The 123,692-nt window shown below is 38.6% G+C and overlaps 2 protein-coding genes across 8 annotated transcripts; one reads left to right on the top strand and one right to left on the bottom strand.

The window, feature by feature from the left end:
- Positions 1–3,649: 3,649 nt before the first annotated feature.
- On the bottom strand, positions 3,650–29,617 carry ZBED4 (zinc finger BED-type containing 4). Of its 3 annotated transcripts, none has more exons than XM_030480881.1 (3): positions 29,419–29,597; positions 23,423–23,500; positions 3,650–8,947 (listed from the first exon to the last, which is right to left on the bottom strand). In XM_030480881.1, the coding sequence occupies exon 3, from the start codon at positions 8,508–8,510 to the stop codon at positions 5,022–5,024; it is 3,489 nt and encodes a 1,162-aa protein (XP_030336741.1). In that variant the 5' UTR covers positions 8,511–8,947; positions 23,423–23,500; positions 29,419–29,597; the 3' UTR covers positions 3,650–5,021. The 3 variants fall into 3 exon arrangements, with proteins under 3 accessions (XP_030336741.1, XP_030336742.1, XP_030336743.1); XM_030480882.1 differs by lacking the exon at positions 29,419–29,597 and adding an exon at positions 24,794–25,379; XM_030480883.1 differs by lacking the exon at positions 23,423–23,500 and having other exon boundaries at positions 29,419–29,617.
- Positions 29,618–32,214: 2,597 nt separating this feature from the next.
- On the top strand, positions 32,215–102,239 carry BRD1 (bromodomain containing 1). Of its 5 annotated transcripts, none has more exons than XM_030480878.1 (14): positions 32,215–36,013; positions 37,006–37,143; positions 44,786–46,166; positions 59,030–59,186; positions 65,351–65,482; positions 68,845–68,973; positions 70,380–70,692; positions 71,502–71,762; positions 75,009–75,497; positions 90,571–90,706; positions 92,007–92,134; positions 94,546–94,655; positions 96,975–97,129; positions 99,917–102,239. In XM_030480878.1, exons 3-14 carry the CDS (start codon positions 44,800–44,802, stop codon positions 100,098–100,100), a joined length of 3,561 nt encoding a protein of 1,186 aa, XP_030336738.1. In that variant the 5' UTR covers positions 32,215–36,013; positions 37,006–37,143; positions 44,786–44,799; the 3' UTR covers positions 100,101–102,239. The 5 variants fall into 5 exon arrangements, 4 of the variants coding, with proteins under 4 accessions (XP_030336738.1, XP_030336740.1, XP_030336737.1 ...); XM_030480879.1 differs by lacking the exons at positions 32,215–36,013; positions 37,006–37,143 and adding exons at positions 40,581–40,944; positions 41,660–41,739; XM_030480880.1 differs by lacking the exons at positions 32,215–36,013; positions 37,006–37,143 and adding an exon at positions 40,506–40,944 and having other exon boundaries at positions 75,393–75,497.
- Positions 102,240–123,692: the final 21,453 nt, after the last annotated feature.

Raw genomic sequence — 123,692 nt, 5'->3', positions numbered from 1 at the left:
CTCCCATCAAGAAGCAAAGATCAAGGAACAAATTCCAGTTCACAAAGTCCCCAAGTAACAGCGTTCAGAGCTGGGAGAAAATACCAGCCCGCATTTACCTTATACCTGCCCTAAGTACTTGCTATACGTCTTCTCTCTCAAGACTGAATTAGGGGCACAGGGGCCTGGATGCAACATAAAATGTCTTCATCTGTTAACACTGGGAGAAGCCAGACCTTGTGTCAGTTTATCCCCTTTGCTGGGCGTTTCACTCCAGCCATCAGAACACAACCTCAATGCAATGTAACAAGGTAACACACACTGAAACACCAATCACACCCCTTCTTCTCTGTTCCTGCCCATTGCACACATCCGCTTGGTGAGACAGGTTACCCATTCGGGCGAACAAGGTTGTGACTGTGCTGCCTCTCCTGCCTTGGTTGCAACTGTTCTAGGACCATTCCCATTTACCCGAGTACTTGTTCTTTGCATAACACTAAGGAGCTTGAAAGGTGATACAAGATTTAAGCGCTTATTCACTGTATCTCGATTTCAATGCAAGAGTGTGCATTCCCTTGCACCCCAGAACATTTTTCCCATATATAACAGAATTATACACAAGTCTTGTGCTGATTCTTTCTTCACTTTGCTACCTGTGCTCATGCTTAAATAGTCCCCTCAGGGCTTTCCTTGTAACTTAGTACTGAAAGAGTCTGCCTTGTACAAATGACTTCACTTTCTATTTGCAGGGAAAGAACAAAACCACAAGCTGAGTTTGTCACTGATACAAGCAGGACTGTGCAGCCACAGCCTTCTCAGTTAGCTAGCTAGAGTCTCGGCTGTCTTCAGTGAAATGTATCTGTCTGCTCAACAGACCACACGGGTGATTAAAAGGGTGGCGGCAGAAATTCCCGAAGTTAAATGACGGAGAACACCTCTGTGAACGTTTTCCTCAGTTTTTATTTAAATAGTAATTTATCCATTTTGTATGCAATTACTTATTTTAGGTCAGCCCTTTATCTAAACACGAGCAACTACAACCACTTTTGGTTGTTTGTTTCAGACCTTTGTGACAGGAAGGACAGTCAGTGTTCCTTCTGAAATTCTACATCTTACTGTCATGGGCAGTCTTTCACCAATTCTGCTTTATTTCAGCTGCAGCTGCCCTTGGTTCTGTACCAAGGCTTGATCTGTGTCCAAATACATCAAGTGTAAGGTAAAAATGCTGTCTGAAATACAGCCCATCTTCTCCTTTAAAACTCTTTCTTGTCACCAAGAATAACGCAAAGGATGAATATACATGCAGAAGACTAAAATGCTTAGTTTATAAAATTTAAATAATCTGTAATTAAAGTGTTATCTGCTAATTATGTGTTATTTTTTCCTGTGTTTGGAGACAACTAAATGCAAGTTTGTTACAGTCAGCTCGGTATGGTGGCAGAAGAAATATGCTACTTTACGGGACAAATCTCTCAACAAGTGTAAGCAACTACTTTGAGCTTGTCATCTAGACAGACATTTAATCAATCACATCCTTATGCTGGAATATAAACTGCTCTAGATGGAGATTTCAGGTTTTTGTAAAGTCAGAAGCAACTCCTGGGGAGCAAGGAGAAGCCAGGAGCATTCCTAGTAAATGCGGTCTAGCAGGTTTCCTTCACTTTTACTTCATGGGTATGGAAGGAGGCCAAATGGAAAGGGGCATTATCAGAGGAGCGTTATCACAGGTTTCTGTAGCGTAACACAGCTCCCAGTAGATACTTTCCGTTACATACCCAAGACTTCAGTCAGTTGAAAAGGCTGTTGCAGATCTCTACTTCTTCCCCTTCCTTCCTTTAGTACAAAATATTTCTCTCTACAGTGTGTAATTAGTTACACCTGCCTACTCTTAGAAGCAAAATCTGCGAGATCCTTATGGTGACACCAAGTGCCATCTTTAGTGTCATCTACGCTAAGAAGGAAAGAGTCTGCTTACTAAATTTATTCCTAAAGATGCTAATGTACTGAAATGAATGGTTTAAATGGAGTAAGGATCACTGTTGCAGGTCCACCACATCATTATGCATTAGGGAGCTGTCTGCTGCTGCAGGGGCTGGTGCAGCACAAACAGCACGATGAAAACTCCCACTGTTAACAGCTTGTGCTTTACTGCAGTCAGAGAGAGGGTACTGTGAGAATATATGAGTTTCCCAGACATTACAGATACGAGAAGGGTTGGAAGAACCAAAAGTTTTAGCAATCACTAAGATTTATATTAAAAATAATAAAGTAAACCCAACACAAACCCAGCCACTCAGTAACTTACCTCAGTACTCCACTGAAAGCTTTCAGCCCTCCTTTGGAAGTCATTGTTTCCTCAAAGGCAGCAGTGCCTGAACTGGAGGTGGAAATGCTCTATAACTCCCATGTAAGGATCAAGGCTTACAACTGAAAACAGCAACTTCGTGTTTTCAGTCTCTCCTGTTTTTATTTAAGCTTTTTAAGAATTGTGTGTTTCTATTTTAAAGCCTTTGGGGCTTTACCTTTTAAAAAATTCTAACAGAAGCCTATTATTAATTCTTACCCAAGCTGACACTGAAACAGCGTGATCTTAAGAACTGAGCCTTTCAAAACCAAAATCAAACTGCAGGTACAAATAAAGCAGACTAAATTTAATTTTAAAATTTTACTTTTAAAAATCATGACTAGTTTTTGTGCTCTCGGGAAAAGTTTTGACAAAAAGCACGACTATGCAATTACATACCCATACGAATAAGATGCAAACTGGGGGCTACAAAGTGCCATCACTACAGCTTTCCGCAGGAGCTACAGCAAAGGCTGCCGTCAGAGGAGCCAAGAGACTTGTTTCCAGAGAACTGGGATTCTAAGGTAAGCTGGCTGGCTGCAGCACTCTTGCTGGGATGCTGTGGCTCTACAGTGCATTAAGCCAAAGGCCATATTTTCATTCCAGCCTTGAGGGAAAATTGTATCACTTGTTCAAAAAGAAAAACAAAACCAAATTCCTCATCATCTCCCCCCCTCTCTACTGGTTTGAGGGGATCAAACATCTCCTTTACAAAGGTCAAGCTTATATTCGCAGTTAAAATGTAGGGAAAAAATTGAGATAATAATTAACCAGCAACCATTTAAACATGTGTCTCAATAAGCTGCTTCAAACTCACCTACTTCCAACTATACATAAACTAGAACAAATTGTTTTATTACTGCAGAGAAAACCCCCACATGTGCTGTTCTCATTTAACCCCAGAAGAACACAGAAATGCTGACTGCTGATAGAATTGAAAGTTACCTTTTAAAATACTGGAGACAAAATGCAATATTAGTTTTTCCCAAGTACACTGTATAATAATTTACTTAAATAGTACAGGTGTAAACATAACTGATGGAATAACAATTGAAATACCTGAAACCATAAAATATTTAGAGAAATGGCATGTGGAAACCAAAGCCACATGGAACAGATTTCAACACATCTCCCTGAGGTTGAATAGCTTGAGTGAAAAGAACCAGAATCCAGGCTTAAGTCCAAAGAGCTAAACGGAAAACCAGTCTTGTCACATAGACATAGATCTGCGGTATATTTATGACAATTACAACTGTATCAATTAATTTTTATTCAAGTGTTGTCTTAAATCCATCTGGAAATAAAAGGCAGTGTTGACTACCACTAGAAAATTGCAAATAAAATGTTTAATTTCAGAAACTGAGTTCACCATTTATAAATACACTAAAACATAGTAAATGCAAAATTAGATTAGGCATAGGTACAGTATTTTAACAAAGCTACAACTTTTCTAAAAGGTCATAGGCAAATGATGACTTGTTTCCCAAAAAGTATTGAATGAAAACTGAAATGAGAAGATTAATCTTTCTAGAGTTAAACCATGGAGAACGTTCCTTTCAAATTAAAATGCTGGCTATTTTTTTCCGTCTTGAAATCTGTATCCCATTTGCCTGATGGACACCAACAGTTAAGAATCAACCCTACTACATAAAATTCTAAGCAGTGCACCATATCCATAAGGCTATTACTGAAAATCAGAAGATCCTTTATTTCTGTACTAGGAGCTTTACGACAGGCTGTTCTACACAACTGAAATTACGTAGGAGTAAGGGCTCAATTTTTACAATAGGGAACCTTATAATTTCAATGCACTAAAGATTAGAAAAGGCTTTAGAATGACACTAGAGTCTTCATGGTAAGTTTCTTGCCTTTTTTTGTACATGGCATTAAATAACAAGCATTAATTCACAAACTTTGATAAGACTTCCAAAGGACTTTTATAAATACCCAGAGTATTTCTGTAGTTTAATTAAAATGTAAAACCTGAACAGGAGAACCCAGAATGGGAAGTTTTACTACCGACTGCTGTAAAACTGACATTCCATATAAGCTCAAATTTAAGATTTATTTTCAGATATTAAGTCAATAGTCTCCTGTAAACACATGTTCCTCAATAGATCTTCTTAATCCTTTAAATACTTTAGGGCTTGCAGTTAGGAACATCACATGATAAAAAGACAGCTTGAACCCCATCTTTTGTGTACAGCTTTCTTCTGACAACTACAAAAGCTGTTTCGTTGCAATTAAAGCAATGTTCAACTAAAATACAGTACCTGGTTTTTTACATAATAATTGAATAAAAAACTACAGAATAGAACTGTGTACATCTTTTTTTTTTTTCTTTTTCCTTTTCTTTTTTTTTTTTTTTCCTCCATTCTATTAAAACAAATGACTGAGCTTTTTTAAAGTTCATTTACAATTATGGATTAAAACCTACATAATTTTGTATAATTTGACAAGACGGGCTATCTCTAGTGTGAACTTTTAAAAAACATATATACAATATCTGGCCTGAAGTACTATGAATAAGGCACATGTAGACATATCGAAAGCTAAAAAAAATGAAACTAAAATTTGGAATTACAGTCACTGATTAGATGTCATACATGGCCCCATTGGAGCAATTTAAAAATCCGAGTTATAGATAGTTAATATCCAGTGAGCAACAAGATTTAGTCTAGCAGTTTGTTCATTAGTTTCAATACTGGAAGTATATTAAAGGAAGATTCACTTTCAAAAAGATAAGCTTTTCAAAGTGTTCAATCATTAACCTTGACTGACTAAAGTTGTTGCTTTCATTGGATGTACTGAACAATCTCTCTGAAGGAACAATGCTTGGTGGACAACCCAAGAACCTGACAGCCAATTTTGACAGTACTGGCCAAGATGACTTCTTAAAGTTCCAGTAAGTTAGAGGATCACAGTTATGCTCAAGCACTTCCTCCTCCAAGTAAGAAAGCACCATTTCCTCTGGTAACTTTGCTCTCTCTTTCAGGTCTTTTGTTTTCTTCATGTCACCCATGAGTGACCAAAGATTATCTTCCCCATATGAATTTGTAGATGGTGAACCTGAATCGCATCCATTGGAAACAGGTTTATCATCATCTGAGGTAGAACTCATTATTTCCAGCTCCCTGATTAAGTCTTGTTTGTATTGTTCAGCCTCCTCTTCTGTGAATAAGGATGTTTTATACCGGGGATCCAGAAGTGTAGCAAAAATGTACCTTGGATCATGAAGCGTGGAGGACAATCTACTCACCATAGCTTCTTTCAAGGATTTTAGCATAGTATCTATGCCCATTGTTTCCTCAAATAGCATTTCTATTTTCCTGTTAAGTATATGAATCATTGGAATCACTTGGCTTAGAGTAGACATGTGTGTACTCATCTCCCTGCTTGCAGCTTCGAAAGGTTTGAGAGCATGACACACCGACTGCATGACTTCCCACTGATCACAACTTATCAGCTCCCGAAAGCTGCACTCTATTGACATTTCATCAATTGCTCTTTTCTGTTCGATAAGACGTTCAAGCATATGAAATGATGTATTCCACTTTGATGGGACATCTTGTATTAGCTGATGCTGAGGCAACTCATACTCTTTCTGCAACTCAGCTAACTTCTCCTTTGCTTTTGCTGACCGATGGACGCGTTCACAGATCTTTCTTGCAATACTAAGCAAATTCTGAACCATTCTCTGGCTTTTAATAGCCTCATTTACAATGACATTAACAGTGTGACTAAAACATTGTACACTTGAATGATCACCTTCATTTAAAGTTTTCTCTATGCTCTGATTATCAGTAACAGTAATCCCAATCTGCAAGCCAATGGAAGTAATCCATGTTTCCCACCAGTACTCTAACTGCTTTTGAATACTGATTCCATTGTAATCGCAATCGATCTGTGACACATTTAATAGGGCTGAACAATGGAAATCCTCACACTGTGGTCGAAATGAAGACTCAAATGTTACCCAGTGAGCTGTCAGAGTTAGATATTCTCGTGTTTGGTTGCTCATCCATATTCCAGATGTAAAATGGATCACTCCACTTTCAGCTTCTTTAAGATGAGAAATAATTATTTGTTTTACATTATCATACATATCTGGAATTGCTGTCCTAGAAAAGTAAGATGGAGAAGGTAAAGAATACTGAGGTTGCAAATATTCAAGCAGCCTGTTAAAGCCAATGTTGTCTACAAAAGAATATGGCTGAAGGTCAAGTGCAATCATTTCAGCTACAAGACTTGTGATTTTTTTGGCAACTGGGTGAGAGTCACAAAACTTGTCATTGGTTTCATCAAAATTTGAAGACCCTAGCAATTCTGTGCTCAGTGGCATGTGATTATCCGTCGATGAGGACAATACTGTCTCCGAGACATCAGTTTTCAAAACATTGTTATGAAACCGCTGCAAATGTCTTAGAAGGCAACTCGTGCCTAGATTCGTTGGCTTTTTCCCCCTACTTATTGTACGTCCACAGTGCATGCATACTACTTTTGTTGAATCTGCAGAACAAATTGAAAAGTGATTCCACAGTTTTGAGGTCTTCTTACTATTAACAGGAAATATAATTTGATTATCGTGTGTAACTATTGTAGGCAAGTCAGTCAACTTTGAGGATGAACATTCTGCAGAAGCCAAAGTGGCATAAGGAGAATTTGCCAAGCTCACGTCAAGAAAGCTCTTTTGGTTTCTAATTACATCGGGATGGCGTCTATATAGATGTCTCATCAGGCAGCTTGTGCCCACATCTCCTTTCTTACCACGACTTATCATACAACTGCAGTATCTACATACTGCTTTTAAACTGTCTGCAGGCGATAATGAAAAGTGGTGCCAAACTTCTGATTTAAGCCTCTTCATAATCCTTTTATTTTGCTGAAATACAGCAGTAGGTTCAAATATTAGTGGACCTAATCCCTCACACTGTTTCTCAGGAGAGGAAACAAAGGAGACTTCACCTATATCATCAGAAGATGACAGCATTGAGTCTTCCACTAGAGCATCTCCAGAAGAGAGATTAGTATGGATCTCCTCAGAGATTCTGTCTGGAGAAGAGGAAACAGAAGTTGATTCTTTCATTAGTTTTCCAGGAGAAGATGACATAGAATTCAGATCACTATCTGAGGGTAGTAAAGAAGGCAACAGAGTTGGAGGTGCAGTATAGAGAGGTGGTATGCTGGTACCACCCCCGTTCTCTTGCAGGACAATGGAACGATGGGCTCTCCACATGTGTCTTATTAAACAACTCGTTCCCAGGTCTTTTCCATTTTTCCCTCTACTGAACTCATTCATGCAGTGGATGCAAACAGCTTTAGAATTATCTAGAGGTGACAAATAAAAGTGTTTCCAGACAGCAGATCTCCTCCTGGAACCTGATGTGCTCTTTGGAATTACAACAGCTTTTTCTGCTACATTCTCTACAGTGTCATCATACTGGTTGTTGGGTAGTTGTGGAGACGACCCAACCATGACTTCTTCTTTGCTGCACTTCTCAGAAACTGAAAGATCTGGTATTTCCTCAGTAGAAACAATAGAAACAGATTCCTCAATTATTCGATCTGGAGATGGTATTTTAGAAGCCATTTTCTTGACCAGTTTTATGGGGGATAACATAGAACTCAGATCTCCAACATCTGCAGGCTGAGGTGCTAGTAACAACGTAGATGAAGAAAAGGAGGAGATACCTGGCATACTTCCATTTTCTTGAATTAGTACGGTGGGATGGGCTCTCCTCACATGTCTCATGAGACAACTTGTACTCAGGTCCTTCTCATTCTTACCCCTGCTAAATTCTTTCATACAGTACATACATATTGCTTTAGTGCTATCTCTAGGAGATATAAAAAAATGGTTCCAAGCAGGTGATTTTTTTCTGGAGTTTATGTTTCTGCTAGAAAGGAGGCTTTGTGTCACAGCTTCCATTGCTACATCATACAGCGTACTACTATACTGAGAAAAAAGAGATCCGTAATCATCCTCATTTTCTGTAGATAAATATTTGCCAGGGTTGTTGGTTATGAAGTTCTTCTCTTTGTCCTCCTGTTCATCACTGCTGTCCACATGTTTGAAATCATCTTGTTCTGTCTTTATATCCATTCTTTCTAGAGTACAGTTAATGCTGTCTTCTTCTTGCTCTACTTTTAAGTTATTGATTTTACCCAGTACAAAATTACCATCCATTCTGGGGAAACCTGCTTTACTCTTGTCTGTGAATGACAAATTCTTCTTGCCAAGTCTTCATTTAGCAATAAATACAGATAACTTAAAAGATTATTTAAAATTTGATTCAAATGATGTATCCTGTATACTGAATGCACAAACACAAATGTGTGTATGCGGTAAAATAACCTCTGGTTTGTGAATTCCGTATCCGTGTTGTGTGTAAGCAAATATGATTAGACATAAAACTGCATTTTAAAATTATAGACTTAATTAATGGAATCTTTTTTTCCCCCAGGATCAGGACATTTCAGGTCATAGATGAATGTTCTCAAAGACAGCTACTGTTAAATGCTTCATGTTGTAGACATAATCCTAAAAAATGAATGTTCTATTTTCTTGTTGAAGGAAGCCATTCTGTTCATCTTGATTGGGCAACTGCAATTCTTTTGCACCATCTAGAAATAAAAAAATCAGAAAACAAAGTTGATTAACACACTTCAAATAACTACAGTAAAGGTGAACTAAAAACATGCACTAAATATTCTGTAGGTTTTTTTTTCTTTGATATAAAAATAATCCAATGTCCTATTGAAAAAAGAAAACCCTCAAATTTTACTCAATACATTTATTGTGGGCAAATACACATCTACACACAGAGCTCTGGTTCAGCTTTGACAAAATCTAGAGTCCAAGCATCATTTTTGTATTTGCTTGGACATACATACGCCTCATCCTACACGCCAATTCAACAACTGCATAATCATACATACAAATACATATACAGATACACAAATATATACTATATAGGTATCTATCTACAGATGTATATAAAGACAAGCAGGCATTCAATCATGTTACTACAGAAATATGTACTTAAACCCAGATGTTAAATTATACTCCTGTACACTTAAAACTACAGCATTTTACAAGAAACCTCTGTAAGGGTGTCCAGTGGTGTCACATTTATCGATCTTCCTCTGACTATAGTCTCACATGGTTATATTCGTGCCATAATACTCACAGACAACACCATGCTACAGAAAAAGGCTACTTTTGGAGTTTCAAGATTAAGCCCTGAAATGCTTAATCTTGGCTATGCATATGCCATATATGCACTGACGTCTCCCAAGAGCACAACAACATCACTTGAAGCAAAGATACAAACAGCTGCATATGCTGTTGCCTAGTGCAGCACTGCCAGCTCAAGCTCCTCACCTACCCAAGGGTTATGCTAGAAGGCCCATTTACACCAAGACAGCTTGTGTCCCTCATGGGTAAAGGTTTCTCTCATGAACAATTCCTGTACAAAGAGTAGGTTTTTGAACTATAGTTGCATATACATCACAGGCAACAACAGGCTCAAAAACCAGACACCTCCTCCCCCAGAAGACGCTGTCTGCATTTGTCAGCCACTTTTTTTACTACAGTTCTATCAGAATCATAAATTTTGCCGAACTCCTTCTCACTTATTCTCTTGTGTCATTCATGTAGTTGCTGGTACCTTCATTCAAGATAACAAACATGTTTTGACCACACAGGTGATGCTACACTGTGCACTCCAATCAGTGCGCACTGGCTTTTACGGCTTTCGCTCTAGCTGAAGACAAAACACTCATCTGAAACAGGTTTTTTTAAGAACTTTTCACACAATTTTCATGTTACTCAAAAGATAAGAAGAATTTCAACAGGCAAAAGGCAAAATTAGCCATAGCTACAAGACACACACAAAAAAGTCTAAGTTGTATGCACAGAGCCATTTCCCCTCTTTCAAGATCAGTGCCATATTAGCATTGTAACCTATTTTAATTGCTATTTCTCTGAGGTCTGTTTATGAAAGCGATCATAAACACTTATTTTCTGTGGATTTCAGATTTTTGGAAAGCCTATCATAGCAATAACTTTCATTTCCAGTGCAGGGGAAGGAGGTGCAATCAGCTTATTGCAACTATTTAAGACAAGGGAGATGGAACAGTCAGAACTTCTAAGAGGAGGGCAGTAACTCCGGTCCTCTTTCTGTGAAAGTTTTAGCATTTGTGCTCTGCCTTTCTCCCTCTCAGAAAAACAAACAAACAAACAAACAAAAAAAAAAAAGGTATTTTCAGACACCAAAAGATATGAAGGTTGAGCATAAGAACATCAGCTGTAATGAAGGGGGAGGCTTGAAGAAAAGGAAAAAAATTTAACCACTATGCTGTACTTTCCCCAGGTTTCTGATATCACACCTAAGAACTCTGACAGCAGAGACTAAATTTACATCACTCAGTATAAAACTGAATGAAATGCAAGTTAGTGATCACACACGTACTGAAATGGAAGCATGTGCATCTGGGACAAGCAAGAAAGTGTAAGATAATCAACATTTTCAATAGAAATATTTTTTTTCAACTTTATTTTGATCTAATTTGTGATTTTGGAGCTTGTACTGCAAACAGGAAAAGCAAGAATATATAATAAGCTGTTGTGACTTAGGATCACAGAATAAAGGCTCACAAGCAAGTGACTCCATGCAGAGCTTACAGTACATAAATTATGCATGTAAGTGCCAAGTTACAGTAAGCACATGACAGATTCCTAGCTAGATTCACACAAAATACATGCATGTATCCACTGGCATCAGGTTCGGATAAAGTTGTGCACAATTTCTTTTCCCCAAAACAGGTAATCACATCTCTATCCTGTAATTCCTGCAATTTCTTCTCTATGCAAAATCAGTTCTAGCCTTTTAACAGAAAAATCCATGCAGATGCTTCACTTGTGCCTGCACTTACTGCTTAACATAGCTAAGCATAAGGAAGCTGTGATGGGAAGATTTGGAAACCTGACAAATGAGACCAGTTTCAAACTTCTTAACAACACTTAACTGGATCGACATTCATTAACAGTACACATTGCCAATGGTTAAGTTCTGAATCGTTATCAGCCATTATCACTACATAGTCAAACAGTTATGCTCTAATCATCTTTTCCTAGATTAGCTTTGAGCACACAATATCACCGAGCTGATGCCATTAGTTAAATACTGATGGCTATGGTCCTTGATGGTCTTAGTTGCCGAAGTTGAGGTGAAAAGGTGAAGCAGCTGTTTGGACTCCGGAGCAGGAACCTTGGAGGTAGACTTCTTTCTTCTCTATATCTCCTTGCTGCTGTTGGTGGTTTCAATGCGCATTATCTCCTCCACCAAAAAAGGGTGTGGGAAGCAACCTCATCTGCTCCTGACATTACCTACCTTCTTTTCTTTAGGACCATAAACTGTTCTTGTTCCACCAGAAATCTTTCCTGCTTTTTCTTTATCCTTTGTTTTGCTTGCAGATTTTACTACTTTAATTGATTCATATATTTTTCTGTCTCCTATTTGTGCAATTAAACATAATCTCCCTTTGCAGCTATGTCTTATTTCTATATCTGCTCTTAGCTGTGACATAAAATGATTCCATGCTCTTAGGAGGGTTATGCTATTAGCGGTGTTACAGAGTGCTTATGGAATCATATAGAATAGTATGGATTAGAAGGGACCTTCCAAGCTCATCTAGTCCAAGCCTCTGCAATGAGCAGGGACATCTTCACCTAGATCAGATTGCTCAGAACCACATCCAGCCTGGCCTTGAATGTCTCCAGGGATGGCACATCCACCACCTCTCTGGGCAACCTGTGCCAGTGTTCCACCACCCTCATTGTAAAGAATTTTTTCCTCACATCCAGCCTGAATCTCCCCTCTTTTACTTTAAAACCATCACCCCTCATCCTATTGCAACAGGCCCTGCTAAAAAGTCTCCCACCATCTTTCCATAAGCCCCTTTTAAATACTGAAAGGCTGCAATCAGGTCTCCCCGAAGTCTTCTCCTCTCCAGGCTGAACAACCCCAGCTCTCTCAGCCTTCCCTCATAGGAGAGGCATTCCGTCTCTCTGATCATTAAGAATATATCCTATGGCCAGTTACACTACTTCATGTGTAACTCATGACTGAGTTTAAAAGAAGAAAACACTAATTACATCTTGTCCACTTTATGGTTGTTACAGGTCTCTGGCTACAGAGTACATATTTTTTTGGGCATTGTTGCTGCCTTCTAGGAATGTAGAATAACTGAGATTCTCAGCGGAGACTTGTGGGGGCTGACAGATCACTTCCTGGGAAATCCTCAAAGTTGGATGCCCCCTTACAAGATTTGGCAGGTGATTTTGTCATGTCCCGTGTCCTGTCGTGTCCCCCATCCTCCCCCCCCAAACTTCTAAGCATGATCTCTACTGCTTTGAGTGTTGTTACTACATCATACTGTAAAATTAAGTCAAGCTCCCTCCCTTCAAACACCTCTGAGGGCTCAAACCAGAATGTTTTTTAGAATACAGTCCCCAAAGTGCTCAGAGTTAGAAAAATAGACGTGTTTTTCATCATGCCCTCCCATGCCAACTCTATGTAAGAGTCAATCTGTTTGAAACAGACAAACAAACACAACAAAAAGCCAGAACACTCCATCCTATTTTAAAATGTTACAGTAATCTAGAACAAAGTATGGATTTGGTTATAACCACCTTTACATAACTTATTTACCATGGCACACAAGCTACTCGAAGTTAAAGACTACTGCTAAACAAAGAGGCTATTCAATGAGATGGGAAGTGTCTTCAAAGGTACAAAAGGCTACAGGCAGTTAGCTCAAAACTACAATTATTTATGCCTTTGAAATCTCCTCAGTTAGATACAGACAAGCAGTGAAACAAAGAGAATGAAGAGTCACCTTGCAACAAAAATCTTCAAAGAAAATAAATGGAACTAGAGAACAACTACCTACCCAAACCTGCTATTCTATTAGCTCCTGAGTGGCTGTAGACAGCCAGTGGTTTGCTGTGGTAAGAAACCAGCAGAAACATTTTATAGGATTTTCCATTCAAAATGGGATTACTGAAAGTGTGTGGTGGTTGACAAGAGATGTCAGGAGAATGTCACTGATGCGAAGAGTGCCACAGCGGACTGCCATGACCAGGAGAAATCACTGCTGAAGGAAGGGGGTAAAATAAAGAGAAACACTAGTGTCTTGGGATCACAGAGACAGACATAAACACACAGAGAAGTATGCAAGAACACTGAGCCATGAACAGATTAATTGTTTGTAAAGCAGATAGTGGCCCGTAAACTTTAAACAATTTTAGGTTGAGTAGTCTGGCAATAATAATAATAGACTTGATGATAGTACAGAATCATAGGGCAAATAATGGTCTAGAAAAAGTAGTTTAAACCGCAAAAACCTTTAAATTATTATACAAGTGCATATAGCGTAAATAAAAACACACACACCTGCAAAATGCAAGAGTACTTGTTTCGAGAAAGATGCAAAATCTGGAGACGAAGTGAAAGCAAAACTATTTCCTACCTTGTAGAAGAAAAAAAATCAAGAGTAGTGACAGATTCTGAGTGCAGGAGGTCCATAAAAGCACATTAAAAACAACTTGCACAAGCAGACATCAGTTATAGAATAAATCGTGCTAATCCTTTTTATTTTTTGAAATGTACAGGCATCATTAAAAACACAAAGTAAAAAGAAAAATCCCTAGAAGAAAGAAATACAAGGAATAAGGAGGACATACTTTCATAAATGTACAGCCTAGATGAACCTCACCTCTTTACAGAGTTACAAATCCTTCTAAGAAGGAAAACTAAGAAACAGTAACATTTTTCTCTATAGAAATTTCCTCTAACAAAATACCAGTTCACCCATAAAGAACAGCAGAAGTTTGAAAGAGAGTGAGCATTAAAATGTGGTATTAGAAGAGTCTGCACAATTATCATGTTAGTCACACTCTGGTCCTACACTTGGGTCTCACTGAAGCTCGCAGGACTCTGCACGGGTGTGTAAGCACGACCTAGCGCATGTAGACAACCAACAGGAGAGAAAAGAAGAGGAAGGTAAAGCCACCTTTAGTATTGCATTACTTTTCCAGTCACCTAGAAGGCAGATCTTATATTAACCACTAACTGCTGTGGTTTTACAAACGTATTCTCTCCAACTTGCAAAATACCCTCTCATGTCCACAACCCCAAATGCTTCATCTGGACAAAAAACCAAAACCAAAACAAAACTCCCAAAAAGTAAAGTATGAAGGCAGCACCACCAATACTGTACACTGCTCCTCGATGACAGGAATCGAATGTAAGAATTAGGACAAGTAATATTAAACGTTTTTATTCATTTTATATGAAAAAGTTGAAGTTTATAGGAATTTGTGTACTTCACACAAAATACGTAAAAGCACATACACAGGGGGAAAAAAGACAAACTATTACTTTTACAAGTACTCTCTTTTACTGCAGAAAAAAGTCCTGATGTTAGAAACAAAGTATTTTTATTTAAAATTTCAATTATTTAGTATGCTTTCTTCCCTCGTCTAGCTTAAAAAAGCAATATATAGAAGTAACAGAAACACAACCTTTTTTAATACTGGCTGCAAAATAGTGTCTACGTTTAGCTCTTCTGTCACAAGCTACTGGTTGTACAGAAGTCTAAATTTCCCCCTCCATGACCCCGTCCCAATTAGAAGAGCTGTAATATTTTATCTTTCATCTTTTGTTTTTGTTCTACCTATTCTGCCATTAGTTCTGCAGGGTCATCTCACTATGTGTCTTATCCAAGGTCTTACCCTCACTAAGGCTCCTAAGTGCTCCTGAAACACTTGCAGAATGAAAAAGATGCTTCTACAATTATTTTTCAGATTTGATTTTGGAGTGAGACAAACATTTAGAAAAATCCTGGTTTACAAACAAGGAACATCCATGAACAGATTTTATGTTTGTGTAAACAAGAAAAGACAATTCAGCTCTCAGACAGGGGCTGGTGGTGGGAAGAAAAGAAAAATGGAGGGGATTATTTCCTCCAAGGCTGGAGCATTTCACAGATGTGTGGCCAGACAAGCAGGATGCCACATGCGGGACCTCTGACAGGCTGGAAGGCAGGAACCAGGCAGCTCTCAAGGGTACCACAACTGCTGGGCTTCAGGTGCTGGAAGAAATGTGGCAGCATCCTGGCAGGGCAGGTGATGCCCTCAACTCCCTCATCCCTGAAGAGAAGTCAGGAAAAATTCCAAAGAGAAAATAACATATCCAGAGTAACGCATAAGGAAGGAATGAAAACATGCTTTGGAAAGTGATGGGACAAAGGTACGTGCTCAGAGGCTTGGGAGACAAAGCAGGAAGAATGAGAGCCCTCCAAGAATGGTATGTGAGCTCCCTGGTGCGCGTATGCGACCTGTCAGGACATGACACAGAGACCTCCAATATATCCAAGTATAAAGATCATTCATGCCTCTTCATGTTGCTGAAAAACTCAGTGTGTGGTGTGAGCTGGGGCCTAAATCAGTCATTCCAGACAGAAAAATCAAGGTGTGGAGAGATGAGTATTATAGCCATAACTGTAATCACTCTGGGCACTCAATCCTAATTGCAAATGCAGGAATTTAGCTAAAGTAGAGACTGAAAAGTTAAAAAACATTTCCAGCTAAATGTAAATCTTTCCCCCTTTCTTGCCTCCTGTCCCTCAAAACATCAAATAATTTTACTGTGAACATGGACTACTTTATACTAGGCAGTAAAATAGAGCTGCTAGTGCCAAATTGTATTTCCTTGGTTTAGGGGTTTCTGGATTTTTCTGTCTTCTAGGTCCCCCACCACCACTAACTTAACAATGATGTAGGAAGATAACAATCAACAACACAGCTCAGGTTTAGACTGTTGTTAAAGGGACAGTGTCGAGTTAAAATCTAACCAGCACACAGAAACTCAAACTCCTCAAACTCAAAACTTGGCCTCTTACTCTTAAAAGCCAGGTTATTTTGTACATCTGTTTTCTCCTCTTGCTGCTGTAAACATCAAAAGTCTCTGTTTATTAATCATTTTTAGGTAATCCCTGAAACCTCAGGAAAGATTCAAGAACTGAAAGCCTCACCTTTGTACAAATACCTTCATCTCAAACCCTGTATCATCTATATCATGGTGTACGGAAGACAGCGTGCGCACCAGGTCCCCCTGCACAAAACTACACTGGTTCTTAAACCGATGTGTAAAAGGAGTGAAAATAATTCATAACAATGGCAAAACTTCTGAGAAACAGCATGATTTATGGATTAGCATCATTAAAAAATACTTTGAAATACACACAAAGCAGAAATGAAGTAAGATTTCATTTTAAAACTTAATATTTTGGGGTTTGGGGAGGGTTTTGTTTGTTTTTGTTTGTTTGTTTTTTAAAGAGGATCTGGTTCTTAATTCAGCTTTTACACCAGTATAATCCCCAACCATAAAACTTCCTTAAAAGATTAAGATAATTTTTAAATACATTTCATATTTGTTATTTTTGAAATATGCTATAAAGACATTTGTGCTAGCATGTGGATTATTCACATCTGGCTGACATTTAGTTCTGCCATCCCTATGTAGTGTCCAATCAGATTTGCTAAACATGCCCAGTGCCCAAATGTTTCATCAGACCTCAGTGATACAGGCTGATTGCTCAGCATGTTTAAGAATAAAGCAGGTGTCTGATATAGAGTAGGGAGTCAAAACTCAAGCTTATTTCTGGAGAAATCAGTCTTCACAATTTATTTGACAATTTACTAAGCATGTATCTATTTGAAGCACCATCCTCCACCACCTAGGCTTAAGCAGCACTGTTATACACTACAAAGCCCATAGCAAAGAAATCCCCATTCCACACAATTTCAAACAGCATTTATCTTAAAAGTAGAATAAAAATGCAAAGCTAAAACAACAACGAAAAGATCAACTCAGCCAAAACAGCGTCACTCATTTCTGCCCCAGCTGTTACCAAGAGATCACTCATAAAAAGCAGATCTGTCACATTATATAAATTATGTCAACATTTGACTAGGATCCAAATTGCCTCTTAAGTGTTGAAGCTTCTTCTCATTATCTGGTATGATACTGCTGAAGCAATACTTGCAGGATATGTTTCTGTGCTACTGTTCACACTTAACAAATGTCAGACGTGTCATTAGTTAAACTGCTGATGTTTTAAGCAACAATTTCATCAAACTTTGAACAGGATTTTCCCTACGTCTTACACATCAATTCAATATTGCTCCAAGAGAAAGCTACAGGAGGTAATACTTTTATTTTGGTATTTTTATAATTTAAAATTTCTGACAAACAAATATGATATACTAATACAATGGGATAGTTCTTAATGTTACAAGAGATAAGGTGGTTTTCTTCAGAAAAAAATGTAGATTTTTACAAACAGCTGAAGCATGTATTGTTTGGCGTATAGCATTTTTAGTGCAGGACATCAAAGCTGCTTGTAGCATCTCATGCTGTACAATTTGGGGCTGAGGGGAGATGCATGAAGGTTGCAGTAACACAACATGAGGGTAAAATGCAGAAAATAAGAACAGAGTAGGGAAGATGCATTGGTATTACCATGGAACAGGAAACAACACACAGACAAAAACACAGTAACAACAGGTATGTTCTGAAAGAATGAAACACAAAACATTTACTCCATGTTGCTAGAGCACAGCAGCCTGCTTTCAGAAAAGCATCAGAAAATTGAAAGCAAAGCTCCTCTGATGTTTCTTTTGTCAAGTGATCAATTCCTCTCCCTAGCCCACTACACTGCTCTTCCAGTTTACAGCTCAGTAATGTAAATGGAACAGGATTAAGACAGGAAGATTCTTTCCCTGATGAGTCCACCTTCTTAGCTTGCGATAGACTAGACAACAAACATTTTAGTGGGTTTGGCTTTGTTTATTTTAAATGTCTATCTTTAAACTCAGTGGGGGTGAAAACATACAACTTTTAAGGATGATTTCAAACAGTTAAAAATTAGACACCTATGAAGGAGAAAGCTGAAGGTTACAAAGCTGAATAGGTAAGATGATGAAGAATGAAAATGCAGTTAAAGAAAGGCACGCCATGTCTTGTGTACAGTAAGTCTTCCTGGAACTCTTGCTGAAAACACCGACATAAGCATAAACCTCACAAAATGTAAAAGGGGTCCTTTACAGAATGGAGTATTATACTGACCTGTTTCAACTATAATTTTTCTAAAATAAAGAAAAAAAGAAAAATTGAACAATACCTGTTGAACTGCCAAGACTATCATATATTAGTGTCTATTTCGATACTAACCAGATCAAGTCTGAAGAGGTCTGTTTTAAAAATTCTTCATAGATACCCATTAATCCAATTCTGTATTCATATTGACGACGGTTAATTACATGTCGTCAGTTTCACTTGTGCTATGGAGAGGTTTCCCATGATTTACATGTATCATGGTCATATACATGTGATATGACATAGGACTATGCTTATGTATACTGTAATGCTTGTGCACATAAAGGTAGGCTAGAAAGCAAATGCAGTTCATAGTCCCTGAAAAGACCAAATAATATTTTCAAGAGGATAAACAGTAGTTTAAATGTTTCAAAGTGACTTTTTACAGTGAAGCTTAATTGTTCTTTTGTCACAAATATTGAAGCCAGAAGATAACCTCAACTGCAAATGATTCTCCATGTAAATCAGTTTCTTCTCTGTACCAGGTATTTTTTCTTCCTCATTTGAAGAAATATGGCTAGATTTTACTTGAAGCAAGGAAAAGACCATATTTTCACTAAATATATTAAATATAACAGAAAATAATATTCACAATACCATCCAAGATAATTTTTACAGACTTCAGAAATACTTAGTTTCATCTTGACAACAAGCACAAAAACTGCAGCAAAAACAATCAGGTAGCTAGGTAACTTTAATGCCAAGCTTCCATATCACACACAGGCATAAATGATCATGCCCATGGTAGAGGTGAACTTCTTATGCCCCTTTCTAGTATTTTTTGTCACTTGGTATGTTCATCAGGAGCATCTGAAATTTTCACCCAATATCTTGGTTTAAAAAACAATGGACCTCAGCTCTGTCCCTCTCAAAACAAGCATTCCTATTCATAAATGGGGGAGAGGGAGAAGTGAGTGTACAGATCTCCCCATTCACTTGTCAACCAGCCTGTCCCCAACCTCTATGACAAGGGGTCTTCTCCCCCTCAACATCTTTTAGGGACATACTCTCTTTGCCTTCAAGGCAAGGTGGGACTCTGAAGCAAAGACCCAGCTGACACAGGAAAGCTGACATTGTTTCCGCTAGCACCCCACTGAACATTAGCAGGAAGTACAAAGAGACATTCCTGTCCCTGGCGAACAAATAGCTGGGTCATCTTCTCACAAAAGAAATGGTTTATAAGAGAACCATCCTGCTGCCATAGACGCAGATTTTAATTTGAGCAAATAAGGTTTTGTTCAAGGAGCTAACTAAAAATACACCAAGAATTTTAATTAAGAATAAAGCTTTTTCTAGTACCTATTCTAACCAGTGTAGTTCATGAGTTTTAATTCATGTAATGCAACATGTAATTTAAATACACTTTACAGAATAAGGTTACACAGGCATTTTATTCGGAGCAGGATCCACAATATTTTTAGTACAAGGTAAAGAAAAGGCTAACTCTTGCTGTTCCCATTTGCTTGATTTCTATTACTTTACAGAAGCCAAAATCTTTATTTCAATTAACCTAATATTTTGTCAGGTATAAAAAAAGGAAAATAAATAAAAATACTTAGAGAAAAGAGAAGGATCAGGAATCTCCCTGTTCTTTATAAGGATCACTGTATTTCCTCTCATAAATGGATTATGGTCTCCCCACAGCGCAGTAAGCCACAGAAGACAACTCAAATCACTGGAAAATGAAAAGAACAGAACCTCCATTCCTCCCGTTTCCCAGTGCCAAAAGCAAAAATCTTGCCACCAGCGTGGTCTGCACACTTTGGCTCTCTGAACGGTGACCCATTCTTCCTACCATTTCAGCAGCTACTAATCCAAGTCACAACAAGTGAAAACCTCTCATGAGTATTACCCTGCTGTCTTCTGGTTGGTTCCCCTTTCCCCCCCCCATCTGCAGATATGCTCCCACAGTTATTAGCATATCACATTCCCACCTTTACTGCTAAAGAAAGAAGGGGAACCAGAGAGTAAAAATAGAAAATATGATATGGCTGCCATTATCTATGCCATTTTAGCAAGGATTTGTGGTCCCAAATGCTAAATAAGAAAAGCTCACAAGAGGTGGGAGCCAGTAGTTGGGTGGGAGTTATAAACAGAAAGCAGTTTCCACACTGCTCTTTCCTCTTCCACCTCCTCATGGCATGTCTAACACTACCAGATCCCTTTAATCAGGAACTAGATTTTCTTCAACCATCTAAACTGCACATAAAAGCTACTGTATACCATATGCACTGGAAGACGTTAATTTTTAAAGTGGATGATAAAGGATGTAGACTTGTAAATTTCTGACCTACCAAAACTTAAAATTTTAACAGAGAAGATAACAGAATCTGGACAGCAGAATATTCCCATCTTTGTTCTCAGGAGACTCCAGCCCCATATAGGTACCCATTCTTAGGGTACCCATTCTCAAAAGAGTGCCTTCTTAATCACAAATGAAGACAGCATCATGGACAGAAGGAATGTCTGCAAAATGCCAGCTCTCTGGGCTGCAGTACTCGACTCCACGAGTTCGTATGCAATAATGGAGACATTCAAGGCCAGGCTGGACATGCTTCTTTCTGCGCAACCTGATGTAGGTGAATATGTCCCTGCTCATTGCAGGGGGATTGGACTAGATGAGCTTTGAAGGTCCCTTCTAATACAAACTATTCTATGATTCTATGAATTCTACACTGCACGGTGCAATCTGTATGTGAACGCATCACATATTGCATATTGATACACTGAAACATAGGAAAAACAAAGTCAGTCTTTAACTACCATGCCGTGAAGGAAAAATGCCCCAGCAAGAAATAGTATGAGATCACTTAAAATAGTATGTATTTTACATATTCCTCGCATTTCACATTTTCCAAAAGAAACATGTAAAAGTGGCAGTCTTCTGTAACACCTTAACAAAACAATTAAAAAAAATAATAGTCACAAAGAATTAGAAATATGTTCTATAAATGCATTTTTTAGGCTGGCTAAAATTATCTAAGTTCTATTCCAGAGTGCTTACAACCTGAATTTCAATGAAGCACATGAATATGACAAAAAACAGGTGAAATGTATACACTTTTCTGTCGGAGCTCTTATTGGCATTTAATGTCTTTGACACTAACCACTTACAGATTTTATTATCTATCAGAACAACTGAACTTGCAGTTAACAGTTATTTCATCTGGGATTACAATTCAATAAATAGTTCTTGAAGTACCAAGACCAGACACTCATTTTCAGTAGACAAGTAGTACTAAAGCGGATATTTTGATTGAAAGCTTTTAACCTTGAAAGTCACATTAGAAAGGCACTATAAAATGCTACAGCGCTTGACATCATGTAATGAAATGGTGCGAAGCATAGTGACCTCAAGATGAGTATACTAGAATTCAGCATTAAATACATGAAAATGAGCTTTTGGATATTGTAGCAAAAGCAACATTGTCCCTTTTATCAGATTTCTTTACAGTGGTCTAGAAGCGACTGAAAAGACTGCTCCAAATGACAATTACTTGTTCCTGCTCTTTGGCTATGCCACAGACTTGGAAAGAACGAGCAGTTCATTTTTGCTTAGACTCTGATGAAGAACGATCCACAAGCAGATTTGGTATGTAATAAAATCCCCCACACCTTCTGTATGTGTCACCCAGGAAAACTTTCCTTCAAGAAATGAATCTGAATCGTATTTTTATTCTTCTTTTCCTATGGAGGCCAGTCTTATAAGGAAAGGCTGAGAGAGCTGGGGTTGTTCAGCCTGGAGAAGAGAAGGCTCCAGGCAGACTTTACTGTGGCCTTTCAGTACTTAAAAGGGGCTTATAAGAAAGATGGGGTGAAACTTTTCAGCATGGCCTGTTGTGGTAGGACGAGGGGTGATGGTTTTAAACTAAAAGAGGGGAGATTCAGACTAGATATAAGGAAAATTTTTTTACAATGAGGGTGGTGAAACACTGGAACAAGTTGCCAAGAGAGGCGGTGGATGCACCATCCAAGGAGACATACAAGGCCAAGCAGGATGTGGCTCTGACCAACCTGGTCTAGTTGAAGATGCCCCTGCTCATTGCAGGGCGGTCGGACTAGATGAGCTTTGAAGATGCCTTACAAGTCAAACTATTCTATGATTCTATCACCCCACCAAGACTTCCTAGCTCAACATTTTACTTATCCTAAACATTTTGTCCATCTGTTGCCAACATGTACGTTAACCAATAATCTAGGCAGCTTAAAATTGAACTATTTCATCTAGGGAGGGGAGAAAAAAAAATGAACAGAAAGCTCTGAAACACTATAAAACATGACATTTATTGTAAATCTACATGTAAATGCTGATCTGCATATGAACAACTTTTTCTACTGCACCTTAGTCAGGAATCTCAGGCTTCCAAAATATCTATACTCAATAGCTCAAACTGAATACATAAAGGAAAAAAAAAAAATGTTTCAGACAAAACCCTAGAAGAAAATATTAAAATTTACTTTATCAGTGACAACACGAAAATCTGAGTAAGATGAGTGTAATCTGAGTATAGGATGAATGTAGCATGTAAACTACTTCCCCCTTTTTAAGAGGTAAACTGCAGGGTAAGGAGAAATATATGCCAGCTGTTAGCACAGAGTAAGAGGCACCTATAAATCATAAACTAGTTACCATTACCATAACACTGTAAAGATACGCAGGCTCCCAAACTTAATTTTTAAGTCTCAGGCACTCACAATAACCTCCTCCTAAATTATTAAACTCCATCCAACTCAATGCACAGGCATAAAATTATTCATTACCCTTATCTACTGGCTTACTCTAAATTAATAACAAGACAAGATCCAAAAACAAACAAGCTGCCCACTAGTTTATTGAGAAAAACAAAACAAAACCCCAAACAAAAAAACTTACACATCTGTTCCACTGCATGCAGGCGGCTTCATTTGAGGTTAAATACTTGCTACTCAAACTTATTGATGATGATTGTATCTAAGGAAAAGAAGAAAGTAATTCCTTTTAATATATTTTCTTAGTCTTGATAACTGTCACAGTGGCAAGTCATAGGACGTCCTGAGTTTCTTTTTAGGTGACAGCTCCAGAAGTTGCACTTGCATGACTAGCTCTCACCTTTTCCAAAATCCCTAGCCTTCATAACTGAAATAATCAAGAAAAAATGGACATGTAAAATTCTAGAAGTCCCGAGCAAAAACACATAAACACAGATTCCCCATCCCCCAACGAGTACTAAAAGGATTTCAAAGTCAAATTTTTGTACTTGTCTTGGCACTGCTCCATTTTTTTTTATGCTCAGGGACGACTACCTCCCATGACGAATGAAACCAAGCCTATACTAGTATACATATGTATACTATACCTACGAGATCTCAAAGGAGCTTGCCGACACCTTTCAGTGCACCACAGGATTCATCTGGCAGCTAGTTACACCTCTTCATTAGCTCAACGTACTGCTTACATACTGCACCTAGCATGCGTATTAATCAACACGCAATAGCATTGGATCAACACAAGATTATCATTCTTCACGTATGAGAACGGAACGATTGCAAATGGAGCATATTAGGTCAGATAAGTTGACTTATCTGTGACTTAGCCACAAAACAGACCAAAACAGTCTATCACAGGATATATTTTTGGAGTCTTGCGTTTTCAGTCCCACTGACCATTACACAGACACGAGTGTCACTGTGCAGAGGCAGCAGCTGTCTCACTGCCCCAGTAGTCTAAAAAAAAACCCCACCAACCAAGAAATCTTTTTGCCATCTTAGAAAATCCGGAAAGCGAACTTTGACTCCAAATCTGACTGCAGAAAATGCTGGACTCTGCAGTGCTTAGTGGTCAGGATGCTGCTCTGGCCTCTTTTCTAAACTTCATATGGCTCAGGCATCAACAGAGATTAAATCAGCAAAGCATTCTCCTCAGCAGTCAGTGCTTATTGCTCTTACTCGGATTGCAAGATGGTGACTGATATATATAAGATGCACACACACATATACACGCTTTTTTCCCTTGAGAAAGAGAGCACCTCTCAGAGGGTGGAAAGTCCTGACTGCTGGCTCACCATGCATTATGGAATGAATTATACGTCTCTTGTACTGACATTTTCACTTCAAAATACTTCCATACTCTCTCTTAAGCAAGTGGAAACATCTCCAGAGCTGTGCAGCTGGCTGCTTTGACTGTTAAGATGAGACACTTCAGCCATCCCTTCTACACCAAACATTTAAATAATGTATACGAGAAGCCAAGGAGACAGAGACCCACCCGATACAGAGTTCTCAGCAGGAGCAGTTAGGGAACTCTCCCGAGATCTGGATTCAGCTCCTCGGGCAAAGCAGGGAAGTGAACCTGGCTCTCCCACATTCCTTGCAAGTGCCAGAGCCACCAGACTACAAGCAAGGTAGAGTACAAATAATGCATTTATCCTCCCCAAAGGATAAATGCCTCAAAACCCCACAACCCTTCCATTCCCATTTTCCCATTCTTTCATTTGTTAAAGTTGACTAGAAAAGAGTTTCAAGCTGGGCCAAACATCTCATTCAATTCAAATTAATGTTTGTATTTTCTTGACTGTTTATTTTAGTGAGAAGAATAAAAAAGAAGAAGTCATTTTAGCTGGATCTGAGCTAATTTTCTTTAGAGGCAAATATTGATTCAAAAAATAGCATACAAAATTACAGCAACAGGTAAGCAGCATAATTACTGAAATGCTACTTAAATTAACCTATTTGGGGCAAAACTGGAACAAATTCTTTGATCACCGCCATATGAGACAAATATATTATTAATCTTAAATTCCTTTTTCCATACATTTTGTACAGAATCGCAAGAGCGTATTGCTAAAATATGTCACAGCTGCTAAACCAAGCCTATTTTCAGGCAAAATTTTCAAGCTATTGATTTCTGAATTCCAGAACTGCCTTTTGTATTAAACATACAGAGAATCTGAGCGCTCAGTGAAAAAATTACTCTAACACACCAAACGAAAATAAATCTGTACAACCCTAGTGAATGTAAACCAGCAGACTCAAAAACAAAGAAAACAGAAAAAGAAAATCCAACAAGCTCTCAGACAGCTATAACAGTGAACTGGTAACCCTATAACCCTCGGAAGAGGGATCGTCCAACCCTACATGTCATTACAAAGCAAAGGGGGAAGGGAAAGAGGCAAGAAACGGAAGGGAGGCAAGTGTGCAGTAATAGCTAAACAGAGCACACAGGTTGCTTTATAAGTTTATGAGTCTGCTTTATAAGTCTTTATAAGTTTAAATAAAGATTATGATGGTACTGTAATATTTCTTATGTCAATATCCATGGAAAAACAGTCTTACACAGGTTATAGGAAAGATCAATACTTCACTTTCGAGTACGTTGTTCAATATAAGAAAATTAACAATTTGTTCTGAGTTATCACGCCTGAATGAAAATAAGGGCCTTAAAATATTTCCTGTGCTTTAACAACGTATTATGCTCTGTCTCACAAAAAAAACCCCAAAAAACAAAAAAACCAAAAACACCCAAACAAAAAAAAACCACAAAAAAAAAAAACAAAAAAAAACCACCAAACCCAAAACCCCAAAAACCTCCCTCTCCAAAAGAAACCCCACAACAATACTACATGGTTAAACTATGTATCACACTAATTTAGGATAAAAGTTCCTCCACTGTGGGGGGGAAACAATAAAAGCTTCAGTTGTTCTTACTTTTTGTGTGTGCTTTTAAACCCTAAATTTCACATGAAAACTATCTTTAGGCCACAGAAACTATTCAATTTTTTCATATTTGGTTGAAATCAAACAACCCCATAGTTGTGAATGGACAGATATTGATGATGCCAGTAACAAATGCAAAACAAACAGCTGAAGTTGTACAGAAAACAATGCACATCTGCCACATGCAAGAGAACAGCTTTCTGTGCAACCTGCTTTGAAAGCGTACACTAGAACAGATAACATTATGTAAATGACATGAATTTATGTCAATACTACTAAAATACATGGATTTTCCCTACTTAATAAAAAAACATCAGTCATGCAGGTAAGTGAAACATGATGATCTACATTGTGCAAAATCTCCAACTCAGCCTTCTATAATACTCTTTTCTATCTAAATCTAAACTAATATACATGTATCATCACACCTAACTACAGAGAGTAGTACTCTACAGAGAGTATTTTAACTGTACATTACAGCATAATACACTCATTTTGAAGATGAGAAATCCTACAAATTAAAAGTGAGCATTCAAAAGACAGGATTTACAAAATCCTCTCATACAGAGTCTTCACTGCGAATGGCAGTAAAACGCAGTAAGGTGTTGGGAGATACAACATCTGCATTCTTCAGCTCAAACTTTCTCAGAGCCACAAAAAAAAAAAAGCCCTCTAAGAAATTATTGTATTTAGGGTTCTAAAAATTAGAAGAGAACAAATTCCAAGAAAAAGGGGAGAAGAAGATGATATAATAGGCTCAAAGGCCACACCAACCAGTAGCTATTTCCTATGACTTAAAGAGTTTTTCAGGACTTCCTTCTGTAATACCTAGTTGTTACATATCATTGACAGAAGATACTCTACTGCATGTGTATAGACAATTTTAAACAAACATGTGAAATTCAGTTGCCCTCCTGTATTTCCAAAGGACCTGTTATAAGCGTTAGTGATGTATCATGTGTACAGAAGCAGACCCCCTCTGCAGTAACCACCCAAGACCCTGTGACACAAGCCGCTCTGCAAACACAGTTCTCGCTCAGGACATTTGCAGTCTAGGTTTAAAACGAGCCAGGACAGGTGGAAACACCAAACAGAGGGAGAGGCCATAGCAGACAAGGTAACAAAAAGAAAGTAAGCACTACTGTAAGCTCATCACCTAACCTTCCACTTTGCCTTTCACATTATCATTGAGGATGCTGTACTGTCACAGTTTTACTGTATATAGAGTAACACTATAAGAGTTACGGTTATTCAAAAGTACAAATGTTTAGAAAACTTTTCTCTGAGATGCGTAGTTTAGATCTTTCGTTTTACTCATCCTCAGTCAATTCGTGTTATCTGTCCACTCTGGAGAACTTCTACAGAGTAAGTTTTTAAACATCTTTTCAAGTTGGAAGATACCAGCAACACAAGTACCGAAGTAGAGACATCCTGCCAAATTAAAGCTTTCTGCACATTGCCTGTTGGTCTTAAACCTATCAGACAGCACTCAGATTTCTAAGTGTCCACAAAAGAATTTCTACTGCTTTTAATATACAGTGAAGAGATGCAAGATTTTTTTGGACTCCACCGATCTCCACACTAAATAATAACTGGGATGCCCCTGCCCAGCACTTGTAGAAATACAGGCTTTCCAGCAGCAGCATGGTATCTTAGGGTCAGTTGATAGGTCTTCCACACTTCACTACCCCCAGCATGTACTCCAAGAACATCCTCCCAAGGGCGCACATCCATGCCTGAAGTGAAACACTGCATTTCTGAAGATAACCTTTAGAAGAAAATAACTGTACTCACCCTCTTGAAAAGCAGAACACGTGCACATACATAGTGGGCCATACAGACAACACCGAGAAGTATGCTTATGTTATGGGGGCTTGAAAGACTTTCTCTGCTTGGCATTACAGGCATAACATGACAGCTTATGCTGAGTTTGTGAAATCTCTCAAAGATACCCCCCAGAAACAAGACATGGCTGCTTCTAACACATAAGCACTACGGAGAAAGATTGGGGAAAGAGGACTTTTTTCTACACTGCAAAGCCAAACACTTCTAGACTTAGCAGTGTAAGTGGAGTCACCACTAATGCAAACGAGGCCTTTTACGTTCCAATGCATTAATATATGTTTTCACACTTTTAGCAGACCATACGTGCAGCAGGCAACTTTAAGTGTATTGGACACTCTCTGAAAACCAGCATTATAACGCAGCCAGCCTCTACCATCAGCAGCTGTCTCAGTGGGGATCTAGAAGTTACAGAAGACATTTTTCAGCAAAATACCGTATCCCAAGCAGAAAACAAGACAAGCAGTACGCAAATGTTAAATTCTGCAGTTTTTCCACAAGCAACTTTCCTGAGTAACTCAGCCCAAGAGGGACGGGGCTGGGCATATCACCCCACGCAAGAAGGGATGCAGCGTTAGCCGCCTGCCCCCCTCGTGTTCCGCGTTCTCAGGAGGAAACGCTTTTTAGACCTCCCTTGGCTTTTCAGCCCCGGCGCTCGACTAGCCAGCCTGTGCCCGAGGAACCCGCCCGCCCGCCGCTCCCCGCGCACCTCGGCCCGCATCGTGTGCCCTGCGCGGAGCCCTGGCCGCCCGCTGCGGGGGGCAGCGAACTCTGCCCCCCCAGGGCTGCCCGGGCCACCTCCGCTCGGGGTGGCAGCGGCCACATGGTCACTGCTCCCGCCAGGTGGGAGCGGGCACGGAGCCCCGGCGGGTCTCGCCGGCCCGGCCCGCGCCGTGCACAATACCGGGCGGGCTCGGGGCGCCGCCGGTGGCTCGGCGGGCACCCCTGCTGGGTGGGGGACAGCAGAGCCTGCCGGGCGGTCTGGGCCAGCACCGAGTCCCCAGGGACCGGCGACCCCCGCCCGTCGGGCCGGCCGGACCCCCTCCCGGGGCCTCGCAGACAATGGAGCCAGCACCGCGGGCCTAGTCCCCAGCTTCCTGCACCGCCCCGCCGCCACACGCCCCCTCCCCGGCCTGGCGGCGCTGTCCTGCGGGCGCTCCCGGGCGGGACGGGGCACCGCCGGGCCTGGGGCGCGGGGCCACGGCCGCGCAGGCACCAGCGCCGCTGAGGCAGCACCTAGCGGTGGCGGGTGAGAAGGGGGCGGCGGGGATCGGAGGAGGGCGAGCCAGACCGCCCTGCCCGGCCCCTTCCCGGTGCCGGAACGGTGCCACTCACCTCCCCGGGCGACCGCCACAGGGGAAGCCGGAGGTCGCCGCCGCCCGGCCGGGCCCGAAGGAGTTAAAAGGAAGGGCCGGGCAGGACCGTCCCATTCATTAGCCGGTCGCTTTGTCTGCGGCCGCCGCCGTCGCCGCGGCGCTGAGCAGCCTGCCCCGGCTCGGTCCAACGCGCAGCGCGCTGCGCAGGCGCCGGGCGCGGGGGGCGGTGCCAACGAGCGGCAGCACGCACGACGCACAACATGTCATCCGGCGGCGGCCCGCAAAATGGCTGCCCCGGGGCCGCGGCGCGAGGGGGCGGTGGCTCCGTGCCTGGCCCGGGGCGGTCGCGGGTAGCCGGGTGTCCTGCTGCGCCCCCCGCGGTGGGGCCGGGGTGAGACGCGAGCGTTCTCCGCACAGGCGCGGCCGTGGCGGCTGTTCGCTCCGCCCGCTTCGTTTCTGGGGCGGCTGAGGGGGGCGGCGGCGGCGCCGTCCTGGGGGTTCCTGCGACACCGCAGGCCCCGAGGGACTGCCGGGGCCTGTGTCGGGCCGGCAGCGCCTTCCTCGGGAGCCCGCGGGCGGAGCGGCCGTTCCCGTTCTCGCAGCGGGGGCTGGCGGGCGGCGGGACCCCTTCTTAAGGAGGTGCCGGCAGCCTCCCCTGGCCGAGGCCCCCAGGAGCGGCCTGCATACGCGCTGTGGCGTGGGCATGCTGCTGCTCCGAGCACAGCTCTCACCTTCTCAGGATTGTAGCCTGCATTATGCGTACTTGGTTTTGAAACACCCACCTTGATGTGTATTTGGGGTCTAATGCACACTTAGGTTTGTTTTTGGGCGTTGTTTTGCTGTATTTGCAGCCACCGTCTGCAGGGGCGCTTCGGGAAGGATGCTTCGACCTGATCTGTGTAGCCGTCACAGGGAAGGCCGTTTGGGGGTGAAGGATATGCCTTGCGTCAGTTCAGCAGAGCACTGACTCGCTGTGTTCTGGAGATCTTTCAATATTTCTGGGTAAAGCTCCAGTTCTGGTGCTCAGTTGTGGGTTGGTAATTTCCTTCTCTGACAGAAAGATTAGTCATGGTTGTCAGGCTTTTCGGGTGGTGGGGGTGAAGTAGGGTGGATTTTTGGGGCGGTGGAGATTGTTTTTTAATGTATGTAATTTCCACAGAATGCTGGGTAAAGACTTGATCTGGTAAGACTTTGACACTTGTCGAATTCCTGGTGGCAGATGCTGGTCATACTAACTTACGTTTTACAACAGCACTGGTTTGGAAGCAATGCTAAGCTTTAGACTAGGACAGTGTTTAGAGAGAGAAATAGAGCTGAAGTAAGTATACTTGGGTTTTGATCTGAGTTGTTTTCATCATTTAATTGATTTTTTTTTTTTTTAACTGAACAGATTTAATGGATGTATGGCAGTACATGAAGAAATCAGTTGCTTGCTTTTTGATTAGTGGAGCTCTTGAACATTCTTCTATAGTATTTTTATGTTTGTACTTCTATAGTACTGATGTGGTCTTCCACATGGGTGGTGCCAGTTACCATAAAGTAAGTGATCTGTTATGGTTAATGCTTCCTTTGAAAATCTCATGTCTAGTGGTTGGGTTTTGGGTTTATTTTTTTTTTCTTTCCCCTGGGCATGCTACTCAGGCGCTGGCACAGGGTGCCCAGAGAAGCTGTGGCTGCCCCATCCCTGGCAGTGTTCAAGGCCAGGCTGATCAGGGCTTTGAGCAACCTGATCTAGTGGAAGGTGTCCCTGCCTGTGGCAGGGGGTTGGAACCAGATGATCTTTAAAGTTTGATCCAACCCAAACCATTCTATGACTTGATCAGTTTCCACTGTTAGAAAGTGCATTTATATGATTACAACTACTTAAAAACAAAATTTGGTCTTGGCCAGATCTGCCAACTAGACTCAGTAATAGAGCTGTGATAGCTTAGTGAAAAAACCTCTATCATCAGTCTATTGACAGGAAATTATCGTGCTTATTTAACATGCAATGATAATAAATAGAAATATATAATCTCATAAAGCATCTCTTGGAGAACTATAAAATTGTAGCAATTATGTTGAATTTTACTTGGAATTGCATAGTTACAGTTACCACACCACAGAAAGCCTAATAATATTAGAATATATAGCTCTATTAACTGCCTTTTTTTAACAGGTGAAGAGTTGCCCAATTCGAGGTTGAAAATTTTACAGTAAGCTAAAAAAGCCTGGAAATTCACTTTGTGCTTTCCGACTGCATGTTGTTCTTTCTATGTGCACCTCTCTGTACCTCTTCATTTTTTCATCCTATTCTGAAAATTTCCTTAAGGGTTAGTGAAATTCGAGATTAATGAAAGTTGAATGTTTCTTTAAGTGATCTTCTAAGTGGCTTGAAAACCAATCAGTGATCCAGTATATAATCTATAGCTTTATATCACAGATTCAGTGAAATAGGTGGAACTTCTTTTTATTTTGCAAAAAAACACTGGAAACTTAAGAAACTAGGTCTTAAAAATCTGAGCAAATCTGGGACCAGAAAGTCTTCTCACAAACAACCAAGTAATATGAAGAATAAACCCAAGAGCTGATGTTGATCTGGTGACAGGCAAAGGAAAGAGTAACTGCAATTCCTAGAAGGCGGCTCCAGACTGCCGGCTTGTGGTGAGTGTAGCAACACTGGTGTAGGAATGGTCTAAAGATACAGATTCTCCATAAAGCATGCAGTCTGAAGTGTAAGTATGTGAAAGAACATAGTCATTTGGCAAGATGGATACTAGAAAAGTTTGCGCAAGGCATCTTGACAGAAAGAAACAAAAACTTTTTAACTTCAGAAGAGTATTTTTTTCTTTGTTTTTCCCCATTTATGCCCTTATAAACTTGTTATCTCTTTCAGATATTGTGAATAAACATCTTTATTTGCACGTTTAACTGAAACTGGCATGAATTAAAAGTGATCTGATACTAAATATCAGATTAATATAAAAAAGTGATTTCTCACTCAGGTCTCTGGAGCAAACTGCCAGTACCTGTGTCATAGAATCACAGAATGGTTTTGGTTGGAAAGGACCTTAAGATCATCTAGTTCCAACTCCCCTGCCATGGGCAGGGACACCTCACCCTAGACCCTGTTATGTTTTGTAGATTATTGTAAAGCTAAGAGGGCATGCTCCCAAAGAAACTGGGTTCTCTGGAGAATAGGTGTTACAGGTTCAGAGAAGAAGGAGATGTCACTGCAATGACCGTAAGTAACCAACTTTCTGTCATTGTCAATATTGGGGTGCGCACTGGACTCAGAAGGCTCCTAGGGAGGGTATAACAAGAGCGTAAAACCAGCTGGAAACAAGATTAAATTCTTGTATCCCTTCCTATTGTGACAGAACTTAAAATTTGACTTAAATATATCTATTTCTCTGTCAATATTATGTTACGTGATGATTGTAGATGTTTAGCTGCTGCAGACAGAGCTTTGTGTTCTGAGGTCTCCAAGTCTCTTCAGTCACTGAGCTGTTCATCTTAATCTGATTTTTTTGCTTCCTTCCATCCATTTCTTTCTTGATAGTAAAGATAACACAGATACTGCAGTCATAAATCGATGTACTTCTGTCTTTCTGAATTTGTATATCCTTGGAAACATTAAATGTTACAATGGCATATTGGCACTACCAGTACTAACCATTTTGCTGCTGTTTATCTCCGGACCTGCTCTGATAAGCTTATTTTCCTTATTGAATCGCTCAAACCTTTGGCTTCACCTCTAGCAACTTCAGCATCAGTGGTGCATTTTCCATATGAAATCATGAAGACAAAAACTATATCAAGAAGTAACAGTTCTTAAGTCAAGCACAGAGAATTGCTGCCTTTTGTATGCACTGAGTAATATAGTTAAAATGATCTCTTTTCCTCCTCGTATAGACTCCAGCCTCTTCCAGGACCATACCTAGACACGGCCAACTTAATGATTAAAACCTTAAAATAGAGATCAGAAGTACTAAATTTGGATGTCCAATTCAGTATCACAGGGGTATTATTTCTAAGAACACTTAACATAGGAGAGTACTTACATATTTAGCATACATAGTCTATTAACTTCAGCAGGCACTTGGCTCTGCTCATCAGATCCAAGGTGTCAAGTTGGGTGCTCAGACAATAAAGAATGAGCAATTACACAGTAGTTGTGAGCAACTTTAAGCAGCGTTCACTGCCAAAACCATGATGCCTTTGTGCTTTTACATAATTATCTCATTTGTTACAAACACAATTGTGTCTAATCTCTTTATAGTCCTGGATTTATAGCACATCAGAGGTGTACTTTGTTGGGTTTTGACTTGGAGTTGGGCACATGATAGCATGTTCGCAGGACGTATTCATACTTACCTTTTACATGGAGCAAGGATGGTGCTGGAATATGTCTTTCAGGAATGCACAATTTGAAGTTCCTATTCTAGCATTTTTTTGAGCCTGTTGAGATTCTGTCTGCATTATGAAGCCATATTATACATCAGAACTCATCTACCTATGTGTGAGTTTGGAAGATCTCTTATTTTAGCCAGCATCAAGCACTGACTGAGGTGGTAGACATGTCTGAGACAAAGCAAAGAAAATGTGTAGAACTCATTAGTGTTTGTTAAATGATACGTATGAGCTTGGTCTCTGCACAGAGGAAACTACGACTCATCCAATTATTGTTTGTTTCGGGATTTTTTGTGTATGTCATGTGTTGAGTCTTGCTTGTGACTTATTTTTTTCACTATGTTCTTCCTCTCCAGATTTTGGTGTCACCTTGCTTTGTAGTCTTTCTCATGTAAATGAGGTTTTAATTCTGAATGAGCCCATCTATTTTGGGATTTCTTCTGCAGTAAATGACTAGGGATTCTAACAGCAAAGCTTCCTCCATTGCATACCGCCTTAATCATTTGCAGACCAAGTTTGTCCTCTAGAATGAATGAGGAAGAGGTAGTAAAGTAATTAAGACTGGATTTGTGTCTCATTGCTGATTGAATTTTAACTTAGTTATACTAAGGCTGAAGTATTAACTCATGGTAAACATTGGAGATTGTTTCTTGGAGATACATATTTGTTCTTGGAGATACATACAACTAGGAAACCAACTTCACTCTGAGTTTATACTTCATCACATATTACACTTGCAAGTTTTGATATTGACAGCAAGGAATTGAGAATAGAGAAATCACTCTAAGAGATTTAATAAATAAAATAAACTTTATATATTGTTCAACTTCATGAAGGCAGTGAGTAACTTTTCTTGGCCTGGATGAAGGCTGTGTAGGGAATCCTTTCCAGTGAAGAGGAAAGAATCAGGGAGTAGAAAAGTATTATCAGAAAGAGTAATAATGCATTTTCAGTAATATTGTTTTCATGGGTTATGCTGGCTTAAGCAGTTACCTGAGTTTTTACTAAATGAAGTATCTTCTGAAATCCGAACCTGATGGGGATAACCACAGGGAAAAACTGGCAATAAAAGTACTGAAATGGATGTTTGATATGAGAAATATATTGTGATATTTGTGTAGAGAGTACTTTCGTTTCCCCTTGCTGTGGCTGCCTTTGGCAAAAATTTTCAATTCGCATAGCTGCTTTAATTTGTTGCATTAACTTTTTATAAATTCTGTCTTTATCTGCTACTAAGGTTTTGTCAGCGTCTTGCAAAAAAAGAAGTCAAAATCCAATGTAAATTGTTTAGACACAGTGTTTTGTAATTCTTTGCTAGGCAAGTACGATATTTTTAGAGCTTTTCACATAACAATTACTGTTCTGCTTCTTGATTCCTACTCATTACCCGTGACATTTTGTCTTTGCCCATAACTTGTCTCAGTTAGTTATGCTATGTAAGTTGACGGACATTCCAATTCTAAACATGCAGCTTCTTCTGTCAGCTGAGCTAATGATGGCAAATAACTAGGGATGCTGAAGGGGCACTCCCAAAGCCTGGATTTATTTTCCTGCTGCCTCCCTGGCGCTGGCAATTGTTTTCATCTGATTGTGCAGGGAGGCAGTTCTGGGAGCTAAACAGAGAACTGGTGACTTGTTAATGAAGGGTTATTCTGATGGCAGTTACCATTTGGCAGGAATAGCCTCCCATAAAGACCTTTGCAGGTGGAGTTACTGCGCGGAACATAATAAAGGTGCCAAACTGTAAACACTAGGAATTGAATAATTAATGCCAAAGAGGCAGTGACAGGAGAGAAGGGGAGTACTGTTCCCTTGTTTATGGCTGTCTGCTCTTCTGTAAACAGCAATGTTATTGCACATAAGAGTGCAAATAACTCTGCTCCAGAGGTTTGTGTGTGATAAAATAATCTCCAGTAGATAGCAGTTTTGCTATTTAGAAGACCTACAGGTGAGTATATGGGCAAGTTTTGTGCTTTTGTTGCAGCATTTTGTAATTTGGGGATTGTTTTGTTGAACTGTAGTTTACATATGCTTTTGTGTATATCCTAATACTGAAGATTTTTTTTTTTTTTTTTTTAATCTTTGCAGTGTCTGTAGGGGTGAGCTCAAGCCTTGCCTTCCATCATGCAACACTTAGCAGCACATCTGGTAGAGAGCATCTTGTAACTGCAAAATCCCAAAGGTACATGATGCTAAAAGGATTCAAGCTAGATAGTGGAAGGGTAAGTAAGGCAGGAAGTAGGTTTCCTGTCAATTGTGTATCTCAGTGACGTGCTTAACGTATCTTTCTGTCTGCAAGTGACAGTCTACATACCTCTTCTTGCACTAGGTGACTCCAAGAAGTAATTGCCACAAATGCTTAAATGGAAACAGGGTGAGGACTTTGTAGCAACTGTACAGCTTGAAGACCACTCTGTCAAATGATCTTTAAGTATTATCTATAGATAACATTCCATAGATGTTAGCAGATGCAACTCAGAGGTATTTCTTAGCAAGCATGCTGATGTAGCTTAAGTTCTGGTGGAGCTCTGATGATAAAAAGGCCCTGTCTTTATCAGTACCATAAAAGGCATTGACACAGCCTGCAGTCTATTTTAAAACTCCTCTTTCAGTGAAGACCCTTTGTTTGAATCAACATGAACTGTTTTTGGAGATATAAAAGGTCATCTTACAGAAACACTTTGATTCTGAGGATGAGAAAGATGGCACGTGCAGGAAGTAAGCATTAGTGAGGCTTTAAGAGTCAAAGATCTTTGATTCATTAGCAGTTGGTGAACATGGATGAACACTGATAATCACCCTTTTGTCATAATATGCCTAAAACTTCAGGATCAGTGGAATGAAAAGGAAAATGCAGACTATTCTTTCTCACCAGAGAACAAGGGAAATATTCAGTAAATGTGTAAGAGTAAAAAGTGCCAACACTTTTCTTCCATACTAGAAGCCAAAATGTTGATTCCTGTTCTGGAATTGTCATATAGGACTTTGGACCATATATCCCACTCAGTCTAGTACGAAAAAGAAGTCAGCCTTTCTGCCAAAGTATCAATGATAACTAGGAGGTTGATCAGTGATACGTGGATTTGTCTTTAAATACAGTAGTACACAAAGATGAGCCCGTAGAGGTGGAGGGACACTACACCACTTCACAGAGTGAAGATGAACAGCTGTGATTTTGTTTGTCAGCACACTGCCATAACATGTCTTTTGATAGGGTTGCAGCATCTTTTCCACAGGGCATGCTGTTCTGGCTTCTGTGAGGTTTGGGAACAGCCTTTCCTTTGAGAACAACCAGCTTTGTGGAGTCATGCCTGCGAGTACTTCACCAGTGCCATGTATCACAATTGATGAGGTGAGATCGAAAAGCATCCCCTTGCAGGATGAGAGGACCATGGTAATGTTCTGTATCATGAGACAGTATTCTGGAGGGGAATATAAATCATGCATAGAGGAGTCTGAAGGTGTAAAACGTTGAAAATAGATTGGCTTGAAGCATCATACAGAGGCATCTCATGGCTTAGCAAGGTTAGGCAGATTTGTCATCGTGATAGGAAGAAGACGCACATACGCATATTATGGCAGTCTAAAACCTGTCTTGAAATGGAAAGATTCTTGCAGGTCGTAAAGCATGCATGGAGTGCATGCATCTTGCTTGTTCCTTCACCAGGCAGCTGTTCAGACGAGGAGAGTGATACAGAATTCCATCCAGGGAAGATCAGCACCACTGCCAGTGTTTAAGTGCTGCAGGAAGACTGAGTTGATCTTTCCTAATCTGTGAAACGAAGGTGATAATATGTAGGTGATACACTTTAGCAACATAGAAATGTGTCCAAAGTTTAATACTGCAAGGAAAGAGAGGAGGATGCTGAAGCAGTTAAATAGCATTTGTGTTTAAATGATCTGTACTTCTTTAAGTGTTTCTTTTGAGAATTTGGTAACTAGTGAAGGTGAAAGCTGGTAGGCAGAAAATTCTCCTCCTGTGGAAGTCTTCAATGCAGGGTGAATCAGCAGTGGCAGCTTGAATGAAAACTTGACTCTGCCAAGTAGGGGTGGGAAGATTCAGATGGACTGGGACTGAAGCCACATGCACATGTTGAGCTAGTGCCACAAAAGGTAGTGAGGGTCCTGCTGCCAGCAAACCGTGGTTCAGAGGAACAGTTATGTTTTGCTTGAAATCGTATGGTATCCCAGTAGAATTATTTCCTCCTTGACGAAAAGCAGAAAGAATTCTATTTTGAGGCACCACGTCTCACCTGTGAGATGGAGAAGGGGAGGGAAACAGATCTGTGAGATTATAGAAGTGTGTGCTGAGGTCTGGTCAGATGCCCCTGATAATGCTACATTCTGAAATTTTGAAATAATATGGACTAACATCCTAATATTTAATGAGGAGAGGTTGAGGATCCTGATCTGGTAGCCTGTCATAAGGTCAATGAGAAATTATTTGAAAGTGTAAGGCTCTTGATACGGAACTACATGTTGAGCCTGCCCTGATCTTTGTGCCATTGGTCTGAACTGCCATATCAAGGCATGACATCTGTTCTGTGCCAGAGCCTGGACCATCTGTAGCGAAAACTCCTCATTTTCTTACTGAGAATAATTGAGGGGGTCTAGAACACTGAGGAACCCTGCCTGCATGTTAATAATCTGAGGTGGAGACACTGTCTTCAGTATGGGAACCAGGAAACGAAGCTCAGCAGTTCTTTGAAGCTGTAGAGGATCTGAGGAACAGGGAGGCCTTTCTGTGTTAGCCCTATGTGGATCAGAAGCTTTTCATCTCAAATCTGTTAGGAGGTCAGGTTCTGGCACTGTACCATGCTGCTGTGATTGATTCGGCCTGTGCTATGAGTCCTTGGTCAATAGGTTGTGGGAATCAATGATGCAGCCACTGTCTTTTTTAATGAAATCATTTTGGAACTGCCACTTCCTGGTTTTATTGGCATGAAGGTCAAGACCTTACACCTTAAGGATGGAGTGCTTTTGCCAGATGTGCCCTGTGCACAGGGCAGGCAGAGCTGGAAGGTGAATCTCAAGGAAAAGTCATGTAAGTAGAGCTTACTAGAGAGAATAAATCATGAATTTAAACTATATAAAGATGGTTAAATAATGCAAATACCAATAAGGAACACGGCATTATCAGAGAGCTGTCCAGCTACAGAACATAGTCCTGTAGTCCACCTGCCAGAATAAAGAAACTGGAAAGGCAGCAGGCTCAGTTGTGCATCAGACATGTGAGAGTATGGACACCACCAAGCTCTCTGTGGAAAACCTGTCTCCAGTTCTAAAGCATTTGTACAGCTGCAGGGCAGATACACATGTGGATTATCATTTAAAAGATAAAACAACATGTTTTCTATCATAAATGAGATATTATTAGCTTCTTGACATTTATCATTTCTAGTCATTTTTATACTTTGCGCACTAAAGGTATATGATTTAGTATGCTGCGCTCTCTTTAATACCTTCTGCTATGAGCTGAATTCCAGAGCAACAACAGTAACTTAAATCAGCACGTAAGACGACTGAGACTTTTGGTAGGATCACTTAAGTGATACTGTCAGAGAGTAATTCCTCACAGGCAAGTACACAAATAACCAGATGGCCTCTGCAGTTCATACAGTCTTTTTTTTTTTTTTCCCCCCTCTTTTTTTCTCTTATATTGGAATTTGAAGTTACTGGGCCTGTCTGATCCTAAAAGTCTGTTTCTACACTGAGTGCGCTACACAAGTGTGAGTGGTTTTAATAGTTTCTGGTTTGTTAAGAGGTCAGCATGCTGGATAGTCCCTGATGGGGAAAAAGGAGTTGGAAAGTGCCCATTCTACAGGATTTCATTAGCAAAGTTACTTAAGCTCTCTGGACCTTTACTCACTTTCTGCAAGTAATGACAGGTGTACCTATTTCTGATTTCCTAGTCATACATTTATTGTAGGACCAACTGCTGTTTGAGGCAAGCACCACAGCAGCGCTAGCGGAAATGTAAAAATTAATTGGTAAGCTGTTCTGAAGAAGGCTTCACTTAGTTTATGGTTATTACAGATGGGCAAAGAGAATCGTACCTACTCCTGACACTGCTGCTTACTGCACCCAGGACTTGTTCTGTGTAACTGGCGAAGGCGCAAGTGTTTGTCTTGGGCTGGGCTAGCTGAAAGTTGGTTTTAAGCATGTGGGTGCAGCTCACAATGTATTGCAGCAAAATCCTCCACATCTCGAGTATGGCTGTACTGGCTGTCTAAAAATAATACATAACAAAGGGTGTCCTACGCAGGGAGAAACAGAAATAACTTGTTCTTGCTCTTAGCAAAACGTACAGCTATTACCGGTGAATTTACTAGCAGCGGCCTGACCCCGAGGGCGCGCAAGAGCTAAGTTTCAAGCAGATTTTCTGTGTGCGAACCTCGAGCTTGGACTTCCCCCAATGAAATAATAAATACCACTCGCTTGTAGTTCTGAGCCGTGGTTTTGTAACCGGCCGCGGCCCGCCCCGCCGCCCCTCCCCGTGCCGCTCTCCCGCGCTGGGCCGTTTCAGCGCTCTCGCTGGGGGAGCCGCGGCGAGGCCTGGCCTGGCCGGCCTGGGCCGGAGCAGCGCGTTCGCGCCCGGTCCCCCGACGCGAGGCGAGGCCCGGCCCGGCCCGGCCCGCCGCAGCGCCCCGTGCCGTGGGTGCCGGTCCCCGCGCGGCGCTCCGCCATCCGGGGCCGGAGGAGCGGCGGCGCGCAGGTCCCGCCCCGCGGCGGTGGCGGGGCTGGGCGGTGCCTGGCGCCCTCACGTCCCTTCACTCCCTCCTTCTCTCCTCCCTCTCTCTCTCCCTCCCCCCCGTCGGCGCAGCGCTGTGGTGAAGCCGCATTGTTTGTGCCGAGGGGGGAGGGGAGCTTCTCAGCCCCGGGAGCTGAGCGCCGAGCCCGCAGCCGGACCGCGACCTGTGCCGCGCCTCACGAATGCGCCGCGCCCGGCTGCAGCAGCAGCCCCGCACCCAGCGCCGGGTCGCCGCCGCCGCGGGCAGCGCGGCCCCCTCAGCGCCCGCTCGGCCGCCCGCGGCTGCCGGACGCGGGACCAGGCGGCAGCGCCGGCGGGACCTCCGCCATTAAACCGGCCGCAGCGTCGGCCGCAGCGGCGGAGCGGGAGGTCTGTCAGCCGCGCTTCGGCGGCTCCCACAGCGTGAGTGAAGCCGGGCGGGCGGCGGGGGCCGGCGGGCGGGTGGGGGCTAGCGGGGCCAGGGAGCCGGCGGGTCCCGCCGCGGCGAGATGGGAGAGCGGCGAGGGGAAAGGGGAGGGCAGGGCGGGCTGGGCACGGCGGCGGTGGGGGAAAGGCAGCCGAGGGGCGAGGCGGGCGGGCGCGGAGGCTGCGCGGGGGGAGCGGAGCGCGGCGGTCGGGGGCAGGGCGCCGCTCGAGCTGTTTTGTCAGCCGCCATATTGTGGGCCGAGTATTTTCGCGGAGGGGAGGGAGGTGACTGCTGGGAAGGGCTGGAGATGATGGTCCCGGGCAGGAACCATCCTCCCGGGGGCCGGCAGGGGGGAACGCCGGGGCCGGGCAGGAACCATTGGCGCGGAGGGGTGTGAGCGCGCTGGAGGCTCCCTGGGCGTGGGCAGGAAGTGCTCGCGCAGGACCGGCGAGGGCGGGCCCGAGGCCGCGGGCGGGCGCCGCGCGGGGCGGAGGCCGCGCCGGTACCGGGATGGCCCCGGCTCGGCTGGGGTGGTGCCGCGTACGCCCAGCTCATGGCATCCCCCCGAGGGGATCGCTGCTGCGCCGCGGCTGAAGTTGTGGGTGGTGTCCGCCCCGCGTGTGTGTGTAAGCACTGTTTGCTCACCCCCCTCATTGTCTGGGACTAAAGAGCATTCCTGTGTCTTTCTCTTTTTAATGGTCTGCATGAGAGTGTCCATTGAGAATGGAATTCCCTTTTCCATTGAGCAGGGGATCGAGGGACCAAAGGCAATTTATTTGAAGAGGAGGAAGGTAACTAGGACAGTTTGCGAAAGGAATTTGTAATCAAAAAGTCTGCGTCGTCGCACTTTTGCCGTTGGTTTTAGCTACCCTACTCCTTGGTAAAAAGTATTTTTTGCCTCATACCGTGTATTCCACATAAACAGCTGTCTTCGTGTACTTCTTTTGTGGTGAAGGGAAGCGTCTGACTTTATTCCCAAGCAGCTGATGTAATTCCAAGAGGAAAGCTGTGGATAACTTTCCCAGTTTATCTTCTGAAGCCTTTGAGTGGTTGTAAGAGGCAGAAAAGTATGTTAAAGTAATTTCGTTTTGCTGTTAGTGTGGTATCTTTGTTCATACTGAATGGAAACTGTTGTAGTTTACTCTTTTTCCAAACCTGGATCCATGGTCTCCATTCCTGTCGATCTGCCGGGTACTACAGGGGGGAGAGAAGAAAGATACCTGATACTAACTAGGAAAAGCAGACCAACTGCCAGTCATGAATTTGTTATGCAGAAATCCTGTCTTCACCCAGAATATTTATAGGACATTTGCAAACAGAAGAATTTTACAGAAAGAAAACAAAACAGTACTTTGGCTTCCCAAGCATTTAAGTTATTCACACTAAGTTTCTATGAAATTCGGCCAGAGTACTACCAGTTATAACTGTTCATTGCATCATATTTGTAGGGTATCTGTTCTGTGCTTAACTGTGACTGTAAATTGTTTCCTGATTTAGCTTTATTAACATTGAAGTGTTACAGGGGAGATGCTTAGATGTTAGCTCACCATTTTTTATCATTCTGGTTCAAACAGTTTGACTTTTACAATACTAGTCCTAAATCCTAAAGCAAGAACACTTGTGCTTTTGAATATTTTCTTCCTCTTCTCATTGCCTGCTTGCAGCCATGCTTGAGAATCTCTTGAGCAGAGAGGGATGAAGAGCTTGGAAACCTGCATTGATGTGTGTTTCTGTGGTGCTGGGTTAAGTTCAATAGTGACATGCAGACAAGTTGCATGGTTTTTCTGATTTCTGAAGGTTCTCTCTCATCTGTGCCCTCATTATTTGTTCACAACAGTAAACAGAAATCAGGGCCATTGTGTTATCTTTGGCCTCTGAATTACAAAACATGTTGTGAAACTGGGAACTAACTTTTAATTTGTTAAGCTATTAGTATGCCTTTGTTTCTAGTTATTGGACCTTCTGTAGCAGCGTTAGTGGTTTAAACTTTTTCTGCAGTTAAGAAATCAGTATGATTTAATCCTATGTTGTTTTACAGGATTAAATTATTAAATATTTCTTCCAAACTTGCTTTGGAAGAGCCTTTTTTATTCATCTGCTGTTTATGTGGAGCAGATCAGAGGTCTGTCATGATTAAACACTGATTGTTGCCTGTGCTTGTGCCATAAAAACAAGTAATAGGAGTTAAGGGTGTAAAAGTCAGATCTGTGAGCAGCACAGTTCTCATATGATTAATAAAAGCATCTTAGATTGAGAAAACAAGGTCAGTTTGTGGAAGCAAGTAGATTGGACCTTCTCAAGAACTAGTCTTAACACTAGCTGCCTAAATTATTTAGTCTTCCTGTAAAAGGAGTTCCTTCAGCAATTTGAAGGTGCACCTTTAGAGATTGACATCACAGACTAAACAAAAGGCAGGCTACATGGAGTAGTTTATGCGCAATTGTTCCAGTCCTTGCTATTCTTCCTGAAACAGATACCCTAGTATTCAACAATAGTTGTGTTTTGATCTCTATATTTCTCTTCTATTTTGGCAGTACATGCTAACACTCGTTGCGTTATTCTAACTTAATACATGACACTGACTTGAAGTGCAGGATTGAAACGGTGAAGCCCTAAAATGCTTTAAGCCACTGTTTAAAGACTAAGCGTTTTTTTCTGTAGCTGATGTTGAATTTTGCTATTTATTAATGATGTATTAGGAAGAAGGAAGGAGAGGGATAGGACTTTTAGACTTGATCTTATCAATTGGTTTATAATATTTTCAGCCTTCATAGGAAGAAAGAAACAAACAAACCAACAAGCAACTTTAGAATGTCGAAAGACATAAGTATGGAAGATTTTGTGATCCAAATGCATGCTTGTCCTAGTCATGGTACTTTGGGGATGGGAGCTATCTTTTTGTATGGTACATGGAATGATATTTTCCATGAGGTGATAAACTTGAAAATTACATTAAAGAGCTTGGGACTGGATTTAAAGAGAGGGAGGTTTTTATCTGCTGCAGTTCCTCTGAGAAGCAGAACTCTTGAAGAATGTCTTAAAGGAGAAGGGTGTATGTACACACACACTGACCTGCAAAGAGTGTGATTTCGCTGTAAGTCCAGCCTGCTTTACAGGTGGACTATTTCCTAGTTGCAGTCCATACTGCGCCATACAGGGCACTGCATGTTAATTGTGCTCTTGTCACTTTGTAAAGAATAATAGGCTTGCTAAGAATTGAGAAAAGTGAAAAAGTAAAGAGATGTCAAACTGCATACTTGCCAAGTTTGGAAGTATGCCTGTTTTTCTAGCTTTAAGTATCGCTGTAGTAATTGGATTGTTAACATGACTGTTTCAGATTGCACTGGGAAAAAAAAATGAGGAGAAAACTTGGTTTTTGTACTGCAGTTATGTTATTTGTTTTGGGGGCATCTGGAGAAAGTAATCTGTTGCTATTGGGGAAAAAAAAAATCAAACTGCAGGCCCACTTAACGTTTGGGAATTATTATATTTAAGTTTTTCTTACAATGTAGCTAGTGTAAGCTTGTTTCTGTGGCACTTCTGAAATGTTTTTTCTCGTGCAGAGGTCTTACAGATAGGTCTCCTGTAGGATTTTTGTATGAAGGGTTTTGTGTTTACTTACAGAAGGTGTTATTAGGGAGAACTATTTATCATTAGGTGGCATTTGGACAAACTGGTGTGAGCAGTCCTAGTAAGTAAGGGTGACAACATTTTTATTTTTAACGAGCAAATAGATTGGGAGCTATAGAATTGAAGGGTTTGTTCTTGCTGTAATAGAACTAATATTTTAATATGGTTGTTAAGAATTCATAATATTAACTGCTGCTCTAATTTTAGGTAAACATTACCAAATGAGGAGAAAAGGAAGATGTCATCGAGTATCGGCAGCAAGGCATTCTTCTTCCCCATGCAGTATTAAGCACTCCCCCACACGAGAAACCTTGACGTATGCTCAAGCTCAAAGAATGGTTGAAATAGAAATTGAAGGTCGCCTGCATAGGATCAGTATCTTTGATCCTTTAGAGATTATATTAGAAGATGATCTTACAGCCCAGGAAATGAGTGAATGCAACAGCAATAAAGAAAATAGTGAAAGACCACCAGTATGTCTAAGAAGCAAACGGCATAAAAATAACAAAGTGAAAAAGAAAAATGAAGCTCTTCCAAGCTCACACGGTATACCTGCTACAACAACTCCTCTTCCAGAACCAAAAGTACGGATTGTTGAGTACAGTCCCCCTTCGGCTCCTCGGAGACCTCCAGTTTATTACAAATTCATTGAGAAGTCAGCAGAAGAACTTGATAATGAAGTTGAGTATGACATGGATGAAGAAGATTATGCGTGGTTAGAAATAATAAACGAGAAGCGGAAAAGTGATGGAGTGTCAGTTGTTTCACAAAATATGTTTGAATTCCTTATGGATAGGTTTGAGAAAGAATCTTATTGTGAGAACCAAAAACAGGGTGATCATCAGTCTTTAATTGATGAAGATGCGGTGTGTTGTATATGCATGGATGGTGAATGTCAGAACAGCAATGTAATCCTGTTTTGTGATATGTGTAATTTAGCAGTACATCAGGAATGCTATGGGGTGCCATATATACCTGAGGGCCAGTGGCTCTGCAGACACTGTCTGCAGTCCCGTTCTCGGCCTGTAGACTGTGTGCTGTGCCCAAACAAGGGAGGTGCCTTTAAAAAGACAGATGATGACCGTTGGGGACACGTGGTGTGTGCTTTGTGGATTCCAGAAGTTGGATTTGCCAATACAGTTTTTATTGAGCCAATTGATGGTGTCAGGAACATTCCCCCAGCCAGATGGAAGTTAACGTGCTACCTCTGTAAACAGAAAGGTGTTGGTGCCTGCATCCAGTGCCACAAAGCAAACTGCTATACTGCATTCCATGTGACATGTGCTCAAAAGGCCGGTCTGTATATGAAAATGGAACCTGTGAAAGAACTAACTGGCAGTGGGACAACATTCTCTGTAAAAAAGACTGCCTATTGCGATGTACATACTCCACCAGGTTGCACACGGAGACCTCTAAATATTTATGGAGAAGCTGAAATAAAAAATGGTGTTTGTAGAAAGGAGGGATCAGTCAGAACTGCTAGGTCTACATCAAAAGTCAGAAAAAAGACAAAAAAAGCCAAGAAAACAGTGGTTGAACCCTGTACAGTTATGCCAACGGTATCTGCTCCTTATATCCCCCCCCAGAGGTAAGCAAACCATCCAAGTGAGAGAAACCTTTACTTAATTACATGTTTAATTTTAAACCAATGCTTTTACAAAGCAACTTGAAGTTTTTGTGCGTTTCTTACATGCTTTCCTTAAAGGCCATACTCAGGATTAATGTAAATTACATACATGGTACTTTTATGAAATTGCATTAAAAAAGCAGTATCTTCCCCAGAGAAATCAGTAAGTGGTCAAGTGCTCTGTCTTGTCCTCAGAAACCATATTTTTCTTTTTTTTTTCTTTCTTTTTTTTATTTGGTCAGACCAAATCATATTGTGTGTTCAGTTGTTGTCGTCACTGTATATTGAGAAGTAACCAGTGAATTCAGAATGGCATATGGAGTTGACCTTCAGATAAAAAACAAAACAGAAAAACAGCCAAGCTTAAGGTTAACTATATTCATAATTTGGGAATCTGAACTACTCCTAATTTTAAGAGCCCCCAAATGAAAATTACATTTGCATCTGTAAGATTTGAATCTTGCTGATGTCACCTAAATTAAGTATAAAGTTTTACTGTACTATCTACCTAAGTAATACGAAAAAACCCTTCAGCATTTCCCTTGTTGGGCACAGAAACTTTTCAGAAGGTTTTTTCTGAATTTGCATTTTCCCCTTTGCAAATGCAGTAGTGCTTATCAAGGCTTGGATGAATTTGGTACCTTTATTTGGAAAAGTTAGCAAGTAAGTGGTTGTAAATTAGTTGCTTAATGTGATCTTAGTCACAGAACCTGAAATAAATAAATAAAGTTACAGGGCTATCAAATATCTGCCCTATAACTTTAGTAAAATGTTTATGTTAGAACAAACACAAATTAATGCATATGACAAGGAGTTTTAATCCTGATCTTGTCTTTGCTTGCAAAAAGTTACTCTTCATAAGAAGTTCTGTTTAAGATGATTTTTATATTAGTGTGTCTTTCACATTTCTGGCAGGAGCTTTTATTATGTGAGTGCAAATTTAAAGCATGAACACTGGAATTGAAATTGCTCTGTACATTTAACATGCCATATTCCTGTATTTTAACAGTGGTGACTGGGGGGCTGGTAGATGGCTCTAGATCTGGTGAGGCTAGTGAAGTGACATGTCAGAAAGCAGGGATGTTTCAAGTGATGTTTTCATAAGTAATAACAGAATTGGAGCATAATGAAGATTCTTAATATTTTTATTTCAGGAGTTTGAAAGCTCAGCATGAACTTGAGTTAGTTTAGCTATACCTTAATTTAAAAGAACAGTCGCATGTCTTCAGATTTCTTTCAGTTAATCTGAGATGCATTTCAACAGTGTTTCTGGGATTTGAGCAGTGACAGAAAGCTCTGTGGTAGAAAGATACAGTTTTTGCTTTGCTGAGCATTTGAGACATACTGGGCTAAGAAATGCAAAATTTGATTATTGGGACTAAAACGAAGTTTGTCTTTATGGAGTATTTGTTTAGTTCCTAGCATTTAAAACATCAGTATGTTTGTTTACCCCTTGAATTCAGTTCTTACTGATTTAAGAACAGTAGTTTAGAAAGTTTCTTAAAACAGGAACTGCTTCCATGTGCAGGTTCATTGTTTGTATTGACAGGACACTGAAGGCTAAGACAGTGAGGGCTCATAACGCAAATAATGCTTTTTTGAAAGCCGACTCCCAAGTCTCAGGTAGTGGACAATTAAGGCTTGTTAAATTTATCTAAATAAATGCATGTTTTGAGACTGCAGTCCTTTCCCATAGTAAGTTTTGTTAATGTGAATACCTACTTATTGACTGACAAACAGCCTTTAGTTCCCAGTGGTGTTTACAGACATCAGATTGATTGCACTGTTCTCTGTTATGATTTACTTAGTAATATGGTATTTTTGTTTAGTGGTGCACTGCAGAAAAGCTTACATTGATAGTAAGCAACTAATACTGTTTTCTAAACAGGTACTGTTGCCTGTGGGAGGGGGGAGTTGGTATTAAAGAGTTTGGCTTTGTCTTGATTAAGACAATCCTGATTGGTGGGTTTAGTATGTTTTTGTTCTGTTTTGCTTTTTTAAGAGCAAGGAAGAAAGAATATGAACTAAGTGAGAGTTGAGAATTAGAATGTATGTTCTTTCCATTGGTAACTTTCATAAAAAAAACAGATCCTAAAATGATACTGTGGTTGGTTTTATTTTTTTTAAGTGTCATTAGATGCGAGGAGCAGAAATATAAAGACCTTTTTTCCTTTTTTTCTTTTTTTTTCTTTTTTTTTTAAAGTAATGATTAGATTTCTTTTCAAGGCTGCAGAGAGATTCAGCTTCTGTTTATGCTCAGTTTCCTGTTCGCTGGACACAGGTATAGTTCCCATATTCTATGTCAGAAGCGTAAAAAAAATGGGCACAGTTTAAAACTATTCTGAAGTTGGGCTTTATTATAAATTTGTTATCTTCAGCTGAGAGAGACTTTTGCTTAAGTACTCTTCGTAATGTGAATGTGCTTAGTCCTGGAAAACTGATACCTGAATTAAAAGCAAACCAGAAACGGGTATATTAAAAGGAAAAGGGATTGTGCTGCAGACCCAAATGTCAGTTGTTGTCTCATATTCTTTGGCTATTCTTTTTTCTTTCTTTAGCATTAGAAAAAGTCATGTGTGTGTGTGTGAGTTAAATACCCATATAGAATAATGAGTGATGTGGACCATTTCATAGCAGTCTTCATTTAAATGATCCCTTTAATTTGTTTTTCAGTGCTTTTTTTTCCCCTTGGAGGTGAAATGTGATTTGCATTTCCAGAGATCTCAAGGAAAAGCAATTAAGCTATTTAAATGATCAGAGAAGAAACATATATGCTTAGTGTTTAAACACTGATGCTGTTTTCCTAGAGAATTTGAAATTAATGTATTTTCAACACCTCTGGAAACGGAGGCATGCGTGGAGGTGTTTGGTTTACTTTCTTAATTGCAACTTTTGTAGCTCATTAATTTCTGTATCGGTTTGTCTGTAGGTCAGGTTACTACACTACTGATTTTGAGAGCTGTGCACTTTTCAGTTACCACAGTTTCTTACACAGATGTTGTACTGCAAGCTTTTTGCTGTTAAACTGCATAGATAGTGTTGTTCTGTAGGTCATGTGTAAACTAATTATGTGGCCTCTCAGGCTATCATCTATGAATTACTGATTCAAGAGTGTAGGATCAGAAGTTTTTAACCATGGATGATAAGAGATGAATGCTTGCTTCCTGTCTCTTTTTTTCCTTCCTCTCTATCTATCTGTCTGTCTATGTCTATCTATCTATCTTTTAATGCTGGGCACCTGTTTATATTTTAGAAAGTCTATACATAAGTATCCACTTCCAGAGGTGCAGTAGGTCGTGTTAGAGCCTTAGGGTGACTTCAGTTTTCAGTGTTGTCAGTGCTGACTTCTTAATAACTTGCTTAGCACTTAGGATAATACATGGGACCACCAGGGAACTGCTTAGGCATATATGATTTGCATCAGATAGTGCATTACCTCTTTACTAGGAAATTTGACTTAATAGTTCTTGAAATACAAAACGGTTGAATATTGCTTACATTGTACTGCTTGCATTCATCAGCCATCAGCTTGCCCTTTTTTTCTTTTTTTTTTAAGCAGAAGTGAGTTTTAGACTGCAAGTCGCATGTCTCTGGAACGTGTCAGAGCTGCAGTGTTATGTGGGGGGGGTGACTGGGAAGGACACTCTCAAACTGTACCTCTGCATGGGAGGGACAGATGGCACCTGCACCTCTTGGCAAATGGTCACCTGAAAAGTGAGCTCCTGCTGCCACCAGTTAGTTTTTCTGAAGACAGTGGTACATTTGTTCCTGCAGTGTTCGTACTCCACTGATGATGTGTGGTGGTTGAATTTTGCCTAGTATATAAATGATTTTATTTTTTCCTCCTAATAAAATACTAGGACTATTTTATTTAGATTGCAGGTCCAGGATTTCCAAGTTGTGAAATTCTAACTTTTTAGGACTGACTTGACAATCTAAATCTAGCTTCTTTGTTAGGTATCTTGTACTGGTTCTGTGATCTGTTCCTTGTGGATTTATTTTTTCCCCTCTGCTGCTGCTCATCCTTGTCCTCTGTAACAGCTGCCTTAGAGTAGGATGGATACACAAAGGAGAAGAATTGCAGTGTTAGCTGTGAAAACTGTTTTCTCCTATTTTTGAGTGTTTGATTCTTTAGTACAAATAAAATGGTTTTGCTGTAATCTCTTGATCTTCTGTGTCAAAAGAGGCATTTAAAATGTGTTTGCTTGATGAAAAACAAAGCCAGTGTCAATATTCATGTTCTTTAAAGATCATGTGAAACTACACTGTTGTGGCTGTATACTTGGGGGAAATTCAATGTGGTGTAAAATACTTAATTTTCGATATTTTCAAAATATACACTGAGACAGTGTAATCTTCTTTATTGAAATACCATTCATGCAAGTATAGCTCTGTTAAGTAGAAGCAAATATTCTAAAGTACATAAATACTTGCTTTCATCTTTAGTTTTGGTTTCTGCATGGTATATTTGTAGTGTCTGAAATTAAGAAAGCATTTGAAATGCAATACTTGTACAGGGAGAAAAAATAAAGCAAAGCCCCACTTTCATAATAAATAGGAATGAGGTGTTATAGTTGTTTTTCCATGTTGTATGCATTAGTTGTGTTGCATCATATTGAAAGAGAATTAAAGATTCTTATGAAAGTAGGTAAGTAGTGGGCAGATAACTGAGAGCAAAAATCGCTGAGATTCTTGGAATATTTCCAACTTTCTCTAGAAATCAAATGTGCTGCACATTAACTGTTTTTTCTGTGTTGACCTTTTTATTAAAAAACACATTGCTTCTGGTAGCGAACTGGATTTCTGTTACTGTATGTCCTTAAGGCAGAACCAGTATTCCCTTTTTGTTTTGTCACTTATCTAATTGAATTATCCTGAACTTTCTTGCCAAATAATTAAATATATTCTTGTTATCTCAACACAGGAATCTTGATTGTCTTTAAAATGAAGTATGGACCAGGAAAATAAGTAAACAGAAAAGTGATGAAACACAGTATGAGTGGAAAGGAATATTTACAAGGCCTTTGAGACTCTGTTAGAATGCATTCACCGATTATGCTTCTTAATCATATATGTGGCTTGTGTGTTTCTTTTGGGGATTTATTTTAATGGTTTTTAGGGTACTGGGGTTTTTTGAATACCTCATCCCTTCAGAAAGTTTTTAAGTCAGGGAAGAGAATAAGAAATGCTGCTTAAAATTCAGCATTAAAAAGCCATTGAAAAATACTACAAGAGCCAGTGTTGCAAAGAAAATTGAAAGCTGAATAAATCCAGACTAATGTCTGTTAGCTGTTTATCCTTGGATATAAATGTATGTATACTTTCAAAAATCATGTGGAAATACTTATTTATTTACAGGGGAGCATGATGTAGGTATGCCTGATGGCCGTACCTAATAATTAGATGATGGAATCACCTAGGTAAAGTGGAAGGGGGATGCTAGCAGTCATCGTCTGCTGATGTTTCTTGTAAGATTGATTGACTTCGAAACCTTTCTGCTACATGTGGAAATTACTGCTGATGGCATCCTGCCCTCTTTGCTTAAATAAAAACTAATTTTGCTTAAATCAAGAAAAGAGCCACTATGGTGTTCGCTAGCATTGCCTCAGTGGTATTTTTAAAAAATAAAGTAACTTTAGAGCTTTATTTTCAAGCTAGTTTGCCTTGACAGTGGCTTATTAAATAAGAATTAATGTGTTTGAGAAAGTGTGACTTACTAGATAAGTTGTAAAAGTAGATACTGATTCTGAGTAAAAATAATGAGGAAGATGCTTGTATATCTGATATTAAAAGGCACATGTTGATGGATGTCCGATGATGATTCGTGCCTTCTCCCCCACCCCTGAAAAAAAGAGGATGGAAGTGCTGTGTCTTATGTAAATATGCCCTTTTTACAAAATGCGTATAGGAATATGCTGTATATTTGTGTTTGGTTTTTTGTCCCTATGTGCTGTTTATTTTGCATATAAAAGTGCAAAGAAGCTTAAAACAGAAATTAGTGCTTATTTCTATAAGGTGCGCTATGAGTATTTTTGTGCATCCTCTGAGGGTTTCAGTCCACAATGATTAGATATGAGATTATGCAGTTATGAAGATCAAACTTCACATGTTTTTATTTTTCAGTATTTCTGCGTTTCACTAGTTATGTGAACTTTCATTAGATTTCTTCGTCAGTTAGAGGGTGTTGCACCTTGTGTCATACTGAAAAAACATTTCAGAATGCATTGCCTGAAGAACCGTCCCTGGTAGTTTCTTATTCAAGGGTCAAGTTAGAGTGAACAGAAATTAGTAAATACTGAGATATATTACAGATAGGAAGGCAATCTTTCTTTTGTCTTCTGCTGATGTGCATTTAGCCTTTTGAGATGACATTTCAAAATCACATGTGGTATGGTTATGACTGCTACAAAAAAAGAAGCACAGAAATATCTTTTGAGTAATTTTAAGGAAAAGTTATGACTCAGTATTATATATAGGAAGCAGCAGAAGTAAATCTATGCATGTGATTTTTCTTAGAAGACTAAGCAGGTTTTCCAGTGTGACAAGGTGGGTTTTTTTTTTTTAATTTTGTTTTAGTTTTTCCTTATCCAAAGGTTTGGAAGACCACAAACTTAATTGTTAGAATAGGAACAAAGTATCTTGTTATAACTAGGAGAACTGACTGAAATAACACAGCGTTTTCTCAACTCTTACGTTCAATGTTCTGCTTGCAAGTTCAAGAAAAATTTTACAAGCTGCTTGCTCCAGTGAAAAATAGATGCGTGGTGTCGCAGTCATGTGAAGCAAGAAAAAGTGCTTCCTACATGTTCAGTCAAAATCTAATACTATTTCAATACCAGTAAATATAGAATAAAGAGCAGGAACCTGGAGAGACTTTCAGACTTCAGATAATGCATCAGTAGATAAAATATATACTGTTGGACTCAACATAGCAGAGAAAGGCAAATTCAATAGCTAAAACTTCAAAGCATGCCACTAAAAAGGAAGAACTGTGATGTGATTAAACACTGCCTTAGGCTAGTGAGGGAAAGGATGCAGGAATGGGGCATTCCTGTTTTTTCAAATCTTCGATACAAAATCTGGAAAGCAGTTACAATTAGGAAAGTGTGTAGTTGTCACATGGGGATTCTGTTGCTTAGAAGTTTAAATGAAATCATTGTCAGCCTTTTCAGGATTTGATATGTACCTGGTTGGGTACACAGCTGACTTTGGCTAGTTATAAAAGAAACCTTATCATTACCCTTTTTCAAAAGGAAATAAAGACATGCAAATGGACTTCAGTTTTTACGTATTTATTCATCTGCCAGTGTTGCTTTTAAAGCTGATGGAAAGGGTTGGTTTGGGGTTGGTTTTTTTTATTTTAGTTAATGAGTCATACAGTAAACTGAATATTTTTATTGAGGGAGGGAATAACAAAAACATACACAGCAACAAAACTGTCCACTGTTTAAAAAAAAACCCCAAACTGTATGGAAAGGTGAGTTTTACATACACTGTTTGATAAGCAGCTGCCGCCAAAGGGTCTCTGCGGAACGAGTAGGGTTTCATCTGTCCAAGCAGGCTTTCTCATCTTCGAAAGCTGAAGTTTTTGGACGCGGAGCTAGGATGAATAGTTGGCAAGGCCCCAGAATTAATTCCAGTTCCCAAAATAGATACTTCCATAGCTTTTTATTCTGGGTTGGTTTGTTTTGGGATTGGTTTTTTTTGGTTTTTTGGTTTTTTTGGTTGGTTGTTTTATTATTATTATTCTCCTCTTCCAGTTAGTCTCATTGGAATTACTATAATTGTTCGTACATACTTTTTGTCTTTCCTGTTTCCTGTGAATCTTGGTATGTTCTGTGGAACTTTGCTGAGCAAGACTTGAACATTACAGTGTTCTTGAAACTTAGTGTACTTTGTTACAATTTGTTCAGTTTAGATTTTTTTTTTATGTTTTGTTGTGACAGGTTTTAGAAGCATATCTGCTATCTTTGTGTGGGAAAATAGGGATATTTTATTTGCCCAGTAAAGTGGAACATCATTTGATTGTTTATGGGTATTATCATAGGTCAAGAGAAACTGGTACTCTAGTGATACTAAATAATATTTTACAGAGTATAATTTAGTTTTTCTAGTCTTTTGCATGTACTTTTCATACAGCTATGTTGGTAAAGGAAGATGCAAAGTAAGAAATTGATGAAACTGAAAGCTCAGGACAAGTATAGTAATTAAACTATGTTTGGTTCCTGTTTAAAAATTGATTTAGTGGATATTTGGTCTTGCTTAATCTGTAAGATTTTCATGTTCAGTTCCTTCTGCCTAAATTACTATTGTAATACTGGCAGAATCATATACTTGCTTAAGGAAATTCTCTCTCCGATTTATATTTCAAGAGCCTGAGAATGGAGAGGTGCTATAGAAGTCTTGATACAGTGTAATACTAAAATGATATCTGTGGGGTCTGTGGAGCAGTTAGTGATGACTAATAGAAAAGCGGCTGATTATCTCTCATTGGCTTTCCGACGTTAAACTGCCGCATAGCTTAGTCACCAGAAATACTGTTTTCACTTTTCTTGTAACCAGTTGTGTAGTTGCCACAGTGACATGTAACTGAAACTGGGAGAGGAAAGTGGTTGTGAGTAGGAAGAAGGAAGCTGTGAGATTGCCAATATGACAAGAGCACATCTGTTAATGTTGATGAAAATTATTTTATGTATTTATCTAAAAGATGAGAGAGTACAGGACTGAGTAACACTCAGTTTTCTCTGAATGCTTTGACCAGTGCATTAGGATTATCACCCTTTGCAGGGTAGATTATCCATTAAAAGTCTCTTTTTGAGGAGAGGGTTAGCATAGAGCAGCTGATAAAAGTTTCTCACCAAAGCTGTTGCATATTAACTTTCATTTTAAGTTAAAGTATCTGAATCTGTCTTTACCATTTCGGAAAGAACCAGTTTCCTCTCCTCATCCTTCCGTTGCTTTTATAAATGGAGCGTAGTTTTAATGCTGTAATTTACACTTTGGCCTGAACTAAGGTTTGAGGCTGGGTAGTGCAGGTGCTATTTGAAAGGTTCAGCTGAAGAGGGATCTCTCCCTTTTTAGATGCAAGCATGGAATTGTATTGTACCTCCATATCGTGTTTGTAGTGCATGCCACAGTGGTTTACAGTTGGATACAAGCAGAGCTGGGGAAGGGAAGTAGTACTAGCTTCCTCACTTGCCTGTGGCACAAATAAAACAGTTGTGAAAAATGTTTTGACATCTGTGTAGTCTTGGAACATAGCCCAACAAAAGGGAAAAAACAAGAGGGAGCATGACTGGTGATGCCAAAACATCAAAAGAGTGCAGTGGTCATGAGCCTGAAACCTAATGCTTCTTTTATGGGACTAGATACATAACAGCAGCTACTGAAATTCATGGGAGCACGGCCACCTTTTTAAGAATTTTTGAGTTCTTTTTTCAGTTTACTTTATTTTAAATAACTGACAAGTTGGGGGAAAACCAGCATTCTGTGAGCCACACTGAGCAGTATCTTAAGGCCTCAGAATAGTGGTTCTAGCTGCAGCAAGTGACAGTGTAAGAACTGTTGTGCTCTGGGTTTAGCTCAGTTGTGTTAATTGCTTAAATGCTTTGAGAGAAAAGCATTTAGCACTTAACATGGTCCGTTTCAGGATGCTTCTTGGGAATTTTGTCTTAACAAATGTTCAAGGATGGACAAAGTTTAGCAATGCCTTTGCTGAGGTGGTTTGTGTAGTTTGGGAAGTGATTAAGGTTCTGTAAGTCTTGCCTCTCTGTGTGGGGGATTTGGCAGTGTAGTGTAGCAGTTGATGGCGTCTTGTGCAAGTCAGATCCTGGATCGCAAAACTATAAAGTCTTCAAACAGCTCTCCATTACCTTCCTCAAATACATAAATACATACCTTTTATTTTTTTTTACACTTCGATGTTTTGTTATTTTAATTACATCTCTCTTGAAAAAAAGGAAGTGGAATGTGCAGCAAACTCTTCTAAGACCTCAGAGAATTTCAGAATTCTAGTTTAAAAATTTATTTTCAACATTTACAAATCTAGTTCAAGCTAAGGTAGCAGAAAGGAGCTTGTTCAAGACTGGTGCATACCTTTGTGCTTTATTCATGCTTGTGTTCAGCTTCACTGCAGCTAAGTTTATCTTTGTGAGTGAGAACCACTTTCCCAACGTGGTAGCACTATCAAGGATGGGAGCTTCAAATCAATACCCTGTGTGTGCTACTTCTACAGTTCTACAGCAGCAGATGACTCGTGTTGTATTTCCCCAAAATGGTTGTATTGTCTGTCAAAATTTCAAGTGTTTCAATTATTTATCTGACTAAATAAAAAGGTGGTCAGAGAACTGCACTGTAGTTAGTGGGTTCTCAGGGTCTAACAACACATACGACATCCTTGTTACATCACTAAGATCATCGTGTAGAGGCTCTGTAGATACCTGCCTTGTGAAGAGCCTCTGACCTCTCCATTTTGAGAAATTAAGGGGTGATTAGTGCTATATTGCCACTACCAAAGTCTGGTTTCCAAATGAAATATTGACAGACAGTATTTGTTTGGTTTTATTCAGAGGGAGCAGTAGATTCCTACCCCTTTTAAGGTCATTTCTGCACTCCAAATTACCTTCTGTTTATTTGTATTTTGAGAGTTTGAGAATATCTTTTGTGAACATCTTTCCTAAGCTTATTCTTGCACTTTACTATTATAATTACTTATGAATAGAATGGTTTGTTATGTGAATGGGCAAGTGTACTTAAAGCTGTAATTAAAGATATTTGTTTAGTCTTGCCACATCTGATGGGCATGAACCCAAGGCACCTTTCTTCGTGTTAAAGTTATGATTCTCTGATCTTTCCAAATAGGTGTATGTTTGGCTGTGCTTTTTTTGACTTGGTTCGGTAGGTTTTGCTGTTTCCAAGAGAGAGATGTGAGATTTCTTATATGAGTTTGATTGCATTCTATAATTAATTGTAATTCTGTGTTGGCGTTTGAAGTTTAATATGGTCACATCAAGGTCTCTGTTCTGCATTGAGTAAGTCTTTATGGAGCCCGCCTCTGCTTTTCAGTGAAAGACTTACAAGACAGCCCTAAATTCATCTGCAGATTTCCTGAGCTTTAAGTTAAGGTAAAATGCCTAATTGGCTTAGTTATTAATTGAAAAACAATGTCACTGAAGAACCAAAGGACGCAATGGCACTGCATTTTGAAGAAAACTTGTGTTTGCTCTGCATTTACCCTATGATGACTGAAAGCTCTGTGGCTAGTTAGCATAGCGCTGAGAAGACCTATGGCACCATACCTTCTATGCAGCCCAAAAAAACTGACCAGGGGTAGATAAACTTTGAACTCAGGGTAGACTCACTTGTGTGTCTGTCTGAAAAATACCATTCAGGTTTCTCAGCTATTCATAAAAATCATTGTACCTAAGGTTTCCTTCTAGCTTTACATTTTGTTTAGGTGTTTGACTACTATCATTTACCTGTGAAAATGCTTTATCCTAATATTAAAAGGGAAAAAGCAGAACAATACTAACATGCATATATGTTTGTGATTTTTACTTAAATGCCTTGTGGTAGTGCTCTACAAATCAGACACTTCTTGAATTTAATTTTTCCTATTTTGATATTAAATTTTATTGGAGAATCTCTGATAAGTGTGCTATCCATTGTGGAGTTTTGCTATGAGTAGTAATACACTGAGTGAAGAGCTAACAGATTTCTGTTCATTGATATTATCCTTTCTGTAACTGCTTTAAGTCCAGCTCACAGAAATCCTTTTCTCTCTCCAGCTCACTCCAGCCCCCAAATGAATGAACAATTCCCCTGACAATAACAGGTGGTTGGTGCTTTAGGGCATCTTGTGTTAATTTTGCTAGGGCTGCCAACAGTGACAAATCCTGCAGTATCATACAAAGACAATACCTTTTCATTCTACAACCATTAACTTATTATTATTATTTTATGTCGTTTCAAGATACTGCAGATACAGGGTTGAAGATCTGTTTCAGATAAACTTTTTTTTTGAATGCAAGTCTTGGGAGGTTAGTGTTGTGTGTGACTTGGTCGTTTAATGTGTCATTGTTTAAAAAATAGGAGTTAAGATTGTTGTGAATTTCTTACAGCACTTCGCTAGAGTATTTGTAAACAGTATATGTAAACACTATTTGCATCTTTTAACAAACAACTTCAGAGAAAATACCGGTTATTTAGTCAATATGCTGTGCTTAACTGTTCTTATCATCCTCTCTTGCATCTCCTCTGTGTGGATATTTTCATTGTATGTGTGAGGTAAAATAATTAGTGTTATTCTGGTTTACATTTTTTGTTTGCTTTACCAAAAAATTAGTAGATGAATAATACAAGCTTTTTGTTGCATGCTTTTCTGTAGAAAATTTGAAGATACATTGTCTTTAAGATAAACTACTCATTCTGTGTGAAGATGGCAAGGAATGATCTGAAAACTTTTGTAGGGATTTAGAGCTTTATTTCTGATTTTAATAGGAAAACTATTCTGAAACTTATATAAGGCTTTATTCTCAGCCCTAATCTGGGATTACTCTTGGATAATGATAATGAAAAAATACCCTTTATCTTTATAAAGTACCTTAATGTATTTGGTAGAAACTGCAGTGTTAAGCAGATTTGTTTGATTGTAATCTACTGCTCAGAAATAATTGTACTGAAAGGGATGTCATGGAAAGAAATTAGCAATACGGTGATCACTGCTGTTATGTCATACATTCATATATATCTGATGTTTAACTTCCATAGACAAATGTTTTATGCTTTGCTGTGAAAAATACAATATCAGTTTTTCCATATTTTAGATTAAATAAGATTATGAATCAGGTGGCCATTCAGCGGAAGAAGCAGTTTGTTGAACGAGTGCACAGTTACTGGTTGCTTAAAAGACTGTCTAGGAACGGTGTTCCTCTGTTGAGAAGGCTGCAGTCCAGTTTACAGTCACAAAGAAACACACAACAGGTATGTGACACACTTTTTACTTATAAGAAGAACTCAGAAAAATCTATTCTAAAGAGTAAAAATTAACCAGGGAACATAGCAAAGTGAAAACTTTCTCTTATTCAGGACTGAGTAAATTCTTCACCTTATTTTTAAGTAATACAACCTATATTGGAAATGGGGCATTATCTAATCCTTTTTAATTTGAAATGTGAAAAGAAAAACATTTGTGCAGGGATTTTTCTTTGTTTTGCTTAAATATTTCACAAAAATACAGTCACCAAAACTATCCTGATACCTTTGTTCATTGACTAGTATTGTGGTTTTTTTGGAACTCGTGCTATGGGTTATTAAGATAAAAAATAAACCTAGTATTAAATACATTAAAAGGTGCAAAGTGAATGTCATCTTTGACACTTTATAACTCAGAAAACCAGGGATTTTTGCAGAATAGAGGTCAGACATTCTAGGATATAGACTTCAAATTCAGATCCTTATTACTCACCTTGTTCACTAGTAACAGAATAAAGAGCAAGTTGTTGCTGAAGTTCAAAGATGTGTTTCCACGTTTAGTTTCACTTTTGACGTAGTTGAGTGGGATTGTAGACAAGCGTAAATTTACGCTGATACTTTGTTCAGGTAAAACTTATCCTACATAAAATACATCTAGGCTGGTTAAAGTTACTTGCATTTATCAGTTAGAATTACTGAAAAATAATAAAACAGGCACTCCAGATATGTGTCATTCAGAAAGTGATACTCTTCTGCTTCCCATTTTTATAATACGAGCAGCTCTTCAGTGACATTAGATGTTTTGGTGGGTGTTTTGTTGTTTTGGTTCTTTCCATTCTCCAGGTGTTTGATTTCCAGTGGAACTGTTGCTGTAAAATAGCCTCTAGAATTTAGTGCATTTTATAATCATTTACTTGTATTAAATTGAGTGTTCCCTCCCCCCACCTCTTTAAAGTTTAACAGTTATTTTTGTTTGAATTGCCTTGCTATTTGCTGATTAAGTCATCAATTGATGTAGTCATAAAAACACCATGCTCAACACTGCTAATTATTTGATCTGTCATTTTTGTGTGTTTCCTTTCTTAGCTTTTCATGGGGAAAAAACCAAAACAACAATAACAAAAAAACCCTAATTAATAATTCCCAAAATAATTGAGGTTGGAAGGGACCTCTGAAGGCCATCTGGTCCAACCTGATGCTCAGGCAGGGCCACTTACAGTAGGTTGCCCGGGACTGTGTCCAGACAACTTTGGAGTATTTCCAAGGGTGGAGACTCCACAACTTCCCTGGGCAACCTGTGCCAGTGCTTGGTCACACTTGGTGTTTTCTGATTTTCGGAGGGATCTTCCTGTTTTTTGCTTTGTGCTGTCTCTGGTCCTGTCACAGGGCAACACTGAAAAGAGCCCAACTCCGACCTCTTTGCACCCTCCCTTCAGGTGTATATATACATTGCTGAGATCCCCCCTGAGCCTTCTCTTCTCCAGGCTAAAGAGTCCCAGCTCTCCCAGTGTTTTCTCAGAGCCGAGATGCTCAAATTCCTTTTCGTGGAATTTAGGTGGATTCCTTTTAGATGACATTAACTTCAAATATAAATTGTCCACTTGTTCATCTTTCTTCCACTGCTTCTGTGTTACTCCATTTTAATACTATTTTTGGGGGGTGTGATTTCTCTAAAATATTTTGTATTCTACTTTAAATCTCTCATCTTTTAATCCTGTATGCAAAGTTGCTATTCTGAAGAGTGGTGCCCGGCAGTTACCTAATCATAGCAGAAATTATTTTATTCAGATAATAACTGCTGGGTTGTTTTTAAATGAGCTTGAGTCCTTAAAAATAATAAAATCAAGCACAAAAGTCATGGGCTTATGTTGCAGTATAGACCTAGGCTATAGTTAGTGTCTGAAAAAAAATATACTTGATAATTGGTAGTTGGGAAGTACTTTTCCTATTGAGATGGCATGATGAGACTGCAACATTTCTAAATATTTAAATAGTAACTACCAAAATGAAAGAATTCTTATTGAAGTTGGATTATGATTCTATAATAAAATAAGGGTTAGGAGCTGTTTAGAATCTGTTTGCCTTTTTTGCACTCCTGTACAAACACTATTTATTTCTTTTCTATTCAGAACTATGCACTATTCTTAGGAAATATTTTTTAAATTAATTGGAAACTATTTATATTGGTTTATTAAAAATGTGGGTACTTCTGAAACTTTATTCATAAAAACTTATATTAACTTTGTCTTTTGAGAAGAAAAAGCGATTTTCAAGCAGAGCTGGGTATTAAATGATTCTATTGATGAAAAATGTGTAGGTGGTAGTGCTTTTCAGTGAGTAGCAAGTATCCTGTGGCATGGCAGAATGGTATGACATTGCCCATACCATCTTCAATAAGTATGAGGAATGCCCATTAAAGTAGTCATAACTGTAAAGCATTTGGTGCATTAGTCATCTTCATAAAGAATGAAGATTAATAAACAGCAGTGCCATGGCTGTTTTGAGAATGCCTCAAAGTTTTTGAGATATGGATGGTAATTCATTTCAGTCTAGATGGGAAAATTCTTTTTACCTCATTTTATGTGAGAGGTCAGAACGTCAAGAAACCTAAATAGGTTTTCAGTCAGTCAGAGGAACATCAACACTGATGTAATACAGATTCAGAGAAGATTTTATTATTTAAGCTGAAAAGAAATGTTAGGATGAAGAACCAAAACCCGAAAATGATTTCAAGATGCCTAGTAGAAGTTGGCTTTGATCCCTCTCTACGTATCATTTACTAGAACAAATTTGGCAGGGGGAGAAGCGTTCCTGATTTATGCTTACTTCCTAATGAACATCTTTCAGATCTTATTTATGATATGCTTTTGGCAGTGATGTTATATCAACCAGCAGTTCTAAACCAGGCAAGAAGATCTTGGCTTATATGCTACCTCACCATCTGTGGGAACAAGGAACCACCTGAAAGAATGGTTTATACTATCACTTCTCTCTCCACCTAGAAATTCAGGAAGGGTATTGGCAATACTGTGATAAATTTATATCCCCCTTCTTTTTATCTGCATTTAAAGAATGGTTGAATAAAAGTAACACATGCAATCTAAGCATAGTAGCTTGTTGTTGCTGTAGCGAGATTGATTTAAAACTGCTGTTGCTATAGTGTATAATACACTGCTGTGAGAGAAACAAAGTAGAAGGTGCTGGTGACTAAGGTCATGTCAGCACTGAAGATATCAGTAAAAACACAAGTTACAAATACTAAATGATTTTGACTGATTGGCATACAGGCACCAGCAGAAGGTCTTCATAAAACTTACTGTATTGATGAAGATCCAATTTCATCACTATTGGAAATAGAATTTCTAATTCTATTTTTGTTTGGCTCATATCAGTTACGGTCCATGTAGGGAGTGAGGCTGTCCGCATGTATTCACATCCAGGGGAAGGGGTGATCTGTTGGTGCACTGACGGTATTCCTGCTAGTAGGCAGAGACTGGTAACATGCTCATGGGGGGAGTTGGAGCTGAAGACCAGTTCTCAGTTGATGTGTGTTCTGTGTGTAGATGTAGAAGTGCTTCCCTCAGTATTAATAAATGTCTTAGTTTTAGCTTTCTTTCTAGGTAATACTTGGTGTTCAGCAAGAATTGAGTCCATCAGAAAACACCACAGAGTTTCTTTCTAATTTTTTCTTGTGTTGTCTGCCAGAAGAAACTTCCTGGCTTTGTTAGAGAAAGAAAGATTTGGAAGAAGAACACTTTGCCAGGAAAGTTAATAGAAACTTTCCTTGCCAAAAAGCTTTTGAAAACTAAATTTTTTAAAAGGAACTCTTTTTATACAACTTTTTACTAGTTAGATTTTGGAAACCAGTGCATCATGCTCTCTCCAGCTTGCTTGGATCTTTTAATCTAATTAAACTATATATAATAAATAAGTTAGGGTGAAGAGGGTTTATCTCAGCAATTGTAACCATGTCTGCCAACATTAGTTTGCATAGAAGTGTCAGAAAATTGGAGGCTTGCTATTAATCCCCAAGCTGGAGCAGCATTCAAGAAGGGAGTATATGTGCACACAAAAAAAGGCAAGCAAGGTGCTCTTAATAGCGTGGGTCACATCTGCAGATTTACACCTGCCTGCCCATTTTATGGAATGAAATTAGTCAAACAGCTGGTTCAATTTAAAGAATTATTTATTTTTCTTTAAAATGCAATTGCACCTTCAGATTTAGCCAAATCCTGAAGTCTCTGGTGAACTACCCCAAGGCCTGCTGTAACAAAGTAACTGGCTTTTTTTCTTGCTGTATTTAAGTTTCCTGACCCACCCTAAAACTGGCATGGTTTTGTTGACTTAGCTTTGAGCAGGGTCAGTTCCCCAGTTTCAGGAACTGCAGTTACATAGGGCAAAAGAGTGGATGCTGAATGGCTGCAGGCGAAGGGAGGACAAGTCTTCCACTTTTAGCAATAGCCACAACTTAATTTTGGTCCTGAAAAACAATAAAACTATGGAAAAATTGTATAGCTATGTCAGTTAAGTGTTAGGTTGCTTTTCCACACGTGTGGCTTGTACTCAGAACTGAAGGGGTGTAGGAGAACAGCAGTTAGTGGCACTGTAGGCTTTCTAATTCAGTCAGTCTGAGAATTTTAGAGAATTGAAAATGTGGGTATTATTTTTTCATCAGAACTTTAAACTCTTCTGACCTTCAACAGTGAAATTGTTATGTGTCTAAGTCAAAACTTAACTCCTTAAAAGAAATTATAACTGTCAGTAGTAATAGTCATTAGAAAAGGGAACTAGAAGTTTCTAGCTACAATTTTTCAGACTTTTTTTTTAAAGAGGAATAAACTGTTGTTTCCAGATTGCTGTATTGTAATACAGAGATAGGAGTTAAGGATTTTCAACTTCACTGAAGTCAGAGACTTGAATAAAACTAACCTCATAGCTTCTATGGATATTTGCCTTTACAAAAGTGTATAAAGCAATAAAATATGATGCAGATCATAGAATCATAGCACTCACAAATCTAGTCAGTATTTTTTTTAAACTGCCACTTTTTGCAGTTCTATTTTTAGAATGTTCTGTTGTTCTAAATTGTGAAAAATTGCACAAGCTTCCTTTAAAGTGCCTATGATATTTGTAAATTATCCTTCTGTTAAGGAGGTTTCTCCTTCAAGTGTAACAATTTGTAATGTTAGGTTTTGTTTATCTGCTCAGACATCTTTATTCTTGTCTTCTATTTTTTTATAACTTACAGAATTTATGATTTGTTTGCTTTAGTTTAAAAAAAATACCTGACGATTACTTATCAAGTATAAATTGCATTGTGCTTTGAATCTCTTTCTGAGATTCTTTTATAAAATACTCATTTTTAATGTAATAATTTTCCAAAACAGATGTTTTCTTTGTGTACTTGGGACTAATATGAGGACTTTATGGCTTTGTTTCTGGTAAATTACCAATACCATTTGAATACTAAAGGTAGTATTCCAATATCCTCATTTTCCTTATGAAAAATATTTTAAAAAAGCTCTGTTTTCTGTATGCACAAATCAAACTAAATACCGCAAGTGTTCAGACACTGCTTTTTCCTAAAAATGTGTGAATTATTTCATCTGTTCACTGAAAGGTTGTATTTACTGCACTACCCATTTCCAGTACCACATAAAGTTACTATAAACTGCTTTTCATTTCCTGTCCTCAGAAGTCGTAGTGATTTTGTTCTGTTACAAGTGTGCCCTGATTCTGCTGGGGGCGTGGGAGGTGGACTGTGTCGAGTACAAGAAGAATTTGTTTCTAACAGGCTTGAGTTTCTGAACAAGCTGATGATCTTCACGTGGTTTGGATTTTAATGTAAAAATACTGAATCTTATTTTACAGCTTGTTAAATTGCTGGGTTGCTGTTTGCTGTATTGCTTTTTCTGATGTAAATAGACTTCACCATAGGATTGCTTCCTGGTTTTTATAGATTTCGTTTTCAGCTAAATGGTCAAGAAACTCTAGAAGATATCCTGACCAGAGGTTTTCTTTTGTTGCAATATGAAGCTTATGATCAAGTACCGTAACTATTAGACAGTAGTTTCTCTTTTCCTGGAAATACATTCTGTAATTGCATAAAGCTTAGCTTATAAAAACAGGTTAGTGTTTCTCATGTATTGAAAACCTTTTGACTCTTTTCTTAGAGAGAAGATGATGAAGAAATGCAAGCCTTAAAAGAAAAATTGAAGTACTGGCAAAGGCTGCGCCATGATCTCGAAAGAGCACGTTTGTTGATTGAACTTATACGTAAGCGTGAAAAATTAAAAAGAGAACAGGTAAAGGGAATTTTTAATTTCATGAAACTTTTCTGAAGGAAAGATAGTTTAAGTGTTCTCACATAAAGTTTTTGCAATAGCAAGACTGCAGTGTTTGTCTTTTAATCCTCACATAGGATCAAGAAATGTGTGCATGTGCACCCTCATGCAAACTGTTTAAAATACATAAAATTATCATACAATCACAGAATGGTTTGGGTTGGAAGGGACCTTCACTGATTATCTAGTCCAATGCCCCTGCAAATCTACAAGGACATCTTCAACTAGATCATGTTGCTCAGAGCCCTGTCCAACCTGACCTTGAATGTCTTCAGGGATGTGGCATCTACCACCTCTCTGGACTACCTGCTCCAGTGTTTCACCACCCTCAATGTAAAAAAATTCGTACTTATATCTAGTCTAAATCTACCCTGGTTTAGTTTACAGCCATTATCTTTTATCCTGTTGCAAGAGGCTCTACTAAAAAGTTTGTCCCCATCTTTCTTAATAAGCCCCCATTAAGTACTGAAAGGTGCAATAAGGTCTCCCCACAGCCTTTTCTTCTCCAGGCTGAACAGCCCTCACTCTCTTCATAGGAGAGGTGTTCTAACCCTCTGATCATTTTTGTGATCCTCTTCTGGACCCTCTCCAACAGGTCTGTGTCTTTCTGTGTCAGGGGCCCCAGAACTGTACACAGGACTCCAGGTGGGGTCTCACCAGAGCAGAGTAGAGGGGCAGAATCACGTCCCTCAACCTGCTGGTCATGCTTCTTTGGATGCAGCCCAGGATATGATTGGCCTTCTGCGCAGTGGGCACACACTGCTGGTTCATGTCCAGTTTTTCATCCACCAGTACCCCCAAGTGCTTCTCCACAGGGCTGCTCTCAATCCATTCATCCCTCATTCTGTATTAATACTGGGCGTTGCCCTGACTCAGGTGCGGGACCTTGTACTTGGCCTTGTTGAATCTCATGTGGTCCACATGGGCCGCCTTCTCAAGCTTGTCCAGGTCCCTCTAGATGGCATTCTGTCTTTCAGGCATGTCAGCTGCACCACTCAACTTGGTGCTGTCCACAAATTTGCCGAGGGTGCACTTGATCCCACTGTCTGTGTCATTGATGAAGATATTAAACAGTACGGGTCCCAGTACAGTACCCTGAGGGACACCACTCATCATTAATTTCGATCTGGATATTGAGCCATTGACCACTACTCGCTGGATAAGACCATCGAGCCAATTCCCCATCCACCAGACAATCCATCTATCAAATTCCTATCTTTCCAACTTAGAGAAGGATATTGTGAGGGTCTGTGTCAGAGACCTTCCAGAAGTCCACATAGATCACATCCGTAGTTCTTCTGTTGTCTGCTGATGTAGTCACTGCGTCACAGAAGGCAGCAGGGTTGGTTAGGCAGGACTTGTCCTTGGTGGAGCCATGCTGGCTGTCTCAAATCACCTGCCTTAACATGGCTTCTAGGAGGATCTGTTCCATGATTGCCCAGGTAGAGGAGAGGCTGACAGGTAAGTAGTTCCCAGGGGCCTCGTTTCTACGCTTTTTAAAAATGGGTACAGTGTTTCCCTTCTTCCAGTCTCTGAGGACTGCACCCGACCACCATGACTTTTCAAATACCTTAGAGTGGCTTGGCAACTATATCTGCCAATTCCCTCAGGACTCTGGGATGCATCTCATCAGCTCCTATAGTCGTATGTATATTCAGGTTCCTCAGATGGTCACGAACCTGATCTCTTGCAGTGGGGGGGCTTTGCTCCCCCAGTCCTTTCCTTGAGGTCCACCTACTTGAGAGGTGTGGGAAGACTGAGGCAAAAAAGTTGTTGGGTACCTCAGCCTTCTTTTCATCCGTTGTTACCAATTTGCCAGTCGCATTCCTGGGGGGGATGCTTTCTTTGGCTTTCCTCTTCTGGTTGACATACCTGTAGAAGCCCTTATTATTATTCTTTGTGTCCCGTGCCTTGCTGACCTCATCCCTATACAACAAGGCAGTGTCCCTTGTGAACAGCCTGTAGCCATCGATAGCTGCACTCCAGTCATGGGATTTATCCCAGCATGTTTCAGTAATGGCAACTAGGTCATAGCTTTCTAGCATCGCAGTGGCCTCCAACTCCTCCTGTTTGTTGCCTGTGCTGTGTGCATTGGTGTAGAGAAATTGTTTAACAAGCTGTTCTGTTAGACTTGCAAAGATGATTGGTTTCTGAAGAAGTGTAGGAAATTTGATCTCTTGTGTTTTCCCAATACATGTGCCTATACTGAGTAGCACTTTTATTCTTCTGTCACAAAAACAACAGAAAAAAAGCCCAAACCTGCATCTGTGTCCTACAGCATTCTAGAGTTAACAGTGCTGGGAGAAGAGATTTGAGGAAGTGATGGTGCAGAAAGATAGTATTTTATATGAAAACTGTGAAAGCAAGGTGTTTGCACTTATAAGTCTTTAATTGTCCTTATAAAAACACCATTCCATTTTTACTCTTTGCAAGCTGTGAACATTCATTGCAAGCTAATATAGTTTGTAATTCTTGAGTGCTTTCTGGAATTCCATGCATCGTTCTTGAACATTCACATATCACTTGCTATACATATGTATTATGTGTCGTTATTTATAAATATGTATTTTATGTATGTGTTTGTATGTGTATACTTTGTTTATGTGTTTATATTATATGTGTGTACACACAGGCAGTTAATGTGTCATTAAGAATTTACTTTTGTTATAACGAAACTGTTTCAATGTTGATAACTCTTTAAATGGCCTGAAAATAAAACTACAGAGGAGTTGTAATATTGTAAAAAATAGTGAATATTCTGAAGGATGATCAAGTGTTTGAAGATGTTGTTGATTCTGTTTGTCTAAATTTTTTTCTTGGAATTTACATAGCACGTTGTCTTTGAAGTTACTCTTTGTTTTGGTCTGATGTAACCTGTAGATGTTCATCACATTCTCTTTTTACACTTTGAACATGGCACTACAACTGAAATTTAATTTTAAACATGTTACCTTTTAAATTCTTGTTATTACTTTGGCATTGTTGGCTAAATAGGAAGCTGTTCTTGTGTAACATCTTTTCAAACAGAAATACAGTTAAAAATGGGAACAAAATTGATTTATAGATAAAATACAAATTTCAGTTCTGAGAAGCTGAAGTTGAGTCTACAATGAAAGGATGAAAATAATTTTTTTCTTGCAAAGTCATTAGCTGAAAATGGGTGTCAGACGAATGAACTGATGATATTAAAACTAACATTGAACTCATTTACTTAAATATATTTGTGGTGTTTCATATCTGAAGTACTATACTATTGCTGCAAAACAACTTTAAAGTGGTATCTTAAGGAATAATGCTTAATTGGATAATTACTACTTCTGTAGGTCAAGATTGAGCAGGTTGCTATGGAACTTCAGCTTACTCCATTCACAGTACTTCTGCGATCAGTTCTGGATCAGCTGCAGGAAAAGGATTCTGCTCGGATATTTGCTCAGCCAGTGAACCTTAAGGAGGTATGGTTTAAGCTGTATTTCCTTGTGTTTAGGTAGAACTTGGTGGCACTTAAATACAAGAAACAAATCACTGCATGCAGAGTTGGAAGCAGCATTACCTTTTGTCATGGTTTAAGCCCAGCCGGTAACTCGGAACCACACAGCCGCTCGCTCACTCCCCGGCTTCTTCCTCCCCCCTCTCCCAGAGGGATGGGGAGGAGAATCGAAAGAATGTAACTCCCACGGGTTGAGATAAGAACAGTCCAGTAACTAAGGTATAATACAAAACCACTGCTGCTACCACCAATGATAGTGATGATAAGGGAAATAACAGGGGGAGAGAATACAAAATTAAAAGGGGAAAAGGAAAACAATAAACACAAGTGTTGCACAATGCAGTTGCTCGCCACCTGCTGACTGATACCAAGCCTGGCCCGAGCAGCCATCTGGGCCTTCCGGGTAACTACCCCCAGTTTATATACTGGGCATGATGTGCTGTGGTATGGAATACCCCTTTGGGTAGTTTGGGTCAGGTATCCTGTCTCTGCTTCCTCCCAGCTTCCTGTGCCACTCCTCACTGGCAGAGCATGAGACTGAAAAGTCCTTGATCAGAGTAAGCATTACTTAGCAACAACTAAAAACATTGGTATGTTATCAGCGTTGTTCTCAGACTAAAGTTGGAAACACAGCACTGCACCAGCCACTAGGAAGGAGAAAAACAAGCTGAACTCAGGACACCTTTTAATCTCTATTCTGATAATTTGCATTGTGACTTTATGACTTACTGCTAGGAAAGTCTATTTATGCTCATATACCAGAATAATTTCTGGGACATACATGTATGGAATAACATGGTACATATTGACCTTTTGTGGTATGGTTATTGGATAAAGCAGACTCAAAACAGAAATGTGGATGCTGCGTTCTTACTTTCAGGTGAAATTCCATTCATTGGGAAACTGGTTAGAGTGTAGGTATGTGTGTATACGTACATATACAATAGTTCCATGCGTGTGTATAAATAACATGTAGACATGTATACATGTCTGTTTAAATTGTATGTATATGTATGTGTGCATATGCTACATGCAACTGTGTATTATATGTATGCATTTATAAGTACGCATATGCATAAATACATGTATAATATGTAGACAAAACTATAGAATTTCAAAAACATGTAGTTTCAGCATCTGTTAATAGTGCTCTAACTTGTTACCTAAGATGCAGAATCTTGTAATATGTAAACTTCTGTTGGCATGCAAATGTTTGCAGTATCAGGATGTGCATTTATAAGCTACGCTTCAAAGCTCTTTATTGGAGGTGTTACAAAATATGTTAGAAAGTGTGGATCAGTTAATAGCTGATGTTACTTTGTCAGTAGTAAGATAATTTTACCCATTTGTGTTTTAAATGTTTATTCAAAGGTTCCAGACTATTTGGATCATATTAAACATCCTATGGATTTCTCTACCATGCGAAAACGGTTAGAGGCTCAAGGCTATAAAAACCTCAGTGAGTTTGAAGAAGACTTCAATCTTATCATAGATAACTGTATGAAATACAATGCAAAAGATACAATATTCTATAGAGCGGCAGTGCGGTTAAGAGATCAAGGAGGTGTAGTTCTCAGGCAAGCTAGGCGAGATGCTGAAGGAGTCGGTTATAATAATGAAACTGGAATGCACTTACCTGAACGGCCTAAACTTGAGTCACCCCAGCCTTTCTCTTGGGAAGATGGTAAGATGTTTTTGGATTATCTTTACAAGTTGCATTTTCCATTACACACAGTGTGTATACTCCATACAGATGATTTATGATTGTTGCTGTTCGGTTTGCTGACTAGATTCCACCCCCCTCCTCCCTTAAAATATGGCTTGAAAGATTCAAGTGCTTCTATTCTGTTAGATCTGTTATTAAAAAAGTGTTGTCCAGTTTCTGATTTAGATAATGCCAGAGGCTAATTTAACAAGATATGTGAAGAAGGTTTTTAAATTGAGTGCTTTCTTTCACATGATTGTATGGGCTTGTAAGTCATGGAGAATGACTACCAGTACACGCACACTGAAGCACATTCTTAAATAACCTACTGAATTAAAAAATCAAATATGTTTGTAATACTAGGAATTAAAATAGCTTCTTTTGACATACACATCAGTTTTCTAAGGTTTTGGCAATAAAGGAGAATAATTAACACCTTTCTTTTATAACCATAATCTTGCCCTTCTCTTTGACAAGAAGAAAATAATCTGTTAGGGTGGGAAGGATTAATTATGTCTTCCTTCTGACCTTTTAATTCTTTGCTCTGCTATTTAGCTTTCTTGAGCAAAATGCTGATCCAGAAGAGTAGTAATTATGTAGTAGGCATTCATTTCAACATTGCTTCACTGGTAACGGTGAAGCTACTAAGACTGTAATCTAAGTAGCTTTTTGATGATGTTTTTTAGTTCTGGCAAGTGAGTTTTATTTTTTCCTCCTTTTAGTAGTAGTATTCTGGGAAGCATTCTGGAAAACACTAACACATTTTCAATCGTGTATTTTGACTTCAGTGGATAGGTTACTGAATCCTGCAAACAGAGCGCATATGTCCTTGGAAGAACAGCTGAGAGAGTTGCTAGAAAAACTTGATCTCACCTGTGCAATGAAATCCAGTGGGTCAAGGAGCAAAAGAGCAAAGCTGTTAAAGAAAGAAATCAGCATTATTCGCAACAAACTTAGTCAGCAACACAACCAAGTTCCTCAAATAGAATCAGGTATTGGAAGTTTTGAAGAAGAAAGTGCAGCATTAGAACAAGATGGAGAAGAGGAAGGTAAGAATTTAAACCATGTTTAAACCAGTACTGTTCTGAACTTCATCAGTCAGGTGCTTTAATAATGTTTATTAAAGTGTAGTAAATTAATATTATATTTAATTTTTCAATGGACAAATAGCCACTTAATCATAACAAATATTTTAAGAGTATGAGAATGATACTTTTAAACAAAATCTCCCTCCATTATTTTTCAAAGTAGCAAGGCTTTTAAAAATCTAGATGTTAAGAAATGAAAGTACAATCTCATATGAAAAGAAATTGGAAATGCCCAAGTGGAAAATACCTTTGTACTTTCAGAAATCCACTTAAATAACAAAATATGTGTTGGGGATCATGTGAGTCTAGGTCAGTGATGCTGAAGACTCTGGCCATTGTGCTGTCTCTTGTAGCTGATCTTACTCTCTACTCCATACTCTGGGGACGGTGGAGGGTAGGTTTGGGTTGTTAATTCACTTTGTTCGATTTGGGTTTGGTTTTTTTGGGGGGTGTTCTTTGTTGGGTTTGTTGGGTTGTGTTTTTTTTAATCTAACTGTTGCTAGGATGTAACAACCTTAATGTTGTAGAATCAAGTCAGCCATATCTAACCAGCCCTTCCCCTTGTGCTGTTCTTCCTCCTTAAAACATTGGTCTCGAGGCTGCATCTACTCTTGGCTAATTCCCATTGATTTCAATGAGAGCAGTATACTAGAAAGACCTAACTTTATATTTCAGTTGAATATTGTATTTGTATTTTTAGGATTTAAATCAGTTACTGAGGTCTTTATTGCTAATTTATAATGTTGCCAAGAAAATCTAGTCTCTCAAAAAAACCAAGTTCTTTTGAGTTTTTGTTGCATGATCAGCTCGCCTCTAAAAAGCTAATAGTTTTTTCTTTAGGAGAGTTAGAGATATGTTTCATTTTGCATTGAATTTCAAGTGCATTGAATGGGAGGAGGAAAGAGCTCAAGGGAAAATGGAAGCATGGTAATAAATAAAACAGTCTCAGTCTGGTACAGCTTGATGGTACCAGAATTTTTGAAAGGTGAAGTCAATAAAATGACTGTCCTTAACTGCCATTCAGACAGCAACTTGGATTTTAATTCTTAGTGTGACTAAGACAATGTTTTTCAAACATATAACTTGCGTGAGATTTGATTGACAATGGTAGAAAAAGTGTGTGTGAATCAACACACTTATCTTGTTCTTGAGGCCGTTAAGTGTTCTTAAACATTTGGTGATTTTTTTAAAATGTATATTTTATTTGTAATCTTCAAGTGACGATGCTACTGAATATAGTTCGTTAGGAATGTGGTTTCAGGCAGAAAACTGAAGTTTTTACTTCTAGCTTTTCTATGACACAGCCTTTCACTGCAGCTGTTGTGCAAGAAATAGTCCAAAAGTGAGCAGTAGCTGTTTCCTTATATTCACAGTATGCTTTTTTAAAAAAAGATAGTGAAGACCACGATCCAAAGTTAATTGACATTGTTGTTACAGTTCTGATCTAGTGAAAAGTAACAGTCATTAGTTCAAATTCCAATTGGGAAGTGGAAGGTATTTAGGGGAGTAAAGAAGACACATTGCCAAAAAGAAAGATGAGGAAAGAAGTAGAATCCTGTGCCAAAGATCGCTACAAGACCTGACTTGGGAAGAGCTGTGAATTACGCTCTGCAATTGTTTTCAATTGTGATTGTGTGAAAAATTTGGTACCAGAATAACCCCATGCAATTTAGGGTTTAATCTCTTAATTAGTTCTCGAATGCCTAAATATTTTTGTGAATATTTCCTAAATAATTGTAAGAAAATGAGAATTTGTTCACAAAGAAGAGTCACCTTGCACATTAATTTGTCGTATTTAAATGTGTTTATCTGACTGTAAATTTCATTCTAAATGCCTTCCTGAAATATTATTTACCAATTCTAACACTTGTGTGCCTTCAAAAGATGTGAACATAGTTCATACTTTATTTTAACAATATTTTTTTAGTAGGAACTATGCTATTGTTTGATTAGACCTTAAACAATGGGCAGAGATTTTTCTGCTCTTAGTCATTGATTTCAAGTAAGCATTGCTGAGCCAAAACCAAAGCGATACAGAGGTAATACTTAATCCACTACAGATATAGGGCTTCAGCCCTTGGGATTTTTACACCTTTTTTTTTCATGTGGCATAGAAAAACTAACTAAATTTTAAAATTTTATGTGATGGCATAAATATTACATTGGTCTCATAAAGTTACTTTAGGATAAGCATTTTCTTTATTATTAATTTATATTTTAGAAGGTTCTTTTGGAAGCTAGAAAGAAGGTTGTAACATCTTTTTGGGTTGGTAATTATGGGTTAGGAAGCCCTTTAACTTGTATTGGGGAATGCTGCAACAGTAGAATGTTTATTTGCTCTCCCATCACTTTTGATGGAAAACTGAAACAAGTTTTATGTACTCACAGTTATATCTCCATTGTCTTTTCCCAGCATAGATATCCTGGAATTGACCGGGAAATGATCATGTTAAAAAAAAAAAGAAAAGGGGGGAGAGGGAGAGTATGAAGAAATAATGGTAGAGGGTGGTTTTTCTGACTTCTCCTATCAAGTCTGCATTGTCAAGTGTGTATTTGCCAACTAGTGGCTAGTCAAGCTGCAAGACTTTGGGGGGGGTGGGTTTTTTCATCCTCTTTTTTTAATTTGTTTTTGATAGATAAAGCATTAGCCAGGACTGTAGAACAGCTTTCCAAGTCTTGTCTTTCTGGAGATTTTATGATGCATTTTAGCTCATTCTCGTAGATCAGGTTACAAATAAGGGGAGGAGGGGGCTTATGCTTATCTGAAAAATTTGTCTTAGGCAGGTAAGGTGAATATCGATAAGGTGAAATAGATAAAAATGTATATTAAAATGTACTTGAATGGCAGTATAATTGCATTTAACAGATAACCATCCACAACCCCAGCTTTTTAAAAAAAAATAGATTTCCTAGTTTTTAGTGAATGAAACTAACATAACTGCATGAGAAGTAAAAAGTATTTATCCAGGTGTAAACTCTTAACACCAACTATAAACACGTACTTTTCTATCCCTGTTACATTCCCAGTATAAAAGTAGAAACTACTAACTAGGACAGATTGTTGCTAGACAAGGTTTGTTTTTAAAATGTTATGCTTTGTTTCCAAACAACAATTTATTTGGTGGGCTGCACATTTATAGTGAGTTTTATAATAGACTTTATAACTACAGGTTTTCAAAAATCACACTCTATTTATAATTTTTTCAGGAGATAAATCTCCCCCTAAACTTGAACCATCAGATGCATTACCTCTTCCTTCAAACTTGGAGACTAATTCAGAACCACCAACCCTCAAACCAGTAGAACTCAATCCAGAGCAGAGTAAGCTTTACAAAAGAGTAAAATTTGATAATGAATTATATAGCACTTCCATTCAGAAAGAAATAAATGGACACACTCCAGAACACTTACTTGACAGTAATCTCAATGAGTCGACTGTTTCTGCTGTAGCTGAGTCATCAACTGATGTAAACAGACGTACATCCATTCTCTTCTGCAAATCGAAAAGTATAAGCCCCCAAAAGTCTGCAAAGAACACTGAAACCCAGCCAACTTCTCCACAGCTAGGGACCAAAACCTTTTTGTCTGTAGTCCTTCCAAGGTTGGAGACACTTCTGCACCCAAGGAAAAGATCAAGGAGTGCATGTGGAGATTCTGAGGTTGATGATGAGTCCCCTGTAAAGCGCTTGGATACAGGTAAATGTTACAAAACTTACTTGAATGGATGCCTCTCAAAATTTAACATACCTGTTAATATTTTGACATCATTGTAAATCTTCACATTCTAGCACCTGAGCAGCTTTTCCTCATAGCTGAGTAGTTACAGTTCAGAAAATTACTGATTACTTTTTGTTGGCCCTATACAATTAGATTTAGTGAACCAAGTTGTACTTTTTCATAGTTTTCACTTAAACTGTGAAATCTTCCATTTACATGTATGGGTAGGTGATTTTTTTTCTTAAGGTGCTATTTCCTTTTGTTGAAACCATAGGAAAGGTGAATCAGCTGCTTTTTGGAAATGCCCTGTTAAATTACATGGAAACTCCATATATGGTGCCAAAACTAGAACTCTTGTAAGGAGGAACATGGAAAATACTTGTTCCATGCCTGACTTCATTTTGCTGTAGCGTTGCTCCAAGCATATTTTCTCATTATGAAATTGATGACTGTGTACAAGGTGCTTTGTATACCATGTATTTTATGGAAGTGTTAAATTCCAAGAGTATAATGACATTTCCTGCATTTCTTTGGTTTTTACTCTGTGCATTTTTAAATAAAGTTGAAATATACAAGTGTGAGATTATGCTCTTAATGAGACTTCTCTGAAGAACATTAAAAAAATGTTATCTTGATACATTGCTGCAGTGTAGCTGAAGACATTAATTACACCTTTTCTTAGCAAACCATAGTTCTTTTTATTGGAGAAGTTTGAATAAAACCCTCTTTGAGGAAGAGCAGCACCATACGGAAACTACTTAAGTATATTTCCTTAACGTTATCCATGGCCATTGCTATGACTTTTATATTACCTTTGAAATAAATACTCTGGTTCATTGTCATGTTGATAACCCATCTGCAGGTGTGAAAAGAGCATGTGGGTTTTTGTGTCTTTGAATGAAAGATAAAGGAATTTAAATTGTGAAGATGTGCTCCAAAAGCTGTTTGTGGGTTTTGTGGTGGTTTTTGTGGTCTGGGTAAGAAGGGGGTGGGTTGGTTGGTTGGTTTAGGTTTATTTTGTTTGGTTGGGCTTTTTAGTTTGGTTTGGTTTATTTTTTGTTTGCTTGTTTGAGTTTTTTTTTTTTAGTGATCAAGTGAGGAGGAAAATTATTCTAATGCTGGAATCGTAGAGTAAGAAAATGATAAGTAAGATTTGGGGGGTGTGTGGGGGTGCCTTTATTGTAGAATTTGTTCAGGTTGGAAAGGACCTTAAGATATCTAGTTCCACCCCCCTGCCATGGGCATGGTCAGTGTTGGGATTGGTCCTCTTCAACATCTTTTGTCAGTGACATGGACAGTGGCATTGAGTATACCCTCAGCAAGCTTGCTGATGACTTTATTTTGTTTCTTTCGCCTATTTGGAAATCCCCAGTTTCCATTCCTTTTCATAACAGCTTGGAAAGAGCACGTGGATTTGATCTGGTGCTTTAGTTCTGAAGTAGGAATCATATGAATGTAGTGTGATGATAGAAAAGAGTTAATCTTCATTAATGATATGAAAAGCTCTGATATTCCAGTTTGCCAGTCTTTATTTAGATAATTTCATTCTGTACTTTTATACAGGTTGCATTTTATCACACACAGTGTGAATCATTTTGTGCTAGATCACACGAGGAATTAGTACTAATTCCTTGAAATTTTTATCTTAAACATTATGAATTGTTTCTTTGGGGAAAAAGTGTTTTATTATACAGGAAAACTGACTTTTTGACAAAACTCCAAAAAACAAAACACCAAATTTCTGAATACGTTTAAAATCTGTCATTTTCTTCTTTTTCTCTCTGTGGGGTTGGTGTATATGGGTCAAATACACTTTTGATTATCTTCAGAAAACAAAAAAAAAACCCCAAACTAAAGTATTATGGATAGTTTCTTCTAATTTTAGTACTCCCTGCATTTTAGAATTTCAAGGGTTTTGTTTTGTGGTGTTTTTCTAATATGTAGGAATAAAATCCAAGAAGTTAAAAGAATTTGTTTTAATTAAAATTCTGTAGCCTCTTCCTGATGGCAATTAAGATGTGCACAGAATTGAATTTATATAGAACTAATACTTAAGGGGCATTTGTATTTGTGTGTTCAGAAGAGGCTCTGTATGTGAATTGGAATGTTTTAGCCAAATTAAATTAATCTGAAAGTGTTCTAGTTATTCTTTGATAATACATGGGGGTTTAGGCATATATGGTTCATACAGATGTGTTAGCTTATAAAGCTTATTCCCATGATTCTTTTTCCATTTGCAAGCAGACATTTTGCTTTCACATCGGAGATTTTATTTTGCGTGTTATTTTCAGACTTGTTCAAGCAATTTGAGCTCAAGCAATTTGCAGTTGGCAGCTATTTTGAGCTACAATTCAGCAGGAAATCAGCACAAACCTCAGACGCTTTCCAAGATTTAGAACCGGTTGAATCGTTTTGCTTTTGCATATGCAAGCTGGTGTCAATTCACACAGACATCTGTATTGCGAGAAAAATAAATCAAATTATGTATGCAGTAATATATTTTTTTCCATTTGGCTATTTTCAGAAAAATTTAATTTCATTCTGCTGGTGAAAAAAAGAAGTTTTTATTCAAAATAATTCAGCAGACATGAGCTTTTCCCTCCAAAGCAGTACCATGATGGAAAAGGCATGCTTCAGGCTTCTTAGATGTGTTCTTGTGAGTTAGCAGCTTCATGCGCAATCACTATAGTTGAAAATGAATTATTGTTGCAGTTTTCTTTGACTTGTATGAATACTAAATGTTGTCAATTCTAATGGATACGGGAAAAAATAATAAGAATTTTGCTTAATAGAGAAAGCACTGAAATTTTAGAGTGATCAAGAGCTGCACTGTTACATGTTTTCTCTTCCTTACGTATTCATAACCAGTGTGGGGGTTTTGCTGTTACTCAGGGATGCCTGGTTGCTTTGTCCCTCACCTTACTCAGTCTCCTCAGTGTTTCCCCCTTTCATGTCACTCATATGTCTTCTTATATGAAGAAGTTCAAAGGAAGACTCTAAAGCTTACCTAGAGAAGTAAAAACCACACCTAGTGGTCTGATATTTCATTGTTCTCATAGAGTGCCTTTTATTATACTCTCTTGAATTACATTTGAGGTTGGTGTGCTCGCCAGTTAAGTTTCAAGAAATAAACATATGTGATCCATTGACACACTACTTTGTAAGTATGGTGTCCCATATTTCAATTGGTTATTGAAATACTAGGGGTTGGTTTGGGGGTTTTTGGTGGGGTTTTTTTGTTTGGTTGGTTTTTTTCTTCTTTGATTGTTGTTGTTAGTTGGTTTTTTGGGTGGAGGATTTTTTTGGAGGTGAGGAGGGGGGAGGAGGGTTGGTGGGTTTTTTTGTTCGGGGTTTTTTTTCTCCAGAAATAAGGGACTGTGGCACAACATGACTTAACCTTCTAGAGGACAGAAAGCAGTTCACTTTAACCTCCCTTTATATGTGAATCTTTGCTTAAAACATATGAAGCAGTAGTGTAATGTAACCTTAATTTTTAATTTCATAGTGTTCTACTGCATTATCACCTAGATATATAGCACATCTTTCTCCATAGTTGTGGCGTGGAAACTGACAACTACATAGTGGAGGCAATGTGTTTAAAAATTTCCTCTACATACTTCGTGCATGTTTGTATCTTGCTTTCGCATTGTATGGTATCTAGGAATTACAAAAAGAAGACAGGTTGTTTTTACTTAAGAAATTTTGGTCACATCAGAGATTGATGTATGATTCTTGAAGTTCAGGCATGCCAAATCTGAACTGCAACAAGTTCAATGACCTTTTCAAAATATCTATTACGTACTTACTCTGCTCTTTTGTTACAGAGATTAATCCTTTTTGTCAGGAAAGTAGTCAGTGCAATTACTACATCTGAGAAAAATGAAACTGATTAATGGATAAAAGGTAGATGTTATCAACCACCTAAAATTTTACCTCTGTCAGTTGTGTATAGGCAAGATAAACTCCTGGAACAAATTACTGTTTTAAGACACCTTTCGAGCATTGTAAAATGCTAAATTAGGTTCAGATTAAATGTTCATGTTGTTCTTGGTTTTACTGGTCACTTCGGACTTTCGTAAACTTATGAAATTTCCTGTGTTGGTACCTTGTAACAAAAAAATTCAGTGAAACATCATTTACTTAGTGTTCTCCTTGGTTCCAGCTACACAGATTTTCTTAAGGCACTGAAACAGATGTAAACAAGTACTTAACACACGAATCACTGAATTAGAGTATTTAACACAGTAGAAAGCACCATTTTTTGGGTGGGGTGAATGAATTTATAATTTCTTAATATATTTTGTGCATGCAGTTGTAAATATACAACAAACCCATATTAAATCTCTTAGTAAGTGTTGGGCTGACTTTGTTTCTGCCTCATCACAACAAAATGTTTGACAGCAGTTAAGAATTGTCTGCAAGTAACCTGCATATGAATTCCAGTTGCATTTTGTATGATGTAATATTGTAGCAATGACCCCTTTTATTTGGTGGAATAAGGATAGAGATTATGTCTGGGGTAAAATGGAACATGGGTTAGTTTTTTGAATTCATCAGTACTTGATTTCTCATAAATCTTTGTCTTTCTGAAGCACAGGGCAGTCGGATTAGAAATCAGGCTTCATATGTGCAGCATTCTAGAAACTGTTGTTTCTGTTTGGGTTTTTTGTGTGTGTTTTTGGGTTTCTGTTTCCTGTAAAATCTGATGTGAAATTTAGTTACTTAAGCACTTAGTGATGTCCAAAAATGGCAGCTGCCTGCCTTCAGGAAATTTGAAAACATAGAACTTTTAAGGTGTATATGGACAAGCATTGGAGATGGTGAAGGCCTAAAAGGAATTATCCCTGGCTAATTAAATTTGTCAGTGTTAGAGACACAGGGACTCCAGGAACTTGACTGCTGAGTTGCCAGATAAAACCAGGCTGTACAGTAGCCTGTAAGTACCAAAGAGGCTGAGAAAGTGGAGTTTGATTAGAACACTACCAAAATTACTGGGGAGGGATGTTAGTGCTTTTTTGCTTGGTTTTGACAAGGTTGGTTTGTTGTTTTTGATGATAGGCCATTAAGAAACTTTGACCATTTGCTAAGAAAACAAATTAAGGAGAGAAAGTTGAAAAAACGTGAATGCTGCATTTCTTTCTTTGCATTTGGCCTACTCAAGCTTCAGACAGGAATTCTGGCAGCTCTACTAAAATTTTTGCCAATTTAATTTCTGAAAAAAGTCTTGAGAAATAGGAGAGGATTTTTGTAATATATGCAGAATAAAATAAGTGTGAAAGGCAGAAAGTGGGGGAAGGAAGCTACTTTATACCAGTCAGCATTTGCAGTGACATCTAAGAGAATAAAGGTTCCTTTTGGGTTTATTTCATCTAAAGAACCATAGGATTAACTTCTTCACCATTAAAAATCCTTTGCATATTTCTTGGTTTTTATTATTACTATAGAGGGAATTTTGAGCAACATAATTGAGAATGGTGGAGCTTGGTGAAGTACTAGATAAATGGAGGGTTTGTCCTTTTTCAAGGCTTCTGAAGTGTGTGCACGCGTAAGTTTTAATATGCATCAGTATTTTAGAAATTTTTGCTGGGTATTAAACCTCTTCCTTCTTTTGGAAGTACTATGTTTTGGGCTGGCTTTAAGATAATTAATTATTAGCACTCAACTTATAGTTGCTGTGTGTTCTAAGATCAGTACAACTCAATTTTCTGTAATAATAACAATATATTTCTAGATGCCCTTCTGTTTTTCTTGATATGTAGGAATTGTGGAGCCTTTTACTGTATTCTGGCATTTCTTTTTTTTTTTTTTTTTTTTTTTTTGAATGCTTAGCTCATTTCTTGGCCCAGGTTTGGCTTTCTAAAAAATAAAATGTCAGAGTCCCCTGTTTGCTTCATCTCTGACATTTATCACTAATTCTTCTGTGTGGTACATATGGTAAACAGAACTGTGGGATTTACTGAGTGTATTTAAAAAAAGCAGTGAATTTGGAGATCCACGCTATGCTTATAAATTAAGAACACACTTGCCATTGTGTTGGGACTGAGTATAGATGAGCTACCTTCAAATTCACAGGCTTAGCTATCATGAAGACCCATGTAATCCGGTACGTAAGGTACCAAGGTTGGTCAAATCACCCTTATGTTTGCCTGGTTTGTAACATCATAGAACCATAGAAGAGTTTGGGTTGGAAGGGACCTTTAAAGGTCATCTAGTACAACCCCCACATAATCATCTGCAGATCTGATTTAAGAGATGGATGATCATAAAAATGATCCAGTGACTCCAATGCTAACTTTAGGCACTGAACCTGGCAATCAAAAGCGCAGGTGACGTAGTGCTCATTCTGCTATGAGTAGATGAGAATAGATTATGTAGTTACATGCGTAGAGGGAGGTCCTCCATAAAGAGTAACTATAGTAGTATATACTCTTTTACTGTATCATACATGCAGTCCAGTATTTTGGGAAATTTAACAGCTTTCTTCTGTTTTCTCCATTGTAGTAGTTTCTTCAGTTTGCGTAGAGGAAGTGTACATGTTAAGGTGTCCCATATAAAGAAACATGTATTACTCAAGAATAGGTAAAATACTTGAAACAAAGTTGCTTTTATTTTGTTGCCACCTAAACAGTGTTCATTGGTCATGCTGCCACATGGACTATCAGGCCATGCTATCCTAACATGGTAACACTCCCCCTGCTTTCATTTTCCTTTCCTGCTTTTTTTCCTTTTTTCTTCCTTTTCTTTTCCCTTTTCCCCTCCCTCCCAAGCTATAATAATACAGCTCTCAGAAATTATTTTCTAACAGCATGTAATTGGAAAAAAAATGGAGACAAAAGCAGATTCTAAGGACTCATTTTTTTTTGTTGAAGATAAAAGTATTTTAGGTCTGAAGGGATAAAAAAAAACCCCTTTGCACATTCATCTGATTAGCCATGAAAATGTGAATATGAAAGTCAGCCTTATTTTAACTGTGTTCAGTGCTGCCTAAAAGTAGCAAAGCTGGGCTAGTGTTTAATAGCCCTTGATTATCTTCATTTGGCAACACTTCAAGCACTGGGAGGTTGACTGCATGAGCAGTGAAACATCTTGTTTTGCCTTTCGTTGAATCCAGAAAGATAAGATTGTAACCACTGTTAATTTTTGCTAGGCTGGTATAAATCTGTCGTGTGATGTTACAGTCTCTTCAAAGGATTCAGATTGTGCACTTCCTCAAGTACAGTGCAAGCTATCATAGAAGGAGGCTGTTCCATGGCTGTAGTGAGAACTGGATCTTTTATACTGAATTACTTGAAGTTTTTGTCTCCCATATGAAACACCTCTCATGAAGGGTCTGGAAAATTTGGTCCAAAATGCAGCTGTGTAACTTCATTAAGTAACTTGCTAATTCAAGGACTTGCAGTTTACTGTGCTGTCCTGAATGTCGTCTCAACAGTGGCAGATCTCTGGTAAACATTTCTGCCTTAATCTTTCTTTCAGCTGGCAACTTCAGTTTCCATTTCTGTTCCCTGTCCTAGAATGAGGCACAAATAAGAAACCAGTTTTTCTAAATAGCTGTAAAAGGCAAATAAATGGTAAATTATTTGTTTCCTTTTTCACAAAGTAGGATTGCTGACGTGTTTATATGAAAGAGCTCTGAAGTTCACCTGTCCATCTGTTTCCTTTTCTTTCGGATACCATGCCCAGTACCTGTGTTCTCACAGATATGGGGAAACTAAAAAAAAAAAGTTAGTTTCATTTAGGAAATGGAGTAGCCTGTGTTTGTAGGGCCTGCTGGGCTGCTTTGAAAGACTACTTGGTACTAGGGTTTTGATGCAGTAATAGATAATTATGCTTTTTCATTATATAAGTTGAGAACAAGAACAATCTTTACTGATTTTTTAATAACTCATTAAATTTTCTTTCTTTTAATTTATATCAGGTTTTGGTAGGTGAGAAAATAGACATCTTCAAATCGAAAATGTAAAAGTATTTTTTCTAAAGGATCTTTACTGCTTGCGTTATTGCATGATTTAGAAAAAATGTTTGGAAAAACAGTAGTCTTTGACAAGATAATTAGAAATAATGGTCCGAAGTATTACTAACATTCTGTAGTAATTATATTGCTTGGATCCTCAATAACACCACTGATCTGTGTGTGATTCAGGCATGTGAGTCTTGTATTTTACAATCCCCTGTGTGTGGTTTACATGTCATAAATCATATAAACTAGAGCTGGCTGAAGAATTCGGTTTGTAAAGCTAGTTTTAAATTCCTCAGGTTTGTGCTGGCACTTTTTAATGGCATTTTCTACTATTCTACTATTGTCATTAGTCTTTTCTATACCACTTGGACAGCTGATGCTCTCTGGAAGAAGTTGTAAAACATTTTTTGTGGGGATTTTTTGGGAAATATTTCTGCTTGTATGCACTTTTTTCCCTTCATATTTTTCTGGAATATTTTCAAACTTCTCCACTAGTATTGCCTCCCACTTGTATGTTTTAAAATGTCTCAAACTATTGTCCTGCAATACAGTGATCCTATTGTTGGAGTGCACAGAGCAACGGACTATCCTTATCTTGTGGAAGCTGTAGTTATTACATGTTAATTAGTTTTTCATTCTGTTGTACAATTCAGATTCAGCTGTTTTAACAGACTCTCATCTCATTATCCAGAGACACTTCTTATTCTCAAATTTCAAAGAAAATTAATAGTTACGGGATGAATTCTTAAGTATTCTTCTGAAATATATCAAGCTGACTATTTGGTGAGCCACCAAACTGTGTTCATTATGTGTTACTTTAACCAACAAAGATGAAATTTCTCTTTTTAGTATCTTAAAAGCTGATGCTGTTTAGCATGTAGGTGCCACGTCGTGGGCTCGCACTGACTTTTCTTTGCTATCTTTGGCCATGACCAAATTTTGAACAGGCTTTAAAAGCTTTATTTCCAAGGGAACTCTTCACACCAAGCTTTATGACTAACTGCCTCCCGTTTTGTCTCCATATTGAAGACTGTTTTAAGAACTGTAAACTTTGATGTGCTCAGATATTCATCTGTGTATTCTGAAAAGAAGGTTTGTGTCTAGTATTCTTACTGCACTCCAGAATTTACTGTTAGAAGTAGACATTTATAGGGCTATGGTAAGGTTCACTTTCTAAAAACTTGCAGATGCCTTCCTATTGCTGCAATATGCCCATTTTCAAGGTTTGTGTATTTAAGAATACATTTACTTCTGATTATTTATTACCTTAAAGTATTCCTTTATCCTGTCTGCGCATACTTGTATATATAAATCCTCTTAAATTAGGTTCATCCTCCTCCTTACTCTTACTGGAGGGATTTTCAGATACATTGCAAAACTGTGTTCTTGATGCATATCATGCCCGTGGAGGTTGTATTCTATACTTTCAATGACTTGCATATATTCTCCTTTTCAAGAAAGAGGGCTGAATCAAAGTGAAACTTTTAATCGGCTTTTGCCCCTTTTGAAACTTTTGCTGAGTACTAGTGTTAGAATACATGGAACACTTGTGTCATTCTCACTGTCTCTGGACACTGCTGTAAAGGATGGCTTATTGATTTGAAAGCTCTGTTTCCTTTCAGAGAGACTTAATGGCTTTTTCACTGTCTTCCAGGTTCTCATATTAACTAATATCATGCTGGGTATTTATCTCTTTGGATCCTAATTATTTTCTGTTATCCTCAACATGGAGTGGAATTCAATTAAGTGATCATTTTGGAACGCAGAAAGACAATTACATTTGAAGTAATTATTTTGGATCATGTTGGAGACACCAGCCATCCTTAAAACAAAACAAAAAAATATGAACACTGTTGGAGGAAGTCTTTGACATATATGAAACTATGCTCTTCATTCAATATATTGCCCCATTTCCGTAAGTTATAAAGTTGTACATGTTGTAGTATATGTGACAAATTGGTCGCAGATTTTTACAAGTCCCAGTGTTCTTACTCCGAGAACTTGCTCTGTGGGAGCAAATTAGTCAAGAATGTTCCATCTCCATCCTCTTCCCTTCCCCAAAAAGCAGTTTAATCTTCCTTGGAGAAGTAAAGCGTACAAAAAATGTTTTACCTATTTTTGTGCATTTATGTAGTTTTAATAAATTACACTTTATATATATTGTAATGAAGACTAACATTACTGGTGCTGGGTAAGTGCACAAGTCAGGACTTGGTTAGTCCTTGCTTGGAAAAATCAACCTAACAAGTGTTACATGAGTGCTGGTGCGCTGTGTGCAGTCATTTTTGAATGCTCTCACTTTTATAGTGGTTGAAATTATTTAAGGGTTTTCATTACTTCTCAGCTCTTCAGCTGTGGTTTTAATACAGCACTTCATCTGACATTTGGATGTACTTAGTTTTACATCAAGCTACACATAATAAAGTTTTAATTGCTTTAGAATAATTTTACGCAAGTTCTGCTTTGTTTCAGCAGAACTGCAAGATGCAGTTGCAGTCTGCAGTACACAATTCTATATTCTGTGGCAGCATTTTATGTTTTCATGGAGCATGCTGCTCCTTGGACTATCCTGAGTTTTGTTCCTTGGTCATTTTTTCCAAACTTCTGCTGTCTTTCTTTCTTTTCCTGTTTCCTTTAATTTGTTGTGGGCAACAAGATTCTAACTTGGGCAACAAGATTCTAACTCTGCTTGCTGCAGGTAGTCAGTGAAAGTTTTAATTGTAGTTTAAGAACAACCTGCTACTGTTGAGGAAAAAGTTGAAACTTTTGCCAATAAATACAGTTTTCAGGGCAGTGAGAAATCTGTGGGAAAAAAAGTATCATCTTGATCATCTTTGGTGTCTTTTTGGGGTTTTTTTCCTTAGTTTACAGTGGTTTGTTAGTATTTCTTTATTTTTAAAATGGTTATGTGTGTTATATTCCATGATTGACATGGCAGGAAACTTTCTATGTAAATTGAAGTCTAGAGCCGAAGATTGGAAATGGCAATAACCATAACCCTGCATTTAAGATTGATAGCAGACTTTGCTGTTTGAAATAATGAAAAAGGTTGATGTTTGGGATTTTTTTTTTTTTTTGAGAGAAGTTGTTCGCAATCAAGGGTATTGGGGTATGTGTAAGAAATTCAGTACCTGGCTTATTAAAGTTTCTCTCATGACTGTAGTGAAAGCTCATTTGATCTAAAAATCATGAGCTTTTGGAAAATGGAAATGGCTCACAGAGGTTTGTTGCAAGCTCACCCAGGCTACTAGTCTGCAAAAGCAGGATGAGTTACTTCTCCTATGGATTTTCTTTATTCGACCTTAATAGTAGTACCTTTTGAGAAAATAAATTGCAAATTCCTTAAAGCAAATGGGAATCTTCTTTAATCTCATTTATTCTAGTAGTTACGGGAGAGTTGGTGTTTCTTAATTCATGGGAGAAGGAGTTTTTTAATGATACAAAAAAACCAAATTCCCAGTTATAGCGTATAAATGTAGTATATCTGGGGTTTGTTTTTTTTCTTTTTTTTTTGTATTTTTGCACATTGGTGATAACATAAAACACTTCTATTTCATTGCCTCGTTGCTCAGCAGCTGCTGCATCTGTGACTAGATATGAGTGTGTTTTGCTTAAAATAAGCATTGAGATTTTCGTTTCTTGAAATAATGCCTGTTGCTTATAATTTCTGGAAAGTGGACTGTATAAACTTGAGTCTCATGGGTTGCATAAGCTCATGTCTTTCAGGGCTTGCTATTGAGGAAAATTACTCCTGCTGATAAGCCTGCATGTTCTTTAGTTTTCGTACTTCCACAAGCAAGAGCAGCTCTAAATCCTTTTACATTTTAATATTCCTTATTTGTCAGAAAAGTTGGGGATTTTTAACCCCACTTACCATCGTTTAACCCCAGCTGGCAACTTAAGTACCACGCAGTCATTGGCTCACTCTTCTCCCACTGTGGGATATGGAGAATTGGAAAAAGGTAAAACCTGTGGGCTGAGATAAGAACAGTTTAATAGTTGAAATTAAGTAAAATATAATAATAATTGTATGAAAGGGGAGATAACAGAGAGAGAGGAATAAAACCCAAGAAGGACAAGCGATGCACAGTACAATTGTCCACCACGCATTGACTAATGCCCAGCCTGTCCCCAAGCAGCTATCTGTGGCTCCCAGCTAACTCTCACCAGTTCATATACTAAGCATTACGTGCTGTGGGATGGAATACCCCTTTGGCTAGTTTGGGTCAGGTGTCGTGTCTCTGCTCCCTCCAGGCTTCTCGTGTCCCTCCTCACTGGCAGAGGATGAGAGATGAAAAAGTCTTGATTTAGGGTAAGCACTACTTAGTAACAGCTCAAACATTGGTGTGTAATCAACATTATTCCTATACTAAATCCAAAACATGGCACTGTAGTAGCTACTGGGGAGAAAATTAACTATCCCAGCCAAAACCAGGACACCACTGTTAGTAACCATTCTACAGACTGAAAAAAAAACTTTGCTTACTGTAATCTTAAAATCCTACGTTAGTGAATGAAGTGAGTCATTACACTCGTAGGTTATGTTTAAACTAGTACAAGACTGGACTGCCACTGGAGAGTAGTGTCTTGATTGCTATAGCTGCATGTTTCTGTTGCATCTCTTGTTCCTCACCATCAGCAGTCTGGCAACCACATGGTTGCTTTGCCCACTGCATCACTGAAAACTGGTTCATTACCATGAATACGTGTTTCTTGGTACTGACATGGTGATCGTGAGAAGAAACCATTGCAAGGGTCTGAGAGTGCCAAAATGTCCATTTCAGCAGCACCACAATCATAAACTGATGGAAGCAATCAAAATGTGAAGGTAGTCCTTAGGGTTTATTTATTTATTTATTTTCCCCTGGATATACATACAGAAACAGTGTACATATAGACATGTAGCCATGTCATATTTGGTATACCTATGTTTAAACATTTTATACATACTCTTACAGAATGAACAGGTATTTCTTTCTACTTCCTCAGTCCTTTAGGAACGTGCACTGTGCTCTGGTTCTGGTAGCAATAATTACTTGATCTGCCTTTAAAATTTAACCTGTGATCTAACTTTTTTCTGCTGATAGCTGATTTATATTAGCTAGATGCCTGAATGGAAACTTGAGTAATGTGTCTCTGGCTTGTGGCAGGCTGAAAACAGTACAGTTTCTACACCTTACTTGAAAAATAGGTCTGACAGGATATCTGAGAATAAGAAATAGTTATTTGCAGAGACCGAAGAGATTTCTTTTTATCTTAGCAGAATGTTTTTTCAGCTTTTCATTTCAGATGCTATGTGAAGTGTACTGCAATAGTTTATAAGGGAATTTAAGCTTTCTCATAAAGCAAAATCTGTTCTGACAGGTCTTCCAGCATAGTGTAGGACTGAACTCCTCCTTAATATCCAGCTGTTTATACTGACTTGCTGAGAATGAGAACAAGATTAATCAATACCATGTAGTTTGAGGCTTGAGCACTCAAGACAATGCTAGCTTTATCATTTTCTTTCTTGTATAGGAAGTGAAAAGCAAATACAGGAGTTACAAAATAGACACTCTCAAATGGGTATTCTACAATGTCAGCTAAATGGCAATAAAAGAGAATGCTTCTCTGTAAATCTTTCAGACTATTGAATAACTTCTCCCTTTTTTTCTTAAAAATGTAATATTGTGTTGATAATCCAAATGGAAAGTCTCTTGGGGGTGGAGGGAGAAATCCCTTGAATCACTGTATGGAAATGCCTTGATACACAACTAGATCATACAAAGTAACTTGCTAAGCTCAAGTTCCTTAGTTGTCAGTGTTCTTTGCAGAGGTCTTCCTAGCAAACAGACTGGAAGAATTAGAACTTAATAAAGGGAGTTCTGCCATAATTGTCTTACAGTATAATGCCCTAGGGAGAGGCACGTGAAGTTACATAAGCTTATTTGACTGTCTGAATAAACAACGATCATGATGACCTTTCAGACTCTGGTAATAGGATGTCTAGGATGGGTCACTCTTTCTTCCAGTATTAGAAGCATGCTGCTGGTCATAGCCTTAAGTAAAAACTTTATTGTAAGAAAACAAGTGTGCTGAGAATTCATGTTAAAATTTTGTTCTCTTAGCAGTCTATAGCTTGCAGTAGCTGATTGCAGGCTAGTGCCATTGCCTTTATCCAGTTAATTTCTGTTAGTACTTTCAAGTCTGTATTGGAATTTTTTTTTTTTTTTTTTTTTTTTTTTTCTAATGTCCACACCTCTCCCCCTCCTCCTTGGGAAAGTCTTCAGAAAGTGATCTTAAACCTCTTCGTTTGTCTTTTTAATCAGATGTGGAAATGGCTTAAGAGCTGTACTGTTTGTGAGTTAGCAAAACCAGAGCAGGATTGGTGGCAGCCTATCAAATCATTATCTTGTAGTTATAAAAGCCTTATTTTAACGTTTTCATTACAATTATAAAACTAAAATACAATAGCCTTGGATGTACCTAAACTTGTGCCAGGGGAAGGATAGTCAAAAATAGAAATGTGCGTATTATTGGTTGTTAATCACAGAAAAAAGACATAACATCAGTCTGAACTTGCAAAAACTGAAGGACTTCCAGTAAGAACTAGATAGCATTAGGAGAGAATCCCTACCACTCTTTAATTCCAGTGTTTGAAATAGATTTTCAGTAATTCTTGACTTACGGTTGTAGCACTGTATTCAAATGAGTCTTGTCTTGACTTGATAAATCTGATTGGTTTGTAACTTCTTTTTTTCCCTTGGGTTTTGGGTTTTTTTTTTTCTACCCAGCTTCTGCAGCCTGTCTCAATAGTGGGAAACATAACATAGAGACTGATTTGATATTCAGTTTGGCATTTCATGTAGTATGATCTTCACTTTTTTTAATGTTACCTATTTACATCCTGTCTTTAAAATCTGGATTACAGGAACCTCCTATTTATAATACTGTGTTCTGAAATGAAGTATTTGGTGAATGCTTATGTTCTTTCTTCACATCAAAATTCTTGAAGTACATAATAATAATGATGCAATGTGTGAATACAAAAAGTTCTGATGAAAATGGTGTGCTTTCAAGTTTGATGCAGTTTATTTTTGTGTTACACTGTAGGTCTGTCAAATGGTTTTGGAGATGGAAGTAAAGAGAGAGCATTAGATGATACTCCTGGAAGAAAAGTTGAACCTCGTCGCCGCTGTGCATCAGAATCTAGTATTTCATCTAGTAACAGTCTTTTGTGTAACTCAAGGTAAAACTGTAAATCTGAAATACAATTTGAGACTGAAAATACCAGTTTTCTATACTGCTTGTGACCCACATTGGAGAATTCCATAAATTTTAGAAAAAAGAGTACATTTCCATTTTCTCAGTTGTGTGTCAAGTCTGAGACACCTTCCAGGATTGCTGGTATTCTTTAGTTGTTGTTGCAGATTCAGGCAGTTACACTTTATACTTGACTATGCTTCTTTTGCTCTGTATAGATACATACACGTTTGTGCATATAGTATCTTGTTTTAATTACCTTCGTAATCCCAATCACTGAAAATAGATGTGTTTATTTCAGTGAGGGGAGGGGAGAAGCAATTTCCAAAGCAGAGCCTTGTATGCAGGGAAGATAAATTCAGTAGCTGTGGGAACTGCGTATTATCAGTCTCCGGTTTGGAATACTGGCTAGTTACTGCAGTGATGATAGTACCGGTGTACCAACTATTGACCTTCTCTTTGTCAAGTCTGTTGTTAAAGATAGGACTGTCAAAATGGTCACCTCTGCCACCATTGATGAAATTTTTCTCCATTAGCAGTGGTGATAATCTGTATCTTCGAAAAACACACTGATCTGTGCATGAAAGATAGCGGTCTCCAGTTCTGGGCTATGAGGATGGGACATAACAGGAGTACAGGGTCAATCTGTTGAGGGGGAAAAAAGGAAGGTTTTATGCACGTGTTCAAGATTGGTGTTGAACTGTTTAAGGGTGTTAACACACTCATGTTAAACAGACTTTCAGAAACAAAGCAGATTTAATATTCTCTCTCTTACAAATGTAGTATAGTGAGGATTTGATCTAGAATGATTTCTGTTCAGATTCTGTGGTGTCTTAGAGAAAACTCAAGTGTGCAGATAACATTTCCTATTTTATGTATAGATATTCCACAATCGAAAGACTTGAATTTGTAGTGAAAAATGAAAGAGAAAATAATCATGTTTCCTATATACTGAATTATTTGCTCCGAGCAGAGAGAACACGTTTTCATTTGGCCAATATCCACTCTAACACTGGAGACAAAACAGCTTCTCTTATTTGTGCATGTATAACCTGTACAGCAGTTGAGGTGCAGTTGCATACTGTTTGTCTTTTGCTGATAACCAGGCAATTCTGTGCATGAAAATAATCTGAGATTGTGGCTTTTATGCTGGTTTTGTTACATAAAATTCGTTAGAGCTTGCTGGTCTGATTTTACTGTGTACTGATGAGGCTTCTTCAAAGTCTCGATTTATAGTGAACCATGTTAATTATCAAGTAATGGTTCTAATATTAATACTTTTGTAGTTTCAGCCTACCAAAGTGTGGTAAAGGTAAACCTGCACTTATACGAAGGCACACACTGGAAGACCGAAGTGAATTAATATCATGCATTGAAAATGGAAACTATGCCAAAGCAGCAAGAATTGCAGCTGGTAACTATAAATAATTGTGTTCTTCGTAATACTGTATAACAATAATTTTGTCCATTTATTTGACAGATTCTAGCATGCTTATTTTTGCTGCTGGAATACATTAAGTGTTCTGAAAGTGGTGTTGATAGCATTGCAGAAATTACTGGTTTCTGCTTTTGACCCTTCAAAGATTTTGAAGAGAGTAGTACCTGATTATTATTTTTTTTTTTTTTAATTAATAAGTGGTATGTAAAGTGATCAAGCTCCTTTAATAATACAAGCAAAATTTTACCCGAAGTACTGTTTGTGGTTCTGTCAATATTTTTCTTTGTTGGGCTGTTTGGTTTAGGGTTTAGTCTTCAGATACTGTTCTGCATAAACGTGTTGACAGACAAGTAAGACATTGTCTGCTTTGATTCAGGAAAAATTTGAAATTGGAAAGAAGTGTAAATTTCTAGGAATGCAGAGGATAGTAAGTTACCACGTTTTAGGGAAATAACTAAATTCTGTTGATATGTTTTCCACCTCTTCAGTATTTTAATTGCATTATAGGATTTAAGTAGGTCATCTCTTCCGTAAGTAGAACTGTGTGTAATGCAGTGCTCCCACGCAGAAGTTAGGCATCAGCCTTTCAGTGTCTAGCAGGCCTGTCTTTAGTTTCTGACCTTACAACTCTTCTCCCCTCATGCTGGGTGTTCCTTGTTCAAGGATTCTTACATGTTTCTAGTGGTTTTGTCTGACTGTTTGCCTTAATCTGTTCTTTCCATCCCATATGATTAGTTTTGGTTTTCTTTCTTGCAGCTAATCTGTTTTCAGTTACTGCTTCATTACTACTTCATTACTATCAGGTTTAGGATCTTTATTATCTGTATGGTAATCTCTTACACAGGACTTTACCTTTTCCGCTTTCTGTCCTTCGTATTCTTACATTTAACACTTTCCACTTAGAATTCCTGTACCCATTTTTTTCAGAGTTCTCCTTGATCTCTCTTAATTCTGTTCTCAGATACATTCCACAGCCACCTATAAGGAGGAGCAAATGACATTCAACAGCATTATTTTTTCAGCACAAATCCAAAACACAGTCCCATACTAGCTACTATGAAGAACATTAACGCTATCCCAGCCAAAACCAACACACCATTATAGATTAAAAATAAATTGTAATTGAATTAATTTAGCCTATGGCTGAAAATTGCCCTAGAATATATTGTGGGGAATGACTGACCACTTTCTTTTTTTGTGATCACCTAAAACACCTTTTCCTTGCCATTTCTACTCTTAAAAGGTCTCAAACCACTTTTTTTTTCCTGTACTTCCTTTGTGATGTTGAGACAGAAGTTACATCTGCATGCCACATTTCATTATAAATGAGCATTGCCCATTTTAAATGGGAGCAGATTGGGAAGAATTGAGGAATAAATCAGCAAGTAGAGAGCTACTTCTACCAACTATTGCCTTACTGCTAAAAAGAAGCGCAACTGCCACCTTTGAACTGTATCTCAGTACCACATTTCCCCATACAAGAAGTGCCGCCTCATCTTCACAGCCTATGAACTTCCAGTGCTGCCTTCCTACTTTTTCCACTCCCAGTTCCATCTTGAGAGGATAACTCGCTGTCTTCCACCCATTCTCTTGACTATATCATTATGAGTACAGGGGGCCAGTTGCAGTTCTGGTTGACTGAAAGTCTTTATCCTGTCTCATGCTTCAGTCCAGTGGTGACAACAGAGAAGAAAATGGAGAATTGTGATAGAAGCGAGAAGTAACATAAACTCAGTTTTCTGTTGCCTCCTGAGAAGGAAGAAACCAGCAGCTACGTCCTTACCACCCTGTTAGTCTTTTTAACTTTTTTGCAGGAAGGGCTGGGCAGAGAGACCAAGAAGGCCAACTAAATATAAATAAATAAATAAAAATTAAAATGCAGAATAGAACTGCATAAAAATAGAAAGGTATACCAGGCAGGCATTGTAAGTTTTCAGGTGCTAGTCCTATTATGGTATCCAGCACTTTGGAAACATACCATGCAACTTGCATCTTCAATGCCATCACGGCTTTGACAGGATTGTCATTGTAGTTTCAAAAGACACTGGTTATTTGAAGTACCACAACTTTTATGTTTTCTTTTGAGCTTTTTTCAAAGGGAAAGGATTATTAGAATTTGGCAAACACTTGCTTTCTGAGAATTAAGGTGGTTTAAGGTATGCTGTTTCCAGAAGTGTCTGAAAACTTAGTTCTTATTAGTATCATCTAAAGAACTATTTTGAATGTTATCTGCTTTTTATTGCTATTTTATATATGCATGAAAAGTGGTGTTGATGTTTGGATTCTAATGGTCATGAGATACTGATGAGAAAACAAGTGCAGAAGATTGGTCTGAGGTTTCATTCTTTAACATTTTAATATTATATTTAATTATTATTTGTTCTTAGAAGTTGGGCATAGCAGTATGTGGATTTCAACTGATGCTGCAACATCTGTTCTTGAGCCTCTCAAAGTAGTATGGGCCAAATGCAGTGGATATCCCTCTTACCCAGCTCTGGTAAGTACACGGCTTCCCATCCGTACGCTAGTGATACTGTTTCTGATCTGGAAACACTGGTGTATGAACTTAAGCCAATTGATAAATTCCCGTTCAGGTTGAATAAAGGTGGATTACGCTGCCCTCTTAACTGTGTATCATTTGTAAAATTACTGCAGTATCAGATGTTGAGTCAATAATTACTCCCCTACCCATCTTTTGAAGATGTGTAATGCCTGTCATGGTTTAACCCCAGTCAGCAACTAAGACCCACACAGGCACTCGTTCCTGGGATGGTGGAGAGAATTGGAAGGGTAGAAGTGAGAAAACTCGTGGATTGAGGTAAAGGCAGTTAATAGGTAGAGCAAAAGCCGTGTGTACAAGCAAAGCAAAACAAGGAATTAATTCACCACTTCCCATGTTCAGGCAGGTGTTCAGACATCTCCAGGTCAGCAGGGTTCCATCACACATAATGGTTACTTGGGAAGACAAATGCTATCACTCCCAATGTCCTATCCTTCCTTCTTGCTCCCCCAGCTTTATATGCTAATCATGACTCCATATGGTGTGGGATATCCCTGGGGTCCGTTGGGGTCAGCTGTCCCAGCTGTGTCCCCTCCCAGCTTGTGCACCCCCAGCCTGCTCACTGGTGGGGTGGTGTGAGGAGCAGAAAAAGCCTTGGCTCTGTGTAGGCACTGCTCAGCAACAACAAAAATATTCCTGTGTTATCAACACTGTTTACAGCACAGATCCAAAACAGAGACCTATACCATCTACTATGAAGAAAATTAACTCAACTCCAGCCAAAACCAGCACATGTGTCTTGGTAGTCTCTGTTTCTGCAATATTTATTATTGTTTTAAAGTATGTACTGAATCAGCATTTGACAGATATCTTGGTGTTAGAGCTGTAAGATATTTTCTGTTGCAAAATGGCTATAGAAATACTCTGATTCTGCAGTTCATTAAAGAAACAGAAAGCTTGCTATATTTGGAATAAATTGAATTATTGTATCCAGTTGTGAATGTCATACTAGAAACTGAAAGCAGTTGTGCCCATGTTATTTTAGGAGAAATAGAGAGTTCTACTTATATTAAAGCTTGCAGAGAAAATGTTGATAAAGTGTTTGGCTTCAGGTACTTGGAGTTACAGAAACAGTGCATACACTGTGGCTTGATTTCTCTAATAGACTGGACAATTACGACTTTTAATGTGTGTGTGCTGGGAACATCAGGAAATGTAATTGTACAGAGTCAGGTTAAAACCTGTGGAGGTGAGATTCAGAGCACTTAAACTCAAGTGCTCTCAGTGGGTGACTCAAACACTCCTTGAACAAATGCTGAAAATTTGATGCTTTGATTGTCTCTTGAATGGCGTTAGCACTTTAGTGTTAGATTTAAGTTGATCATGACTAAAGGTCTCTCCTTTTCTGCCCACTCCTTTATGTCAGCACTGGTGTTTCTCTTGAGTGTGTGATGAGTTCATTGGGGAATTAAACCTCAGTCAAACTCTCCACAGTGTTAGCTTTCTGTTGATTTAGTTCCCATAATCAGTTTACCTTGGTTTAAGATTGGTGCCAGTTTGGATGATAGAAAAAAAATGGAAGTTTAGAGAGTAGGAGGTGGGTGGAACAAGCGTGGAGTAACATAGCTCCTCTTTGGTGGAAGCTGGGCACCTGATAATGCTGTGATCTGCCTACAACGGAGTTTTTCCATTAGTGTGATTATTAGTTCAATGTTAGAGGCATCTTCCGCCCTCCACTAACCTTTGTTTAGAAAGAATTTGTGACTGTAATTCAATGTTTTGCTGAAAATGGAGTCATTAAATTGGATATGCAAGATATTTGGAAGTGACTTCAAGTATCTTTTTTTATGATTTAGTTTTTTTGCCCCTTTTTTAAGGGTGTTTTGCTCCATTTTTGAGTGTGGGGCTTGTATTTTGCAGAAACAAATACTTATACCTTAACATAGCTTGTTTCTTTAAGGTATCTGAAATTCAAACCCCCAAATTTGATGCCAGTTATGGCTTTTAAAAATCCTGGTTCAGCTTTCTCATTCTGAAACCTGCTTGTCAGCCTGCAAAGCTGTACTGACTGAAATTCAGAGTGACTTTAAGAACTGATATGGGCGAAAAATGCTGTAGAGACATGTTTTTTCAGTTAAATCTACATGCCTCCAGTATGCCTGTTCAGTTTGTGTCAAAAAGTTGTGTGTGTAAAACAAAGCCAATTTATATGCTGTTCAGTTCATGATTATTTTCCCATTAACTATTTGTAATATCTCCTTAAAATAAATGATGTAGTTTAAAAAACCAGGAACTGTCATTTATTCTCTTTCATAGATTATTGACCCTAAGATGCCTCGTGTTGCTGGCCATCACAACGGTGTTACTATACCAGTGCCACCTCTGGATGTACTGAAAATTGGAGAACAAATGCAGACCAAATCAGATGAGAAACTATTCTTAGTGCTATTTTTTGACAATAAAAGAAGTTGGTATGTTACTGAAATGTATTGTTTGATGCAGTGACTTAGAATTTTAAAAGCCTGTGCCTTTAGCCTAAAAGAATTGAGATGTTATCGTTCCTATGGATATCTTTCCTATGGAAGTATCAACTGTAATGTTAAAATTTCATATTTGAGTCTATTCTTGGACCAAGGTATATCATTACCGAAAGATACCTTTTTATCGTCAGTTTGGAAGAAAATAATATAAGTTGTTAAATAGTCTTTTGGTTTGATATACAAGCTGTTTTCACTTACTGACCCAATAAAATTGCTTCTTTGGCTAAACAGGGTTTTTAAGGGTAAAAGTATTCATCTGTACCAGCCTTCATTATTGCTTCCCAAATGACACCACTTTTTTCCCTCCAGTATGCTCAAGTGCATTTTCTTTAAATTTTTAACCTCTCTAGTTCTAAAGTCCTTTATTAACACCCTCAATTGAAGTTCTTAACCCTTTTTACATTTTTTTATGAAACCTTCCCTTTTTCTATTTCTTTCAATGTCTAGAATATGCTGTGTGAAGCCTGAAGGGATAATTCAGATAATAAAATATTCTTTCTCTTATGCTAGCTTTTTTGTTGCTGGTCTTTCGGGTTTTGGTTGTGTGTTTGTTTGGGTTTGTTGGTTTAGGTTTTTTCCCCTCCAGATATGGAAGCTTTTCATTCTACTGCCTCTCTTTTTTTCCTTTCATCAAATCATATATTTCTTTCCTGTGTTCTTAATCTCTGTCCTGGGTTCAGCTTAAACCACGACATCTCTCTTCTCTCCAAGTTTCCACACAGTCAAGCTAGCTTACATCTTTTTATATCTCAGTTTTATTCTTGAATCTGTTTACAGTTTCAGATATCATCTTCCTCTTTAGATGATGATATGTCTAGTAATGCTGCCATTTCCCTGATTCTTTCTGTCCCAGTACTCTTAACACCTAAATAACTTCTTGCCTGAAACTTGGAACTGATGTTTGCTTTTCTGTCCCCATAGGTCCTTTGGCATATAATCACAGTTCTTTGGCTTGTTCTTCAATTCTTTTCTTTATTAATTAGTACTTTTTCATGATCTTCCTTGTTCAGCTGTGCAGTATTCCATGAGATCCTTCATACTTCTGCCTTTGTTCATGGATATCATACAAATTTAAACATACTCAGTATTCAATTTCTCATTTTTCTCTTACTGGTATCATAAGTCTGATGCATGCTCTCCCTAGTCACTTCCTTAATAATTGCTGTGATTGCTTCTTGATCTTGGGAGTCCTCTGCACCTTAAACCTTTCTGATTCATTGCCGTATGCAGGTGGTTCTAAATCTTGCAAATACTACGCAAAGCTGTCTCTAACAAATACTTTGCATAGATGGACAGGAAAGGCTAAATACTCTTCCAGCCCCTTTTGCCTCCTCCCCTCCCACTACTTTTTTTGGTAATGGTTCTTCTATTGTGATTATTTTGGCCATTTTGAAACTCATCGCTACCTCACTTTTTGTCTCTCCTACTCCTGAACCCACGTGTATGATTTTCATTCACTTGCAGGGTCATCTTCAGTCCACGATACCAGCTTCTATCACCTATGGATTACCTTTTCAAATAGTCATATTTGTTTCTTCTTTGACACTGGCATCTGGAGGATTTGCCAAGCTTTCTGTTAAAAATACCTTCTTTGAAACTTCCCTCTAATCTGTAGCAAAATTTAAAACGGTTAGACTGCTGCTTACCATGCTGATGTTACTGGTCTTTACTGTTCTGTCTGTATCCTTATACTAACGATTTACGTTATTTTGATTTCAGTGCGTGCACTCAGTACAATAGGGTTGTAGTTTAGAGTGCTTTAATAAAAAATAATATTTCAAGAGACAGTTTTATTGGGTAAAAAATCCCCAACCTCTTTGAATAAAATGTTTTATATCAGACTTTACTGTCTGATTTGCAGTTGCTTCGGCTCCAAATGGACTCCAAAACTGAAGTTTTTGATCAGAAGCATAGCTTCTGCCATTTGCAGAATGGGTTGGGATTGCAGGCTACAGTAACATACTTTTAATAGATACTCATTAGTTTACCTAATTCTTGTTTTCCGTAACTGTAACTTAAGAAAACAGGGTTAAGATAAACATTTATGGAAATGAAGTGAATTTACTTTATATATTTTAATTAAATATTTAGAATGCCTTTAATTAGAGGAATGAAGTGTAGAGCTTTTTTCGTTATCACTTCTCTATGCCCAATAATTAGTGATTTTCACAGAGCTTAAACCAGAAAAGTACTCTGAATACTGAGTTAGTGGGATTTCATAATGCAGGGTAAAAGCATACTAAGCAGAACTTCCGTGACAGTTTAGCTTTCACCATAAAGACCAAGTTGAGGTGTCTTAAGGCAAACAGGCAAAACTTCATCATCTGCAAATTCCTGGTAATAATGGAAGTGACAGAATGAACATAAACAATACTGTGTCAAGTGAGTCTTGAGCCTTGTTCATTGTTAGATCATTCTGCCTGTACTTAAACTAAACTGTATCAGTATTTCATGCTATTTTTTTTCAGTTCATACTTAGTACCAGTCATTAAATATCATTGGACTGTTTTCTTTGTTTTATGGAAGAGGCTTAATATCTCATGTTCTTAAAATACTTAAGGCAAGTAAGTACTATTTAAGAGGATTTTTATAACTTTATTGAAGATGGTAAAAGCTGATCTGTCATATGAGAAATGCAATATATCAGCCCTGACATTTCTGGATAAACTTTTTTATTTTACTCCATATTTAACATACTTATTTTATCCTTTCTTACAGGCAGTGGCTTCCCAAATCCAAAATGGTTCCCCTTGGGATAGATGAGACCATAGACAAGTTAAAAATGATGGAAGGACGTAACTCAAGCATACGAAAAGCAGTAAGAATTGCTTTTGATCGTGCTATGAATCACCTGAGTAGAGTCCATGGAGAACCAGTCAGTGACTTCAGTGATATTGACTAACAGAGATTCTACCAAGGCATAAAAAATACCACACAGACTTGAACTCTACTAATGAACCTCTTTGCCTAAAAGAATGTATTGAAGATACAACCCCTTAATTGTTGATTCAGTGGCTGAGTTCTGCAAACTTGAAATAGTTGAGCAAATCTCCTAAATCACCATTGCCATATTGATTAATGATTTTATCGTGTTGTAGTTTGGAGGATTTTCCACTAAACCTGTTAAAATGTCTTGTTCATAGTGTTCATAATTGTACATAAATGTATATTCAACACTTAACTTATTCTGATTTTAGAAGTAGCTCTTTAATTCCTTTTTTAATTTTGCTGGGGAGGGAGTTGGTTTTTGTTTCTGTGCTTTTTACATTTTTTTTTTTTTCTTTCTTTCTTTCTTTCTGAGGTTAAGTTACCTAAGCACCATCTTTCAGCTGAAGGTGTTTAGTGGATCTTCAAGCCTAATATCAAAATGGCATCAAATATATGTTTGCCTAAATCATATACAATATGGTGCTGCTTTGTATCATTTCTTCCTTGGTCTGTAGCTTCTGAAAAAGACTTCTGAATGTCTGTGTAAATCGTTGCTCTTTGCACAAAGTACCACATATTTAAGATTGATGTAAATTTACATTTACAAATATGTATTTTAAGAAAGGAAGTTACATTATTTTGGAGGGTACTTTGTGAGAAAGACACCAAGAAAAAAATTATACTATGTACATCACTTGCAAATCACCAAAAACACTCCATTGTTGCCCAAAATAACTTAAGATTGTTTTTGTTTTAAACAAACCTGGCTTAAAGCCTGCAAGCACATTATTTCTTTCAAAACCGTATCCCATTTATCTCCCATTGATTTAATTTTGTTGATATGTGTGCCTCCCTGTGTTTTATTTATTGTAGAAAATGTATTAATTTGCTTTATAATGAAAAATAAAATTGACAAATATATTGATATGCATTTTTATACAGGCACATGAGAAGACAACTTGCTTTGGGAGAAAAACATATTGGAAATTGTATAAAAACTTGATGGTTTGTGTGTAATTCGGTTTTTTTGGTAACTTGTAATCTTTTGTTTCCAATGAGGGGATTTATGTAACTTTTCATTTAGAACACTTTGGTAGCAATAGAAACTTTGGATACATTTTTGTATGGTACATGTGATGTATATAGAATTAGTACTTTATTTTTATTTTTAAGAAGTAAAGCATTATGTTTGGGCAGGGGGAAGAAGGAGGGTGGGTTTCCAGAACTGCATTTTTATATTAAAAAGAAAAAAAATAAAGTCAAGATATTGATTGTTGTAGCTACTTTATTCCTACCTTCACTGAGATACTGAATTTGTAACAATGAAAATAGCAAGGTATGTTTGCAATGTGATTTATAATGACTCCATTATTTATAAATGCACTGTGTTGAACTCTTTTGCAGTGATATCTTAAATACTGTACCAAGTTATATACTATGAAACACCAAATAATGCATATGAATGCACGAAGTATTTATGCCCAGCTTTTTTATAAAGGATTAGCAAATACAGCAAAACCAGTACTTTTTAAATCTTTTTTTAAAACTTCATTGAATAGCATACTTCATTGTTAAACCTGCTTGAATCTTTATTTTAAAGGGACAATTACTTTTTAAATAGTTTTTAATGTTTTTATTCTCTATTGTTTGTAATACCCCCTTAGAAGCTTGAAATAAAATTTCTTTCTCAACTGTTAATTTTGTCCTGAATTTAGCCCCTGAGATTTTGCTGTAGTGCCCATTTTCTTACTCCATGAATGAGCTGGTACAGGGGTGCTAATTCGAGAACCTGATTGTTTTCTTGCTGTGGCATGCAGTATCATCCTTGCTGAGCCTTCTTCATGGTAGGTATTCTAGCTAGCTGCACTGGCTGAGACCAGTTGCCTATAATGGACTCCTCTAATAATTAGAGGATGTTGTATCAGAGATTAGTTGGATACATTTCACAAATGATCAAGCAAATAGTTTTCACGGTCTTGACAGTAAGCATAGCTTTAGGGGAGTAGTGGTGGCAGGTATCCTGTAAGGACCATCACTGGGGCATGCTGCTGTGATGGAAGCAACAGCCACCTCAGGTAGAAAAATAAAATGAGTTTTGTGGTTTGCCTGAAGTGGAACATCTGTGTAATGACTGCAAAGATCTACCAAATAACCATGCTCATCTTTGAAGGGAATGGAGCTTAATTTGTGCAATATTGAGACAATAGAACAACTTGTCATCTGTTAGGACTGCCTCTTAAGAGTCTTCAAAAAAAATAGCCTGCATCAAATTTTATTTCAGACTTGTTCCACCAAATATACTCAAATTCGGTGTGTGAAACTGGATAATGATTCACAGCCTCATTCTGGCAGGCAGAGAAAATGGGGTTTTTTGGATCTGTCAGGCCTTACAAAGCTAAAATTGCAGTTACAGTAGGAGTTGGAAGAAGATAATTTGGTATTTGTATGATGAGAATTTTGATACCTCTCAAGTATAAAGTCCCAGTTAAAAAGTGTATGCACAGTTGCAAAATGATCCTTAGAAGGCCTCCCAGCTGCTTCTGATGGTAGCAACAGGAGAGGGGAAAAACTATCTCCTTTTTTGAAAACAAGAGCAGAACACTAATTATATTACTCTGTAACAAGTAGTTTAATGAAGTCTCAGGACAAGCTTTAGTTTGAATTTTGCTCAGATTTCCAAGTTTCATTTTCTGGCTTTTACCTTTAGAGACAGCTCCATCAGTTCTTGGAGAAGGTGAATATGCCACCTTGATCTTACAGGTGTCTGTGTGCACTTTAGAGAATGCTGAACTGGAAAACTTTATTGATTAAAAGAAATCCGTTAAGCATCCTAACAAACCACACTGCATATTCTTTTGATGAAACTGGCATGAAAGGATGTGTTGTTTTTCTTTTGTGTCTGTGATATTAACTGTCCCAGGAAGTCCTCCCAGATGCTGAGAGGAGGTTGCAGCAGTGACTATGGCTGTTGCCGTACTGTCCTGTGCCGCATCTCTTCAGATTGGGTTAAAGTCTAAAATAATTTCTCAAAGTTGTCATTTTTTGTTGTGACCTGTGTGTTTTTAAGGGATTTCATTCATACCTATTTGGGAAAGGAAATCCAAGCTCCGGAAGTGCTTTGTTTCCAAATTCTAGGCCCTAACCAGGTACAAGTAGAATGAATACATTCATACTGGAATGTGCTTCACTGCATTTTTAGACCAAGCTCTCCTATGACACCATTAATAACTGTAAAACAATCATGGAGTGGAAATTACTGTTTTAGTGAAGGAAAACAAAAGGGGGCAACACCACATCATATCTTGCTGATTTCTTGGGGAGTGTTACAGCAGTAGATACAGGGTGTCGATTTGCATATGCACTACTCCATTCTGGTATAATCATTTCCTGCTAATAAAATGTGAGAGACCTGGATCAGAAGCTGAAACTTATGTTAAAATCTGTCATCTCTTGTATTAAAATGTGAGAAATCATGTTATAAATATTTAGGAAAAAATGTTGGTAGAGAATGACTAAAAAACAGAATCTACAAAAGTTTGTTATCAAACTTGATTTTTTTTGTTTACTGATTGTGATTTTGTATTTTTACACTAGAGGGGGCAATACACACAGACCATCAACATTCACAAAATAAATATTTAATATTTTCTTTTCGAAGTGCTGCTATTAAAACTTCTTGCTGGTAAACAGTCTTACCTGCTTCTAGTATTTGTAGTCCATCAAAAGTAGCATTCCCTGACTTTCTTGTTGCAAGTGGGCCTTTTTGGGGATACTTATTTTTAGCTCTAGAGCTAATGCATGGAACAATAACTTTGGATTTTCCAGCTCCCTTTATATCTAATTGCTACTGACAGGTGAGTTTTTACACTGTCTTAGTTAGCTGTTCATTTTCTTTCCACAGGTGTGTATTCTGTGGCTGTATTCGGTAGTGTTAGAAAATGACTCAGAGCTGCTTGCAGCTAGAAGCATGGTGCACATCAAACACACAGCAATTACCAACAAAAGTGCTCAGGCCTGGAGGTGAGGGTTTGAGATGTGACAGTTGCTTGCCCTGCAGGCTGGTGAAGGAAGGATGTCCTGAGAGTAAGCACAAGGAAATTGAATAAACTTGGCTCATACGTGTGATTGTAACACAAATGCAGAAGAGAAATGTAAATGGAGGAAGCATTTACCATCCACATTCTACTTGCCACCTTTGGTTAGCTGTTTTACATTTTTGTACAACATTCAGTTATGACTTACCTATTTATCAGTTCTTCCTTGAAAGATTATTTCTTCTAAAATTCTTACAAGGTAGAAAAGAGTAAATTCAGTCTCATGAAATATGCTTTCAAAATACAATGAAATTGATAAGTAAGTTTTTTTTAAACCTTTTTGGAAATTGCTGTTTGATGGGAAGGGGCTTTAAATACATTATCTGCCTCCTTATCCAACTTTCTTTTATTGCCTGCGCACAGAAGCTGCTGTCAGGGAGGAAAATGTGAGATCCCAGCAGCTGTACTTTAAGGTTATTTAAGATCCTTTTCCATTGTTTCCATAGTGTTAAAAATCTAACACTGCAGTCACCCTGTTCTATCTTCTGTTAATACTACGTGGAGAGAGGGGACAGAATAAAGTGTTTGGTGTTTTTTTTTTTTTTCTAATTTAAAGTTAAACCTTAAACTTCTAATACTAATCCTGGTGACACCATGTGTCTTAGAAAACAGTCCTCTGGTCAAACTGCGGCTTTGCTGCCTCTGTTGGTTGTTTTCACAGTTCCTCCAAGCTCAGCTCGGTTTTTGTTTGTCTGTTGTGATGTCTTTGCTGCAACGGGTCGGCACTGCCAGCAGACCAGGGGAGTCTCAGCTTCCTGATTTAACATCTGGGTGTTCAAAGAGGTCTGGGGTAATGTGAATAGGTTCCTTATCCAGTCTTTGCTCTTCTTTATACAGTGAGCCTAAATATAGATACTACTTTTCCCGTCTCCTCCATCTGCTTTTTAGCATATTTTTGGTCTGCTGCCTGGAGCCATTGTCCACTGTGAAGGGCTTCACTTTGTGAACCATATTCTCTGTTCAACTTCACTGGCAACAGCCCCAAGTAACAAAGATTTGTTTTAGCCTAAGATGATGGGTTAGCAGTGCTCACATGTCTTTCTCATCTGTGTTCAGTTATTGTGTCCTTCACTCCTCCATGCTTTCCTCTATGAGCATGGGAATTTTCACATTCTTACTGGATAAAACAAAACAGAAAAAGTTTATCTAAATGCATGGAAAATACAAAGAGGACAAAGGAAAATCTATGCCTCTCATTTTCATATATTCATATATTTTAGAAGAAAAGTGAAATTGAAGTTACTCCTCTGCCGGATGATGATTATGGGGAGAATGTGTACAAGATGCTGGTAAGATGGTGATGAAGCATGAAGATCAATTTTCCAGATCAGCTTCATCAAATATTTAGAACCAAGCTAGTCTGATTTGTTGCATAATTGTCTGCTCCTTTCCACAGATGTTTATTTTTTCTGAAATGTCTCATACAGTACTTGTCAGCAGGTGTTTCCAGCTGAGAAGAATTGTCGGTTGTGTTGTTGATTACATTAAAAAGTAGTCCTAACTTGTAATGAAAATGTTACTCTAAAAGGGCATTTCTGCAGTGTAGAAAATGGCTTTTTGTAGTGTCTGACTGGAAGAAGACATGTGCTTATCCAGTTTTTGCGGTATTCTAGAAGCTCACAAACTGGTACGTTTTTTCTCTGAGTTACCATTGATTTCTTCAAAGAACTTTAAACCAACTACTTAATGATATAAGATCTTTTAAAATTCTTACGTTTATCTTGAATGTATTTTATTAGTAGCTATTTAATACTTCAACTGCTGGAAAAATGTGGAGATGTATGTAAATAAATTGCAGTCTTAGATGGTCTTTAATAGGTAAGTAAATGTTTATAGTCTTTGATACTAAATGGGATGAAGCAGCCCTGTGCATGGCTTCCTGCACACAACAGGTTTCACACAAATTCTTTGTGGTTGTTTTGGGGAAAAGAGCAGTACTTTTACCAAATACTTTCATACTTTCACATTGCATAAAGGTATCTCTTTAAGTGAATCCATCCCATACTACTTCTTTCTTAAGTGTTCTCAGATCTTACTCAGCTGGCAAATTAATCTGGATCAGAATAGGCTTCTCATTGAAGCAGTAAGGGTAGAAGCTACTTCCTAATTGTTAAGCTGCACCATGACAGGCAAACACGACTTGGTTTTGGCTTTTTTACTAATTTTCACAAGTCTAATTTTACTATGAGTGATTTTCCTCCTTTCCCCCCAATTCATATGTTAAAATAAAGCCACAATAAGTAATTAGAAATAGTAGTTCCCAAGATGAGAAAAGCAAGCATGCTGGAGTTTTTGCTCTCTTTTTTGTTTACTTACTCTCATATTCTGTTTATTACTTCATAATATTTTGCATTCTCCCACGGGTAGTTGTGGTGATGTTTATACAAGGCATATCATTAAGAAGTATAAAAGCTCCAGTTTATTAAAGTTAATGATATTTCAGATGAATACAAATATGTAAACCAATATTGTATTTTTTCTATTTTTCAGAAGGTCTTCTGGCATGGAATGAAAAACACCTCTCATCAAAATAAGCAGTAACAGAGAACTGTTAGCAGTTAGAGATGTTACTGAATTATTTATCAGACACCATGCCTGTCAGCCAGAAAGCACAAGAAAGTGAAATAAAACTGCCTTTATGCAAACATAAACCAGTCACTATTTAAAAAGTCCTGATTTCTAGGCAAGGAAGTGGAGGCTGCATGGAAAATGAGGGCAGAGTTCTCAGTTTAGAGTCAGAATACTAAAGAAAAATAAGGTCAAAGGCAACAGCAGCAGTGAAGAGTCTCATGACACCTCCTCCAGAGCCTTGTATGCCAGAGACCCTGCTCATGCTGCTGTCTCATTAATGCAATTGCTCTAAGTGTCTATCAAATATTCCATGCTTCATATAAGCAACTTCCATAAAATAAACCACTAGCGTCTTAACACTTCAGCAATAAAAATTTTGGCTCTGAAAACTCCAGTCTTGTTTTGTATTTAACATTTCAGTATTTTCAGTAATCTTTGTAATCTACCTTCTATGTCAAGGTTACTAGAGTTGACAGTGATGTATTCAGTTCTAGGGTTAGGTATAGTTAACGAACTACACAAGTCTGTTTTATTACCTGTCTTTCTAAAAGTCTGAAGTTCATATTGGCTCTTGTATTCAGCTGCCTCTAATGTTAGCCATATGTGTACAATTACCAGCTAAAGCACAATCAGCCTTGGAAAGCCAAAAAACAGTTACAAAGCTGAAGATGAGCCTCCTTTAGCGGTCCTGTTTGCAGCAAGAGATGATGTGAAATCTGTGCAGTAGCTGTTAGTCCACTCAAGCGCACTTAAGTTACCACTGTCTTTTCTGATCTTCATAGGATCTGTTAAAAAATTAATCCAGACACTGTACGGCTCTAAGTTTAAATGATCACTTATCGATTAATTTGAATGCAAACAGGAGGGAAAACAGTCATAGAGCAAGACAAAGCAATACCTGGCTTAGTGCTGCTGCAGCTTATATAAGTTGGTTTGGGTAAAAACAGAAACTTCCTGTTGGTTGTGTCCTGGGATAGAGTTATTGGTACTTAGTTGCTTAGTTGTGTACTTGATGTGTGCCTAGACAGATGTGTGTGTGCCTGGTATTATGGAGGTACTTATAGGGGGGAGGTATATATGAAGGTACTTCTATTGATTGTTAAAGGGAAATGCACTTCCACTGCTTGTGTTCAGTTTTGTATGGTACTGCTTACCCTGCTGCTTGGGCTTCTGATCTCCTGCTTGTGTTTGGTCTGGTACTGTCCTGTGCCCCACACCCTTCTGGGAGCTTGGCTGTACTTTAAGTGGAGCAGAACGTAATAGGAAGTGGTGCTATCTCTGGCTAACAGATAAGGGAGTGAAGCAGAAAGTCAGTGACTTCTCCAAGGAACTGAACTGAACACACTTCTGCCTTAACTGCCAAATTAAGGCTGCTTTTTTAATCAGCTGATAAATCTGGAACTTAATCACTATTGACTCAGCCATTCGGTGAATTCTGTTAGAAAAAGAAGTGTGGTGGGCCGACCCCGGCCAGCAGCACCCACTCCCTGTGGGATAGGGGAGGGTACAGGAACAGCCAAAGTGAGAAAACTTGTGAGCTAAGATAAAGATAGTTTAATAAGTGAATATGGAATATGCCTTTGGCCATTTCAGGTCAACAGTCTTGGCTGTGCCCCCTCCCAGCCTCTTGCAGAGCCCCAGCCTACTCACTTGAAGGGGCAGAGTGAAAACCAGAGAAGGCCTCGATGCTGTGGAGCGCTGCTCAGCAGCAGACAAAACACTGGTGTGTTATCACTGCTGTTTTAGTCACAAATCCAAAACACAGCACTGTATAGGCTGTTGTCAAGAAAGTTAACTCCAGCCAAACCCAGTACAAAGGTTGAGGTTTTTCAGTTTGGTTTCATCTTGCATCTGCATCAAAGGTCATGTTATGATAAAATTTAAAACTTCTTTTTAAGGCAGAATTCCTCTAACCTCTTGTCAGAATAGTCAATAATGCTGTAGTCAAAGCAATTCCATGGGATACGGGAGACTGAGAGTTAAGGCCCCCCTTTAGCTTGGGTACCTACCCATGAATCCTCCGTGTCCCATTTACATCCTGTGGACAGTGAACTTGGGCTCCTGCTACCCCAACCATTCATCCTGTAAATAGGAAGCATTCTAAAACAAGCCTTGTTTAAATGAGTGTGCTCCATGAAAAATTGTTACAAAAAACAGCTTAGTAATTTTATTGAGAACTTTCTCATCAGAACAATTATTTATCTCAGCCTCTTATCTACCCATAAATCTTGAGTCTATCTCATCTCTACTCCTGTGCTGCAGATGCTAGGCACAATATAAACATTTCTTACAAGACAGATACTAATTAATCCTGATCTATTTACTGCTATATTGACTGCTGGTACAAGCTGTTCCCACTATATGGTCTATGCAGGTATGCCATGGAAGGATTGAAATAAATAGAAGTTCTTCTGTGCCTCCTGGGAATGCATTTGGGGACTACCAAAACAAACAATTAGTGCATGTAGTTAAAGAGTTTAAATTAATCTGTACTGTGTTTAAAGTTAAGGGGTTTTACCACTCTCTGCCTCTTCATTTAGAAACCATATTACCATTTCTTTATGTGCTGATTGAAATACAAATGGTTTAACTTTCTATGTAAGTTCCTTTTATGCTGTTAGACCTCTAGGCAAAATAATCACAGATTGTTAAGTATGATTCCTGAAATGCATGTTAAAGTAATAAAAAGGGGGGGGGAACGACACCCCCTTATTTAGGAAAAGCAGCAGCACTGAATATTAATCAAATGATAGCACTAAATTAGCAAAATGGTCTCTAAGGGATTTGAGTACTTCATTCTGATGGATGAGCCGCTTGTTTAGTTCATATGTACTAGAAAGATGTAGAACTATGGTATAATTTTTCTTATGGAAAACTTTTCTTATTAAGACCAGCTTATTGTGAAAACACAGTAAAATTCTAAGCTGCTTATATATCTTTCACAAACATGATTAACTTCCACTAAATGCATATAACCTTAGTTAAGTAGTTTTCCCTCAGAGGTAAGATATAAAAACCTTCACAGGCCGAATTTTGACCAAATTTAAATTTAGGCTAAAATTCATATATTATTACTGAAAAATTACAGCCGTGGACCAAAATTTTTGATAACAAAAGACAAATCCCTTATAATTTCTGACGATTTTTCTGAAGGGTGGAACTGAAAAGTAGTTGCCTGGAGAGAGAGATGAAGAGGACTTGGCGCTGCCTTCCATGTTCTCTGCCTTACTTCATTCTCCAGATTACTTATGGGTCTGCTCTTAACAGTCATTTTCAGGTTTCCCCTTGGTTGATTTTCTTCCTCCTCCAGTTTGAGAGAGGGAATTAGAACATTAACTCTGAAGGAGGTGAACAAACTGAGCAAATCTTCAGCATGGGACTTTTGCCATTGCTCAATGTGAGATTAAGAAGGTGCAAAACAGTTTAGCTAGATCCTGCTCTGTACACACCAGCATGCCAACTGAAGTAAGTGGTCTTGATTTTTAAGACTAATGCTGAAGCATTTAGAGCTGCACCAGTAGCTGTATGATTGAATTTCTTGCATTAACTTTTTAAAACCCATGCATACATATTACAGACAAATACAAGTGTGGAAAGATGCTGATTTCCAGACAACATGCTACAACTAGTAGTTCCAGCAGAGCAAATACACATGAATAATGTAAAGGTAATTAAAACATTATTCAGTAAATATGCCTGCATTCTGCAAAGTAGAAAAGATTCGTGTTCAATCTGTTTTGGTAAATTGATGCTTTTTAGGTTAACACCTCTTCTTGGATTATAGAACACTTGTATGAAAATATAATATGTAAAATCAGTGATCCTTCAATTTATTACTATTTGCCATGGTTTAATTCATGCAGTCCAGAAATGAGAGGCAGTCTGCAGTGTCCTTCAACTTTAACTGAAATCACAGAGTGGACTTACTGCTAACGATGTCTAAGGATCATATAGATAACAGCAATGTCAATAGGCCTTTGGCAGAGAAAGCTGATGATGTTCGAAGACTAAATTATGAAAGTTAACTAGAAGATCATGGGAGGCCCTAGGGTGTAACAGACTTAAATCCTGGCTTGTGCTCAAGGAAGATATGCTGGTGAAGGATAAATCTCTAGGACATAAGTATTAAACAAATATTACATTTTAAAAAGTTTATTTTACCAAAAAAAAGGGTCTGTTTGCTGAACCTCAGGTTTCCATGAAATAGAGAAATTTTAACACTGATTTTGTAAATTAATATTCTGGGGTCCAAGATAGACCTTTTAGTGAATCCATTGTATTGGGTTTGCATGGCAAAGTTTTGGCAACAGGGTGGGCTACAGGGGTGGCTTCTGTGAGAAGCTGCTGGAAGCTTCCTTCATGTCTGACAAAGCCAATGCCAGCAGCTCCAAGATGAATCCGCCGCTGGCCAAGGCAGAGCCCACCAGCGATGGTGACAGCACCTCTGGGATAACATGGTTAAGAAGGGGAAAAAGTCACTGTGCAGGAGCAATTGATACTGAAAAGAGGAGTGAGAATATGTGAGAGAAACATCTCTGCAGATACCCAGGTCAGGGCAGAAGGAGGGCAGGAGGTGCTTCAGGCACCGCAGCAGAGATTCCCCTGCAGCCTGTGGAGCAGACCATGGTGAGGCAGGCTGTGCCCTGCAGCCCATGGAGGTCCACGGTGGAGCAGATCTCCACCTGCAGCCTGGGGAGGACCCCACGCCAGAGCAGGGGGATGCCCGAAGGAGGCTGTGACCCTGTGGGAAGCCTGTGCTGGAGCAGGCTCCTGCAGGAGCTGTGGCTCATGGAGAGAGGAGCCCACGCTGGATCAGGTTTGCTGCAGGACTTGTGACCTGCAGGGGACCCACACTGGAGCAGTCTGTTCCTGAAGGACTGCACCCATGGAAGGGACCCACGCTGGAGCAGGGGAAGAGTGTGAGGAGGAAGGAGTGGCAGAGATAATGTGTGATGAACTGACCACAACTCCCATAAGCTGTTCCCCTGCGCCACTCAGTGGGAGAGGTAGAGAAATCAGGAGTGAAGTTGAGCCTGGGAAGGGAGGGGTGGGGGGAAGGTGTTTTAAGATTTAGTTTTTATTTCTCATTATCCTAACTGATTTCATTGGTAATAAACTAAACCGAGTTTCCCCAAGTCGAGTCTGGTTTGCTCATGACAGCAATTCGCAAGTGATCTCTGCATGTCCTTATCTTGACCCATGAGCCCTTCGTTACATTTTCTCTGCCCTGTCCAGCTGAGGAGGGAAGTGACAGAACAGCTTTGGTGGTGGCAGAACAGCTTTGGTTGATCCAGCCAGGATCAACCCTCTGTACCCATCAAGGAAGCAACTCTTGTGGTCCCTGTAGGCTGGCAGTAACCATCTGGGATGGATATGTGAGATCAGCTCTGTGTCCTGCTTGAGTCTGTCAGGGAATCTGAAGTCAGCTGTGCTGTGTCTAACACAAATGTCCTCACCGCTGTCTGCACGGCTGCAGCGTAAGTGGATAGGGTTTTTTTTTTTTTTTTTTTGTTTTCTGGTGGATCTGCTCAACTCTGGCAAATTTAAAACTGTTTCTGCACAGACTGGCTTTATAGGCCAAGGAACAAACATGGGACAGAAGATGTCTGGAGTCAGATTCCTTGCCTGGTAACCATTTAGTTGCTTATTTAAAGTGAGATAGGTTCAGCAGCAGACCTTTCTCAATAAGCAAATGAATTAACCATGATGATTTAAGCTTATCTGTGTGACTTTGTTTTGGAACAAGCAGCAGTGCTGACCCAGACAGATCCTCTACTCCACTAGCAAAGGCTGTTTGTTTCTGTCTTTCAGTCCTTATTTTATGTGATGTATTGTATACTGAAGAGCCTGAAGAGTGCTGAGAACAGACAGGTCTCCTTGCAGCCATTCTGAGGGTTTCCAGGGTGAAGGTGGCCTCAGCTAAGAGATTAGCTCCATACGTTTTAAAGGACTTCAGGTAAAAAGCTTGGGTTTAATTCAAACATGTAATGTAGACATCTTCATTGTTTTAGTTTTTCTTACATTTTCCAGAGTCTTGGAGTAAGTAACAAAAAATCCATTTTTATCTCAGATTAAAGATTTTAATCTTCTGAAATAACTAAATTAATTTCTTTGGAAAATGTTGGTTTTCTTCTTAACTGTAATTTTCCCTCAAACATAAGTCCCATCCAGGTATCTATAAAAGTATTAGAGTCTACTACTCTAAGCTGCTACACCTCAAATGTACAGCCAGTTACCTAAACACTGTGGTACATTTTCATCCCTACCGGATCACTCCTGTTGCAGAATTAGCAGAGTTTGGGGATGCCATTTAGTCACTTTTTTTATGTTTTCCATATTTCTTTTGTTTAAACCATTTGCAGAGCACTGTTATTCCCCACTGACCATAATCTCACCTTGATCCAGTTCCTGATCATTAAGCTGCTGTTTCTACATGCTGACTCATCACTACCTGTCCAACATACTAAGATGTATTAGCTAGAGTTTCTTCTAAAATCTACTGAAATTATGGAGTGATTTTCCATTAAATCAGTATTTACTAGGGCGTTGGGCTGCAGATCCATCAGTCTGAAGTACATATGACCTACAAAGCACAATTCAGAGGACTCTGATGCTAATGCAGCCATTTTAAGGCAGTTGTTCTACTGTTATTGGGGGCTTTATAGTAACAACAAACCTCAAAGGCTGAGCCGTGACTGTTTTATCAGATTCAAAAAAGTACATCTTCTTTTTCATATTTGAATAATCATTTGGAGTCACAAGGCTGCAGAAATAGGTAGTGCAAAAAAGATTCCTACTTCAAAGGGCACAGAACAAGCAACAGTTTCAGGTATCTTGAGAGTATAAACCAAATCAATCTATGCAATGTCAGGTTTTGCAATTATCTGTAGCTCTGCTGCTGATACGAGTCTGAAGCAAGGGCTTAAAACAGTTCATTTAGGCCTAGGAATAAGAAGCAATATCTAATCAATTACAGAAAATGTTCTGGTGAGTCCACCTGTACAATTCAGCTTCTACGTGTCTGTATGCATGTGCAGGTAAACCTTTACAATGTAATCCAGCTCACGCAGGGACTGTTGTTCATTCTGGCTGCTCTTTATGTGGCATAGGCATCTGAAGCATATCAAAGCTAACGAATGCTTCAGGCCATCTCTAACCATGTCCCAGGACCCTTAAATCTGGCTGAAGCATTGCTGCTGTTCCACATCCCTCTTGCGCATTGCAGTTAAAAAGCCTGTATTAAGACATAAAGCTTCAGAGAAAAGCATTCATTTTATGCTCTACCAAGAGTTTTGCATACACCTGACATTTCTGATGCTGCTGGTCTGGATGACAGTCCATATTCCTACTCTTGCAGTGTGATTACAGGACAAGCCTGACTGCAGGATTCAGGGTCGCGTAAATGAGATTTACAGAAAAAAAACCCTGTATACGCTTAGCACATACATTATTAGTAACAACTGGGTGAGAAACGTTTGATCCAGGAGGGTCCAAAGACTAATTTCTTCTCATGATATAACTCATCTAGTCCATTCTTTCCTCTTAGTCTCCATCTAGTCCTCTCTTTTGTGCTCTTAGTTCTCGTAACAGCAGCAACAGGAGCAGGCAAAGCAGCATAAGCCCTGCTATCTTCATCATTCAGCAGGTTTCATGCACTGTGAAGCTGGGTCTATTTTCAGACAACAAAAAAGATTTCATTTTCAACAGAAAGAGAAATGTCTGGTAGCACTTACTGCTGGTGGTGGTAATCCTGAGAAGGGAAAAGTGAGCCTTCAACATGTAAAAAGTAGCTTAAAAAGGAACCTTTCTTCTGCAACAACTTTTGTGTAGAAAAAGAAATAATGGGCTTTAATTGCAGTCAAGATGCTTTAGGTTTGACATTAGGGAAAAAGCTCCCTAATAGTAATAATTTCACAGCTCAGGCTTAGATGGCTGATGGATTTTGTGGATTTTTGCAATTTGCTATCTTAACAGAGGAACTATTTCAGGATGGATTTGGATTTTTTTTTTTTCTTTTTGTATAGTAGTATTTCAATCCCTTTTCCTGCAAATTTCGTTGTGATTAAAACTTTTACATCCCATGCAAACAATGTTTACTTTTTCCCACTTTCAGGGAGTTAAAAATAAACATCAGCAGTTTCTGAAGTAAAATGCTTCCAAGTGAAAAACTGAAATGGCACACGTTAAAAATGGTTCAAAGGTTTTGACATTTTCTGGCTGAAATGTCAATCTATAGGAGTTCACAGATATTTTTGTTGTAAACCAAAAGACAATTTTATGAATGAAACCATCACCTACATTTCAGTAATGCGGGGAGAGTTACTCAAATAAGTAATTTTCTTATTTTTCCTGGGATTTTTTGTGTATTAAAAAAATGAGAACAGCAAAGCTAGATTAGTCTGTTGAAACTGCACTTTTTCATGCTCGAGACGTTTCATGTGACCTGTTAATCACAGAATGTGTTTTAATTTGAACAATTTTTGCCTGTGCCTGATGCTATCCATATTTATAATATCAATATAAGGATTTACAATGAGACTCATCACATTTTTGTCTTCTAATTGTGAAATACTTAACAGTACTGACATTTAAAATAACATTATCAGCATTACAGTTAACAATACTGAAATTAATAGAGTAGTTGAAACTTTAAGAACATCTTTGTTCTACAATGACATTGTGTAGTGCAGTTTTAATAATTTTAATAGATTTAATATAATTTTAATAGAAAATTGTTTCATTATTATGGGTATTCTATCATCTGAACTCTCACAAAAGTGCTCTGAGCAGGAAAGCTGTGTGTGGTTGAGGCGTAAATCTTTTCAGCCTAACTTGATACTGTAATTCTTATTATCAGTCTGATAAAAAATATGCGCAGAAACATTTTGGAGGCTTACAGAAAGGAGGGCCAAAATGTCCTACAAATACAGTTTGGATGTCACCAAAACCTTATCAAGCCATATTCTTCATAGCGAGTTTCTTATAGCATAACATCCATACCTTAAAACTACTAGGTTCCTCTGTTTGGTAGCAGAAATGAAAGCAATGTAATCATTTGTGGTTTTCTTCGTACGTCAATCTTGATCTAACTTCACATTCAAATCTCATTTTAATCCTTTTAATGAACATGCCCATTCTAACTCTACCCAACTTTTACCAAGAGAAAATTCCAACTATTATTTGCATAAAACTCATGAATATTGACAACTTTGAAAAGAATTGCGTATTTTCCCCCATGAAGGCCTGCTCTTATGCTGCAGGTATTCTTTTTGATGGATGATGCCACAGGGACAGTTTTGTTTTAACATAACATATTGCCTGTTAAAATAAATCTAAAAGAACACAGAGGTCATACTGAGCTGGTCCCAAATGTCCCTATAGACATATGTACAGACAGGTGGTTAACGCAGCCTCCTGTCCAAAACAAGATCTGGAGGGATTTCTCCTTATTCATGACAGATGGTCAGCTCTTCTCAGAGATCTCTGAAATTGTTTGTTGAAAATATTTACATAATTTTAAGATGGAACTGGGTTCTTTAAGCACAAAATCACTGCTCACCTTTCAAAGGTGCTTTACTTGGGCTTTGAAATTAATTTCCTGTTTGTGAAAAAGCAAATGCAAAGTGCTGAGGACAGAACTTGGGCTGTTTATGGCAAAAGTATCAGAGTTCAATGATATTGCATTATGCTGTGGTTTTGCCTCTTTCCTGGAGGCATCTGGGGCACTGCTGAGGTGGTCCTTGTATGACTGATTACTGCCTGAAAGTTTCTGCAAAGTTGCTGCTGTTTGGGAACAGTGTACAACGTGTGTCTGCATCCATCATGCACAGAGCACAAACGAAACCTCTCTTCTGCAGCAGCATCGACCCAAAGACAGTGAATCTTTCTATCTCAGCTGTGTTTCTCCAGCAGCAGCACACATGCCTTGCTACAAGCACACCTTGCTGTTTCATGCAGTCTTTCACAGATGCTGTAGTAGCTCCTCATCCTTCAGCTGGTCTCTTGATCAGAAGCAGGGTCTCTGGGAGCAGACCAAGACTTCCTATGCTGGTTAATTCTGTGGAACACAGTTGATACCACTGCTATGACAGGAATCACTTGCCTTAGGACTCTGCTCAGCTTACTTACATTATTGACCCTAAAAGGATGATGGAAAATAACATAGCTTTAACTGCTTTCCTCTGTGAAGTGACTTACAGCAATCGAGAGCAGCTCAGAATCTTATTCCCCCCAAAATCCCAGCAAATGAGTTATAAAAATGTCTAGCAACAAGGTACAAGACTATATATTGTCATGCAGGATTAATATATTTTCATCTTTGAGTTACAGAGACTTCCCATAATGTGGTAGACCTGTGGGTAATAATGGCAAGGCCCATTTTGTGGCATCTGCTTCAGATTATCACTGTATTTCCACCAAGATTATCTACTTGCACAGGTAGAGAATGTAGGTACAAAGACGTCTAGGCTTAATTTTCAACACAACATGAGAGAGACTGAAAATACATTCCTTCATAGGCAAGTGTGGATACATAAGAGCCTTTGCGTCTTTAAGTCAAGTCTTGTATTCTGGTATAGAAATGTCTTTTCAAGCCTGTTCTAAACCCACTAAAACTTAAAGATTGTTTTTAAAAGAGATTTTGCTCTGTCGGCCTCTGCACAATGAGGGTTCAGTGTCCTTGTAAATGCGGAGGCTCTGTTAAACTAAGTGAAGCAGACCAAGTTTGACTTCCCAGAAAAGTAGATTCCTGAGAAACAGCTGTGACTTTTTTTAATCAGTGGAAATTTCTAAGTGAATTTCAGCACATGGCTGCAGCAAACATATGGGCCAGCAGATGAATATGTGCATACAGGAATTCCCAAGAAATGCCTATTGCTCTGATGAAAACGAGTCCCAGTGAGCATCGGGCTCTATTCTGTGCTAAAATCATTAAAAAAATAAAAGTCAATTTGCATGAATAAAGTGTGTTGGCCCTAGAAAGCTGTAACTGTTGATGTGCACAGCCGTAGCATTAACCTTATTGATTTAAGCCTGGAGAAGTTTAGCCTGTGCTTGAAAGGTAAAATAGGTGTATGCTGTTGCTGCCCTAGATACACATGTCTAAATAACTTCTATTGATGATTGAATTTTTCCAAAGGAGTAAACCCCACCTAAGTTGTTTTCTAGTAATAGTTTAAAATCCTGACATTTGCAGGTTACTTTTCACATGTACAAACAGTAATTCTGCCCTAATTTTCCTGTTAATTTCATTGAGAAATTGTCAGGTGTGGTCCTCAGCAGGATTCCATACATATTTCTCTTTGTGGCACCAGGCAGAAGGGCCACCATTTTCATGTAGTATGGAATTTTCTATGTCCCTGTGTCTCTCTGGGCCATAACATAAAATACAAGCTACAAGTTAGCAGCCGTATTTCAAGAGCTCATTGTATTTATTTCTTTATGTTCTTTTCAGTGGAAACACTGGTCTACATGCAGCAGTGTAGCGTTAAATAACTTTAAATAGCTCAGTGGTTCATGTTGGAAGAAACATTTTGATTACAGTAGTAATTAGCACTGGAACAGATTAAATGCTTCTGTCTTTAGTGTTAGAAGTCACTTTCAACGTTTTTGATTTTGTCACCTGATATATCCAGGGACATTAAAGAATAGACGGACTGCAGCTACCCATATTCAGTTATTCTCTATAGGTACAATTATATTTTCCTTTTTATGATGTCTGATGTCACATCTGATGTTTTCTTCAAAAGTGTGATTTAGCAGAGAGGTGGTAATGTAAACGTGTCAGACTGTATCACATGAGAAGATGTATAGTTGTGACTCAGAATATCTGTTTCTTCTCACATACTTCATGTGAGAAATTTGATAATAGTGAAAAGTTGCAAAGTTGCAGAATTTGAACAAAAGATAAAGTAACAAAACTGACAAGCTTACTACAAACAGCAAAAAGAGATGGATGTTGGTTTTGTCTAATCTCTGATTACGCCATGTCTGCTCTGTGTTTACAGCCTCTGTAACAGCCGAATGGAGGTCTGTGATTTTTATTCTTGAGAGATATGACAACGTAGTATGGGAATGCCTTTTGTTAACCGAATCCATGCCTTAGTGTCTGGTGGAAGGGAGCTGGACTGTTTGCTTGTCTGTCTTGTTTTAAAAGATTATATATTCTACCCTGTTCTTTGCTCCAGACAGTACCATAATCACCTTAATATAGACCTGAGTCTTTCAGACAGGCATTGATGTTCATTGAGGCGTTATGTTGTCTGTCTTCAAACACAACAAACTTTCTTGCATCCCCCATTCAAGACATTCATGATTCTTTCTTCAAAAGCAGAGCAACACTTCTCTTCATTAAATTTAGATAGAGGAAAGTTAAGAGCTTCTGAAAATCAGGTACGAATAATTTCAACTTGAAAAGTCAAAATGAACATTCACTGTTAAAATCAATCTGACTATTATGGACACCAACAGTTGAATACGTTTGCATTTTTTCAACTTCTGTGATAGAAGTTGTGTGCGTGAATTTAGAATCTCTTCTGTGTATTACGACACCAAATAAATAGCAGAGTAAATAGAGCAAAGTTAACTGAGAATGAGTGATTATTATATAAAATACTATAGAAAATTACACCAGAACTCTCTTACAGTTAACCAGCTGATATTATATTTTTAACCCATAGTTTGAAATGACTGCAGTGCAGCATAAAAAATTAAAAGAAAGGCTCCGTTTAAGAAAATGAACCTGTAAATGAAATGCAAATGAGGCTGATTGATAGTAATTGATTATTACTGGATTGCTACTATGTGATTAGACTTCAAACTTGTTGTTTGTCATTTGTATCTCTGAAGCAGTAGAAAGAAAAATATTATGTCTTTAATAATGTCCCAGTTTGATGCCCTCTATTTCATGTATCCCAAATATACTGTTAATATTGATCAAGGGGCTTTTTTAACACATGCTTATTGGGTTTTCAAATTAATTTGGCATTTTGAGGTCTCACTGTAAGCTTCATATTAACTATACAAAGAAGGAGCTGCACATACTGCAGGGCCTTGGAAAACATAAAACAATACTCTTGGCTTTTATCCTTGGATGAAATAGTCTCCTTGATAGCAGATGACGGAGCAGGGAGCAGAGCTCGTTGTTCCCCATAATGAACCTGCATTCTCCAGATGTGCCCTGCTGTTTGGAGTATGTGATTGCCTGAGATTTCCAAGCCCAGCAATCAGACTCCAGGAGGACAGTCTGCTTACAAAGCCCACAGTGAGAAAAAGTGTGACAATGCTAAAACCAAGTAAATCATACACACAGTGCTGCTTCATATATGTATATTGGATATATGTTATCTGATCCGGATAATGGTGCTTAGTATTTTCCCTTATTACACTTGCCTTTCCTTGAGCACTGAATGTGTGGGTTTTTTTTAAAAAACCCTCAACTTTCTAAAATATCTGTAACTAGGATGCAGATATATTAAAATATTTTAGATCAAAATATTGAGTAAATAACATACTTTATGCCCACTAAGGTCTTTAAAGAAACCTTTACACTTGCCTGTGTAACTTGATAGCAGAGCAGTTTTTCTGCATTAAAGCTGCTTTCCTAGCTAACATCTGTTAGGAAAGCAGATTTTTTACCAAACGACTCTCCCGCTAAAAGATTTAATTAAATTTTTATGTCTGAATTTATAAACCATTAATCATAGAATCACAGAATTATAGAACCACAGAATGGTTTGGGTTGGAAGGGACCACAAAGCTCATCTAGTTCCAGCCTCCCTGCAATGAACAGGAACATCTTCAACTAGACCAGGTTGCTCAGAGCCCCATTCAACCTGACCTTGCATGTTTCCAGGGACAGGCCATCTACTACCTCTCTGGGCAACCTGTGCCAGTGTTTCACCACCCTTATAGTAAAAAATGCCTTCCTTATAGCTGATCAAAACCTACTCTTTTTAGTTTAAAACCATTACTCCTTGTCCTATTGCAAGAGGCTATACTAAAAAAGTCTGTCCCCGTCTTTCTTACATGCCCCTTTAAGTACTGGAATGATGCTCTGAAGTCTCCCCATAGCCTTTTATTCTCCAGACTGAACAAGCTCAGCTCTCTCAGCCTGTCTTCATACGGGAGGGGCTCCAGCCCTCTTATCATCCTCGTGGCCCTCCTCTGGACTCGCTCCAACAGCTCCATGTCCTTTTTATGTTGAGGACACCAGAACTGTACACAGTACTCTAATTGGGGTCTCACAAGAGCAGAGTAGAGGGGCAGGATCACCTCCTTCGACCTGCTGGTCACGATCCTTTTGGTGCAGCCCAGGATACGGTTGGCTTTCTGGGCTGCGAGTGCATGCTGCCAGCCCATGTCCAGGTTTTCACCCACCAGTACCCCAAGCCCTTCTCCGCAGGGCTGCTCTCAGCCCATTTATGCCCCAACATGTATTGATACAAGGATTAAATTATATTGAAAATTCTTACACATAAAGCTGTTCCCTGTAATTGTAACACATTGCAGCTGTGAAATATTCGTTATTAGATATTATTAATTGTTTTGTAAACTGCAATCTCTCTGATTGTTTCAGGAGTGCTTAACATCCTTTCTTTGCTCTTAAAGAGTCATTAAAGAGTCTTCAAAAAATAATCCTTTCTTTTTTTTTTTTTTTTTTGAGTGCAATAAACGAGACACAGAATTTGTCATCACTCATCGCAGGCTGGCAAGCCTAGATGTTAAACATCTCTCTGCTGAAAGCGCAGCCCACAAGATGGCAATCTTGGACTGAGAGTGCCTCCACGAAGTACTCTGTTAATAGCCTTGCGGCTGTTTCCAGCTCTGGGTGCAGTCTGAAGCTCACTGTGCTCATGGCTGGGGCTGCACTGCGAGGCGACCCCGGCACTTCCAGATAGGCCCCAGTACCCGCCGAACTGTCAACTCCACTAACGCACAAACGTGCTCCTTTGCTCTAACCAGTTTCCAGTGACACTCGCCCTAATTCAAGCGGCCAGTTTTGAAACAAACAGTTTCAAAGTATAGAGGCTGTTTGGCAGTATGAATACCTCTTAATGTATGTTTAATGCAAACAAAAGCCTCAAACACAGCTGTATACTGCACGTTCTCTGCTGGATGTAAATGTCACCTCACCCCATCCCTCCCACAGGATTAAACCCTCTGACAATCTTTTAAAGATATATAACCACTCAGCAAGTCATGGATTTGGTAGCACTGTTGCTTCTCTATACAAGTGGTCTTTCTCTCTCAGCAGACATCAATATGGAGACAGTGGTTTTTGCAGGCGTTCACCATGTACAGGTCCAGCTCTTTGTATATCAGAAGGAGTAAGGGAAGAAATGCCTGACAAGTCACTGCCCCAGTGGTGGGCAGCCTTTCCTCTGGTCTTGTGGAAATGGCCGAAGAGCAGGAAGAAGCACCACTTCACATACATAACAGTCTTCAGAGACAAGAGATTCAGGCATTTTTATACTGCACTGGGTGCAGCTCTGCAGCGTAAACATCAGGATGGTTGCCCACAGCTGTTAGGTTCCTGCCACTTCAAAGAATGAGGACACATGGATTAAAGTGTCTAAATCCCACCAAAGCTTCACTTAGGATGCACTTTTGGACTAACCAGAATGTAAGTCTGCAGTAGAGCTGTACTGACTTAACATGAGACCATCGGTGTCAGCAAGTCACCACAGTCATAGCTTCTCAGCTTTGTGCACTAGTGTGGCTCCACTGAATTCAGCATTATCGCACTGGTGTACACCCTGGAAAGAGCTGATCATCTATCTCATGGGGCACTCAAAAGGTTTAAAAGCATTATGCCAATTTTAAGATTAGGCTATTTAATATGGTGTGGTTGGTAGTGCAGTCATTCCTGTAAATGGTTTCACAAATGGGAAGCAGGAGGCCCTGAGAAGGTGTTTGGAGGAGGCCATGCAGAGCACGAGTGTCACAGCCTTGTGTTGTCCCTGGAGCTCTGGTTGTTTAGTTGTTTCCTCCAGCTTAAAATATGATTTCAAAACCTGGACAATGACAAACCCTCATTTGCTAGCCTTCACAAAAAAACCCCAAACCAATAAAATTAACTCTGTGATTTATTTGGATTCATTCAATGAACACGCTATACCTACTTATTACTGTTCAGGGCATCTCAACTTGCCAAGGCTTGAATCTGGGATATAGGAATGACAAAATCCCAGAATTAAATATGAAAAGGAAATTGCCTGGGAAAAAGCCATCAAAAATAAGATGAACAACTTTCTCTTTTCTTACATTAGATTTTAGTTATATTTTCTGAGTTACTGAAAGCTTATGAAGATCAAAAAGAGGTGTTATTACCTTTAAAGCATAAGTTATACAGAGACTATTATGATTTCTTTCCCATCAGGCTTAGTTAAAAGAATAAACATTAGTAGGAACCATAATGAAGAAATCCAGCTCTTCCATGTCCTTTAGAAAATGGGACAAAAGCTAAGGTAGCCGTAGAGAACCGTATTAGCTGAAGCTTTCTTCTGGCCCTATTCTCATCCTCCATGCAAATAGACAAGAGCTCATCTAGGCAGCTGTAGTCTTGGCTTTGTCCAGTAAATTGAGGTGTAGGCAGCCTGGCAGGAGCGGATGTGGTCTCATAGCTATAGAAAATTGCCATCAGCCTGACCCCCTTTGATGTAACTGCTTTTCTGGTTTCTCCTCCTTTCAAGTTTTGATCTACATTAGTCTTGCTCAAAGGTACGAGACTGTTCTTCCTCAAGGGGTACCACTTTCTCATATCTCATTTCTAATTTCTCCAGATTCCTTTGTTCTATTTCTCAAACTTCCTTCTATTAGCATTATGTTTTCCTCCTACTTTCCAGATCTGTCAGGGAAACTTTAAACAAAACAGGATCTTCAGTACCTTTGCCTACAAATCA

This window comes from Strigops habroptila, chromosome 3, assembly GCF_004027225.2.
Source record: "Strigops habroptila isolate Jane chromosome 3, bStrHab1.2.pri, whole genome shotgun sequence".
NCBI classification, from domain to species: domain Eukaryota; kingdom Metazoa; phylum Chordata; class Aves; order Psittaciformes; family Psittacidae; genus Strigops; species Strigops habroptila.
Note: the sequence above shows the minus strand (reverse complement) of the source record. Positions and strands in the feature narration are given on the sequence as shown.

Coding starts and splice junctions, on each gene's coding strand:
- ZBED4 (XM_030480883.1), bottom strand. CDS start 8,510: ATGGATGGTAATTTTGTACTGGGTAAAATCAATAACTTAAAAGTAGAG.
- BRD1 (XM_030480878.1), top strand. CDS start 44,800: ATGAGGAGAAAAGGAAGATGTCATCGAGTATCGGCAGCAAGGCATTCT. Junction 46,167..59,029: donor CCTTATATCCCCCCCCAGAG/GTAAGCAAACCA, acceptor TCCATATTTTAG/ATTAAATAAGATTATGAATC. Junction 59,187..65,350: donor CACAAAGAAACACACAACAG/GTATGTGACACA, acceptor CTCTTTTCTTAG/AGAGAAGATGATGAAGAAAT.